At 36.9% G+C, this 134,082-nt stretch overlaps 1 protein-coding gene and 1 pseudogene across 4 annotated transcripts; one reads left to right on the forward strand and one right to left on the reverse strand.

The window, feature by feature from the left end:
* The first annotated feature begins 20,517 nt into the window (after positions 1-20,517).
* On the forward strand, positions 20,518-20,727 carry LOC133078744 (U2 spliceosomal RNA; annotated as a pseudogene).
* Positions 20,728-36,617: 15,890 nt separating this feature from the next.
* On the reverse strand, positions 36,618-100,808 carry CYTIP (cytohesin 1 interacting protein). Of its 4 annotated transcripts, XM_061200408.1 has the most exons (10): positions 100,754-100,791; positions 100,072-100,120; positions 99,149-99,251; positions 56,230-56,279; positions 55,963-56,017; positions 50,975-51,077; positions 50,668-50,761; positions 47,827-47,896; positions 39,734-39,800; positions 36,618-37,295 (listed from the first exon to the last, which is right to left on the reverse strand). In XM_061200408.1, the coding sequence occupies exons 3-10, from the start codon at positions 99,149-99,151 to the stop codon at positions 36,835-36,837; spliced, it is 903 nt and encodes a 300-aa protein (XP_061056391.1). In that variant the 5' UTR covers positions 99,152-99,251; positions 100,072-100,120; positions 100,754-100,791; the 3' UTR covers positions 36,618-36,834. The 4 variants fall into 4 exon arrangements, with proteins under 4 accessions (XP_061056391.1, XP_061056382.1, XP_061056399.1 ...); XM_061200399.1 differs by lacking the exon at positions 100,072-100,120 and having other exon boundaries at positions 100,754-100,808; XM_061200416.1 differs by lacking the exons at positions 100,072-100,120; positions 100,754-100,791 and adding an exon at positions 99,742-99,780.
* Between the last annotated feature and the right edge of the window lie 33,274 nt (positions 100,809-134,082).

Consider the following 134,082-nt stretch of genomic DNA (forward strand, 5'->3'; position numbering starts at 1 on the left):
AAATTGTGCCAACATAATTCACACACACACACACACTCACACAGTTATTTATCAAAACCTTGTCTATTTGTGGGAATGAAATTATGGGTCTAACACAGCTTCCTTCTTTAAGATTGAGGAAACAAGTCTGCTTTGAAATGGTAAAGGAAACTGTGAGGCTTGAAAAGGTGGGGATGCTGATTTCCCATCTGTGCCTGAGTAGGAGCCAGATCACCTGCATCCACTACCTGGCAGGTGAAGGGCTGGCAGGTGACATGCACACGTAAATTCTCCAGAGCAGTGCTATCCAGGCTGGGGACTACAGGTTCCCAAAGTAGAGGAAAGGGTGGACTCAGAGTAACTTCAAGAGTTCTGTCAATACACATAATTTCCTTTCATAGAATTTTCTGTGGACTAATATTTTTTTTGGCTCCCTGCATAGGAAGCATGGAGTCTTAACCACTGGACCACCGGGGAAGTCCCTGTGGACTAATTATTATCTGAAAGCACTCAGAAAACAAATGGATTCTAATATTCCCAAATGATTAGGAGTTGTTATTTTAAAGCAAATGTGCTGGCTCAGCCACATCTTTTCTTCCCACTGGCTCCCTTCCCTTCACTACCTTGCCCTTTTCTGGGTCACTGCACATCACAGCTGAAAGAGGCAGCCGGGGCATTCTCTGGGACAGCCCCAGACACCTGGGTGGGGAGACACGGGGGAGGTACTGCTATTTCTGCATGAAGAGAAGATCCAGCAAAACAGAGAAGTTGCAAGTATGGTCCTAATCCCTGTCTCATTTTTGTGTGTTTCTTTAATTCTTTCAATTTTTACCACAGGTAAAATTTTAAAAGACCAAAAAAAAACCCTGAAAAATCTTTGCAGATATCAGCCAAGATCACTTTGAGATTGAGTTCTCAATTAAAATAATTACTTTATTGCAAACAGCTATTCATCTCAGTAGACAAGAGCTGAATGTCTGATTCAGAGGTTAGGTTGAGACAGTCAAAGAAAGTTTGAAAAGCCCTAAACTCAATGTGATTGCACCCTAAGAAGTGGGAAAAGGGATGGAGAGGAGGAATGAGGGCTTATGATGCATGGCTAAGAAGGCCAGGGTCAACATGCTTGGCAAGAAATCTCAGGAAACAGCGTTGAATTGAACTTAATTGAAACTAGCCAACAAAGTGGAATGTCAATGTGATATTTGAATAGAAGACTAAAATAATTCTAGAATAGAAGAATAGAGAAAGAATATAGAGGAGTCTGGTAATTCCATTGAAAAATTAAAGACAAATATAACCATTTTGGTGGACTTAGATGACTAAATATAGTAATATGTCAGGAGAAATCATAAACAGTGAACTAAAAATCTTAACAAAAGAGAACGAAAAAAAGGGAAACATTGGGCTCTTTCTCCAGGTCAAATATATCACTTCCTTTAATATTCATAATAACCTTATAAGACAAATATTATTTCTACTTTATGGATTAGGAGGCCATGATTCTGGAAGATACATAATGTGCTTGAAGTCGTAAAGATACTTTTGTTTCTGCAAGTGTTGGTAGGTATTCTACAAAAAAGAATTTCACAGTAAATAATTTTTGAAAAACAACAGCTAATGCCATTTCTCTCTTCTAGAGATTAGGCTCTGAGAGGTTGTACAGAGATAAATATTTTTAACCTCTCTTTAACCCAGAACTTCTCAAACTTATAACGTGATGGGAAGTGTGTGTGTGTGTACGTTTGTATTCTCTTACTACCTTTGTGAGGGCATGAATGTTCTGCAGGAAGTATTTTGCAAGAGAGCAAAAAGCTATAATAGAGCTAAACCAATAAGACTAAATTTAATAGAGAGCAATTTTAATCTGGCATTGGATATTTTTAAAGTCTGATTGTGCAAGAACAAAATTCAGGCCAAACATGTCATTTAAAATGCCCAGGGCTTCCCTGGTGGTGCAGTGGTTAAGAATCCACCTGCCAATGCAGGGGACACGGGTTCGAGCCCTGGTCCGGGAAGATCTCATATGCCACAGAGCAACTAAGCCCGTGCGCCACAGCTACTGAGCCTGCACTCTAGAGCCCGCGAGCCACAACTACTGAAGCCCACGCGCCTAGAGCCTGTGCTCCGCAACAAGAGAAGCCACTGCAATGAGAAGCCCGCGCACGGTAAGGAAGAGCAGCCTCTGCTCGCGGCAACTAGAGAAAGTCTGCGCGAAGCAACAAAGACCCAATGCAGCCAAAAATAAATTAAATTAAATTAAATAAATAAATAAATAAATAAATAAAATGCCCAGAAGCAGGGCTACCATGAGTCGAAAGATGATGACAAAGCTAAAAGTTAATGAACTCTTAGGCTATGTTAATAGAAGTATATTGCCAATATTAAGGGAGGTTAGCGTGTATGTCTGGCCCTGGATGAAACCTTGAAATAGAATGTTTACAAATTAAAGAAGACATTGACATTAAAGTTGAAAGTTCTGGGAATTATGTCACTTGACATTACCGGTTAATTTGAGAATATTTTAACTGATATAAATATTTGGTTGGAGGCTTGGGGTCGCTAAGGAGAGGTAGTTATCTTGCCATAGTTAACAAATTGTCATAAGGATAATGGTGTAGACTTGGTGTTTTTCTAGAATGCTGAACTAGGACTAACAAATTATAGTTATAAGGGATTAAGTTTAGGTGTAACATAATAAAATGATTCAATAAGGTATCTGAGAAGAAAACAGGCTGATGAAAGATTAGACTTGTTAGATAGTCTCTTAGAAGTTACCAAGGAACAGAAGCATTTTCTGGTTACTTCACATAATAAAGTTTCACTCTGAAAATTCATTAGTGAAAGTGGCAGTGTCAGAAATCTCATAGCTGTGTTTAAAGAAGAAATAGAATATTATGTACTGATGTCCAGAATTCAGACATCTTTAGTTGTCCAAGAACTGTTCTGTTGATCCAACACAGCAACTCCAGTTATTGGCTATGCTTGTGACTGAGCTTCTCCTCTTTGCTGTTCCAACTGCTTTGACCTGTCCCACAAATGACTAACTTCTTTCCATCTCAAGGCTTCTCCTACTCATGACTTTTTTTTTTTTTTAAAGTGGGATGAATATCAGGAGTCCCACTTTTTTTTTTTTTTTTAATTAATTAATTAATTTATGGCTGTGTTGGGTCTTCGTTTCTGTGCGAGGGCTTTCTCCAGTTGCGGCGAGCGGGGGCCACTCTTCATCGTGGTGCGCGGGCCTCTCACCGTCGCGGCCTCTCTCGTTGCAGAGCACAGGCTCCAGACGCGCAGGCTCAGTAGTTGTGGCTCACGGGCCCAGCTGCTCCGCGGCACGCGGGATCCTCCCAGACCAGGGCCCGAACCCGTGTCCCCTGCATTAGCAGGCGGACTCTCAACCACTGCGCCACCAGGGAAGCCCTTCATGACTTTTTATGCTTCAGGGCAGAAGAACCTGCCCCATGGCTTGTACTCACTAGTTTCTTTCTCTGTTGTTTGGCTTCTGACAGCTCTGTTATCTGATGATTTTCTCCATGACTTACTTTAAAACTTCGTAGGAGATCATCTTATGGTATTGGCCTGTCAACATCCAGTTTAGTGCATCACTATTAGATTTCTCTCATGAGGCTGTCTTTCTTACTACTTTCTCCAGCTAGCTGCCTTGGGGAGAGCTATCCAGCATAATCCACTCAGCGGCGACCAGGATGTTGCTGTCACATGATAGCAAACATTTTGCAACCTATATGAAGGAAGTTCTTAAGCGGGGATATGAATGGCAGACACTTTCAATGACCTATCCAATACCGCCATCTCTTAGGAATGTTTCAGAAGGAGCTTTTGCTCTTTATGAAGGTTAAATAAGATCTCCTCCATAGTCTTTTCCAACAATAATATTCTATTACATTAGAGCATAACTATGTACTTATTTTATCATATTGATAAACTAGATTTTAGGTCTTCTGGAAATATTAGACTTACTGGTACCCTATTTACTACAAAGCATTAATTGAACATAATATTACTTCTTCCAACAGAAGCCTCTAATCCAGACCATTAGTTAACAAGTGAGACAAAAGAGAGAAATGAGAATAAGATATAAGTATACAGACACAAGCATATACTTTACATGTTCCATCCTGCCTTTTACTTGCTGAATTTAAGCAAATCTCTTAATCTCTCTGAGACTCTGTTTCCTCATTTGAAACATGCGGAGACTATCACCTGGCTTCCAGGATGTAGGAATCAAATGATATAAATATAATTCTTTATAAATTACACAAATTTCTATAATACCCTTGATCAATAATCCAGAAATGATTAAAATCACAGGATTTTGTTTCCCTCCATATCTCCAGTTATCAAAGTACATTCTTTCAAGTAACTGTAGAGTACCTGTTTGGTGCTCAGAAGAAAATTGGGCATTTGGAATTTCAGGCACCTTTCTAGATGACAAACTCATGGCTAGCCAATTGTTCTGCCTTGATTTTCACCATTCCCTTCTCCATATGTTTCCTATTTGATTGCCCTTAATGATTCTTATGTATACAACCACTAATTATTCTATATTTCTTATTAGTCTTTGCAAATCACATGGAGTTACAGCTTAGACAATAAATCTTAGGGGAAAAACCCAAGAGTCTGGTATGACACATTTCTTGTTCTCTGGAATAAGCAGGGATAATAATTAAGAATCACAAGAAATATCACTAAAAATAGATTTCCTCTGTTTTTTTGTCATACACACATCTAAACTTTTTTTAATGTTTATTTTAATGCGATACATATTTAGTGTCTGAGAATCATTTCACTGAGTAGCCAGGAAGCTGCAGTAAATTCTTAGTTACTAAAATGACAAGTGGATGAATTATTTAAATATCCTTATGTGCATAACTATAGCGTGTTTGAGACCAATATTCCTGTTGTGGCTAACTCATAAAGAACTCATAATCTAAATAGGAGGTATCATGCATCTTTTTTTTTCTCAATGCATGACTCTCTTTAGATAGTCATTCATTCAATATTTATTGAGTATCCCAAGGCTAAGGATACTGCAGTCAACAAGACAGATGAATATACTTCTCTCATAAATTCACAATTCTATTTTAGGAAGGCAGACATTGAACTATGAAATAAATAAATAAATAGATAATTCCACATGGAGATGTGTTATAAAAAAAGAAACTGAGTAACAGATTTAGGAAAAGCTACAGAGACGAGGACAAGGAAGAGCTTATTTCTACTGGATTCTTATGGCAGACTCTGAGAAGAACTGAGTGATGAGAAACCTGTCACTTGAACACTGGGAGGAAGGATGGTTAAAGCAGAGGGAACCACAATGGTAAGCATGACATATTTAGGGAAGGGAGGCCACTGCGGCAGAAGCACAGAAATCAGAATGTGGTTGGAGATGTGGTCAGTGTGATAAATGAGAGCCAGATTCTGCAAGGATGTGGGAACCTTGATGATGAGTTTATATTTAATCTAAGTTCCATGGGAAGGAGCAATTGAAGAGTTTTTAACAATGGACCGATAGGACCTAATTTATATTTTCAAGAGCTTACTCTGGTTATTTGGCAGATAGGAATGGAAGTAGGGAAGTCATTTAGGATTTTGAAACACTCAGTAATACAGACCAAAAAAGTGATGGCTTGGACTACCATTGAAGGTGGGTACAGAGAAGAAATGGTGACTTTGAGAGGTGGTCAGATTCAGGATGTATTTTGGAAGTAAAGCCAATGGGTTTTATGATTGATGTGACATGTGAAATTAAAATGAGGAAATGAGGCAGCAATTTTTGTACTTTATTCCTCAGTCCATTTGTGGAATTTTCCATGTCCTTCCTCTATTATAACACATTATTCTACTTCTGTCTTTATGTTTTACACTAGACTATAAATTTTTCACAATGTTTAATGAAACACCACAACCCTATTACATAATTTCAGTAAAATTTGGTCAGCATAGATATGGACAAAGAAAAGAGAAAACAAAATGAGAGTGAAAAAAAATACGTAAAGACAAAGAGGATGAAAGCAACAGAGGGGAAAAGCCTGAAACATGCCTGGAAAATACAAAGCAAATTTATTTCTAAACATCAGCTCCTGTGTGCTTTTGAACTGAGGAAGTTTTGGACTGAGTGAGTTCAAAAGGTGGCCAAGACTGATAACGTGTCTTTGTTAATAGAAAAATTTAAAACAAGTCTACTTGAGGGAGGCATACTTAGAAGTCCTCTAATGAATTTCTCAGTGGAAAAAAAAAAAAAAATCTGAACCTAACCTTTGGTTTAGTAAGTTAGTTCTCTTAGTGAAAGAGAAGTCTAGTGAAACAAATTTTATGAAATGCTGAAAGAAAAACTCTGCAGAGAATTGGGGCTCCAAACTACTGCATTTCAGGCCTTTCTTCTCTATTTTTTTTTTCCATCCTCTTTGTTGGCTACTCTAGAAACCATGTATCAGGATTCCAGGCAAGGCAAAAGTCTGAATGCTTTGTGACAGGCATTTGAAAAAAATCACATTATGTCTATCAAAACTTTGTATTTGTGGAGGTGAACAGTAAAAACCAAGAGAACAAGTCTGCAATCTATATTTCTATTACAAAGATAATGCCCAGAACCCTTTATACTTAGAGGAAGAATAGCATAGGATCTCAGGCTATGTCCTTGAAGCACAAATATTATTATACAAGGAAAGATCTGCCTTGGACTGCATGGCCCTTAGTATTTTGGTAAACTTAGTTTCATAGCCTTATAAATGATGCAAGGAAATTGCAATAAGAATCTCATGAAAGTAGACTTGGGTTGTAGAAAACATTATAAAGCTTTACTTCTGTAAGTCTCGAGGTAATTGCGAGCATCCAATTTTACCAGCTCATTACATAATGGTCAGCTCCTTTTAGCCATGGATAAAGAGTAGAAGAAATTTAAAGATTCAAAGCTCTAAACTGTTTTAAATCACTTTTATAACAGTTACAGAAGACATTTTGTCAACATGAGTAAATAAAACAAAGCGGTACTTGAGTTAAAATTGGAGTATTTATATAGAACTTTTCATGGTAAAATGGCCAAGGTAAATTGGATAATGGGGCTGGAGGGAGGGACACATTTTTTTTTTTAAATATAAAAGTAGTGATACAAGAGTAGAGAACAAGTTTTCCTTTTTATTGGTAATCAGCAAGTACCAGTGTGCTCCTCTAGAAACAATATTTTCCATCAATGGAAGAAAAATAACTACTATGTATAGATGGTTAAGGTAAACCTGGGAAAAAATGTCAAAAGCAAGATTATGCATTACAGCTTAATTCACGTGTTTAAGCTACTTCATTGGAAAGCCATGTGGTATTGCAAAAAGAGCACAAAGTATCTAGTAAGAAAGACATGTTTGCATTCATGCTCCATCACTCACCAGCCAGGTCATCTCAGGCTAATTACTTTACCTTTCTGAGCCTCAATGTCCTCAACTATAAAATTTAGATTCAAAAATTCATCTCATGGAGTTGCTCAAAGACATAAATGAGAGATTACCTTGGAAATATTTGACCCATGGTATATAATACTTAAAACACCTTCACATCTAATTCACAGTGTTATCACTAGCATAGGTGGCAAAACTATATCAATTAGTATTTAAAGGAAAACTGCATCTATTCAAGAAATAAGAAAATTAAATGAGTTCTACAATTCCATTTTCCCTTAAAATACTGCATCCTCCTCTGTAATTACACTGAGACATTTTATTATTAGCAATGAGTTAAGCATCTCTTTACACAAATACACTTCTTGTTAACTTAGAAGCTCAGGACAAAGGATAATGAGAAACACCTTTTTTACAGGCTTAGGGATAAAGGGAATAAGTGAAAGTAAGAGGCTAACAAGACAGGCAATTTCTTCTCTCTCAAAGGCGTTTTAAGAGAAAGGATCAGCGTATCTGGAGAAGAACACCAAGTGTGGATTTATTTAAGGTGAACTTCGTTGGAACGGAATGGTCTAAGTTATAAGAACTCAAGTAGGATTATCTGTAAGTAAAGAGGAATTCTAGAACCAATGGAAGAATTTCCCAACTTTCACCCTTTTAAAAGAGTTGCGGAGATAAATGCCAAAGTGTGGCAGTTTTTAAACATAATTAACATTTGTCGAATCTTTACTGTGGACCAGGCACTGTACTGAGAGCTTACATTAACAATCTTATTTAATCACCCAACAACTTTATGAGGTATATAATATTTTGATCTCCATTTTAAAGATTAAAAAAATAGGGCAAGATCATACAATTAGTAGACAGAAACACCAGCATCTGATTCCAAAGTCGAAGCTCTCAACCCTTTCACTGTACTCTTTAACAGCACCGGTAGATCTCGTAAGTTTCTGCTCAAACATTTCCACTTACCAATAACAGCCTCCTGGTGTTTAACCATAACTTATGGGATCAAATTCTTCAAAACAAGCAGCCTGATATCGGACACAGTCTGACAATTTGTGGTCATTTTCTTAAGGAGCTTATGAAAATCTCCATATTGGGTTTCTTTTTTTTTCCAAGTAAACTTATTAAAAGAACTATTCCATTTTCTTTTCCTCTTGCAAGTATCACTAGGTATGAATTTCCGAAAACTCTGATTATCAGATTGATTTGCAGGAATTACCTCCTCTTCTGTAACCTCTTGCTCTCAATGAAGATATGAATTATTTATTTTTTATAGCTAGCATTTATTGAGTCTTAGTATGTGCCAGACATGGTCCTAAGTTCTATGCATAACTTATTCTATTTGATCCTCACAAATCTCTATAGGTAGATGCTGCTATTATCTCCATGTCATGTCTGAGGAAACCGAGGCTCAGAAAAGTTGTGTCTTGTCCAACATTACAAAGCTTGCAAAAAGCAGGGACAGGATTTGATTCCAGAGCTATGCAGCTACAAACTCAAACTCTTAGGCATTATAAAACTGGATTAATGTCACTTTTCATTAGCTCTGTGTACCTTGGGCAAGACATAAAACCTTAATGACCCACAATCCCCTCATATGAAAAATGAGAAGAATAATATAACTGGCTCTCAGATTATGATCAGTAAATATGCGATAATGTATGTGTAGAGCTTAAAAAGTGCTATAGCATACATAGTTAACATTAAATAAATACTAACTAAAATTTTAATTCTACCTAAGTGTTTTTGAATAGAAATGATAAACTCTATGCAAATATGCTTGGGTGTATCTCAGGTCCTATGAACACCAAGTTGCAATAATAGCAGGACAGAGAAGCTTCCTGGAAAGACTTCTACCTGATTATGTGTTGTTAAAATGCTACAGTTGGTGATGGTTAATTTTGCTTGGATTTGTCCTTTGGCTCAAACCCCAGTCTCCATGTGAGCTACTGTCCAAGTTCTAAGGAGAGGAGAGGCTATAAGTAAAAGCTCCCACAGTATTTTTGTGACCCAAAATATCTGTAAGACTCTGGTGGATAGAAACAGAAATGCAAGGTGTCACTCTTTATAATCAAAGTAACATGGGGGAAAGAGAGTCTCCTAAAAATGTTTTTCTGGGAAGAAGTTCATAGTGTTTAAACCTTTTTCTTGCATTGCTGTTCGGGTTGGCCTCCTTAGATGATATCTCATATCAAACCACATCAAAGGACCATCCTGCAGGCTTATATTGAAAACAAAGCAGGCCTTGCATTTAGCCCCATTCTTCTAAAATTATTTGGTTTGGAATTTCAGGAAAATATGTCAAATTAAAGGTATATCTATTCTATAGCTTTCCTTGAAATCTACCAAAAGTACCAAAAAAGTTTTAAATGGGGAGGAACATTACATTCATAAGTTCAGAAAAGTGCTACCATACAACCAAACAAACAAGCATAATAAAAAAAAATCTGGGGGAACGATCATGCAAAATCTACTGAGTTCAGTAAAATGTGGTCCAATATGAGGGAGGAAGCTATAAACTTAAGCATCTTAAAGTAAGCCAGAGGATCACTCAAAGACTCTTCTGATGGCATTTTATATAACATAAGGAGGATTAAGGGCACGGCTTCTACAGAAGACTCATGGTAGAGCCCTAAGAATGTCAAAGCCAACATCATGCAAATAGCACAGGAGAAACTACCACCGAGGCTGGGATATTTGACCTCAAACCACCATCTAGAGGTAACCTGAGGAGGAGGAGAATAAAAGGGAAACAAAAACCAGACTTACAATTAAGTATGAATGCAACTGAGCAGAAATAAATCCAGAATGATCACTTTCAAGATCATGGTAAGCCAAGATGCTCTACTGAAACCCAATATGACCTCTGACTAGTTCACCTGCTCACCCTGAAGGGAAACATGCTACAAGGTCAGAAAACTCTGTTGAATTGATGAGGACTTGTGAGGCAACATTCCTGATCTGAAGCTGTCCATGGCTCCAGCTCAGACCAGGGGTGCTGGTCCATACTGCTCTTAATCAAGGTGCAGGTACACATTAACTTCCTCATTCAGGAACAGAAATAATAAAAATAAAGATTCCAACAAGGGAACCTCAACTGAAAGCTACAAAATTTTTAAAAATGAATAAAAGGATAAGAACAAGCAAAAAAAAATCTAATAGTACCCTAAGAAATAGAAGACAATTAAGCACTACAACCCTACACTCTTGAAAGTTAAAAGGATTATGAACTCTGAAAAGGTATTCAATAAAGAGCTATAATGATCAAGAACACACCAAGGAAACAAGTCACCCTGGGTAAGAGTCACTGGAAACAATAGACTGTATCATCAAGGTCTTCAGATATTGGAACTATCAGATACAGAATATAAAATAGCTATGTACTAGGTATTTTTAAAAATAAAAAATTGATTTTTTAAATAAGCAAGGGACAAAAGAGTACTAAGTAATGATGAAAATTTGAAAAAAAACCCAAGTAGAACATTTAGGGAATATAAGCATTGAAACTAAACTTTCAGTGAATGAATTAAATAGGAGATTTGGTACAGATAAAAGAACAATCTGAAGAAATTATCCAGAATTAGTTAAATGTAAAGAAATCAAGAGGGAAACACAGTGAAACTAGGAGAGGCAAAATGCAAAATAGAGGTTAAAACACAGAAGCATAGAATGGAATTATTCAACATACATCTAATTAAATATGCAGAAGGAGAAAAAAATAGAGAGAATGAAGGCAAGCTGATATTCAAGAGATATAGCTGAAAAATTCCCAGAACTGATAAAAATAAGAAGTCCTAGATACGGAAAGCAAAATATATGCCAATCAATATAAACAAAAGAAATCAACACCTATACATATTGCAGTGAAAAAGGTAGATTATTATAGATAAAATGAAGATATAAAAATTATCCACTTAAAAAAAAACCTAGGAAGGACAATAAACTGATAGCAGACTTCTCAAGGGCAAAAAATTAATAAAGTCATAAAATAAAATCTTCAAGGTGTTGAGAGGAATTGCTACATGCCTATAATTATGAATCCATAAAATCTTTGTTTCATAAAATATGAAATAAAGATTTTTTAATGTATTCAAAAAAGAGTATTCACCACTAGATTTTCACTAAAGGATTTTCTAATGGATCAATATTTGGAAGAAAGAAATGATCTCAGGACTATCTGAGAAACAAGAAGGAATAGTAAGAATTAATCACAAAAAGGGTCATAAATATTGTCTTTATAAAATAATAGTTATTATATTTAATTTGTATAGTTAGAATTCAAATACTGGAAAATAATAGCATGCAAGTGAAGAGAAGGATGATCAGAGTTAATGGATAATATTCTTGCTTTCTTCAAAAGAGGAGGTTAACTTTTTATTAACTTCAGGCCTTGCTAGGTTATTAAGTGCACAAGGTACAAGTTCAAGGGTGCCCATTACGAGTATAGAAATAGGAGGTATAATCTCAAACCCAACCCAATAGAGGGAAAAACAAAAACAAAATCCACTCATTTAAAAAAGAGCATTTTAGGAAGCATAGAAAAAGCAAATCAATAGCACAATATAAAATACTAGGACAAAAAATTCAATTTATTAAAATAAATAAAATGAAACTAAATATTCCAACTAAAAAATAGACTTTTTAAGGATAAGCTTTTTAAAATTGAGCTACATTCTGTTCAAAACAGACATTTAAAAAATAAAGATCCAGGCCCTTTGGAACTCAGGGAAGATCTAGGAGGCTGAATGAAGCCTATTTCCTACAAACAAGAAATGAGGGACACAGGAAGGATTTGTACTTGAGAGGGCCCCACAGGGTCCTGCTAGGTTTCATGCCTGCTTGAGCTAATATGACTAAGCAAAAGCAAACGAATACAAAGGTTAAAGTAAAAGTAAAAGAAACTGATCCAGTATGGAGTCAGATTTGTTCTTCCCGATTACACATTGAGTTTCTGTGATGGACCAGGCATTGTAATAGGCACTAGAGAAACAAGGATATTCCCTGTCCTCAAGGATTTTCCCTTCTGGTTTGTGAGGAAATGTATAAAATCCATGAAGCCAGACATTTTTGACTGCTTTTACTACTGAAATCCACAGACCTGGATTAGTTCCTGGTTCATACTGTGTGGCTGACAGGGTCTTGGAGCTCCAGCCGGGTTTCAGGCCTATGCTTCTGAGGTGGGAGAGCCTAGTTCAGGACATTGGTCCACCAGAAACCTCCCGGCTCCATGTAATATCAAACAGTGAAAGCTCTCCCAGAGATCTCCATCTCAACACTAAGACCCAGCTCCATGCAACAACTAGCAGGCTACAGTACTGGACACCATATACCAAACAACTAGCAAGACAGGAAAACAACCCCACCCATTAGCAGAGAGGCTGCCTAAAATCATAATAAGGTCACAGACACCTCAAAACACACCACAGGACACGGTCCTGCCCACCAGAAAGACAAGATCCAGCCTCATCCACCAGTACACAGGCACCAGTCCCCTCCACCAGGAAGCCTACACAACCCACTGAACCAACCTTAGCAACTGGGGGCAAACACCAAAAACAACGGAAACTGCAGCCTGCGAAAAGAGACCCCACACACAGTAAGTTAAGCAAAATGAGAAGACAGAGAAACACACAGCAGATGAAGGAGCAAGGTAAAAACCCACCAGACCAAACAAATGAAGAGGAAATAGGCAGTCTACCTGAAAAAGAATTCAGAGTAATGATAGTAAAGATGATCCAAAATCTTGGAAATACAATGGAGAAAATACAAGAAACGTTTTACAAGGACCTAGAAGAATTAAAGAGCAAACAAACAATGATGAACAACACAAAAAAAGAAATTAAAAATTCTCTAGAAGGAATCAATAGCAGAATAACTGAGGCAGAAGAACGGATAAGTGACCTGGAAGATAAAATACTAGGAATAACTACCACGGAGCAGAATAAAGAAAAAAGAATGAAAACCATTGAGGACAGTCTCAGAGACCTCTGAGATAACATTAAACACACCATCATTCAAACTATAGGGGTCTCAGAAGAAGAAGAGAAAAAGAAAGGGACTAAGAAAATATTTGAGAAGATTACAGTTGAAAACTTCCGTAATATGGGAAAGGAAATAGTCAATCAAGTCCAGGAAGCGCAGAGAGTCCCATACAGGATAAATCCAAGGAGAAATGCGCCAAGACACATATTAATCACACTATCAAAAATTAAATACAAAAAAAAATATTAAAAGCAGCAAGGGAAAAACAACAAATAACATACAAGGGAATCCTCAAAAGGTTAACAGCTGATCTTTCAGCAGAAACTCTGCAAGCCAGAAGGGAGTGGCAGGACATATTTAAAGTGATGAAAGGGAAAATCCTACAACCAAGATTACCCAGCAAAGATCTCATTCAGATTCGAGGGAGAAATTAAAAATTTACAGACAAGCAAAAGCTAAGAGAATTCAGCACCACCAAACCAGCTTTACAACAAATGCTAAAGGAACTTCTCTAGGCAGGAAACACAAGAGAAGGAAAAGACCTACAATAACAAACCCAAAACAATTAAGAAAATGGTAATAGGAATATACATATCGATAACTACCTTAAATGTAAATGGATTAAATGCTCCAACCAAAAGACATAGACTGGCTGAATGGATACAAAAACAAGACCCATATATGCTGTCTACGACAGACCCACTTCAGACCTACGGACACATACAGACTGAAAGTGAGGGGATGGAAAAAGATATTCCATGCAGATGGAAATCAAAAGAAAGCTGGAGTAGCAATTCTCATATCAGACAAAATAGACTTTAAAATAAAGACTATTACAAGAGACAAAGAAGGACACTACATAATGATCAAGGGATCAATCCAAGAAGAAGATATAATAACTATAAATATTTATGCACCCAACATAGGAGCACCACAATACATAAGGCAAATGCTAACAGCCATAAAAGGGGTAACACAATCATAGTAGGGGACTTTAACACCCCATATTCAGCAATGGACAGATCATCCAAAATGAAAATAAATAAGGAAACACAAGCTTTAAATGATACATTAAACAAGATGGACTTAATTAATATTTAAAAGACACTCCATCCAAAAACAACAGAATACACTTTCTTCTCAAGTGCTCAGGGAACATTCTCCAGGATAGATCATATCTTGGGTCACAAATCAAGCCTTGGTAAATTTAAGAAAATTGAAAACATATCAAGTATCTTTTCCAACCACAATGCTATGAGACTAGATATCAATTACAGGAAAACATCTGTAAAAAATACAAACACATGGAGGCTAAACAATACACTATTAAATAAACAAGAGATCACTGAAGAAATCAAAGAGGAAATCAAAAAATACCTAGAAGAAAATGACAATGAAAACACGACAACCCAAAACCTATGGGATGCACCAAAAGCAGTTCTAAAAGGGAAGTTTATAGCAATATAATCCTACCTCAAGAAACAAGAAAATCTCAAATAAACGACCTAACCTTACACCTAAAGCAATTAGAGAAAGAAGAACAAAAGAACCCCAAAGTTAGCAGAAGGAAAGATATCATAAAGATCAGATCAGATAAATGAAAAAGAAATGAAGGAAACAATAGCAAAGATCAATAAAACTAAAAGCTGGTTCTTTGAGAAGATAAATAAAATTGATAAACTATTAGCCAGACTCATCAAGAAAAAAAAGAAGACTCAAATCAATACAATTAGAAATGAAAAAAGAGAAGTAACAACTGACCCTGCAGATATAAAAAGGATCATGAGAGATTACTACCAGCAACTCTATGCCAATAAAATGGACAATCTGGAAGAAATGGACAAATTCTTAGGAAAGCACAACCTTCTGAGGCTGAACCAGGAAGAAATAGAAAATATAAATAGACTAATCACAAGCACTGAAATTGAGACTGTGATTAAAAAACTTCCAACAAACAAAAGCACAGGACCGGATGGGTTCACAGGCAAATTCTATCAAACATTTAGAGAAGAGCTAACACCTAACCCTCTCAAATGCTTCCAAAATGTAGCAGAGGGAGGAACACTCCCAAACTCATTCTAAGAGGCCACCATCACCCTGATGCCAAAACCAGACAAAGATGTCACTAAAAAAGAAAATTGTAGGCCAATATCACTGATGAACATAGATGCAAAAATCCTCAACAAAATAATAGCAAACAGAATCCAGCAGCACATTAAAAGGATCATACACCATGACCAAGTGGGGTTTATCCCAAGAATGCAAAGATTCTTCAATATACGCAAATCAATCAATTGGATAAACCATATTAAAAAATTGAAGGATAAAAACCCTATGATAACCTCAATAGATGCAGAAAAAGATTTTGACAAAATTCAACACCAATTTATGATAAAAACTCTCCAGAAAGCAGGCATAGAGGGAACTTACTTCAACATAATAAAGCCCATATATGACAAACCCACAGGCAACATCGTTCTCAATGGTGAAAAACTGAAACCATTTCCACTAAGATCAGGAACAAAACAAGGTTGCCCACTCTCACCGCTATTATTCAACATAGTTTTGGAAGTCCTAGCCACAGCAATCAGAGAAGAAGAAGAAATAAAAGATATCCAAATTAGAAAAGAAGAAGTAAAGCTGTCACTGTTTGCAGATGACATGATACTATACATAGAGAATCCTAAAGATGCTAACAGAAAACTACTAGAGTTAATCAATGAATGTGGTAAAGTAGCAGGATACAAAATTAATGCACAGAAATCTCTTGCATTCCTATACACTAATGATGAAAAATCTGAAAGAGAAATTAAGGAAACACTCCCATTTACCACTGCAACAAAAAGAATAAAATACCTAGGAATAAACCTACCTAAGGAGACAAAAAACCTGTATGCAGAAAACTATAAGACACTGATGAAAGAAATTAAAGATGATACAAACAGATGGAGACATATACCGTGTTCTTGGATAGGAAGAATCAACATTGTGAAAATGACTATACTACCCAAAGCAATCTACAGATTCAATGCAATCCCTATCAAACTACCACTGGCATTTTTCACAGAACTAGAATAAAAAATTTCACAATTTGTATGGAAACACAAAAGACCCCGAATAGCCAAAGCCATCTTGAGAAGGAAAAACGGAGTTGGAGGAATCAGGCTCCCTGACTTCAGACTCTACTATAAAGCTACAGTAATCAAGACAGTATGGTACTGGCCCAAAAACAGAAATATAGATCAATGGAACAGGATAGAAAGCCCAGAGATAAACCCACGCACATATGGTCACCTTATTTTTGATAAAGGAAGCAAGAATATACAATGGAGAAAAGACAGCCTCTTCGATAAGTGGTGCTGGGAAAACTGGACAGCTACATGTCAAAGAATGAAATTAGAACACTGCCTAACACCATACACAAAAATAAACTCAAAATGGATTAAAGACCTAAATGTAAGGCCAGACACTATAAAACTCTTAGAGGAAAACAGGCAGAACACTCTATGACATAAGTCACAGCAAGATCCTTTTTGACCCACCTCCTAGAGGAATGGAAATAAAAACAAAAAGAAACAAATGGGACCTAATGAAACTTAAAAGCTTTTGCACAGCAAAGGAAACCATAAACAAGATGAAATACAACCCTCAGAATGGGAGAAAATGTTTGCAAATGAAGCAACTTACAAAGGATTAATCTCCAAATTTACAAGCAGCTCATGCAGCTCAATATCAAAAAAACAAACAACCTAATCCAAAAATGGGCAGAAGACCTAAACAGCCATTTCTTCAAAGAAGATATACAGATTGCCAACAAACACATGAAAGGATGCTGAACATCACTTATCATTAGAGAAATGCAAATCAAAACTACAATGAGGTATCACCTCACACCAGTCAGAATGGCCATCATTAAAATATCTACAAACAATAAATGCTGGAGGGAGTGTGGAGCAAAGGGAACCCTGTTGCACTGTTGGTGGGAATGTAAATTGATACAGCCACTATGGAGAACAGTAGGGAGGTTCCTTATAAAGCTAAAAATAGAACTACCATATGACCCAGCAATCCCACTACTGGGCATATACCCTGAGAAAACCATAATTCAAAAATAGTCATGTACCACAGTGTTCACGGCAGCACTATTTACAATAACCAGGACATGGAAGCAACCTAAGTGTCCATTGACAGATGAATGGATAAAGAAGATGTGGCACATATATACAATGGAATATTACTCAGCCATAAAAAGAAACGGAATTGAGTTATTTGTAGTGAGGTGGACGGACCTAGAGTCTGTCATACAGAGAGAAATAAGTCAGAAAGAGAAAAACAAATACAGTATGCTAACACATATATATATGGAATCTAAAAAAAAAAAAAAAAAAAAAATCGTTCTGAAGAACCTAGAGGGTAGGACAGGAATAAAGGCACAGACGTAGAGAATGGACTTGAGGACACAGGGAGGAGGAAGGGTAAGCTGGGATGAAGTGAGAGAGTAGCATGGAGATATATACAGTATAACAGATAGCTAGTGGGAAGCAGCCACATAGCACAGGGAGATCAGCTAGGTGTTCTGTGACCACCTAGAGGGGTGGGATAGGGAGGGTGGGAGGGAGACGCAAGAGGGAGGAGATATGGGGATATATGTGTATGTATAGCTGATTCACTTTGTTATAAAGCAGAAACTAACACACCATTGTAAAGCAATTATACTCCAATAAAGATGTTTAAATAAATAAAGATCCAAAAACATGGAAAAGCGTGGAAAATGATACATCTGACAAATAAGAACAACAATTAAAAATCCTGAAATACATATATTAATATTAGAAATATGGACTTTAATACAAAAGTATTATAGGGACAAAGTCACCTCTACAAAGTGCTGAAAGTAGCCAGTCATCAGAAAGATATAATAATTCTAAACTTTTATACATCTAATAAAATAGCTTCAGAATACATAAAGCAAAATATTATTTAAACATGAGAAACTGACTAATCTAACCCGAAGTGGAAGACTTTCAAACACCTTTCTCATTGTCCATGCACAGAAAGATGAATTATATATAATTCTACAGCCAGAAATTAGAGTACACGTCTGCTGCAATAAACGTGGAGCAAGAAAAACTTGACCATGTAAAAAGCTAAAGAAAATCTCAGCTCATGTTAAACACAATGCATGATGCAAACCATATTATTTGCATTATAATTAATTAAGAAATAAATAACAAAAAGTTAAATAAAGCATCCCATACATTTGGAAATATAAAACACAATTCTATATAGCTCATTTATAAAATAAGTAACAATGCAAACTTAAAATATTTAGTACTAAACAACAATAAAAAAATACATATATCAAATATTTGTCAAAACCTGTGGGATGCATCCAAACTAGTCATCAGAAAGAAATCTATGACCTTCAATTATTACTTTAGAAAATACAAATCCATCATGAGAAATCAGAAATATAACAGTAGGCTAAATTTGAAGAAAGTAGTAGGAAGGAGAAAATTTTAAAAGAGCAAAAGTTAATAAAATCAAAACCAAAAATACAATAAATTCAACAAAGGTGAAAGTTTATTCTCTAAAGACTAATAAAATAGATGAGGCTCTGCCAAGATTGAAGAAGGACAATGAAAAGAGACAAAAAATATTAGGATTTTTAAAAGGTAACATAACCAGAAAGTTAGTGGAGATTAAAAAGAAAATAAAATGAGACTATGAAAAATATTATGCTAAAGGCTCTGAAAAGTTACACAAAATGAACAGAGTTCTAGAAATATATAAACTATTAAAAATGTCTCAAGAAGAAACAGAATTATCCTAAAATTAGTACAGAAAATCAAATCAAAATTTTAAAGTTTTTCTGCAAAGCAAATAGTAGACCTAGGTGATTTTACATTTGAGTTCTACCAAGCCTTCAAGGACCAGACCATGCCAACCTTTCAGAAACTCTCTGGCAGGATAGAAAAAGAGCAGACATTCCTCACTCCAACCCTAAGGCTAGTGTTACCTTGATAGACCAAAAGGCTACAACGAGGAAAATGGTTCAGTTAAGAGTCAGGACCATAACGAGTACTAGAAAGTTTTGGGTAATCTTAAACCTCAAATAGGATAAGGAGGATGGGGTGGGAGTGGAGAGACTGGATATCTGGAACTAACATAGACAAGGAAGAAGAAAATCAGGAAATCATTAGCATAAGCAAGGGACTCATTAAGATAGTTAAAATGCTAATTAGAAGAAAACATTTCAAGGTAACATAATTAAATTTTAAAGGGCTTTAGATATTAAAAACTTGATTGTAAATTTTACAAAAATAAGTGGACTCCAATGAAATTTAAAACATCAAGTTGCTGAGCATTATATATAGTAAAATCAGTTTATATAAGTATATTAAACATTTTTGGTTTTTTAGATATTAAAAAGTACAATTTAATATATAAATTATATATATATTTTTTTAAACCACAATTTAATATATCAATGCCCAGACAAAAGCATATAAGAAATCTCACCAGGGCTTCCCTGGTGGCACAGTGGTTGAGAATCTGCCTGCCAATGCTGGGGACACGGGTTCGAGCCCTGGTCTGGGAAGATCCCACATGCCACGGAGCAACTGGGCCCATGAGCCACAACTACTGAGCCTGCGCGTCTGGAGCCTGTGCTCCGCAACAAGAGAGGCCGCGATAGTGAGAGGCCCGCGCACCGCGATGAAGAGTGGCCCCCACTTGCCACAACTAGAGAAAGCCCTCGCACAGAAACTAAGACCCATCACAGCCATAAATAAATTAAAAAAAAAAAAAAAAGTCATTAAAAAAAAAAAAAAAAGAAAACTCACCAAAGTTTTGACAAAAATACCTCTGGGGAAGTGAAGAGGAGTTAACTGTGAACATTTTTAATTTGATTTAATAACAGCACAAAAATTGTTTTGTCACTGCCAGGCAACTATGCTCATGAACATTCTCATTTTGAGGACTGTCCATAATCCATGCTTGATTCCTGCTAAGCACGTTCCCTGTTCTGGCACCACGCAAGGGGATTCTGCTCTTGTAAACCTGACATTTTCAAATTCTTTTTTGTTTCCAAAATAAACCCAAAGGGCACACATATTTCTGTTGCCTTTCTAAAATGACTGCCATCACTTCTTGGCCTTTAGGCTAAGATCAAGTGTAGTATCTGTTCTTATCAGTTTAAAATGACTGCCAAATTTTTGTCTGTTCCATGCGTAGTGATGCATACACAACATTTTTAAGTTTTTTGTTTTTAAGGCAGAAACATCAATAAATGTCTTCTGGACCATTTTGAATGTGAAATTCTTCCCCTTAAAATAGCAACAATCAAAAACCTCCAATTGCACAAAAGTAAAGCATGTGGATTTACAATCTCGAATTGTAAAATTAGCATAGATACTGCAAACATGATCATGTATTAAAATCCAAAGATTTTGCTAAAAGCAGTGAACGTCAACTCGATATTGGCCTGGCAATATACCACTTCTAAGTTCAACGTATCTTTCTACCCAGAGTTGGTTCATGTGCCAACTCCGATGACAGAAAAAGGGAAGGAACTCATTATTACTGGCCTGCAAATTCTGTGACAGATTTTAAGTCTCTTGAGTATTTAAATACAATCTTTCCGAAGAAAGAAAGAAAAGGAAGGGAGTGAGGGAGGGAGGAAGGAAGGAAGAAGGGAAGGAAGGAAAGAAGGAGGGACGGAAGGAAACAAAACCTGAAAAACAATTCACTGGAGCTGAGTAGCAGCTGGCTTCCTGGCCATAACCTCCTGAGTGCCCACCTTTCCCTGTTGTCCTGACACTGAGGCTGAGTGTCTGTTACAAAATGATTTGTCTTTACCTGACCCACACCACTCATTTATGCATTCTCTCTAATCTCTGTAGTCATAGAGACAGAAAAGTTTGTTCATTCAATACAGTTAAAATACAGGATATGTAGGAGAGACAGGGAAAGATAAGGTCAGAGGGTTAGATTAAGAGCAAGGAATTCTGGTCTGGGAAAATGGCTGAGGTATACAGTAGTGATATTTGAAGTTGTAAGAGAAGATGAGAACCCCAAGGAAAAGAGTATAGAGAGGAGAGAACCTAAGGAATGGCTCCGTTTAAGTGGCTGAAAGAGGAATCAGAAAAGGAATAATCAAGAAGGCAGGAGCAGAGTATTTCATTAAAGGAAAGAGTCTGATCACAGATATCAAATGTTACAAAGAGGTTGAGGAAAATAAAGTTTAATTAAAAAAAAACCATAACACTGTTCTTTAGAAGGCTGTCAATGACACTTTTCCAAGATTAGTTGTTAACAGAAGGAAAAAGATACAGCAACAGATGCAAGAAGAAATCAGTCAAGATGCATATATACAGATGTATACATATGCATGTGTGTGTGTATATATATATATATATACACACATATCACATATATATACACATATATTTAAGGCATATAAAATTACGACAAATTTCTCTAAGCCTAGAAGTGGAGACAGCAAGTTATCTTGAAGTATGATTTTGTCAATAAGGGAAGAATCACTAGAATGGCTCTTTAATTAGCTAGTTGTAACACAAGTAGCAACCTACCCTCCCAGGTGTAAAGATAAAACAGGACCTTTCATCAGCAAACAATGGCTGTCCTTGGTATGCGAAGTTGGACACCATTGGAGGAGAATCAAGAAGCCAGAAAAGAAATACTGGTTCCTCTCTCTAGACTCTAAAATTACCTACTTAAGACCTCTGATAAATGGAGATTGTCTTTATTGAGGTCCACTAACAGGAAAAGTTCACAAAGAGATTTCACCACAAGGGAAGGATCAGTCTCAACTGGTGTGTTTTGCTCAATATCTGAACCTTGCTAGGCATGCAAAGAGGGGTTGCTCCATTTTGAAAATTAGACCACAGCTCCTTCCAATTCAGCCATCCCATTACGAAAGGGGTCTTGAAGACAAAAGATGGAGCACGTGAATGAAAGCTAAAAGAACTGCCATCTTGGGAGCTCACATTCTTTTGGCTGCATTAAATACCAGATGACCTAGACTGGCTTCTTTCCCAGAAATACCAAGATCTTGAAGGCTCAGGAGTAGGAATGGTGTCAGTGCCTTGAACTCTACAGGGCAGGATTTCGGTAACAACATTTTGTGACCGTAGCAGAACAGTAACTGAACCTGGGCCCACTAGTGGCATTTCAAATTCTCCATTTCTCTTTTCAGCAAGTTTGGAAGCACCACCAAGTAAAGACCCTCGATTCTCAGGGAATTTAGGAAAGAAGGCAGAACAGGATCCATGAATGAAAATCTCCTCCTGCGAAGCTGAGCAGATCGTGGACTCATGAAATTAAATATTGAAGAGATGTGATCTTCTTTTTACTTCATGCTGGAAAAGCAGGTCTAACTGGTTAAATTCAGAATAAGGAAAAATAGAAAACATTTATAGGCCTAATGGAAGAAATCCGTGGGTAAGTAAAAAAGATGTGAGGGATGGGAAAAACATGAATTCACTTCAGTCAGTACCTTATCTCTGAAACAGGGGCAAAGGGAAAGGGAGACAGAAGTCAATGGGGGAAGGGAATTAAGGAAACTCCTTTCAGAAGACTTCCAGTGCAGTGGAGTAAGGGTTAGTGTCACTCACTGAAAATGAGGGGTAATAGAGGCTGGAAAGGGTAAAGATTTCACACAGCCCTGATGGGAAATCAAACAGGAAATTCCTAGGAGGTAGCTTTTTTCTAAAGACACTTTTAATATTTTTTAGATTTCTCATAATTTTTTCTTATACTTCTCTCTTTATCATTCAATCTAGCCCTTTAACATGACCAGAGCTGGCAGAGAAATTGTAAGCTTCTTGCGTTTCTCAAAGTGTGGTTCCTTGGCTATCTGTGTGAGAACCTCTTGGGGAGCTCGATTAAAAGGAAGATTCCTGGACCCCACCCAGACCTATTTGACAGACTCTCTGGGATCTGGTGCCTGGGAATCTGCATCCTAACAAGTTTCTCAGGTGATTCTTACACAGCAAGCCAGCACTGGTCTGAAGATGCTGTTTCAGAACCACTAGCTTAGCTCATGTCTAGTCCAGCAACTCCTATGCATAACTGTTTACCCACATCCTGTTTTGAATTAGTGGCTCCGTCTACAGTTTTAAAACTAAATAAAAGTGTCACACACTGTGGTGAGGAAATGACAACAGTGCCTTCAAGTGCAGCTAGCTAGGATCAGACTCATACCCATGATCATCTTCTACGGTTTCGTTATTTTTTTATATTTAAAAATAGTTTAAAAATCCACCTAGTTGTTGATGGTCAAGAATGGTAGAATTACTATATTGAAGCAAGGTTATAATAGTAAACTGCATTGTTTAGTCAATTAGATTTGAAGATATATCGACCTAGTTACTTAATTCTGGGCATTTGAGGACAAGACAATTACAGAATTTCACTCACCAAACAGTGCAAACACTATTCCTCTTCTCATTTCCTCTCTGGTTTAACTGGTTCATTGGTATTTGGAGATTCAGGTAGGAAACGAGTGTGGCGAGAATGGAAGACACTCTCTTCATTGGCCGTTGGGAAGGAAAGTGGATACCATTCCACCTGCTCTGCTCTTCAGTCAGAGCACACACTTTCATCAATAATGAATTTGTGACCTGACCAGAAGGCTCTCAAGTCGTAATCACCAAATTGGCACAGTTGTGAAGAAAAGGAAAGCTTACTTCAAATCCAAGTGATTTGCTTAGATTAAAAACTTTGTAATTTCCTTTGTCATATGTCTGTTTTAATGTTATATAATCAGGTGACGTTCTTTGCACTCCTCCCCCGAAGGGTTTATGAAAAATAATGATCACATTTCTAACTCCAGTCTGAGTTAAGTGGCCCTTGTATAAGTTCTTAAATTACGTTACATATCTTTACCTTAGAATTGATCATGGGGAATTCCCTGGTGGTCCAGTGGTTAGGACTTCGTAGTTCCACTGCAGGGGCCAAGGGTTCGATCCCTGGTTGGGGAACTAAGATTCCGCATGCTGCACGGTGCAGTCAAAAAAAAAAAAAAAATGAATTTATCATGCTATAATATCAATATGTGTCTTCTGACAGAACTCTACCTTTTGAGATAAGGGATTTTTAGTTGTTTTGACTTTCTAAGAGTTCCCATTAATTAGAATTAGCTCAAAAATTATTTGTTGACTTGGATGATTGAAGAAACAAGTAAAGATTGAATATACGTATTCTTTTACATACATATATTCAAATCCTTGTCCCTTTAATAAATATTTTCCTTACTTAGTAACTGCAGAAATATAAGAAAGAAGGAAAAGCATGCGTGCCACCAATGGTAAGTTAAATTCTGCCCCTAGGAAAGGCTAGTAGGAAATCACACAAAAGATATCACAAAGTGGCATTCTGTACATGAGGAATTTAGTAGGTCTCCTCTCTGTTACAGATGTAGAAACTTGATTCTGTCAACATCATTACTGTTCCTTGTGATTTCTCTTTGGTTGCTTTTAAGATTATTTTCATTGGCTTAAGTGTTCCATGGTTCTACTATAATGTGTGAGTGTGGATTTATTTTTATTTGCCCTGATCAAGCCATTCTTGGGTTTTTATCAATTCTGCTAAATTCTTAATCATCAAATCTTCAAATACTACCCCTCTCTCATTTTCTCTATTTCATCTTTCCAGAATATCCATTAGATGTGTATTGGAGCTTTCCATTCTCTTTGCCTTGTCTTTAACCTGTTTTTAATACTTTCAGTCTCTTTATCTCTCTCTCTCTCTCTCTACATTAACATAATTTCCTCCATCTTTCAGTTCATAAATTCACTCTGTACCTATGTGTGATATGCTGTTCCACCCATTGTGAAGATTTAATTTCAGTGACAATGTTTTTAGAATAGAAATGTGTTTGTATTTATTTATATCATCCCAATTAATGTTACTATTTTTATTCCACTATGATTTCTATCCTTTTTATTCTCTTTAATCAACTTCAAAATCTTTATATTTACTAAACTTTATTTTTTAGAATACTTTTATATCTACAGAAAAATTGAGAAGATAGTATATAGAGTTCCCATATACCTTGCACCCAGTTTCCCCTCTTACTGACATCTTACATTAGTATGGTACATTTGTTATAGTTAACAAACCAATATTGATATATTATTACTAACTAAAGTCCATACTTTATTCAGAATTTCTTTTACCTAATGTATTTTTCTGTTCCAGGATGCTATTCAGATACCACATTATGTTTAGTCATCATGTCTACCTAGGCTTCTCTTGGCTACGACAGTTTCTCGGACTTGTTTTGATGACTTTGACAGTTTTGAGAACTACTGGTTGGTATTTTGTAGAATGTCTTTTAACTATGTTTTTTTTTAATGTTTTTCTTGCTATTAGACTCAGGGTATAGGTTCAGTGGAGGAAGAGCACAGAGGTAAATACCATTCTTACTATATCGTATCTTACTACATACTATCAACATGCCCTGTCACTACTGATGTTGATCTTGATCATCTGACTGAAGTAGTGTTTCTCGAGTATATACTGTAGAGTTACTTTTTTTCTCCCCTTTCTACCTTGCACTCCTTGGAAGGAAGTCACCTTTGTTTAAGGAATGGGGACGTCTGCTCCACCTCCTTGAGGGTAGAGTAACTACGTAAATTACCTGGAATCCTTCTGCACAGGAGACTTGTCTCTTCACCCCACTTGTTATTTATTCAGTCATCTATTTATATTAATGTGGATGGACTCATGCAAGGAAATTTTATTTTATATTTTGGGCTATAATCTAATACTCTTTTATTTATTTTGTTGCTCACACTGTTCCATATTTGGCCATTGAAAGCTCATTCAATTGGCTTCTGTGTCCCTTCAATATATCCCCATCATTGTGAGGTTTTTTCCTTTTGTTTTTTAGATACTTTCTTACTTTCTAGCACTATAAAACACTCCAGGCTCTTCTTGTACATTTTCTGTCCCTGTCCTAGAATCAGTCTTTTTTACGAAGAATGCTGGTTTGTTTTATTGGAGAATGGTATTAGAAACCAAGATCTTAGCGCTAGGTGTGCTCACTGCTATCAGGATATTGCTTCTAGGCCCTCTCAGCTGACAGAGCAAGTTAATACATGTGTGTATATTAACCCATGTATATAACATATCTATAAGTATTTCTCTATGTAATCATCTGTATCTATATTAATATTATAGTGACTAAATTCTGATGTCTCCAGCTTTAATCCTTTTCCATATGGATCATTCTAAGCTCTTCCATTGCTTATCTGTAAACTCTCACTGTAACAGTGAAAAACCTGGTTCCCATAATCAGCCATTTAATTATTAATAGTTCAATTCCAATATACATGTATACCAGTATCAGAATATTTAACTGGTACCCCCATGGGAAACAACTGTTTCAATTAGAGTACAAATGTCCATGTATCATTTTTTTTGCCTTTAATTTTACAGACTTAAGTCGTTTCCAAAGTTACTTAGGTCAGCTTCTTTTCCTTCCACTTTCTTAAGTAGGTTGTTGTATACATTATTAATACAGTTAGATTGTCTTGTCACATTCTGCATTCAATTCTGGGATCCCCCAAACTCCTAAATTGGTTTTTATTAATTTGCATACATTGAGTCATTCTTTGTGCTGAACGTTCTATGGATATTGACAAACACATAGTGTCATGTATCCACAATTACTGGTACAATATCATACAGAGTAGTTTGCCACTCTTGTCTTAGTCAGCTTAGGCTGCCATAACAAAATACCACAGACTGGATAGCTTATATGACAAAAATTTGTTTTCTCATTATTCTGGATGCTGGTTCCAGATCCAGTCCAAGATCAAGTTCTGGGAGGGTTCAGTTTTTGGTTAGAGCTGTCTCCCTGGATTGCAGATGGTTTCTTTGTCCTCAGATAGCTTCCCTACCCCCAAGGTTCTGCTGGGCAGTCAGCCTCCAGAACTATGAGAAAATAAATATCTGTTGTTTCAGCCACACAGGCTGTGGTATTTTATTTCAGTAGCCCGCGTAGACTAAGAGAACATTATAAAACTCATGAGTGCCAGCAAGTCCTCGCTGCTCTCAAGAGCAACAGCAGGGTGTCAGCCTGAAAGCCCGAGGGTGGGAGCGCCAGCAGATGCCCCCAGAAGGGGGCCCTGGGCCAAGAGGAGCTCACCTGACGGTGCAGCCCTGAGGTCACATGGCAGCCATTGGCCAGGGCCACTCTGTCCCCTCTCCCTCCCCATCTTACTTGTATTTACCCAGGAAAAAATGTGATAGCACATGGGTAGCCTAGGCAGTGGGTAAATACCTCAGAAGTCCTCTTGCAGCAAGTGTCTGTATATGTTGTGGTCATTTTCTATCTTACATGTTCTCGAATGTTTGTATTTCAATAAACCTCTACCTCTTCACACACACACACACACAAACTCGTGAGTGCTCCATCGATTCAACCTTCTCCACGTACACACCCCCGCCCCCCACACCACCGGCAAACCCCTACGAACCACTGATCTCTTTACTATTGCTATAGTATTGCCTCTTCCAGAATGTCATATAAGTAGAACCATACAGTATGTAGCACTTTCAGACTAGCTTCTTTCACTTATCAACATGCATTTAAGGTTCATCAAGTCTTTTCTTGGCTTAAGAGCTCATTTTTATAATAGTTGAATAACATTCCATTGTTTGTTTATCCATTAACCTATTAAAGGACATTTTAGTTTCTTCCAATTTTTTTGTGATTGAGAATAAAGTTGCTACAAATATTTGTGTGTGGTTTTTTGTGTAAACATAAGTTTTCAAATCAATCGGTTAAATACAGGCATACCTGGGAGATATTGAAGGTTCAGTTCCAGACTACTGCAATAAAGTGAATATCTCAATAAATAGAGTTACATGATTTTTTGGTTTCCCAGTGCATATCAAAGCTATATTTACAGTATACTGTAGTCTATTGTGTGCAATAACATTGTCTAAAAAAAAAACCCACCAATGTACACACCTGAATTTAAAAATACTTTATTGCTAAATAATGCTAACCATCATCTGTGCCTTCAGTGAGTTGTAATGTTTTTGCTGGTGGAGCATCTTGCCTTGATCTTGATGGCTGATGACTGATCAGGGTGGTGATTGCTGAAGGTAGGGGTGGCTGTGGAAATTTTTAAAAATAAGACCAAAAAAAGTTTGCCACATCAATTGACTCTTCCTTTCACGAATGATTTCTCTATAGCATACAATGCTGTTTGATAACATTTTACCCACAGTAGAACTTCTTTTAAAATTGGGGTCAATCTTCTCAAACCCTGTTGCTACTTTAGCAAATAAGTTTATGAAATATTCTAAATCCTTTGTGATCATTTCAACAGTCTTCACAGCATCATGACCAGGAGTAGATTCCATCTCAAGAAACTAATTTCTTTGCTCACCCATAAGAAGCAACTCCTCGTCAATTAAAATTTTATCATGAGACTGCAGCAGTTCAGTCACATCTTCAGGCTCCACTTCTACTTCTGGTATTCTTGCTATTTCCACCACATCTGCAGTTATCTCCTCCACAGAAGTTTTGAGCCCCTCAAAGTCACCCACAGGGGTTGGAATTAACTTCTTCCAAACTCCTGTTAATGCTCATATTTGGCCTCTTCCCATGAATCACAAATGTTCTTAATGGCATCTAGAATGATGGCTCTTTTCCTGAGTTTACTTTGCCCAGGTCCATTAGAGGAATCACTATCTATGGCAGCTACAGCCTTACAAAATGAATTTCTTAAATGATAAGACTTAGAAGTCAAAATTACTCCTTGATCCATGATGTTGTGTTAGCAGGCATGAAAACAGCATGAATCTCATTGTACATCTCCATCAGGGCTCTTAGGTGACGAGGCACATTGTCAATAAGCAGTAATATTTTGAAATGAATCTTTTTTTCTGGGCAGTAGGTCTTAACAGTGAGTTTAAAATATTAAGTAAACCATGTTGTAAACAGATGTGCTGTCATGCAAGCTTTGTTGTTCCATTGATAGAGAACAGGCAGAGTAGTTTAACATAATTCTGAAGGGCTCTAGGATTTTCAGAATGGTGAATGAGCTTTGACTTCAACTTAAAGTCAGTAGCTGCATTAACCCCTAACAAGAGAGTCAGCCTGTCCTTTGAAGATTTGAAGCCAGGCATTGACTCCTCCTCTCTAGCTAAGAAAGTCCTAGATGGCATCTTCTTCCAATAAAAGACTGTTTGTCTACATGGAAAATCTGTTGGTTAGTGTAATCACCTTCATTAATCATCTTAGCTAGATTTTCTGAATAACTTGCTGCAGCTTCTACATCAGCACTTGCTACTTCACCTTGCACTTTGATGTTACAGTGATGGCTTCTTTCCTTAAACCTCATGAACCAACCTCTGTTAGCTTCAAACTTTTCTTCTATAACTTTCTCACCTCAGTCAGCCTCTATAGAATTGAAGAGAGTTAGGGCTTTTCTCTGGATTAGGCTTTGGCTTACGGGAATGCTGTGGCTGTTTGATCTTCTATCCAGACCCCTCAAACTTTCTCCATATCAGCAATATGGCCGTTTCACTTTCTTATCCGTGTGTTCCCTGCAGTAGCACTTTTAATTTCCTTCAAGACTTTTTCGTTTGCATTCACAACTTGGCTACCTATTTGGCACAAGAGACCTAACTTTTGACCTATCTCAACTTTCAGCATGCCCTACTCACTAAGCTTTATCATTTCTAGCTTTTGATTTAAAGTGAAAGATGTGTGACTCTTCTTTTTGCTTGAACACTTAGGCCATTGTAGAGTTATTAACTGGCCTAATTTCAATATTGTTGTGTCTCAGAGACGGGGAGAGATGTGGGAACACTTGGTTGGCGGAGCAGTCAGAACACACATAACATTTATCAATTAAGTTTGCCGTCTTATATGGGCACAGTTTGTGGTGCCTCAAAACAACTACAATAGGAACATCAAAGATCACTGATCACAAATCACCATAACAAATATAATAATAATGAAAAAGTTTGAAATATTGCAAGAATTATCAAAATGTGACACAGAGACCCGAAGTGAGCAAATGCAGTTGGAAAAATGGTGCTGATATTGCTTGCTTAATGTGGGGTTGCCTTCAATTTGTAAAAAAAAAAAAAAAGAAAAAAGATGCTTCAATTTGTAAAAAAAAAAAAAGCACTATCTGTGAAGCATAATAATTTGTAAAAAAAAAAAAAAGAAAAAAGATGCTTCAATTTGTAAAAAAAAAAAAAAAGCACTATCTGTGAAGCATAATAAAATAAAGCACAATTAAACAAGGTATGCCTGCACCTAGAGGTGCAATTGCTAGATCATATGGTAAGACTATGTTTAGCTTTGTAAAAAACTGCCAAACTGTCTTCCAAAGGGCTGTACTAGTTTGCATTCCCATCACCAATGAAGGAGCATTCCTGTTACTCCACATCCTTGCCAGCAATTTGTATTATTAGTTATCTGGATCTTACTCATCCTAATAGCCATGTAGTAGTAGCTTGTTACTACTTGGGATTTAATTTGTAAACCCGAAGTGACAAATGATATTGAACTCTTTTAATGCACTTATTTGCCACCTACATATTATCTTCGGAGATGTGTTCACATCTTTTGAACATGCTTTAATTGGGTTGTTTGTATTCTTATTTTTGAATTTTAAAAGTTCTTTTTAGGGCTTCCCTGGTGGCGCAGTGGTTGTGAATCTGCCTGCTAATGCAGGGGACACGGGTTCGAGCCCTGGTCTGGGAAGATCCCACATGCCGCGGAGCAACTAGGCCCGTGAGCCACAACTACTGAGCTTGCGCGTCTGGAGCCTGTGCTCCGCAACAAGAGAGGCCGCGATAGTGAGAGGCCCGCGCATCGCGATGAAAAGTGGCCCCCGCTCGCCGCAACTAGAGAAAGCCCTCGCGCAGAAACGAAGACCCAACACAGCCAAAAATAAATAAATTAATTAATTAAAAAAAAAAAAAAGTTCTTTTTATATTTTGGATGCAAGTTCTTTTTCAAATATGTGTTTTGCAAATATTTTCTCCCAGTCTATGGTTTTTCTTTTGATTCTCTTAACAGTATCTTTCCCAAAGCAGAAGTTTTTAATTTTAATAAACTTCAATGTATCAACTTTTTCTTTCACAAATCACCCTTTTGGTGTATCTAAAAAATTTATCATGAAACCCAAGGACATCTAGATGTTTTCCTTTGTTATTGTCCAGAACTTTTATACTTTTATGTTCTACATCTAGGTCTATGATTCATTTTGAGTTAATTTCATGAAATGTGTAAAGTCTTGCATATGGATGTCCAATTGTTCAAGAACCATTTTTGAAAATACTGTCCTTTCTCCATTTAACTGCATTTACTTCTTTGTCAAAGATCAGTGACTATATTTGTGCAGGTCTATTTCTGGGCACTCAAATCTGTTTCATTGATCTATATGTCTATTCTTTTGCCAAAACCATGCTGTCTTAATTATTGTAGATTTATAGGAAATCTAGAAATTGGGTATTGTGATTCGTCCAACTTTCTTCTTCTCCTCCTCCTCCTTCTTATACTTCTTCTTCAGCATTACATTGGTTATTCTAAGTCTTTTACTTTTCCATATAAATTTTAGAATTAGTTTCTCAATGATTGCAAAATGTTGACTGGAATTTCAATGAATCTATAATTAAGTTAGGAAGAATTAATATCTTAACACTACTGAGTCTTCCAATCCATGAATACAGAATATCTATTTAGATTTTCTTGGATTTCTTTCATCAGAGTTTTAGAGTTTTCCACATATAAATTCTGTACATATTTTGTCAGGTTTATACCTAAGTGTTCCATTTTTTTTTTTTTTTTGGTACTATTGTAAACGGTATTGATTGTTGAATTTCAAACCCCAGTTGTTCATTTCTGGTATATAGGAAATCAGTTGACTTTTGTAGAGTTAATTGTGTCCTGTGACCTTGCTATACTCACTTATTAGTTCCAGAATGTTTGTTGTTGTTGATTTGAGGGGATTTTCCACATTGACAACCATACCATCTGAAAACAAAGTCAGTTTCATGTCTTCCTTCCTAATTTGTATACTTTTTATTTCCTTTCCTTGTCTTAGTGAACTAAGTAGGACTTTCAGTACAGTGGTAAATAGAAGTGGTGAGAGGACATCCTTAGTTTGTAACTGATCTTAGAGAAAAGACACCCAGTTTCTCACTTTATGATATTAGTTGTAGGTTTTTTGTAGATATTCTTTATCAAGTTGTGAGACTTATCCTTTATTCCTAAGATATACATTTTTTATATTCTTTCAAACTGTTTTATTTTCTCAAGTTCTAGTAATTCTGCTATTTGTGGAATCACCTGACATTTGCTCATGGTTGATCATTTCCTTTTGTGCTTTGTAGTTTTGATTATGAAAGTTTTGTTTTGTTTTTCTGTGGAATTCCTGTCGTCTGCTCACAAAGATGCACCCACATAGAAGTGATAAAGTCCAGCATGTCAATCACTGAATTCACTTAAATACATTCAGATTCCCGGAGCAGAATTTGGAAGCAAGTAACTGGTTCACTCTTTAATATTCTTTTAAAATCTTCTATCATTTCATGCACTTGGGGGACAAAGTTGGGCCATCAATAATAGACCTGGATACAGTTTCCTACTCAGCTTATTGGCTAGTTATACAATCTTGGCCAGTTTCTTTAATTTCAAAGGTCGTTAATCTTAACATTTCTCTCTATAAAAATTAAAAATGGTGACATTCACAATTTCTTTTTCCTCAAAGAAATTTAGAGAAGACTCAATATCTTAAGTTATCAATCTGTGAACTCCTTGAATAGTGTTGTGAATAGATTCTAAGGTAGCCCCTGATCCCCACCTTCTGATGTTCATGCCTTTGTGTAAGCCCTGCTTTGTGAGTGTGGGTGGTTCCTGTGAATTATGTCTAACAAACAATATGCCACAATTGATAGGATGTCACTCCTGTGATTATGTTCTATTATATGGCAAAGGTGCCAAGATGTCAGTCTGGTTACGTTGCATTATTTAGGACTCTGTCTTGCTTGCAGTATCTCTTTCTCTCTGTTGCTGAGTTTTAATAAGCAAGCTGCAATGAAACCTATGGCCACAAGGAATGCTTCTGACAACAACCTGAGGGATTGTGGTAGGAAATCCTTCCCCAATAAAGCCTGCAGATGAGAACTCAGTCCTGGGTGACACCGTGATTGCTGCTTTGTGAGACACTGAGGAGACCCAGGTAAGCTTTGCCCATACTCCTGACCCACACTTTGAGATAATAAACATGTTTTAAGCCTCTATGTTTGCAGTAATTTGTCAAACAACAACAGAAAGCTAATACAAGTGCAAAGCTTCAATTAAGTAGGTAATGCCTCTTAAGAACCGCAAAGAGGTAGGTGTTAAGAGGTCACCCAGATTTTTTTTAATCTTCTTTTAAAACAACCATTTCACTTAAAGTAAGTAAGTAAGTAAAGGGAGAGAGAGAGAGAGCAGAAAGTTCTGACACTGAAGAATAGCATTCTTTATTTCAAAAAGGTGTCAAATTTTTATTTTATTGCCCATAGTTCTGTAAGGAAATGGATATAAAGCACCAATAATTTTGTGATCTGAAGGATAGTATAGTTGTTATGTATTATTTACTGTGCTTAGATTGTATACATCCATAAATATTTATACTTTATGATTAGTCACACACACTGTGTCCAAGTTTGATTTTCAGTTCAAACTGGGATTTTTAATACTGTTTGTATCATGCAACTAAGATATAAAAGAATTGAAAAGTAGAAAGTAATAAATAAAAGTTCATTTCAAAAAATATGGTTCCAACCTGTTTGACATGGTGGTGTTCCTTTTAGTCACATGACAGAGTAATTCCCAATAGGCTTGATTCAAATTTGGCTTATCAATCAATGCCATACTAGAAAAATGCATTTTCATAACAGATTATCAATTAATAAGTTCACCAACATTACATATTTGACAACTTCGGGGTTAAAAAAACTCTTCATTTTTCTTTTCCCAGTAAATTGCAGCAAAGTGAGTCACTGTGGTCATTGTGTACCAGAAAATTAGAGAAATGAAATCTTCTAAAGCCCCATTGAGGTCAGATTCAGTCTTAAAAGCTGTGCTATGAGAAATTTACCCACATTTCCACTAAACAAGAGTTTTCATACAACTTGTGAACACACAAAACATGACATACCGTTACTTCCTGTACTTTGGTTAAAAAGTGCTTAACTTTTTTTCCTGAACATATCTAATTCTTGACTCTAATTCTGCTCATCACAGACTACAGCAAAACATGCTGTGTGCTTCTTCCCTGTACCATTTTGGGTCTGATGTTTACTGTAAGAAAGTATTACACTATATTTAACACTTAAAACCACAGAAAAGCAAATGACATATTGTCTGCTTTTCCAGATGAACTGTGGTAGTTCTTGAAACATTGTTCACATTGTAGAAGACTTTAAAGTCATCTTTCCTCAAATAAATGTGATATTTCTTCCCCCTTGACTTGGCGAAATAGGATTAACAGATAATGCTGCATTCATGTAAGCAGATCTTTAACATGATAATTCTAGCCTATGGTGAGAAATAAGCAGTATCAATCAAATCACAATTGATTTGCAAGCCCTTGTTGAAAATAAATGTATTGCTAACCATGCAGTTATTAATGTGCTTGCATCTGAAAACTTGCTTGTGGAAGCGAGAAGGAAGAGTCACCCTAAATATATGTTTGTTTTCCTATTTACCAAATAGGAATGTTTTTTTCCTATTTACAATATCCTTATTCATGCAATATCTACAATTGTGCATTTTAAATTTTCCTGGGATTGGGGCAGGAGGTAGTCCTGTGGTGATAACTACACAGAACCAGCAAAAGGGTAAGCAATATCTAGAGAGACTAAGCGGGTAGGCTAGAGCTGGGAAGAACTGGCTTCCAATCTCAGCACTGCCACTGACCATGGGAACGTCTCCCAATACCTGCTTCCTTATCTGTATGCCTAACATCTCTCTACAGGGTTATCTCCAGGATCACATGGAAAGCATCTATAACCTATTATGCATTCAGTAAATGATGGACAAGATTGTTATTGTTCCTGTGAAAGCTCTGCTTTTCACATGAATGATTCTCAAGCAGAGCCCACTGGATACTTCTGAATTCAGAGACTTAATAGGAAGCAGATCTCAATTAGAAATCTTTTTCTATTTTATTTTATTATTTATTTCTTACCCTACAAGCTTCCTTACCTTCACTTCTTTCTTTTTCTCTCAAAATGACTCACTCTTTATTCAGTTTATTTAAGTGTTTAAGTGTATCAGTTGCGTTCAAAGTCAACTATCACACACACACACACACACACACACACACACACACAATTTAAAATCAGTAAGGACTATTTATTGCATTGTCCAGATTATCTACCCTAGAATATAGGTAATGAGCAGCTTTATCACCAGAACAGAAAAATCATGGACTTTAATGGGTATTGAATAAAAATATGATTGAAAGGCTAGAAGTAATGTGATACTAACATAACTAATAGACAAAAGAGTGCTGAGGCAATAACTATTTGGAATATATAATATAAAGTGAGGAGTAATGTGGAAAAAAATCTGTAGGAGGAAAATACTTTTCCTGACTAATTTTTCAAATTTTAGACATTTGTTCAAAAAAATCACAAGGCTGTAGGATCTTGAGAGTGCTAGACTTGTCATCAATGTTTAGGCAGAACAAAAGTTGAATTAGGTAAGAATGACATCCTCATCTATTTTGTTTAGGCTACCAATAAAAAAGGACTTATTATAGTCTTCCTTAGCACCCATCTTAGATAACATCTTTCCATAGATCTCATAAAGTTTAAACCCCCATATTAAATCTTATACTTCCTGATTTATTGTCATTGTGGATGTAAAAAAGGGCTGATGATCATCTTTGTTTATAATCTTTCATAGATTTGAACAGAAACATTCAAAATTGCCTATTAATAAGCCTCCCCAAAGGCTACTGAGCTTAAGCAAATATAAAGTTTTGTAACCTACCAATTAACCTACAGAAGGTATTCCAAATAACTATATTCTGTCACTTTCTTATTCACACTTGACTCCAAAAAGTTCTCAACTTTTCACATGAATAATCTAGAAAATAAATTTTACTCTTGCCTTCACAGGCAGCATTAAAATGAGCAGGCACTTGTGTTAATTTGTTATATTTTCTAATTTATTACTTAATTTTCCTACTGCCTGCTTAGAACTTGAGTTGTTCTGGTTAAAAAAATGATTGAAGGAGCAAACATAATGATACAAAAATTTAAATAAAGTTCACTATTGCCATGAAATGGGATGTCAGTTTTGCAATCCATCTTCACTTTCCCACTAAGCTGGGTGGAGCTGGTCTAAATGAATCTGAAGATATTTATGAAATAAGCTAATATGAAAGGGCACTACAACCCATTAAAAGCGACTCTCTTCCTCTTCCACAGCGCGGTGAAGGCCAGGGATGAATTTTAAGAGCTGTTTCCGGACACTTCCCCTTCTGCTTTTCCTGGGCAGGGTCCCAAACATGCTTGAGAAGTTGCCTTCCCACAAGGGAGACATGGACCCACTACTAGCAGAACTAATGCTCTGGTTCCTCCTCGAAGAACACCTCTTCAGAAAATCATCCCCATCCTTGAGGACAAAACACTCATCATCTGTGCTTGTCTGCCGGCTGAAGGCTTCCCTGCTCGAGTCTTCAGACACACATGTCTGGTACCCATCCTCACTGTCTATCGTCATGGAGCTCAGGCAGCTCTTACAGCTGCTCTCACTGGATAATCGACTCCGGTCCAGGAGAGCTGAACCAGGCAGGGGTCCAAACAAAGCTGATTCATCTATGTCCATATTTTCCAAACTTGGGCAGTTAGCTGCATCACCTAGAAAGCAGAAAACAAAGCCTACTGTGAAATGGATCTGAGCATCACTCCCTATGAGTAAATACACCAAATTTCTCTTTGAAGGGCACAAGAAAGAGTAAAGGTAAATAATACTTTTCACTAAACTTTCACTTGCATGAATAAGTAACTGTTCATGAGACCATTCAATAAACCTTATAGTACGATTTTTCAAACTATTTGTTCATGAACTAGTTTCCAGGTAAAAGGGTTCCATGGTGACAAAAATGGTAATGCTAGATTAAATAAATTGAAACAAGATTCTTCATATGAGAACAGTTCAACTCATCTAACAGTATGCCAGTGTGACTTATGAATTTCCAAAAGAATCATTTCTTATATTGAAGTGACCATGCCACCTTTTATTAAAATCATCATAGAAATGGGCTCCAAAGAATATACTTGGGGAAATGCCTCTTATGGATTTTCTCTATTTTAGTTCCTCTGATTTTTAGTTACTATCTTTTTTTAATAATTGTAAAATTATTATAACATCACTTGAAGTGTATGGGAAACACAGTCATAAAACCTGCCCCTGTAGGCTGATTATTAGAGAATTCAAAGATGTTTAAAACAGAAAGGATATCTTCCAGCCTTGATATGCCCAGTTGATTCTTAGAAAATCCTTTAATACTTAAATGCTTTGAAATGGTAGTGTACCCAGAAAACATCCCTGTCCTAAAATAAGTAATAATTCATTTGAAGAAATTGAATGTTATCTGCTTAGCTGAATTTCTTCATCAACCTTTTATAACCTACATCTGGGCTCTCCAAACTCAAATTTTAATCTCACACCAACAGCCTGTTCATATCCCACTTGTTTGTGTACTATTTGAGTTGGTTAGTATGCTGCTAAAAGAAAGGAGATTATTTGTAATACTAGCATGAGAAAAACATCATTAGAAGATGACTTTGCTTCAGGAAAAGTAATAGAACATTACACACTCAGAAATTGTTTTATTTTGTGCTGATAATCTCTACTTCTGCTCTCCTTTGTCCTTGGTTGACACTATAAAAAGAGACTGTTTATTTTTCCATTTGATCTGCAAGGTTGAGTAGGGCCAGCCCTGTGGTGACTAGTTATAATGCTTTCCTTTTTGTTAACAAAACCGATTTTATTTCATCTCCCAACAAGTTGATGAATTTCTTTTGATTGGCGAGCAATTGGCTTGTAGAAACTCATGCCCTGGATATTTATTGTAGGTCTAGAAAAAGTAAGCTAAAGAACTCCTTCAATCTCTCAAAAAATATGTACAACAATGACCTATGTAAAGTCAAACTCCTTGATTCTGAACTAAGGATCGTGTCTATACAAGGCCACTTCCATAAAGCCATAGAACTGCCTACACTTACCAGACCAAACCCCATCTCCACTCCAGGATGCTCCAGAAGTAGAGGCAAAGATATCCCAAACACCCTCAAGTCTACAGAAATCCAGGAAGTGGCCAGAAATGTGTGCCTCTGTCTGGTTAGCAAACTTCAGACCCCCAACAAAGCCTGCTATATGTTTTTAAGAGTATTAATTTAGAAACACAGAAAAGAGAAGTAACTCATACATGTTTCATTTTTTGAAAAAAACAGAACTTCAACACAAGCCTCTAAGCCATAAATTAGTGCCTAATTAAGAATTAAATGTATCCTTCTTCTGTAAACAGATTATCACTTTTAACAAACAGATATTCTAAGGTTATAAATAGAGATGTTAGCTCTGTGTTATCTGAAGAAGATACAACCTATTTCACACCCACACAGTTAGTGGTTTCAGTGAATTATTTGTATCTACAAGTTCATTCCTCAGGTTATACCAGTCACATGGCAAATGCCAAGTCAACAAATTTTAAACTCAACCCTTCTTTTCAGAATGTACACAACAGCAAGAGCCATGCATTTACTGTTATAATGATCCTTCATATTTCTGTTTTGGATTTGAGGGCCATGAAGAAGGATTTCTCTGCATTACTGTAACTTACACAATTTGAGCAAATAATAGGAGCTCCACCCAAGAAGCATGTTACCATTCCCAGCTTCAAGAGTTTCTGAGAACTACCCAGCCCCTGAACCGTAGATATTCTCAGGAATTTAATTCATCTGCTGAAGTAGTAGGAAAATCAGGCAATCATTCATATTACTCTTCTAAAATCCCCAGGTGCTTCTTGAGAGCGAGTGCACACATGCACGTGTGTCCATGTTTTCACGTGCATGTGTTATGTGTATGGAGGAGGGGGTGTGATGATGACTTACCCCTCCTCCAAATACAGTGGTCACTCCAAAAGCCATGCCAAAGAAACACAGACTACTATTCTCAATCCATGCTAGGCAATTTTTTTCTTGTAATGATGATAATCTTAAAACAATTTAGAGGCAGAAATACTGCAAGAATGAAATGTAAGTGTGGTTTCTGAACAGGAAATCACATTTACCATGAAGCAGGCGCTGTTCCTGTAACTGCAGAGATCTGAACTCCACCCATTTTCTCTTCAAGGTTTGCTGAGAAAGAAGAAGAAAAGTGCTAATTATTTGGAAACCCCAGTGAAGATAGCAATTTACTTCCAGGTGTTGAGATTTGTCATTAATTTTTTTTTCATTTCTTTCTATCACTAACAATCCCTCCCATTCATTTGAAAGATTCTTTTTCTGTATAAAAGCAGAATATTGGGAATACTAATTTCTCAAGAAATAATCTAGTATCACCAACAAGTTGAAACAATGATGTCATTTCAATAGAAACAACAGATAATAGAAACAATGATATTTATATATTTTTTATTTAAAAATATTAGAGAAACAGATTGCTTAGGTTTGTGTCCATTTACTAGCTGTTTCGGCAAGGCTTTACACTCTAGGCTTCTTCCATCAGCAATATGAGAACACCAACAGAACCTAAACCTGGGAATTGTCATGAGGATTAAATGCATTAGTAAATGTAAAATGGTTGGAACAGTGGGTACAGCTTAGTAAATGTTCAAAAAATACCATGATCATTTTGAATGGATACAGAAGATGTGGTATACGTATACAACGAAATATTACTCAGCCATAAAAAAAGAATGAAATAATGTCATTTGCGGCAACATGGAGGGACCTAGAGATTATCATACTAAGTGAAGTACGTCAGACAGGAAAGATAAATACCATATGATGTCACTTATATGTGGAATCTGAAAAACGATACAAATAAACTTATTTACAAAACAGAAACAGACTCACAGACATAGAAAACAAATTTATGGTTATCAAAGTGGGAACGGGAGGAGGGATAAATTATGAGTATGGGATTAAGAGATACACACCACTATACATAAAATAGTAAACAACAAGGATTTATTGTACAGCATAGGGAGCTACATTCAGTGTCTTGTAATAACATGTAATGGAAAAAAATCTGAAAAAAAAATATGTATAACTGAATCACTTTGCTGTACACTTGAAACTAACACAATATTGTAAATCAACTATATTTCAATTTTTAAAAAATATACCACCATCATTCTACAAGCCTGGGGCACTAAAATAGTCTTTTCTGCTGGATATCTACTATTTTCTATATCCAAAAGGGGAAGCTGGCCAGTTCTAAAAGGCTTCCTTGGAGGGCTAAACTTAGAACCCTGTAAGCACCCTGACTTCTTAACTGCTTCCTTCTTTGGCCACCCCGCACATGAGAGCAGTGGCCCAGGGAAGGATGAAACGGCTGCTGTAATGGTCATGACTGCACGTGAGGCCTGGCCTAGCCCACAGACTGGAATCAAAAGTCAACCAAGCAGAAGGCATCTGACAAGGCAAAAAGGCTCCTTCTCCCTCCCCCTCTTCGTTCTTTACTCCACCCCTTCCTTTGTCATTTCAGGTCCCCACAGCAAGTCCAGCAGGTAAGCACAGCTCAGATTTGCCTGGGGACACTTATCCTGAAGGACAGCCAGCCTAGTTGGAAACAAGTGGTCCTTTGTACAAATCAATCTGGAAGGGGCAGATGAAGGCTAAAAAGGAAGAGGGGGGGAAAAAAAGCACATTTGGAACGGGAAGACTGAAGGAAAAGGAAATATTACAAGAATGTCATTAAGTGTTTAAGGGGGAAAGTGGCTGGTTCCTCAGTTCAGGGATTGAACAATCACTGGGCAGGATTTTCCAAGCCTTGGTAAGAGTAACATTTAGCAGCAATCATTATGGTTGTCAATATAACATGCAATCAATGAGTCAAAGCCATAAAATACCTGGCTTAGTTAATTTCTTGTTCTTTCTGTACTATAATATAGTCTACCTGGCTATGAGACTGCTGGGCTACCTGAATTACAGCTCTTGTAAACCTGTGGTCATGTGAAGGTCAGAGTTAGGAAACCAGGAAGTACAGAACTAGCAGGGATCTGGCATATATACCAAGCCCTTTTTTCTTTCTTAAAGAGGTTTATCTCTTGCAAGAGAATAGAGTCTAGTTGGGGAGCATAAGGATAGACTGATGCTCAAAACTAATTATAGGGAGAAGAGGAAGTTGTATTTCTGCACTTACTATGCAGAAATACGAAGTTAGAGCTTGCCAAACAGTTTCTGTGAAAGTCAAGGTTTTTAAATGTCAAATCTGTTGATTTGTCCCAGTCATCTAAGTATGTCGTCACTTAAACCAAGAAAATACCAATGCAAAGAGCAGATGTGTCAAAGTGACTAAGAGTTTTTAGTCTATATTGAAGCTTCCTTATTTTCCTCAGAGTTGGCCTATTATTAATATCACAGTAGTGTATTTGGACAAATCTAACCTCTCAATGTTAGAAGAAAATTAAAGTACATGTGAGATTTAACCCTACTGGATCACGTCACCTCGCTGTGCCTAGCTCAGTGCCTGGTACATAGCAGGTGCTCAGTAAATATTGGCTAAATGAATAAATGAAAGGATGGCTTCCTGAAACAACACTCAGCTATCACAGACTGGATATTTTGGTTGAACATATCTCCAACGTTTTCATTCTACATGAGACATATAGCTAAACATTTCCATGGCACTTTACTACTTTTATAGTGCTTTCATGGATAATATGCTGTTTAATTTTTCTAACTGTCCTAAAAAGTTCCAGATTAGAAAATAAAGGTTCAATGTAGCAAAATATTTCCCAAGGGCTACAAACACAGTAAATATCAGAGCTGGATTAAAAAGTAGGTCCCTCAGCCCACTAGATGTGCTGTTTTCTTGTTAAACATTTGAATCATAGGCCATGAGAAAGGGAATCCCTGAAAACACAGCTCAGAAGCCACCATTGTTTCTAAAGAAGAGGTTATGGCCCCACAAAGAGTCTTTGAGGGACACAAGGCACACGTAGGATGCACAAACTAAATGTCATTGTGTAAAGGGGAAGCCAACCTGACTCTGGTGAATAGGTCAGACCCAGACATTTCTGGCTCAAGAGATGAGCTGGAAATCTCATAATTTCAAGATTAGAAAAGGAACAGAAATGAAAGAAAGTGAGCAGAAATGAACCCAAAAGTCTTCTGGACCTGGAGAAAAAGAAAGAGGTCACAAGGAAATTGGACCCTATGGCGATAGTTTAAATGCAATTATGTGAGGCAGAGACAAAGACAAGTTTCCTGCTTGAGAGAAGAACCTTGGCTGAAGCTCCACCATTGTGAAAAGGAGCTGAGCAAAGCTGTTGAGGGCGACTAAAGCTCATGGAGAGCATGTACCCAGAGAGGCAGGAGCACATAAACGTAGCCTCATGACCTGAACTGAGCAGCACACTGGCCCTCCAGGGAAGGCATCCAAGCTGCCAGATGTGGCTTTAGACCGGAAGCCTTGAAGTGCAGAGCAGAGGCCACTGCCCAACTCTCACACTGAGTGGAAGGGAGAGGCCCAGGGAAACGGGCAATCCAGACTCCGGAGCTCCACAGAAGTTTAATGGTAAGAAAGACAACAAAACTGATAATCAGTACATGGACTCTCTACAAACAAAATAAAAATAGAAAAGTGTTCAAAGACTTTAAAATAAGAATATTTACAGTCCTCTGAGAGAGAAATGTGATGTTCCTAAGAACAAGAAATTTGAAACAAAGGAAGAAAAGAACAGATAGACACGAAAAAGAACTATTTGAAAATAAAAAATTAACTTTTAAAACTCAAGAGAAAGAACACATTCTACACAGAACACAGACAACATTACTGAAGATATCACTAAGGAATTCAAAAACAACATAACAGTGAAAAGAATTGAAAAAAAGAATATAGATATAGTAGATGTATACACACATATATGTGTAACTCAATCACTTTGCTGTACACCTGAAATGAACACAATATTGTAAATCGACTATACTTCAATAAAAAATAACATAACAAAAAAAGGTAAAGTGATACAAAATCTGAAGTGGTCAGGAAGCATGGAAAGTAAATCAAAAGACTCTGAAATATGTCTAACAGAAATTTCAGAAGATAATCCAGGGAATGATGAGGAAGGTGTATTCAAAAAGGTCAAGCTGATAATTATCCAAAACTGAAGAAAGTCAGAAGTCTTTAGGCTGGAAGGACACTGCAAGTTCCAAGCAGTATAAATTTAGAAATGAATCCAGACCTAATCACATTGTGGTGAAACTGTAAATCAGGAAAGACAAAAGAACACCTTAAGAGCAACCAGCAAAAGATGAAAAATTGCCCCAAATTGAAATACTGGGTTTTGAAAAGGGCTTAAAAATGGGAACTCCTCTAGAGAGAATTACCAAGGAAAAAAAAAATAGAAAGAAGGCATAAAAAGTAGTACTAATGAAAATGGGGACACAAACACAGCTGTGATAGAAAAGAAAAAGATGAGAACAGAATGTTTATTATCAACTTCATGAAATACATTTGAAAATTTTAAAACTTTATTAACAAAAACATCATTCAATAAAGCTGGCTCAAACAAACAAACAAACAAACAAAAACAGAAAGCCTGAGCAGTCTTATAGCTAATAAAGAAACTGAAACAGAGTTTAGAAGTATTCACATCAAAAAGAAACACAAGCCCAGATGATTCAGATAGTGTTACAAGAATTCTACCAGAGGACAAAAAGGGGAAGAGACTCCTCACCTCACGCTAAGAGTCCAGTAAATTTGATACCAAAACTAAAAAAGATAGTCTGAGAAAAGAAAATTACAGGCCATTCTACCTGTAAGATGAAGTTACCCTCAACAATGCTGAAGAAAATGTTATCAAATCAAATCTACAAGTATATAAAAAAGATGATAAATTATGACCAGGTTGGATTCATTATAGAAATGCAAGGGTGGTTTTACATTAGAAAATCTTTAAATGTTATTCACCAAACTGACAGATTTTTAAAAATAAATAAATGAGAAGACCACCTCAACACTTACAGAAAAAAAGTATTTGATACAATTTAATACGCAAGCACTGTAAAAACTACCAGAAAACTTGGTGTAGAAGGGAGCCTCCTTAACCTGAAAAGTATAACCCTAGAGACAGGAAAGAATCAAAAGAATTTCCTTTAAGGTCAAAAGCAAAGCAAGGATGCCTACTATTTTAGTTTCTATCCATCATTGTATTATAGGCCTTAACCAGTGTAGCAAAATAAGAAAAAGAGCTAAATATCATTCTCAACAGATAGTTATTATCTTCATGAGAAACTCAAAATAATCTGTAATTTATTAGAAATTATATAGTTTAGCAGGGTGTTTGAATATAACAGCACAGAAAAATTGATTTCACACATCTACACATTAATCTCAATCAAAATATTATTTTTAATAAAGAAACTATAATAAAAACAAAAATCATTTTACAAAGGAATAAATCTAATAAAAGCTGCATAGGATCTATCTGCATAAAATTATAGGAATTTATGGAAAGACAAAGAAAATAATTAAAAATTATTTACTGAGATAGTCTGTCAGTAAGAAAACTCAATACCATATGAATGTCAAGTCTCCTCAAATTGATCTATCTATATAAAACCGTATTATCTATCAGAACTCCAACATACATTCATAGAACTTAACAATCTGATTCTAAAATGTATACAGACAATCAAAGGGCCAAGAATAACCTGGAAAGCTTGCCCAATCAGACATCAATATTTATTAAGGTACAATAGCTGAGTTTGATATAAACAAATTGATCAATGGATCAGAATTGGAAGCCTGTAAGATCCATTCGTATCTGGAACTAGCTTAAAAATAGAGGTTTTACTGCAGGTCCGTTGGGGAAAAAGGACTGTATAAGATAAATGGTACTGGGAGAACTGAGTACTCAAATAGAAAAAAATAAAACAAAATTGGAATCCTATCTCATACTACATACAAAAATTAATTCTGAATGAATTAAAGACTTGGATATTAAAAAGCTTTAAAACTTTTAGAAGAAAATATAGAAAATGCAGAGTACCTTACAAAGGATAAACAATTAGGAGCTCCCTCATAAACAAAATATCAAAGGAACAATACGTTCAAAGTGCTAAGGAGACAAAACACCAACTTAGAATAATTCAATTAACTATAAAACTCTCTATAGTAGCAGTGAAAGAGATATTTTTCAATAAAGACCCACCTACCCTCACTAAAAGGAGTATAATACTACAGCAAGAAGGAAAGTAAACCCGGAGGTAAAGAACAGAATACAAGAAACAAGGGCAAGGCCAAGAGTTCACTGGTTGGTATACTTGTTTACCAGCTGTTAAGGAAAAAAAGCCTGTCTTTTTCATTTTAAAAATGGATAGAATTTTCTAAAGTAAGCAATAATATGGAAGATGGAGCCTTAAATGGGCATTTAAACATGTTAAGGTCCTCATGACGTTCTGGGAGAGGATGGAGATGTTGAAAATTTTCTAGGTTAGAAAAAATAATAAAGTAGGTATATTAAAAGTTCAAGAGAAAATGTTCAAAGAACAGAAAATGCTTAGAAGCATGCAAATATGTGTTGTGCAAGAGAGTTCTTTATTCCATGAAACATAAACCTATTTTTCACTTATGTTTTAAATAACATCACTAGTTTATATTCTACATTTCTTTCCTCTTTTTTTTTACAAAAGCCTGAAAAAGCCAGTTTTACTTTTTTGAAAATGATGTTCACTAAGACTCTCTCTCTTTTGCAGAAACAAATTAACTTTTGACAATTTAAAAAACCTAAATATAATATGAAGAACTATTTACTCTTTACAAAAATTTAATGATAAAATGTTAGAGGCACCCCTTTTAACATGAAGAATAAGACTCACTATTTACAACATCCTGAGGGTCCTAGCCAATATTGTAAGAGAAGAAAAAATAAACTAGTTGAATAATTGGGAGTAAAGGGGCAAAACTTTCATTATTTGCAGATGATATTATGTTTATATAAAAAAATCCAAGGGAATCTACAAACATATTACTAGAATAAAGGGAGTTCAGCAAGACTCCCGGATTTAAAACTTTAAAACTTTACACAAAAATCAATAGCAATAAGCAGTTGAAAATGTAAAAGACCACATTTATTATAGCAAAAAAATTAGAAGGTATATAGGAATAAATATAATCAAAGATATATAAAAATGTATGAAGAAATTACAAAATGTTTTTGAAGTACATAAAAGACCTGAATGGAAAGAGAGAGATCCTGTGTTTGAAGTAAGGAAAGCGAAAACCATAAAAATGTCGATTGATATCATTTATTCTATAAATACAATTCAATTACTATCACAGTCTAAAGAGGATTTTTTTCCAATGAATTTTATAAATTGATTCAGAAGATCACAGGGGTAAGCAAAATGACAAGAATATAAAACCAATGTTGACAAAGAAGAAAACAGGTCTTGTTGATGAATTAAATGTGGTGGAAGGGAGGAATAAAAGATAAAGTAGGAATATACTAACTCTACCCTCTTGAGCTCAATAACTGAGCGCATCCTGAGATGCACATGAGCGAGGGCCTAGACTTCATGGTCTGCCAGAACCTCACCAGTCTAGGAAACTGAGATTTTTAAGACCCTCAAACAGTCTAGAGAATTTTCACTGAACATCCTGCATTGTACACTATCTCCTGTAAACTTTAATTTCCTCTTCAAAGTTGACAGTGTATTTGCCAGTGACAGTAGATTCAAGGACAGCCACAGGAGTAGAGGGAGGTGATTTTTGTAGTAAGAACGAGGCAAATCGAAAGGACGCAGAGGAGGACAACAGAAAAACAAAAATCCCAGGCCCTCCTGCACACATATATAGCACTTGGAAAAATGACAAAAAGACAGCTCCTACTTCTTTGTTTTTTTCCAAACAAAATGTAAATTGAAAGAGATCACAGGTGCATTAATGAAAAGTTCTTCAGGTGATGTGCCTTCCTGTTGCCTTTCTGAGCCTCATAGACATGCAGAAGGAGGAAGGAAGAAAGTGATTTGCCCTGGTTTGTGGAATTTAATATTCCTGCAAAGGTAATTGTATGGCTCTTGATAATTCAGCAGTTTAGTCTCATCACGACATTTCATCTTCAAGGGCTATCTCAATTCTTCAAATAGATCTTTATTCTACCACTCACATTCAAGGATGAAAAATGTGTCTCACTGTATTAAATTAAATTACCTTTAAAACTTGCAGCTTTGCCTCAAGCTCTGTTCTTTTGAGAATCATTGTTCCATTAAGAGTCTCTATCCTGTTTTAAGAAAAAAAGGAGGGGGAGGGGAATAGCATGAGTGATTCTTTCAAACAAGTACCATCCTTATGGAGTACTACACTTTGAGCACAGACTATCCTTAAAAAGCAACGTAAATGTTACCATTCTCATGGCACTTCAAGTATCTGGATGTAAGCCAAACCTTCTGACAACATTCAAAGAAAGAATATGGAAAATAAATACTCTCTTTGAGAGGGTGACTGAAAGAAAAGACTCTGGTTTATTTGTAAACTGTAGCTCATTTTATAGAAGCCCCTATATGGCAATGACGGTTGTTCTCTGCTAGAACCTATTCTTGTGTGGTCTGGGTGAATCACCTCCTTCATTTGGTGAATATTTATTGGGCATCTACTATGTGCCAGACTCTAGACATTGTGCTAAAAGTGAGGGATACAGCAATGAAAACAGGCACTAGGGACTTTCAAACAATGGAATCAAGAAGCTATTTGTTGAAACAAGGGAAAATCCTTTCTTCCCTAAGATTCTAGGAAATTTTACCTCTGTAAATTGCCTTAATTTTGGAACTAGAACAAATAGAACCAGAACTACTATGAGATAATAACATTCATATGACTCTCTCATCTCAAAACCTTTCAAGTGTACAAACTTTAATCTTAGAATTATCCATCTAATGGCGTTCTTTCTCCCTATACCAAATGCCCTTCTAAAAATAAAAAGACTTGCTCTATCCTGAGTGATTTGATTTGTTTTGTGGGCTCAAGTTAGATGCCATCAATCTGCATAAGATAAATATGATATGTGAGTTATACAACTAAGCATTTTAAAAATATTGGTTCAAATTCATTCTGATAAATAAGCTGTAACTCTATAAAGATGCAAGAAAATTTTCAAGGCATGGTAAAATAATAGTATTAAATGCAGAGACCAGTTTCCCTCTATTTCCAACAGCATTATACCCAAGATAATGGGATGATAACAAGAGAACACGTTGTCTGCTTTCTCATTAGCGGGTCTTGACTCTGGGTGATAGTGACAATCCCTATGAATCTATCTGGCACTTTAATGTTGACCTGACCTGCCCAAGCAATAGATGACTGTGGGCAGAACTGCAGCCATAGATTGGCCGCTCTCTTTAGTATTTGTACAAACGGACTCTCATTTTCCTTATCTCTGGATTTCCGATTGTCCCCACCCAATACTCTTTAATTACCCACCTGAGGTCTGCCCACTTTACCCATCTGGAATATAGGTTTCTGTTTCTAATCACCAGCATGTTCTCCTGGGCTCTGTATGATTCCTACCTTATAGACTCAAGTTTCTCTGGAGCTCAAGTGGCCCCATCCTTTACCCTGAACTCATAGGATCCATAGAGTTGGACTCAGTCCTCTACCACCACCAGTCATCTTTCAAAACTACTCTCACACAAACCCCAAAAAAACATCCTTTGAAGTTTTAGACTAGAATCACTAAAGAGTGTCCAGCAGATTTTTTATTGGCAGCTTACGAGGAGCAGCTGTGGTGTAGCTGGAGAATAGAGCCTGGCATCCAGAGCAGATGGTCAAACCCCAGCCCTGACACTTACTAGATGGTTGGTCTTAACTAAACCTCATTTCAGCCTGAGTCACTTCATTTATAAATAGGAATATAACTAACTTCTGTGAAGAATAAATGAGATGATCAGAATAAATTCTAAAACTATTAAGCCTGGCTGGCGAGGCCCATACTCTGCTCCCTGGAGAACTCTCTGTCTTCATTTCTTACTATACTCTTCCTAATTCACCAACCACCAATTACACTGGTTTCCTCTCTATCCCTTGAATATGCCAAGCCCACTTTGAAAACTCAGAGACTTCTCCCTTTACCTGAAATGTTCTCACCAGGAGTTCATCTAACCATCCCTTCTCTTCATTTCGCTCTCAGCTCAAAGCTCAGCTTCTCAGAAAGGACCACTTTAAACACTTAAGCTAAAATAGCAGCCCTCTCACTCAGTGTTCTATCCCATTTCTTGTTTTACTTTCTTTATAGCACTTATCAATAATTGAAATATCAAAATTACTTATTTTGGCAGGCTCTTCTTACCTATCTCCTTCCACAATAAAGCCATAGAAGAGTCTTTGTCTCTCCTGAGCCTATCACAGAGCTGGAAACATAGTATTTGCTCAATAAATATCGTTTTAGTGAATGGGTGAATTCCATCTTTTAACTAATTACTAAGGTCTTATTAGGTACTAAGGGTGGAAATGTCAGTTGAATCTCTAACTGGGGAAACAAATATCCCACTAGTAGTTGGGAATAGTAGCAGATGTGAGTGTGTTTGTTGCAGGGCAGGAGGGCCAGGCAGACTGTTCTTTCAAACAGAACACTAGGAGAGAAAAACAATTGTCTGGTGGCAGAAGAGGAAAAAACTCAGCCCTTCTGACCTTTCATTTGTTCTAACCACAGGATTATATCAGCCATGGAAATTGGACCCATTCCTCTCTGTCCAAAGAGAATGTGTGCCAGTTTAATTGAATTTGAATTAAAAATAAAACTTTAAAAATGCTATCCCGCCCACTCAGATGTTTGGGCTATTGATGTCCTCTGACTTCAGATGTTGACAACATGTTCAAGTTTGTGGAAACCTTGAGAAACAAAAGGAACTGATAAAAACGTCTGTACCCAATCCCCAAGCTATGGTGCACTGCCTCCCTTCTTGTGATCCTGAACAAAAAGCCTATTCATTCACTCAACAGGCATTATGAGAGACCGTAACATTTTTGAAGCCCCACGGGAAGCAGCCCGATAGTTACGTTAGCAGGTTTCCTGATGATCTGATCAGGTCAACCACTTGTTTGTGGGTGAAACCTTCTGTGCTCACACCATTGATATTTGCAAGGACATCACCTGGGAGATGCCAAGAAAAATGAGTGTTAAAACGGTTGGTTAAATAATCTTTCCTGACCCGCGAATGAAACAAAACAAGCAAGACCCAAACCTTGGCAACATAAAGGAGTTAAGGAAATTCAAAGCAACAATCACGTCCTGACCTTCACTATCAAAAAAGTTATTTTTCTTGCTATTTAAATAATTCCTACCATGAGCATAGTTCTAACTTACCAGCTTGCAGGCCAGCGCAGTGTGCTGGGCTATCCTCCTGGATTTTGCAGATCAGGGTGCACATCTCTGAGGAGCAGGTGTTCTGGTTTTGGAGCCTGTAAGTCTGTAAAATTAAAGGGATACATAATTACTATTACCAAATATAAAATGGATTACCATTACCAAAAAACTCAAAATCTGTTTGTTACAAAAATATTAAGTGGTATCAGTTACCTTAAGCAGCATAATAGATAAGTGCAAAGAACAATTTGGGAGGCTTTTCTGAATATAAACTAAATCTAAGTACCAATCTTACACTTCTCCCACACGAGCTGTAGCTGACTCCATTCATAAAAAATACATCTGGCTTAAGAAAGAAAGTAGGATAAGACTGGCTTAAGACTTTAACACTTTCAAGCCTAAGAGACCACCTGATGCTATCGTTATTGCATATTTAACAAGAAAAATTTGGTTTCTCTTTTCCCAATGGGCTGAAACAATAATGGCCAAGAGCAGAGAGAAAAATCTCTATGTGGTTCTCCCGAGCTAAAGTACTTACTACAGGAGCGTATGAAACAGTACACATCCCGCAAGGGAGATATGCCAACAATAATTATTTTAAATCAGAGTTCTGCAAATAATGACAATCTGCCCTGCATTCATTCAAAAGCACTATGATTGACTCAATTACCTTCATTCCTGAGCGCTCGGTGGTACATCCGCCCTGAATACTCATTCATTAGCCACTCGACTAAATTAGAAAAAGTTATGCTTTGCCTCTGGCCTCAATTTGGCAAAAGCAGCTTGGTTTTGTTTTTGTTTTCGATTTGTACCAAGAACACAGCACAAGTGTTTGGTGAATAGAGTGGCCCAAGGACCTATATTTTTCTTTCTCACGTATTTAAGTTATGAGGTCTCGTTGCATTTAGAATCAAAATCAGCATTCTGAGTTGAGTAAGTCTTCTAAACATCTGTTTCCTAAAATTAAACCACATTCCAGCACTGCTTCCCTGTGGAAAAATGAATGTCCGATGTTCATTCCTTTTGATTTTACAGACCTACAGGCTCCAGAACCAGCAGAACCAGAAGTCAGTCAAACTTCTAGAAACTTGACTTTGTTAACCTAAGAGATTTCTATGTACTCTGCAAGGCATTTAGAATCCCCGTATCTTAAAGATAGAGGGGACTTTTAGAGATCGTGTAATCTACTTTCCATCTATGCCAGAGATCCCTTTAACAGCTTTTCTGCCAGGGAGTCTTCTTGCCACAGCCTGGGCCCTTCCAGAGATGGAAGGGCGGTCTGGTTCATGCAGGACATGAACCAAAGCTATAACAGACCCTCCTTTGGGAAACCACTGTTGTAATGATTCTCATTAGCAGTGAGAATCTACCCTCCATGTCCAGGGAGCAAGGTGGGTACAGTGAAGGGGAAACATGTTAATTGATGTAGCTTGCACCTGTGTATATGTTTGCAACAGGTGTAAAATTTGTGGCTTAGAGAAGGAAAGGCAGAGGTCCCCAAGTTTTGGAAAGAAATTATTAGTTGGATATTTCTCTCTTTTATCCAGTCTTCTAGCTCAATCATTTCCTAGAGACACAAAAGTACATTGCCTTTCTCATGCGTGATAGCCTTCATTCTAACACTTGTCGTTTGCTGCTTTCCTACTGGAACCAGGCACATTACTAAGTACTTTATGTGTTAGTTCATTTGAAGCGCCTAAGAACCCACTAAGGTAGCACTGAAAGAACATGAACTCCGGTGTACATGAATCTAAGGTCTGTGTTCCTGCCAAATTACTACATTACTCTCTGTAGCAGCAAAAAACTAGCACCCATGGAAACCAGAGGAGGTGGACTTGTTCTCTCCCAGCATGCCCTGCACCTGGTAGACCAGGGCCCAAATACATGTTAATGATGGGGGCACAATAAGGGTACATGAGGTTCTATCTGGTCTTCAAAATGTTCCCAGAGCATGTCCCCTATTTGATGACTACTACAAATCTTATGACTACTAGAGAATAGGTTATGGCATAGAGCTGGTAATGGAAAGCATACCCATAAGGGAATTTGCAGAGGAGTGGATCGTTGCATCACTAAGATAACACAGATATGCTGCAGTCCAGAGGTGAAGCCATTAGCTCACGTGAATCCACAAAGTTTCAAGGCACTATAGCCTGCTGTCTACTAATGATAGTTTTGATTCTTGCTTCATGTAGAGTAAGTGTTTATGGTATAAGGGAGAAACATGGGGGAAGCAGTGACATGTCTACAGAAAAATGAGAAGAGATCCTCACTGGTTACATTAAGTAAGAGTAAGTGAGTAGACTTTGCTCCTGTTTTCAGTAGCAATCACTGCACATCCTTGGGGATAATCTCATTTGAAAAGAAGTGGCCACAAAAAGCATAGTGTCTCTACAACAGAATAGGGAGTGTTCCATGTGAATGAGGAACAAGAGAGAGTACTATGCTTCTAAAACCTGATGGAAGAATTAGAGATTTCACCAAATTCAAAAGTAGAAGAGTTCAGAAAGGAGAAGGTCTCTTCTTTTCTCCTAGAGGCTTCTCCCTATTCATTGCAGCTAGAGTTCCATTTTGTTTCTTTATTCATAAAACACATCTTACATAGCAGCTTCCTGTTCCTAATCTTAAAACACACTGACTTTACAACTGTGGGGCTGATATTTAGTCACCAAAGTTTTCTGAAGGCAGCACCAAAGTTAAGATATAAAAACTGATGTTCAGTATAAGGATATGGTTATGCAAAATGCCTCTAAAAGAAATGCAAAAGTGTAATGGAAAAAGAACACAGTAATATTTAAACTACTTCTCTTGCACTTAATTAGACTAGACTTCATTTGTCCTAACTCACCACCTTAGCAAATATGGCCATGAAAAGCAGACAGCAAATAAGAAATGAAATTCTTAGGCTATTAAATAGAAATCCATAAAGAAGTTAAAATTTTCCTAGAGCATGAGACAATACGCACATAGAGCCAAATGTTCTTAAGTGTTTCAAATAATAGTTAAAAAATGTTGCCATAGCCAACGCAATCTTGAGAAAGAAAAATGGAGCTGGAGGAATCAGGCTCCCTGACTTCAGACTATACTACAAAGCTACTGTAATCAAGACAATGTGGTACTGGCACAAAAATAGAAATATAGATCAATGGAACAGGATAGAAAGCCCAGAACAGGATAAACCCACACACATATGGTCACCTTATCTTTGGTAAAGGAGGCAAGAATATACAATGGAGAAAAGACAGCCCCTTCAATAAGTGGTGCTAGGAAAACTGGACAGCTACATGTCAAAGAATGAAATTAGAACACTTCTTAACACCATATGCAAAAATAAACTCAAAATGGATTAAAGACCTAAATGTAAGGCCAGACACTATAAAACTCTTAGAGGAAAACATAGGCAGAACACTCCATGACATAAATCACAGCAAGATCCTTTTTGACCCACCTCCTAGAGAAATGGAAATAAAAACAAAACTAAACAAATGGGACCTAATGAAACTTAGCTTTTGCACAGCAAAGGAAACCATAAACAAGACGAAAAGACAACCCTCAGAATGGGAGAAAATATTTGCAAATGAAGCAACTGACAAAGGATTAATCTCCAAAATATACAAGCAGCTCATGCAGCTCAATATCAAAAAACCAAACAACCCAATCCAAAAATGGGCAGAAGCCCTAAATAGACATCTCTCCAAAGAAGATATACAGATTGCCAACAAACACATGAAAGGATGCTCAACATCACTAATCATTAGAGAAATGCAAATCAAAACTACAATGAGGTACCACCTCACACTGGTCAGAATGGCCATCGTCAAAAAATCTACAAACAATAAATGCTGGAGAGGGTGTGGAGAAAAGGGAACCCTCTTGCACTGTTGGTGGGAATGTAAATTGATACAGCCACTATGGAGAACAGTATGGAGCTTCCTTAGAAAACTAAAAATAGAACTACCATATGACCCAGCAATCCCACTACTGGGCATATACCCTGAGAAAACCATAATTCCAGAAGAGTCATGTACCACAATGTTCATTGTGGCACTATTTACAATAGCCGGGACATGGAAGCAACCTAAGTGTCCATCGACAGATGAATGGATAAAGAAGATGTGGCACATATACACAATGGAATATTACTCAGCCATAAAAAGAAACGAAACTGAGTTATTTGTAGTGAGGTGGATGGACCTAGAGTCTGTCCTACAGAGTGAAGTAAGTCAGAAAGAGAAAAACAAACACCGTATGCTAACACATATATATGGAATCTAAAAAAAATGGTTCGGATGAAACTAGGGGCAGGACAGGAATAAAGACGCAGACGTAGAGAATGGACTTGAGGACATGGGGAGGGGGAAGGGTGACGAAGTGAGAGAGTGGCATGGACATATATACACTACCAAATGTAAAATAGATAGCTAGTGGGAAGCTGCCGCATAGCACAGGGAGATCAGCTTGGTGCTTTGTGACCACCTAGAGGGGTGGGATAAGGAGGGTGGGATAGGGAGGGTGGGAGGGAGACGCAAGAGGGAGGGGATATGGGGACATATGTATACATATAGCTGATTCACTTTGTTATACAGCAGAAACTAACACACCATTGTAAAGCAATTATACTCCAATAAAGATGTTAAAAAAACACATCACTAATGCAAATATATATAAAGCACATTATAAAGAGTATATCACTCTCTTATTTATGAGCTGGCTGATATCAAGAATGTCTGATCAGTCTCAAACCTACCAGAAGACTAAAGCAACTACAAACAAGAAGCAGACTATGTCTCAGGGTGGGTTTTTTATCTGCTTGAATGTTTTCTTTCCTTGATGGTACCCAACACACTGAAAAACTACCAAAAACATTGAAAGCAAGTCACAGCCTCCATCATTCTCTAAGCCCAACTTTATTCTTTCTCTGCAAATATCATGACATAACCAGTGCCACTTTCTTCATTAAAAGTCTGGAAAATCTGAAAACTGCCCACCTGAAGTTCAAACCCAAATTTTCCATTATCTTGTTTTTCCACAGTAACAAGTTTTCTGTAAAACAAACAAACAAAAAAATTTGTCATGAAGATCAAAATATAACATTTGGCACATACCTATCATTAAAAATAACTGTCAATAAAAAATAGCTGATATTTATGTAAACTGTAGTATATATGACTCTGTGTGTGTGTGATATCAACAGCCTGGAAAGCTGTGTTCCTAAATATCTTGCTGAGAAACCAAAAATAAATTAATTTCTTTACCTTTGAGACCAGGAAAAGTCACCTAAAGAACTTGATCTCGTCAGAGCAAGCTGAAAAACACAAGCACACAGTTATTGAAAGGTCCTTAAGACACATCTGCAAAATGTTCTATATCACAAAGGACTTTGTTCTTTATCACCTTCTTTGGCCCAGCTCCTGGGAAATTTGTTACGGAAAGGCCGTAATTTCCATTCTCTAGCGATAGCAAAAGAGAGCTGGGAGAGGGACCGTTCAGGCAGTCCACTTGAAAGATTAAATGAGGCTTCCATAATAATACCCCATGGCAAAAGAGTTAATGTAATGTGGCAAAGCTCCAAAGCTTCCAAAAAGAACTTCATATCTAATCTGTATTTAAAATAGCCTCTGAAAGGTTAACCACAGCAATTTATAATCACACTGAAATCCAAAGAAAAATAACACCCATGGAATGGCATATAAAACCCAAATAGTTGATAGTTTTGGGAGATGCTGATGAAATGACTGTGTTTATTGTAATAGTTCAATATGTTACTGTTTTTAGCAGGATAAAATCATCTCTAAAGAACTCACTAATACCCAGAATTACACAATTCTGTGAATTCCAGAATTCACAATTCGGGTGAAATCAGAGACTCAAAACCTCAATTCTTTCTATGATTTATTTTTGCAATAGTTTTAAAAGAGTACAGTGAGATTTCCAGCCAAGAAAGGAAAGGAACCTCAGAATGGTGTAAATGGTATAAATAACATCACCTTTACTCCTCTGCATGTTTTGGGAAAAGATCATATAAACATAAGCTTCCAGGATACAGTCTACTATTATAAACAAAGTAAAAGTTAACAAAAAGTGGCATCTTGTTTTTAAGGTAATTATAGTGAGTTTTTGTGTTTTTTGTTTTATTTATTTGCTTAGGAATTAACAAATGTTAATTAGCTCTTTCTCAAGTGTTGGTCCAGGGCTCTAAAACATAAGCTCATGCTACTAGTTAACCCATGGTGTTTATTTAACTGGCAACCTATTATGCTTCTCATATGTCAATGACTACAGGAAATATCAGGAGATCAATGCAGGAGTCCAAACAAATAAAAGTAAAATAGAGGATGAAAGCCAGGAGAAAAACAGGTAGAAGAAATTAATGCACAAATTAAATCTTCATTAAGGCATTTGTTAGTGGAGAAGCTTACATCACTGTAAGGAATTTGAATTACCAAGTACAAAATGCCAGCATTCTCACAAATTTTCTGCAATGGCTCAGTGTTCAGAATTTGGCCACTGGTCAGTAATGTTAACGTAATGAAGACCTGATCTCTTCCTAACAATTTGATGTAAATTAATTATATTTTCCTCTCTTGTCAGTTTTGGACTTCAAATCATTTATATCATCTTGAAGACTGCAATAGGAAGGCTCCGAACCAAAAAAAAAAAAAAAACTTCTCTATATTTGCTAAAAAGTATCTATTTTCAATTTATAAGGACAAACTGTGGAAGACCTACAACAGTTTGTATGGTTTGTTTCAGCCTGATTTTGTCCTGATAAGTACCATTAACAAGGGTGGGGACCATTCAGCTATGCAGTAGGCTGCCTTCTTTTGGAAGAGAGCAGTAAATTTGATATGCCCAAGCATTCTCAACCTCTCTGTTATACTGTACTCACATTTCCTTAATCTACTTTCATTATTTCCATTTGCTTGGCTTTGATCCTTATTTCAGATTGTAAAGCACTTAGGTAGGTCATACCTAATCATGTTATCTGTAAATCATAACTAGGGTTTATATTTAAAATTATTACTCTTGCTGTCAATATTCATCAGATAATGCACATATTCATTCATGTGGAGGCATAGATGTGTATTTATGTGAAGGGCAGATTGGATTAAATACCTCACTTCTGTTCAGAATTCCCCGTATCCTTTGGGCCTCTTGGGGAATGTATTTGTTTTACTTTCTACCCCAGCGCCCATCACAGGGCCTGGAGTCGAGTGGAACCGTAAAAACAGCTAAACAGACAAACAGAAGTAAACTACTAGACTACAATACGAGCAAGTAAGAGGTGGTAGGAGATCTAAAGTAAAAGAGTCTTCAACTCTGTCCTTCATTAAATTAAATATCCATAGGAAAAGCTCAAGGGTAGACATTTAAAAATATGAAGTAAAATTTAAAATGAAAGAAAACAAACAATGATAAAAACCAAACACCTGAATCGCAAAACAGCAAGAACCATAGAAAAAGGACTAATAGAACACAAAGTAAGTCAGTAATGCCTTAATACACAACTGCTAAATGAATGAATGGTGGCAAAAATTAATGAATCCTTACAATTTTGAGCCTTCCTTCACCAATTTTAAATACCCTTTTGCTAAGCAAATAATCATAGCATTGCTGGGAACTTCCAGATTTCATCTCTTCCACCGTTAACCTGCCTTCTAAATCAAAAATTATTCTAGATAGATTCAAATATAAAATTGTTTAAGTCCACATGACAAATCCCAGACTTCTATAGAGAAGGAAATTTCCCCACCTCTCTCGGTCTAACCTTTCTATCTAGCTAATCGACTAGATTAATATGGAAATATCTGCCTAGCACAAGGTGAGATGCAGAGCAGATACTCAATTCTTGTGGACTGACTGATCCGGGTCATCAGTGACACAAAGGAAAAACTCAGACTAAATCAAATTATGAATTAGTTTCCACTCTGGATCAGCAATGAGCCTGTCATAGGCACCTAACGTTTAAATAAAAAACAATTTAAATAAATTAAGCACCATCAAATTCTCTGACACGTTCCACATCTTGACACAATGCTTACTTGGTTTTGATCTGGGCTGTCAGACTCAGGCGATGTGGAAAGGAATGTTCTCAGGGTTCAACCAACTATCTGCCTAAGTGACAAGAAGTACGTCTGAGGTCTTACCAAAGGTCTTACACTTTAGAAAAAGTTTTCCCTGCAGCCCTTTCCCTGGAGTGAGCAGCCCTCTTCTAGAATCTGACCAGTGGAGTCTCTGCTCCCTTGACTGCCCTCCCAGCCTGAGCTTTTTCTTAGGGCTGTGGGGATGACACCAAAACTCATGAATGAGGAACTGGTGTGCAATGAACAGCATACGCTGGCAACAGCTGTCTTTTATTACACATTATCTAATATGAGAAATCTAGGTTTAGCAGTTTTTGGCAGGGCTGCAAACTACACATTCAATTACATCTGCTGAGTAGACAAAGCTCCTTAACCCCTTGCTAGCCTCTAAAATAAAGATGCCTGGGGTAGGGCTGAGGATCCGTCTCTTTTGTTTTTAGTCAGATGACTTAAAAGATTAGACATCAATGTTAAAAATGTAATTTTTGCTGCTATGCAATGATTCACAATGTCCCTCTTTAGTGGGAAACCAAGACCAAAGACTTCAGCTGTCAGTTTGCAAAAACTAGGAATAATCTGCCGCATAGCCAGACAGACAGCCCTGAAGAGGAGCTTGTAGTTCCATACTGTAGCCACTTCTGCTGCTAAGTAACAGCCTGTTACTTCCTGCCCCCACTGTGTACTCATTTCCTGAAACTGTTGCGGGTCGGGGAGGGGAGGATACCTATTCACAGATGAGGTATTTTTGTCTTTGTTGTTTGTTTCAAAAGTCCCAAAATTATGTGCTCTGCTCCCTTTCCAGTCCCCTGCCTCATTCTCCCCAATTCTTCCATGAACACAGCTTTTTTTTTTTTTCCTTTTTAAGTCAGGAGCCTTAGGATAGCAGGGCTCCACAGAAATATTCTAAGATTAGCAAAATAATAGAGCTGAACTCAAGTTTTTAACTTTAAGTGCCCTTAAGGAACCCAAATAGAATGTTGCGGCTTCTCGGGAAAGTCTCATTGTGGGCCCATGAACCTCTTTTTCAAGAAAATATTTTTGGATATTGTCTCTAAGCATACCACAGTATGGATTAGAGAATACTTTTCCACTTCTTTTGTAGTGAAATTAACAGTTTTCTACTAAAAGTATTCATTAAATGATCAAAATATCTTGCCGTCAGGAACACTTGGGAGTTTTGGTAACGGATGGGTGTGTAGCCAGAAATAATGTAAAAGCTCCTGAAGGGCAGAACCCATCCCAGAAATACATGCATTACCGGGTTTAGCACAATATTCTGTACCTGAACTTATAAGTGAAAGAAGTTGTCTATTTAGTAATAATTCGATAACCAAAAGAAAACCAGGCAAAGAGAGTCTGTCTATGGTCCCACTAATGCACATTCAGGCTTCTCCTCTGTTTGTCAGGTTTTCACTATAGCATTCAGTGAAAACTACTTTCCAACGACAACCTACTACCCTTGGGAGAGTGGGTGTAAGGTCCAATGGCTACTCCTTTAGCATTGCCACATTCATCAAGATGACATTACTTCGTCCTGTCTCCTTCCTACAGCGTTTTCCACTGTAGAGATTTTTTTTTCTAAAACCATGTTCAGAAGTAGGAGCCATACTGAGAGTGTGTCACCTCCTAAAAATAAAGGTATTGAGATCATATAAACACACAGAAATCTGTTTTTAAATAATGTTGAGTATAAACACCCTGGCTAACCAGATAGGGCTTTGCAGAAAGCAAAGCCAATGATAACAAGAAGTATGAATTGTTGACGTCAGCCCTGAAAGGGTTGAAAATAACAGTGGGCAGAGAAACACCGGCTTGTGGGATTGCCTCACAGGGATCTTGTTGCCTGCAGTTCAGTCAGTGCCAAATAGGTGATTATTCTCTAAAAAACCAGTTAAGGGAAATGAACATCCATTCGGAAAATTCTGAACTGTTGGGATAAACTTGCATCAAGCCTCGCTGATGATAATTGTACAGAATCAGAAGTATCGTATACAAGATGTTTTGTTTTGTCTTTTTTTTTTCTTAAGTAAAACTCACAACAGTAAGAAAAAGCTGTTTGAATAGGAAAAGTCTTACCATGGGAAAGAATATGAGAAAAGGGAAAAGAGAAGAACTAAAAAAGATGAGAACATATGAATAAAATAACTGGTGTGGAAATGTGTGTGTACGTGTAGATATTATACAGATTATACACAAACACACACACACACACACTCATGTACATCTCATATGCCTACATCCCTCTCATTATCTTCTGCCAATAGCCTTCTACTGATTCCTCTTTTTAGTTCATGCTACCTTCACTCAGACTTAAAACCAGATGTGTCTCCTCCTTCTTCACTGCCTTCACAGCCAAGCCTTTGAGTCTCTTCTCCATTCCTTTGAATCTTCTTTCTCCAACTACAAAAGTTGCTCCCTCACTGCCAGTCTCTACCCACTTACCGACAAGCACGTTTCCCGACTAAGGTTCCTAAAACCTTCTACTCAATCATGCTCAGTTGTTTCCCTGTGCTGGTCGAATTACTACTTCCTCAGGGGAAGTGTCCAAGTGTTGTGTAAAGCAGCCCAGCTCTGAGGTCTCCCCTCCCCTCCCACACAGACTCTCATCAGGTCCACCTAACACAATAATGTGTTGTTACTTAAACTGCCCTAAGAGCCCCAAGATCTGTGCTGTGGCATTTTAATTATTCCTTTGCTCTAGAATACCCTTCAGTATCTGGAATATCTATCCTTCAAGGTTGTATTCAAAGACATGTACTTGGATTAGAGCAGGTATGTTATTTTACGTTGTATAATGCCTATTGGTTCTGCCTACTCAATTGTAAACCCTATAAGGCCAGGAAAAAGTGTCCTTCCCATCTTTGTACACCCTACACTGCTGTACATATGAAAAGTGAATAGAGATTTTGGTACTTCCCACAGTTGCTTTAGTTTCAGACAGTAAATTGATAGGAATATTCATTATTATGTTAAACAGTGTCATAAAGGCACTTTTGGATTGAAAAGGATCAATCATCCAAACCATGACAAATTATTCCCTTATCCTTATTGTGAAAAATACCAAGGAATCAGCTATGTACATCACTGAAAAAAGATCACAACTCTCCCACTATGCTGTAAATCTCTAATCCTGAAATTAGAAGGCTTAAGAGGAACATATGATGTGCATACAAGATTTAAGGGCAAAAATTCATGCTTTAAAGCAATTCTTAATATTTTCTGTATTCAGATATGTACGTGGGGCATTATAGCAAGTTATTTAACCAAAATCTGAAGAGATTTGGTTTAAATTTTTTTTACTAGCTGGAAATTGAAAAATGAAAAAAAAACTCACAATAAATCCAGTTGTACATGGATTTTTTCCAAATGAGTTTTCCTCTCTAGGGAAATACTTTTCAATAAAAATTAAAATAATAGCATATTTATTGAGCACATACTACATGTCAGTCACTCTGTTAAGCCCTGTACATTTCCTCACTTAAGCCGCAGAAGAGCTCCACTGGATGGTTCTATTATTATCTTCATTTTAGAAGAAACAAAACTGAATCTTAGAGAAGAAAGTGACTCTACTCAAGATTCCACAGCTAGTAAGTGGTGGCTCTTGCACTCATTTATCCCGTTAAGAGTCTTAATTCCCAATAGTGTGAGGTATGTGCCAGTGCCCCAGAACTGAAGATAATTTAGTCAATAAAATTTGCCCTAAAAAAAGTATTCTCATTGGATTATGAACTGAAATGACTATCAAGGACTGGGAGAGAGGCTGGGAGGGAAGGAATCAATGGGAGACATTGGAAAAAGGAAAAAGGAACAATAACTCTCAAACTGGTTGTGTCTACATACACCTTCTTCAGGTTGATGTGCTCAATGATTTTTATTTTACCTGAACACCTCTTCCAGTGAGAAAAACAATCTTCTTTTAACTTTTGCCTTAAAAATGTTGTCTTATAGTCTTAAATCTTAAATTAAGATTTAAGGATTAGTGCAGGAGCTCTCTGGGCTCCTCACCTCCTTCCTCACCCATAGTCTGAGCCACTAATTCCAAAGCAGCTAAAATAACATTTTTAATATGCAGTCAGACAAACATATCACTCTGCTCTCAGGAGAACATGAACACTCTAAAAGGTACAAAATAGCAATCATACCTGCTTTCTTCCCCGAGGCAAAGTAGCCACAGTATCTGCCAGCATTTGAAGCCTTCTATTATCATCCATGGGAAAGCTGCCTGTGAGTGTGGGGTAAGAGCTATACGCTGGACCAGCGCAGTACTCCACGAAATTGCCATTGCTGCTCTGTTGCATGAGCCTTTGTAAAGACATTGTGAATAAAGATTACTCCAGCTAGCACATGGTTGAGTGGCCTTGCAGGCTGGGGGAAGCTAAAAGTATAACCCTCTGACAAGTAATCAAAAGTAGCAAAGCAGAAAGAGCCCATGTGACTTCTGTGGTTTGAGGTACTTGCTACACAAACCCTATCTTGCAGTTCACTCCCATTTCTCAGTGCTCTTTTCTTTAAGCCCCTGAGAAAACCTAAAGCTAGTTTATACCATTAAAATAAGTCGACTTGTTTTTTTTTCTCCTTCAAACAGCCAGAACTCTTATGCTTTCATGTTCTATGGCAAGTTGTGTTCAAAACACCATCTGCCTTCTTTTTTCAAAGGAAAAAGAAAAACTTCCCCAAATTCTGTCATTTGTTTGCCATCCACTAGCCTACTTAATATGGTCAGTACAATGTAAAAGTCAGGACGTGCGGACATTGAGTTCTTGTGAATTTAAGCAAGACTTACAGGATCCAGTCATAAGGTCCTCTCACGAAGTCCTTGGAATGTACTTTCCCCAAAGTACATCTTAGCTCATTAATGGTCATCAAAAAGACATTATATCTGCCATGTGGTCTGTGACCATTCAGCATTCTTCTGGTTGCCCTTCCACTACTTTGTCCTCACTAAAATTATCCATCACCTTTACAAAGAACAATGGGAGGGGAAGACCAGCCCATTTAGAGCACAAAGTTGGCCATATCTTAGACAGGACTTTGTCACAGCATCAGCAAGTGGTCCCAGGGGAGGAATGAGGAGGGCATGAAAGTAATAGGCAGACCAAGGTGGCACAAGAATGTTGCCAGTTGGTCCCTGCCTATGCATATGGGCCAAGGGTACCATCATGAATTACTCAAGATCACAGATGCTTTTATGGGCTGGGGGGTGGGGGGATTGGGGACATGCAGTTTTAAGAGACTTGATTTTAGAGAAGGAGCAGTGTATATAAGTAGAAGGAAGATTCAAAACAAAAATCAAAATGAGAAGTTTTGCATAGTATAAAAATTCAATTGTCATTTTCAAAATCATTTGGAAAGTCAATAATAGAATTTTAGAGACAGAAAGTCTTTGAACTAAAATGGAAGTCAATGTGAATTCAGCTCAAGCAGAACCTGCCAAATGTAAATTGTAAAATCTTCTGAGTTAACAGTGCTTCAAGAGATGGAGCCACCTCAGAAATTTTTAAAACCCTATCACAGCATGACTCATTACCATTGGAATTGGATAATGACATGAACAAAATGATGTCTCCAAAGACATAAAAAGATCTAAATCAGGGATTACAAACACATATGCCGTCTGGGTTCAGGTAGGTAAAATAATATAACATATATGTGTAAAACAAAAGGGAGTGCTAGAGACTTTGGCAACTAAAAATATGGTCAGTTATAAAGACATTTATGTAATGTGTGTGTGTGTGTGTGTGTGTGTGTGTGAGAGAGAGAGAGAGAGAGAGACAGAGAGACAGAGAGAGAGAGATTGATTTTAAAAACATCTCCAGGCTGCTATAAGGTACGTGACTTAAATCAACACTGTTACTTGAGGACAGCAGTCTACCTGTCCTCTGGGAATTTTATAAAACTGGGGAAATATTTTAATATTTCAAAATACCAAATGGAAATTACATATTTGCCTAATATAAGGCCACTAGGCCAACCAACAACCAAGTTTTACAGATGGATGCTAAAATTGTATCAATTTAGTTGTGTGATACTAATCTTAAGCTAATATAAATTATAGAAATCTATTATTAAATTAAGAAATTGGAAAATAAATTTTTTTTTTACTTAATTTATGAAATGTGTTTAACAAGTAGAATATTTCAAATCATGAGATCCATGGCTGTAAAATTGCGGTCAAAGGCACGTTTGATATTCAGCCAGTACATACTGGTATGGTCACACTTGTTAATTACATATTTATGACTTGGTCTATTTTGATTGGTCAGTTCCCTGTTCTGATTGTCAGGACCTGTGTCATACTAGTTATTAAATATTTTTAATAATATCCCTGATCAAAAGTATCCTTTGTGACAAAATGTGGGGAAAAACTAATCTTTCCATACAAATGTGACTTCAACCCTCAAACCTTGATTTACAAAGGTGTTCTACTATTTACAACTTCTCTTTTCTATAGAATTTACCTTAAGACAAATATAATAGCCTGAAGCTGTCTTCCCCTTCATCATCCCCTTTATTTTATAATAAAATGAAGCCAGATCAAGCTATCTACCTACTCAAATGATTTCAGGAGCCTGAAGCTGTCTTCCCCTTCATCATCGCCTTTATTTTATAATAAAATGAAACCAGATCAAGCTACCTACCTGCTCAAAAGATTTCAGGAGTCCCTCATTGTCCATAAAATAAAATTAAAAGTAAAATTAAATTAAAGAATTTCAAGTTCTTACCTAACTTCATCTCTGAAATGTCATATCCCTTTTTTTAGAGACATCAATGGTTTAATGGATGGGGGATCTTACACGTCTGAAGCAAGGTCCTGGAGCAATACCCCACTGTGTGCTGCAGACGGAGGGCAGGATGTGGTATCTGCCTTCGCTCTCATATCACTTTTTTCAGATCATTCTTTTAAGACTTAATATTTTATTGTTAGATTATAGTTAATTGTACACAAGTTTGTTTCTACACTGTCTAATTTCCTCTAATTACCTTGAGCACAAGGCCCATCTCTTATCTTTAAATTTACACTCATGTCCTATATCTATAGGTGTTCAGTAAATGTTTGTTAAGAAAAAGAAAAGGGTAGAGCAGTAGATATTTAACAAAATGAATTCAACAATATTGTTCTAAAACATCAAAGAAGAAAAACTGAACTGGCAGAAAATTTTTGTGCTATGAACCCATATTCCAAAGTGCTATAGTCTTCTATAAGAGTGATCTGAAAGATGTGGACAGAATCTTTTACAGTAGTCAAAGTAGTCAAAAAATCATGAGATCAGATACAGGTTATTTTATCAGTGCTATACCAAAATTTCAAGATAAATATAAATTTTATATTAATTGTCCCAGAGCATAAAACAAGATGCATTCTCTAAAGCTAATTAATCTGATCCTAAACTATATATAGAGGGAAAAAAGGAAGGAAGGAAGGAGTGAAGGAAGGAAGGAAGGAAAGAAAGGAGGGAAGAAATTAAGCTAATTAAGCTAATCTCACTTATTAATTCTGATACAATTAAAATATCAAATTGAGTCCAATAGTGTATTAAAAATAATACCTCTCAACGAAGTAGGATGTACCCCAGGAATACAAGGATACTTCAACTTTAGGATATAAAATACTAACAGAAGTCACTAAATCTCTGGATGAAAGAAGAAATTCAATGCAATAGACACCGACACTAGCGTGATTCATCTTTGCTTTGAAAAATCCTAAATAAACGAGGAATAGAAGGAAAACTTTCTTAACATAATGAAAGGTATCTACCAGAAACACCCATAAAATATCATCTTCAATGTTGAAATGTGTTTCCATTACAGTGAGAAGGAAAGCAGAGATGACAATAGCCCTCACCACTGATCACTGTTGTTCATATCACAGATAGGAGGTATAGAATTTGTAAAGAAAGAGAGAAAACTATAAGGTTTGTTGGTGATATGGTTGCATAACTAGAATATCCAAGACAATCCACTGAAGAACAGACTTAATAAGATAGTTTTCCTAGATGTAAGATTCAAAGGGTAACATATAAAAAGAAATAAATTTCTCATACAGCAGCAGTGGATGATATGAACTGGTAATATCGGAGGAAAGAAACACTATCAAAATAGCCAAAAATTCATAAAACAGGAATGAACTTAGCAAGCATTTTTAAGATTTTATGAAGAACATTATAAAGTCCAGAGTAAGGGAAAAAATACCATGTTCCCATATGAGAAGAGTCCTTCTTGTAAAGATGTCTATTGTCCCCAAACTTTCTAAAATATTCAATGTACTGAATTCAAAATCCACACAGGTTTTGTTTGTTTGCTTGCTTGTTTATAAAACTTGACATACATTCTTACACTCATCTGAAAGAGAAAGTGCACAAGACGAGCTAAGAAAAATTTGAAAATAATAATGGTAGGGGATAGAGGTAAGGATGAGCATTGAGAAAATTACCCTACTTGGGTATCAGAAAATATTACAAGAGTTAGGACTGTACGGTCAAATAGAATAGGTCAATGAAAAGAATACTGACAAATCAAATATTGTCAATGAATAGAGAATCCCAAAACATATCCATGCATATTCAGAAATTTACTATATCATTAACTTATTTTAGTTCATTAGGAAAAGAATAACCCCTTCAATAAATGGGTTGGTACCCGTGTGGAAACAATTAAGTTATTGTCTTTTATTACATTATAATAATAAATTCCAGATGGCTTAAGGAGTTAAGTATAAAAATAATTTTAAGTATTCAAAATAATAGCAAAAATATAGAGTATTTTAGTAAGATTAGATTGGGAATGGTTTTCCTAACAATACAGAAAAGTCCAGAGAGCATTAGTAACATAAATATTAAAAACTTCCATTCAAAAAAAAAAAAAAAACTTCCGTTCAATGGAAGCTATAATATACATAGGTTAAAGCTAAATGACAACAAGAAATTATTTGTGATACATAATTGATTAAAGGCCATAATACATAAGGAATACTTTATTCTTTGAAGAAAAGTATTTTTAGATGATTAAAGGCTCTGAACAGATAATTTACAGAGAAAGCTCAAATCATCAATATACTTATTACAGGATGTTCAAACTTACTAGTAATCAGGAAAGTAAAACTTGAAACAATAGTTTGATTGGCAACTAACTGTTGCCCACCAAAAAATGAACAAAAAATAAAAATTGGTGATATCCAGTACTGGTGAAGTTACAAGTAAATGGGCTTTTAGCACTTTGTAGGAATATAAATCAATAAAACTTTATTAGTGGGGTAATTTGACAGTATTGAAATTCAAAAATGCATTCCAGGAATTCTACTTTTAAGAATTTATCTGACAGAAGTACTCTTACATGTGCAGAAAACAAGTATGTTTCTTGTGACATTGTTTGAAATTGTGAAAAATTGAAGTTTTAAATGTATATCAGTTGAGAAGTAGCTACATAACTTATGATAATTTAATTCAATGGAATGCTCGGCACCCACTGGAAAGTATAAAATAAACAATTACGCGCATGAAGATTTTTAAGACAAAGTAGGGGAAAAGATAGAACAATGTGCACGATATGCTCCCATTTATTCTTTTTTCTTAAAGAAAGAGAATGTATCTATATGTACAGTGACACATACAGACATAAAAAAGACTACATAATATGGATGGTTCCCCACATAAGATGGTCTGACTTAGGATTTTTCAAATTTACCTTGGTGTGAAAGTGGCATTCAGTAGAAACCATACTTTGAATTATGAATTTTGATCTTTTTTCAGGCTAGCAACATGGGGGATGATACTCATGATGCTGGGCAGGGCAGCGAGCCACCGCTCCCAGTCAACCACCTGATCACGAGGATAAACAAACGATACACTTTACAACCATTCTGTTTTTCAGTACAGTATTCAATAAATTACATGAGATATTCAGCACTTTATTATAAAATAGACTTTGTGTTAAATGATTTTGTCCAACTATAGGCTAATGTAACTGTTCTGAGCACATTTAAGGTAGGCTGGGCTCAGCTATGATGTCCGGTAGGCTAGATGTATCAAATGCATTTTCAACTTACAATATTTTCAGTCTATCTGGACCTAACCCCATTGTAAGTCGAGGAACATCTGTATATACTAATCTGTTAACAGTGGTTACCTCTGGAGAACGAGTTGAGGGAGAAAGTGGGAAGGGTTGTGAAGGAAGACTTTCAAATTTTGTTCTATTATATGTATGGTTTGAACCTTTTTTAATAAGTATGCATTCTTATATTAGTTGATCAACTTTTAAAATATTAATAACTCACAGAGAATTTTTAAAAGCCAATCACATTTTGCTGATAATACCTTATGATTTTCTAGGTCTTCATACCATTTATGCTTACTGATAAGAATTATTGGTCTATCTACTGAATGTTTGCCATTTGTTTATAGGCTAAAATTTTATTTTGCTTAATGGGATTTTTTAGGTAATTCTTTCATATTTCTTTATCATTTTCTTCCAACCAAGCAAAATTCCTCCTCAAAAAGGACTGCTGAAGTCTCCACGAAATAGTACAGTAAAGGAGGGTAATGCAATCACGCCGCTAATTCTTATGGAAGCAAAGGGCATTGGTTTGTCCTATTGAAATCCACGGTTCTCAAATGGCAGTTATCAACTGCCTAAGAGTTCTCATTAGTCATTATTACCTCCACCCTTTCCCACTGCATACACACAGTTCCATTTCAAAATCTAAATCTTTTATCAAAATTCAGGGTAAACAGGTGACAGTGTTCCTTCCTCTTCCTTTAACTAACACCCTGCGTCATACTCAGGGTTCAGCTTTTACATAACTTGCTCAATGGGAGTGGGCAGAGCCACGCCACAGAACTGAGAAGGGCTTTAGTGTTTAGAAAGTAGCTTCTTAGAAAGCAAGAAACCTGTTTGGGACTGGAATTTTGTGTAATACCTAGAACAACAAAATACTTACTTGAGATGTACGTAAATTCCCCCTGGCCTTTGAATAAAATCCAAACTTTTTAGCCTGTCATTTAAGGTCATGTATGTTCTTGTAGATCCTATGGCGTCATATCAGACCACATCCTGGTCACACTGGCCTTCCTTCTAACCCTCCAACAGAAGCAGTTTCTCCTCAGGGCTTTTGTACTCTTTCATCACTCTTCCTTCTGCACGAATCACTGCTCTCCCCACCAGTCTTCATTTGTCTTGTTTTCTCTCTCTCTTTCTCAGCCTCTCTCTTCAAATCTCAGCTCAAATGCTATCTACTAGAGAGGCCCCAAATATTCCTAACTGAATGGATAAAGGTGTTAAACAGGCTGCATCCAAATGGGGCTGCTCCAAAGAGAGCTTTCACCTTGGAGTTCTCTAAGTAGACACCCCTCCAATCTGCTCACCCCCCAGAGCTGCCTGGATTGGCCCTGCCACCTGTTGGAGACTTGCCTTTGACAATAGCAAGAGAATCAGCAGAGAAGGGCCAGCAGGAAGCAGCTTAATGGAATGCTCCTCACCTTCCCCATTTTTGTTTTCAGAGTCTAGAAAGGTGGCAGGGGCGGGTAGTGGGAAATGTGTGTGCACCAGAAGGAAGTACAGAAGAGCAATAAGGTAACTTCTTAGAACATCAGAATCCCCTACTTTCTTTCTATCCCTGTCTAATTACAATTTCAGAAAACGATATGCAATCTCAATTTCTTTGATATTCAAATGTAACACAGGGAAGAAGAGTATAGTAGTCATTTCTATGTATAACGTAACACAGAGACTAACAGTGGGCATCAGTAAATATTTCTTAACTTTACTGAGTTAAAATAATAAAGCCAAACAAATATAGCACAAGGTAGTAAGTACAGGAGATAAACCACTAACAATACCTCTTTCTTTGGTAATCACAGTGTTTGTTAGAATAGAATCAACTATATATAGAACTGAAACTATATATATATTCTGGAAGTCATCAGAAGATACCAGCTGAACTTACAGAATGTTAGACTGGAGGGAACCTCAGAGCCATCTCATCGAACTCCCTTAATTCTCAGATTAAAAAAATAACGCCTAGAAAATGTAAGTCTTGCCAAAGAGACACAGTAATTTAATGGCAGAACTATGGCTGGACTACTTGGTCTCCTTCAACTCAATTCTACAAATATTTATTGAGAATATAGTCATAGTAACAGCTAGGCAATGTGCTAAAGAGTTTAATCCCATAAAACAATGAGAATAGTATTATATTTCTCATTCTTTTCCAGATGAGGGTCCTGAGGCTAAACCACCTGCCTAACATTACACAGCTGATACCTAGGAGAGCTGGGATTAGAATCCACCTCATCCACTTCCAACGACAAGGTTAACCACTATGCAAAACTGCCTTCCCCAGAGTGTGCTAACACTGTACGGATGAGCCAGGTACGACCCCTGCCCTCATGGAGATCAGAATCTGGTAGGAAAGATAGAGAAAAAAATGTCTCAGTGTGATAGCAATTAAAACAGTGATTCTGACAACCACTCTGAATTTACCAAAGAACAAAACAGTACTCCCTCTACTATAGTTCAACTCATACCCCTAAGAATTTTACAATCTAGATAAAATGTTATTATCTGTATAGAATTAACCATAATAAAAGGAAAAGTGCCAATTATTGCTTACTATCTTATAGGTTAAATTGTATCTCCCCAAATGATATGTTGAAGTCCTAACCCTTGGTATCTGTGAGTGTCACTCATTTTAGAAATAGGGTCTCTGCAGATGTCATCAGGTTAAGATGGGGTCTTAGGGTGGCCCTAATCTGGTATGACTGGTGTCCTTATAAGGAGAGAAAAATGCCATGTTAAAAACAGACACACAGGAAGAACACAACGTGATGTCAGAGGCAGAGTTTGGATTGTAGGCTTTACAGTTGTAAACTAAGGGACACCAATTATCAACGGCCACCACCAGAAACCGGCAAGAGGCAAGGAAGTATTCTACCCAGAGTCTTAGATGGAACATGGCCCTATGACAGCTTGATTTCAGACTTCTAGCCTCTGCGACTGTGAGGGAAAAAATTCTGTTGTTTTAAGGCACTAAATTTGTGATAATTTGTCACGGTAACTAGGAAATTCATACTCTAGGAAACATATACACTCTCTATTCTTCCTTACATTTAGATATATTATGACAATATTAAAAGTGCAATGTGCTGTCAATCTCAAGAACAGATAGGTGATTGTTCAGCACCTCATTGGCCAGGATATTAACTCAAAACACAGTGGAAGGTCTTTGAAATAACCAGTATTGAAATTTAATATACAAATATATGACAAAGAATTGTGCTGAATTCAGAAATAGTGACACCTTCTCTTCAGCCAAGCACTGTGGACATTCTATTTCACTAATAAGCTGCAGACTGGGGGGTCAGAAAGGTTGTGAAATGAATGATTTAACCTAAGATAGTTGGACAGCTGGCCTAGTTCCCAAGAGAGAAGTCTGGGAAATTTTCCATGAAATCCTGACACTGTTTCAAGAGGCAGCAGCTAGGACACCTCCCTCCTCATCAGTGGAAAAGTACAGAAGTTACTGTCTCCTGACCAAGCACCTGACTATGTGGTCCTGCCTGTGTCAGCCAGAAACTGGTCCATTTTTCTTGTTGGGCAAGGATACTATCTTCTACTTAATAAGGAGTACTTATTTCCAGTGTTGAGTAAACCCATCAATTACAGTATGTAGACCCATTTACACCTCTGAATGTAAAGAGGGGATTGTTGATGTAAAACCAGTAAAAGGAAAAGAGGTCTGAGGAAAAGGCAGTAGCAATGATCTAAGCTCCAGAAGATCTTGCTTCCTTCTCTAGCTCCGCCATCTATCAGCCCTGGGGCTTGCTTAGGCAAAGTTAGTACCAATGTGGGGTACGTTTCCCCATATACCCAATGCAGGGAGAAATGCCACATCAATCTGAGGATCAAAATAAATGACATAGGGAATGAAAAAGATCTTTGAGAATGTAAAGTCCTATAACAATTTAAGGGTTTTAAATGTTCCCTGGAGGCTGCTAGAATTTGACACACAACCTACCCTCCTCTGGTACCGTATTTCTAAAGACCATTACACACATTGATTCTATTACACACACTGATTCTATTACACACATCAAAAGGGGGGTGGCAGAGTGTTCCAAATCCAGAGAATGCCATAACATTAGCTACAGAGTAAACTTCAGACTCCATCACATAGTTTGCAGCACCTTCCCTAACCCGTGTCCAGCATTCTTTCACAGCTGTATATTCCTGTGTGTGCCCTTACAAGCACACTGCTTATGAAAGGAATAAGGCCAACTGGTTCAGCTTGAGCTCTTAGACCCCTGGGTAAGTTAATTAACTGACCTGGTCTCACTGTCCTCAGCTATGAAATGGGATCAATCATTCTACATATCACCAGATAAAGTGTAACAGGACCTAGCACATAGTAACTGCTCAATAAATGTTTCCTGTAATCATTGTTATTATTATTATTCACACTTTTCCTTGCAACTACCCTGGACTGCTGTGCTCCCTGAATATGCATGGTTCTTTCCAACTTAACCTTTGTTCATAACACATGGTTCACCTGGATTCACTTACTTCACCTCTATCTGTAGAAATCCTACCCATTCTCCTAGGCCACGTTTAAATGCTACATCCTTCATGAAGCCTTGCCTGATATCCCCAAGCAGATATGAGCATCACCTCCCCAGAGAATCCAAAGTACATCTAAAGGACCTCTCTTATGATAAATCACACTTTGCCCTGTGAAAATTATGTGCACCTGCCTTTCTTCTGTAATAACTTGTAAGGCCCCAGTCCTACCCCAAGACAGAGTTTCTGTCTCATTCCTCTTTGTATCCCTCCTGCCCTTAGAAGAGTGACTTTCTCATAAGAGCTGCTTGGTACGCATTTGATGAATACATCCATAATCTCCCCAAAGCTCTGGCAGATGATTTATTCTCCTAGTGATTCTTTTCTTTGGGCAATGTAGGTATTTGATGAATGATATTTACTGTGTGCTTAATACTTAATGTAAATTATATTTAGTGGGTAGTTTGGCTTAATTATAATGAGAATGAAATAATTTGGCAGTTTGAAAGGAAAATCCAATACAGTAATAATATATATTTTAAACTTTATTTCTATTATGATAAGTTGCCATCAATTGCAGTATTCACCATTGATTTACTAACTACCTTTCAAGGAAAACTTTCACATTAAATGTCCCCATAGATGGTAAGAAGCATCTTAATTTCAGAAATGTAAAGGGTAAAGTAGAGGTGCAACAACATGAAGAAGTGCAGTCAGGGCTCTTTTTTCCGAATACATATTCCCCTCCGTACCCCAAGATGTACACACATTAAACTAGACTCACCCAGTCAGTCCTGTAGAGCAGAACACAGCCTAGCATCTCATTTATCTCAGACTTTTCTTTTTCTATTGATTGGACCTCACGTTTTGTCACTTCTGCCTCTAGAATGTCTAACATCTGTCTCCTCCTTTCCATGACCACCTGCTGCTTCCAAGAGGAGGCCCTGGGTTCAATCCTCAACACATACAATAGCAGGCAATGGGTCTCCCAATATAGAGTCTCCCAAACCTAACTATTACTATCTAATCATGTCCTACCCCATGCCTACTGAATTAAGTTTAGACTTCTTAGCCTTGTATTAAAAGTTACCCACAGTCTAATTCTTACCTAATGTTCCAGTCTTAAATTTTAATCTAAATAAATTGACTTAGAAGTGCCAAGATATAATAGCCTTCCTCCTGAGAACATACCTAGCATTGTCATACCTCTGCATCTTTTTTTAAACTATTCTCTCTTCCTAAAACTCCCTTCTATTCATTGAAATCCCCTCTGCTATTAAGAGCTGAGTTCAAATTCCACCTCCCCTGTGAAGTATTCCCTTTTGACAGCAGCCAAAATATCTCATTACCACTACTGAACTCCCATAAAATTTAGTATCTGCCCCATTCACATAACCCTTGGTACATCACCATATAACCCAGTTATTTATTTGCATGGCCATTCTCCTATTAGGACAGGAACCCCAATTTATATCTATTTGTGACCCTCATAGACTTGAACATCTTGGTTTAGTAAAAATTGGATTAACATATGTCAAATAAGTAAGATTTTTGGAACAGGTAATTTCGTTGATTAGATGTCACATGGCGGTTTCTGAGATGACATGGAGGGAGTCAGACCGAATAAAAATCACTGAAATTAAGAATTTTATTTCAAGCTATTTCGCATGCTCACTCGGTGGGACACTCAGAAGCGTGGTAGAGGAACACACCAGACATGTTTAGAATGCACTAAAAGGTGAAATAGCCACTGTCCCGACCAATTTGTGTTTTTTAGACCAAGTAGAACAAGTGCAAAGTGGAAATTATAAAACATTAGTTTCAGAGTCAGAGACGGGGGAAACCAGGGTGTAAGTAATCTACAAAATACCTGTATTTTGCATTAGCGGTGTCAGGAAAAATGTATCATCACCATTTTACAGGAAAGAGAGAAGCAAGGAAAAATAATGCCATTTTGCAGGAAGAGAAAAGGAAGCACTTTATGTCTTTCTTGCTAGTGGTATGACTTCAGCAGATAAGCTCTGTAACACAGAGAATTTCAGCACCACCCTTCTCCATAAGACTGGAGAGGAATAAAAATGAAGTCTGTGTAAGAGATGCATCTGAAGAGAGACAGTAATTACTGGCCAGGACTGTTTAAAATTCTCAGTAGGACCTCAAAGAAACACAGTGAACATGGCTGAGCAACGGAAGGAAAGCATAGCAACTGCTTGGAGGGAGGAACAAAGAGAGGAAAATATAACCCTGGCTTCCAGCTACAAACTAAAAAACTGAATGAAGGAAAAGCCAGATTGTATCGATCTGTCACTCCTATCCATGATGTGATATTCAACTCCACCATACGTGTATAAGATGTACTTCCCCTCCCTGGTAAGAAGATTGTTAACATTTCCTAGTCTTTCTCATGCTGCTGCATTTTGTCTCCCTAAATAATACCTATCATAAGGGCCAAGTGTGTTTGTGTCACATATTTTGTCTTACACACCTGGCAAAAATTCTGTACATATTACATACCGATACAGAACCAAATAGGGAATGTTTCCTTCCCTCTTGACTCCAGAAAACAGATCCAAGATTTCACTCCCAGAACCAAGGGTTGTAAGGTGTTTTTTTGCCAGGCTACTGACTCCCATCTTTCCCTGGCTTTGAGAGTCAATTTACTAACTAGCTTTTAAAGTAGATTTTTCAAAATAGATGTTTTTGAAATATTCTTTCTAAAATGCAGGGATAGGGACTTCCTTCGTGGTGCAGTGGTTAGGAATCCGCCTGCCAATGCAGGGGACACAGGTTCGAGCCCTGGTCCAGGAAGATCCCACATGCCACGGAGCAACTAAGCCCGTGTGCCACAACTACTGAGCCTGCGCTCTAGAGCTCGCAAGCCACAACTACTGAGCCCACGTGCCACAACTACTGAAGCCCACGCGCCTAGAGCCCGTGCTCTGCAACAAGAGAAGCCACGACAATGAGAAGCCCAAGCACCGCAACGAAGAGTAGCCCCCGCTCGCCGCAACTAGAGGAAGCCCGCGAGCAGCAATGAAGACCCCATGCAGCCAAAAATAAAAATAAAATAAATAAATAATTTTTTTAAAATTAAAAAGAATTAGCCAGGAACCTTTAAAAAGATAAAATAAAATGCAGGGATAACATGAGCAATGGTGTTCACTACGATTAACTGATTCGTTTTCCAATTACTGCTAACCGATGACTTTATTTTTCAAGGGTAGAAATTCCCTTAAATAGTAAAGAGTTCACAAGTGCATAGCAATATTGATTTGTCACTCTCCACTGGACCCGTTGCTTGCTGTTTGCTATCCTTTGCTTAATGGTTTGGCTTTTGAAACATGGCTCACTCTTTCAAGCAACTGGAACAAAAACCCCCTAAATTAGTGAACTCTCCAGGAAAAAGAGTATACTTATCCGCAATGCTGGGTAGGGGGGTTGGGTAGGGACACATTAGGAAGTAAAACAGTCTTTGTCATTTTCAAGTGAACTGCCTTGCCCTAGTGTGACTTCCCCTTTCCTCCACTTTTGGAATGTGATTTCCCTAGAGGCAGGAATCATGTCATGGAAACTTTAGACTGCATGGGACTTTGAAGATTGTCTAGTCCTTGCTCAACAAACCCTGAACCCCTCTTTGTCATTCTCCAAGGAAGAAGTAGTTAGTTATTTACTCGATTCCATGGGCTTGTGAAGGTTTTAGGTGTGGAGAGGAATGCAGTTCTGCTATTTTGCTTTTAAGTACTGAAAGTCTGTTAGTTTTATTTAATTTTGTGATTGCCTTTCTTTTTATTTCCTTTTTTAGCCCCACCTTTTTTTTTTTTTTTTTTTTTTTTTTTTTTTGCCGAAACTCTAACACAGTTTGCAAAGACACACACAAAACTGGCATGCAAACCAGGTTTGAAAAAAAGTAGGGCAGGCTGGGAGGAAACAAGTAGACTCCCCAGAAGAAATTGTACTTGGCATTAATTTTTCTATTTACATTCTTTTTTTACAGCTGGTATTTGAACTGCTAAGAATAAGCAAGACACAATGGGCTTTACAAAGGGAAGGAAAGAAGATAAACATTGAACCCAAATGCCAACATCATAGATTAAATAAAATTTCCCCCAATTCTATGAATGTTTCATCCCTAGCTTTAAAATGCAGTATTTTTTTTCTTACCAAGGTTAACACCATACACTCTGTACATTTCTTCTTGTTCCACATTTCTGGTAGATGAGAAGCCATTATAAAGTTTGAGCTGGAGAGACCTTAAAAATTAACCAATGCCCTCATTGACTAATATGGACAATTCGATACAAAGAGGTAAACTGACTTGGGTCATTGGGAGCAGCTGTAGAACAAGGCAAAGGTCTCCTACCTCACAGAGCAATGCTCTTCCTGCCAAACCACACTACCTTTTACTGGAAGATCATCATTAGAACCCACTTTGCCATTTTCTCACCTTTCTTCATAAATCCAAATTTTCAATCATTTTTATGGTCTTTCAACTAATCTGTAAAATTTCAACATGGCACAAGTAATTTTTCAATAAAATACAAAATAATCAGTTCATTTTGTTGTAATGGTATCAAAAGTTCCAGCTCTCTAAACTTACTATCTTTCTATTCCTCCTAGTAAAAATAATTCTTTGCTGCTATTTTCTGACTTCAGACCAAATTCTCATACATATTTCTGTTTTTGCTCTTTTCCTACTCTTTTTCATGTGCTACAGATCAGATTGCTAAGATTTCTGAAGCCTGACACAAGAATCGTTTAGTACTCAATCCTGCTGCCTACTGCCTGTCATCCATCCATCAATTCAAAAATGAATATGTAGGAATGTATTTCACAGTCTTGGCAGGACAAATTTTTTAAAGACTCTTACTGATTTACAACATTATACTAAATTGCTAGAAATATACTCTGACAAAAAATAACTCTCAATACTAAAACATAATTATAGGAAAGCAAAAAAAAAAAAAAAAAAAACCTGGAAAAAAGTCCAAGATAAAACAACTCTAAATGAAACTGCTTTTCTTTTTACTTATTCTTCTAAATTAAATAAATCTAAGACTTTTTTTTTGTCGTTGATTATTTAAGGTAGAAAGGAAAGGAGATAGAATACAAATTCAATCATGGTAACTGGAATTTCATTAGAAAATAAAATTAATATGTTAAAGCAAAAAAATCCATTGTACTAAAATATGCACCCTGAATTAGCATGACCTTTTTTCATGGGAAGGAAAAATATCATGGATATAAGGAATCTCACTCTCTAATAAATATTCTATCCACTGACCCCTTTCTGTCTCAGGTGGAAAGCTAAGGAGATGCAAGGTTAATTTAATATACACATAATAAAGTTTTTAAAATACATGTGGACATTGTCACAGACTTTTTGTTCAATATCAGTCTACGTAAGAATAAGAATTTGGGGTAGTCATTGCGAAAACATCCTAAGTGTGCTGCCTAGAAAAAGTATGACTTTTTTCCTCTGGAAGAATAAAATGGGAAGAAAGAAGAAGAAAGGAAAGCATAGGGGAAGGAGGAGAGAAAAAAAGGAGAAGAAGAAAGAAAATCAACAGGGGGAAGAGAAGGTTGAAGACTCTCCCTGAGTTATGGTGAAGACTTTCTCAGCAGGACAAAGATGATCCTATTTGACTCCCAAACTCTTTTTTAACTTCAAAATTCATGTCTTTTTGTCCAACTGTCCCTTCACATCACCTTTCTATCCACAATGAAGTTCACCTACAATCTCAAAATCAACAAGTATGATTGGAGTATGAAACATCCTTGGCATAATCCCGTTACTCTGCTTCATTTATAGACAAAGAAACTTAGGTAGAAACAGGGTATTCAGTTTGCCCAAGAACACATAGAAACTTATTCTAAATAAGTTAGAAGAAATAAATTAATTCCAAAACAGAATTACTCTGGGCAGGAGGTGGTGGGATGGTCCTTTAGATCAGTTTACCAAAAAATTTATAACTGAATATTTAGAAAAGATATATTGTCTGTCCTCAAGTGTTCAATCCCATGTATATGAAGACACTAAGTTGAAGGACTCAGAATGACCTTTTATTAAAAGTTGTCACAGGATTATATCTTCCTGGTCCTTGAGGTTCTTAACCAGAAGAGTTGGAGCTGAACTAGTCGGTGAAAAAGCAAACTTCCTTCACTGAGTTTATTTCATGTAGAAGAAACTTCAATATGGAAAATAACTTTAGAATAAAGAAAACCCCAATTTTAGTCTTTCATAGGTTGTGGATATCTGGGAGGTGATTCAGAAAAGAAATCAGGAAGAAGCTAAGACCCTAATGACAGGGTTTGGATAAAGCATCATAGATAAATGACTTGATATCAGTCTTTTGATTATCTAAAAGAGGACATGACTGACATCCTCAGATATCCCAATAAGAACAACCTGGTCATTACTCTTCAGATGATTACTTGAGGTGGTACTTTCCAGAAAAGAAGACCATTTGACATTAGCATGTATTGTCAAGGGAATTTGTGAAGTGTCTTTTTCCTAAGTTCTACAAAGTTAGGCAAGACATCTGGGGAAGAGGGTTGGATGAAACCCAGTGACTACATATAAGAACTGAGCATGTGGGACTCCCCTCGTGGTCCAGTGGTTAGGATTTGGTGCTTTCACTGCCGTGGCCCAGGTTCAGTCCCTGGTCGGGAAATTAAGATTCTGCATGCTGTGTGGCACGGCCAAAAAAAAAAAGAACTGAGCATGTAAGAAGTGAGTATCATCAAGCACCCATCTAACCCTAAGAAATCAAGCAAATGACAAAGAATGTGGAAAAAAGAAAATATATCCTATTCTCTAAAAACAAAAACAAAACACCATAAAACAACAACAAAAAAACAAACAAAATCAGGAGGTAAAAAGGAAATTGCCTTAGTCTGTCTCCTAGCATTTGCAGAAGAGAACAGGCTGTTTGCATCTACAAGGACTGAAAGATACTATCAAAATTTATCAGTTTATGGGGTCACATTTCCTGCCAGACTAACCTAATTGTCTTTAACTCACTTTTAATCTGAGTGGGTGTGGTGAGAACTGCTGATGTTGCTTAACAGCACTTGGTGTTGGTGTTAAATATAGAAAATTCACAAAAAGATTCTTATCTACAGAAGAATGGAAAACATTGTTACACATGATGAAAGAGTTGGAGAGAAAGGAAGTTGGGAAACGTCCCCCATCCTGCCACACATTTCGTCTATGAACAATGCTCTGACTGGCCTCAAAGGAAGCTCTGTGCCCAAAAGAAATAGTTGAATATGTAGTGGGGACTGCAAATCAGATCCATTATGAAAAACATTACCAAAATATATATGTATGTATTACCTGAAGGTATGGTGGAAAAATGACACACTTCAAAACTGAAAACAGGATAACTAAATATTGTTGAGGTGCAAAGAGAATCAATTCTGAACATTATAACATTTAATATAACAGAAAAAAGATTTGAAACAAAAAATCACAAGAAAGAGCTTTTCTTTAAAAATAGCAGTTTTAAGACTTTAACATGCAATTTTCTGTGACCCTAATTCTCATACTAGCCTACACATCAGTTGGCTCTTGTTAGTATAGTTGAAGATGGAAAGACACGTTGGAGGTTCTCTCTTCTCATAAACCTACCACATGACAGAGCTCACCTCTAAAAACAGATGAAGAAAACAAAGGCATAAGGCATATATAGCAAAGTATTTAAAGACTTCCCATGTCAGCATATTGGGTAAACAACCATTGGCATTACTTATAATTGGAGTTACTGTCTATGAGAGTTGTTAGAGTTGATAAGCTTTAACACATAAGAATAACCACTGTGCGTCCAATTTTTGAGGGAACAACCCTATTGTCCTTGGGCAAGTATATCTCTTTGATATCCTTTAATAAATCACATTTAAAATTTTTGGTTTAGAAAATATAATCATGGTAATTAGACACCAAAACCAATCATACAATTTCTTTACATACCCCTTGCTTTACACTCTTTACATACAGAAAAACTGGAGTTAATGGTCTGAATTAGATGTAACTTTTACCCAGAGAGAATCTGTGAAAATTCGATTCAAAACAAATTTTAGCAAAGGTCTACTACCTACCTGGCTCTAAGCTAAGGGAAAGCGATGCTGAAGTTATTAAAACCTCATCTCAGCCCTGCATGAGCCTACAGTCTGGTAAGAAATCAACATGCCCACTTCCATAGCTTACAAGACAGAAAATGATACAAAGCACTTCAAGAAGACAGAAGAGAAAGAGTAATTTCTTCTTGAGGTGGCGTAGGAGTTGCCATTGAAGGACAAAGAGAAATTTAAAGAACCAGTATAATTCCAATAGTTAGATGTGGTGGCCAGGAAAGAATCAACATTTCCCATGTGAATGAGCTTATGAAGGAGAGCCATTAAGAGAAAACACAGAGAGAGAACTGATCAGAGATTGGTAATGAGACTGGTGTTTCAGGACTGTGGGATGCTTAGTAAGGGATAACTACCATGCACTTTATTAGGGCTGGATGGGTAAGGCCCCTTGTCTATTATACCAAATAATTTGAACTTGATTCAACAATCAAAGGGGAAGAAATAGAGTTACAGATGTAGAAAACAAACTGATGGTTACCAGGGGATAAGGGGCGGGGGGAGGGATAAATTGGGAAATTGGGATTGACATATACACACTACTATATATAAAATAGATAACTAATAAGGACCTACTGTAGAGCACAGGGAACTCTACTCAATACTCTGTAATGGCCTATATGGGAAAATAAGCTAAAAAAGAGTAGATATATGTATATGTATGACTGATTCGCTTTGCTGTACACCTGAAACTAACACAACATTATAAATCAACTATACTCAAATAAAAATTAAAACAAAAAATTAAAGGGGAATCACTTTTTTTTTTTGGCCTCTCCATATGGCTTGTGGGACCTTAGTTCTCCAACCAGGGACTGAACCCTGGGCCACAGCAATGAAAGTGCCGAGTCCTAACCACTGGACCACCAGGGAACGCTGAAGGGAATCACTCATTTTTTGAGGAGAGGCGTAAGTTAACTAAATAGGAATTTTAGGAAAATTGACTTGGCATTGGATTATAAGAGAATTGAAGGGAGAAAGCTAAAGACCAGTTCAGTTAATGCCATAATCTTAGAAACAGGCAATAAAGGCTTGAAGTAGATCAGTGCCGGTGGGGGGAAACAGGAAAGAGTAGAAGCCAGAAGCACTGGAGAGGAATAAGCAATAGGACTTTGTGCCTCCTGGATGTGAGGCGCCATAGAGGGAGATGATGACTGAACCATCCTGGGGAACAGGAAGGATGATGGGCAGTGATGACAAGGAGCCTAATGATTTTGCTCCATCTTTGGATCCGAATTTCACTGCCACCACTCCAGTCAAGATCCAGCAAACTGTGCTCAACCTCTGAGGTCCAAAAATTAAAATCACACTGGGAAATCTAATTCTCTCTTTAACCCACACTACAGAAGCCATTTTCAATGGCAACTCAACAAGTGTCAAGATTCTGTAGCTTTCCAAAAACAGTAATTCTGAAAGCCACACTAAATGTACACCTTGAAATTGTGTACACCTAGATAATTGTGTACACCTAGATAATTGTGTCTGACCATCCCTTTAGACCAATGTCCAATCAGAGAATCTGACTTGAGTATCAAGAGGCTGTCGTGAAATTCATGTTTCAGTTGCTTTCTCTTCCTATATCAGGCAACCCCCAGTGGTTACCAAGAGGTTATGCTCTACCAAAGAATTTTGTCAATAGGGGAAGAACTTGGTCAGTGATAGGCAGGCAGCTGGAGGTTGGCCTTTAATGACCTATTCAAAAGCAATGGTTTAAAGTAGTTTAAATGTTAAAAATAATAATAAAGCATAAGCCACCACCTGACCTCCCCTCTTAGCACTAAATTATTAAAGGGAGGATGGAGTCAAGCAATACTCAGGATATCCACTTGGGTGGAGATGTCAGTAGGCAACATGACAGAGAGCTTGTACAGGTAGCCAGACGTATTTAGCCAAAGACGTTGACCTTGTCTGTCTGATAGTTTTCCAAATACACTTAATTGTGAGTATAACAAGCTTTTTTTCCATTGTATCTCTGATTCTAAGCCCTTGCATCATCACTGAACCTTAATGACTGCTTGCTCCAACTCTATCGAAGCCAAAATGGGAAGAAGAGCAGAGCCCTTGGAGGTTGCATGCCCTAGTTAAGACTCCTCTGAGGGAAAACCACAAGTATGTGCATTACAGTTGTACGTGTGCATGTAGTGGGGGTCAGAGATTATTCCTAGGGGCCAAGTTGGTCTGAGCTAGGTGTCAGTTCAAATGACACCAAGAGAGAACTAATATGTCAATTTCCAGTGAGCAGGGGAGGTTGAGAGCTGAGTGAGGAAACCAAGTGTGAGAAGATGAAGGGTAGTTCAGAGGAGATGACCGAGAAACAAAGACAAAATAACATGTAACAGGAATGGGTTCTGAAACAAATTCTGTGAACAAGGGCATCCATCCTATCTCCACCTCTCTCTTTTGCACAGCTTACTTTGCTTGGCTTGGTCAAGAAACGTGTTCTTCAAAACCAGACCTCAGCTGGTGTTACAGACTAGTTTCAGTACCAGAAGGCCAACATAGATACTGTCAGTGCTCTGATAGGCACCTATAATATTTATCCCCCCCAAGGCTAAGACTAAATAAGACACAGCCTTCACACTTGGCTCTCATCTTTCCTACCCAGAGTTTCACCTTCATACTAATTTAACCACTGCCAAACATGCAAAACTTTTGAGCAGTGCAGGTGAGCTTCACTAGAAAGGGGCAGGGCTTTACGCGCTGACCGTGGTTCCTAGAGGATGCACAGTTTCGGTGCACCTGCTCACATGAAACTGAGCCTAGCATTGGCCCCTCTTTCCCCTTCACAATCAAAATGGCACTTCTCAGAAACCTCCTGGACAAAGAAGACAGCTCAAAGGCGTCTACTAGTTACCCCAAGGGAATCATTTCATAAGCACCTTTTCTAGTAACCCCTAGCAATTGTCCCTTGTGAGATCTTATACCCTTTTGAGATAATGGACAGCATATTCACGAGCATGAGCCACCACCTCCCCTCCCTTGTTAGCCCAGAGCAGTGCAAAGAGCTGCCTCCTCCCAATCTGGATTCAACAATTCTATCTCCTAGACATTAATTGAGCACCTACTGTATACAAATATAGGAAATAAACGTCTGGACAATAGAGCGATGGATCTAAAATAAAAAGATACTTGTAACAAGTTGTATCTTCCAAAGATGGCCTCATCCATATAGCTTATCCCACACAATCTACTTACAATGTGATTTTTGAGAGGCAGGGTATACATTCTTTCCCCTTGAATCTGGGTAAGCCCATGGCTACTGCAACAATGACGTTATGTGGCATCCAAGGGTAAGTTATAAAAGAAAACACAGCTTCTGCATAGTTCTCTTGGGATGCTTGGAACGCAACCACGACACTCGAGGAAGCCAAGCAGCTACATGGAAAAACCATGTGTAGGTGTCCCAGCCGCCACCGCATCTGAGGTCTCACTGACAGCCAGCATCAAACACCACACATGTGAACAATTGAGACTTCAGGTAATTCTAGCCCCCAGCCTCTGAGCCACCCCAGCTGATGCTGAGTGCAGCAAAGGTGAGATTTTCCCAGTGAGCCCTGCCCAAATGGCAGATTTGTGAGCAAAATAAATGTTGTCTTTAGTTTAAACCACTAAATCTTGGGATTATTTGTTACTTAACAATAGATAACCAGGACAGCACACATAGCATGACCTCAGAGAGCTTACAGTCAATTCAGGGAAATAAATATGTTCACAAATAACTAAAATATATCAAGGTATGACACAAGTACCTTAAGAGATCCAAAAACTAAAATGAATATGTATGCATATGTGTGTATATCTTGATTTATGCACAGACAATTTTGAAATACATAAAAAATTAATAATAGTTACCTCTATGGAGTAGTCCTTAGGTGTAAGGGATGGAAGTCTTTTTTTTGTTTCCCTATCTCTTTGTTTTAGTCCTTACCTTATACATGCACTTACTTTTGTAGCTTCAAAAACAGTTTAATTTGTAAAATAAAGATGAAATAAAGAGGAAAAGAGCTAAACAAGTGCTGCTGGTACCCCATGAGGACTGTACTAGGGACCCCATGAGGACAGGAGGCAACGAAGCTGCTGGGAATCACTGCATTTTCTCTCTGTGTCCCAGTTTTCACATCTATTTAAAAACAGTACCAACCTCATATGGTTTTTGTGAAAATTAAAGTGCTGTAGAAGTACCTGACACAGTAGCAAGCACTCAATAAATATTAATAAAAATAAGATATCCTGAGTGGCTGAGCACTGGCACGGCATGTGGACACAGGGTCACAAGTGGCAGAATCAGACAGTGGCTTTAGGAAGAAAGACATTCTCTCTCCTCCTTAGATTAAAGGATAAAAAGGAACCAGCATTCTTCGGTGCCATTACATGAGAGAATATAAGATGACTTTGATAACAATGTTAGAACTTCTGCAAATGCCACACTGACTTACATTTTCCAACATGTTAAAAGACCACTAAATTAAAACTTTCCATCCCACTTCCCCATTCTTCTTCCCCTTCATGGTTTTCATTGGGTGTGACAAGCTGTCTGTATATTACAGATGACTGCCTTCCATAGGAGGCCAAGGAGACTAGGTGTTTACAATAATTTTGCATCTAACGTTTAGCTTCTCCCTGTATTTTGAGAAACCAGTTATTATCTCAACTATGTCAAAGGAACACCAAGCTTTCCATTTGTTCTCATATATAGTTTTCCCATTCAAATGATCAATACATAGTATGGAGTAGGTCACCCAAAAGATAGAGTGTTGTAAGTCATCTTCTTCCTCCCCAAAGTGTCCCATGTTCTAAAAAGTTTGTGAAAATGTGATCTAGTTCTGAAGGGCTGGAGTTGTCTAAAGGAAATGGAGGAGGTGAAGTTGTCCATGAGATTACATGGTGCGAGAGCATAACCATAGTATTTCATAATCGACAATGAGTTGTCTTACGTTTTGTAGATTTCAGGGTAGTGGCATCACCACTCTGCTTGCTAAGTCACATGAGTAATGAGCAGTTCCTCTCTGACTCAAGGACTTCTGTTGTTTCCTGTTTGGTTGAACTTATCTAAGTATCTTAGAAACAGATAAAATATTATTTCAGCTCCTTAAAGATGGCTGGACTTAATGTTTTTTCTTATGAACTAGGTGTTTTACCTCATTCAAATTTCTGGCATTTCAGAAAAAATTTTTTATCTCCATTTTCCTTTCTTTAAGTTAAAGATGATTCCAGCTTCTCAACTGCAAGAAAATTCCCTATACTCACAATGAATTAACCCTCTCCCCAAAAAAGTAAAACTTTCCAAAGAAAAGAGAAACCATGCTAAATGTCAAGAGCCAAATGGTTGCATTTTACTAAAATTTAGCCATTTAAATCCCTTTTGATATAAACAGGGATGAGATTAAATAAACCACGAGATTGGCTAAATAACAAACAAAATCTGGCTGATTCCATCACTGTGTAGTGCATATGAACAAATGTGTGTATGTGAATTGTAATGAATATGGAGTGTAGACCGGACAAATTGAATACTCAAAACTCTTGCTGATACATTGGGTAGATTTGTATAGGGGCATGAAGCATCCCTAATTAGCTCTATGTGAAATTCTTGAAGGGGGAAAATTTACCTATAAAGATTTTGTGACAACACTTAGCTGGGACTTCTGAAAGCTGGTCCAAGCCAAGAACAAAAAAAAATGTAAACAAGATTTATGTGATACAACTGTCAGCCACAGCCCTTTTCCAGGCAATTTCCCCTTCCATTTCATGTCTCTGTCTATGGCAACATTCTGAAAAAAGAAGTAGAAGTGATTCTCTTTGATATCTTCTAAGTACCCTTTTATCACACGCCTTTAGCACTAGTGGTGCTTCAATAAGAAGGCTACTCAGTGTAAGATGAATAAGGTCTGAGGATCTAATGTATAACATTGAGACTATAGTTGATAACACTGTACTGTACAACTGAAATTTGCAAGAGTGTAGAACTTAAATGTTCTCACAAAAAAAAAAGGTAAACTTGTGGGGTGATGGATATGTTAATTAACTCAATGTGGGGAATCCTTTCATGATGTATACATATAACAAATCATCACATTTTACAATTTCAATATCTTACAGCTTTGTCAATTATACCTCAGTAAAGCTGGAGGAAGAAAAAGAAGTCTATTGAGGTTGACAGTACTTCAAAACAAGAAATAGAGCCCCATTAATCCATGGCCTATAGCTAAATACACCTTCTATTCTTAGCTTCCCAGGCCATACCTCTTCCTCCATCACTGAAAGTGCCTCTTCAGTGACCTGGTTAGAACCAATCTGACACTTGCTCTAACTTCATCCCCTTGAAATAAGGAATCTGTATAAGCTTTTTTATCTATCCACATAGCACAGAGAGTAAAAATTTAAATTTGTTTTTGTGTTCTTTCTTATTTTATGTATTCTTACAATAAGTAAAGAATTATTTTCATAAAAATGTGTTTTTTTATTAATAAAACTTTTATAGCAGCGCCAAAGCATCAGTATATTTGCAGGGTTACATAGGAACTGCTGATGTAAATGGTGTTGATCTGATAATCAAAGCACCTGTCTCCCTGTCCCCAACCAGGGTGGTTTCAACTACAATACTTCAGATCATTTTTTCTGGCCAAGAATTAACAACTCTAAGCCCATGACAACCAACACTCAGTAAACAGTACAAACGAAAACAAAAAATAAAACAAAACAAAACAGAAAATTAATGCCTAATGACACCTCTGCCCCAGGATGGAGTATTCAGGCCTCCCCACTGATTGCTGACTCTGGAGTCTGACATTGTTTCTCCACCAATGGGGCCCACTTGGCCTCAAGAAGACCCTTTGCTTGCCTTGTGTTATGCACTGCATGTTTGTGTCCCCTCCAAATTCATATATTGAAACCCTAATACCCAATGTGATGTTATTTGAAGATGAGGTAATTAGGCAATGGTAGGTGCTCTCTCTATATTTGCTAAAAGAATGATTGAATGCTAGAGGTAGAAGCAATGGTGGAAGGGTTTACATCAGAGGTTAATAGCAACAAGAATTCCAAGAGGGAACAGAGGGACTTATGTGATATGGAGTAAAACCGCAGGCTAATACAGCTCCACACTTCTAAAGAGACTTAGTGACTCTAGAGGCATCTGAGACTACCTATAGACATTCCAACTTTAGATTAGCATTTTAAAATTGTTTGTGACTTTTATATTTACAAAGCAGCAGCCAAAATCATAGCTGAACTACCAGTAGGTGTGTACCCACTGAAAGATGAACTGGCTCAAGTGATGAGATATTCCTGTAAATAGGCACAACACCACTTGCGTTTAAAAATGTGGCAGTTGGGGTACAGTATTTGGTGGCAGGCAAAACTGCCTTCAGAGAGAAAGAGGAGATAGGAGATGAAACAAAGTGAGGGTGGAGGAGTATGAATTCACAGGCATCATCTCCTTGGCTCAGCAGAGCAAAGCAGCAAAACATTACATATGCTCTGATGATTAATGCCCTGGGACTCGGTGACATCACTCTTTGGAGATCCAACAACCAGAATGTCACATCCTGGGTTGATGGAGAACCCCGTGGAATCTTACTGAGTCTGAGGGGAAAGAAAATTCTCCTCTCTACATAATATAGTTCAGCTATGACTCAATGGAAAACACAACTCTAAATACACTTTGCTTCTAGTCAAGTTCTTTAGACATAAATAATTATGTTCATGTTTTAACCAAAGAAACATTGATACCTCTTAAAAAGGAATTAAAAAGAAAAACACATTCTTTTCTATCATGCCTACCTAAATGGTCACTCACTGTTGGAATATGGGGTTAGGTGGTGGTGGGCAGGCTAGTTAGTGCAAGAGAGGACAGGATGAGATCCCAGAGTAATCTGAGGAGACAGAAGCTGAACTTATAAACTTGAGTGTGTGGATCAGGGATCCAATATGCTGAGAGCAAACACATAAGAGCCTGACTCTGGAAGGGTTTGATTAGAACCAAGGGGTCCAGTTGAGAACTGAAAATTCAGGGAAGTAAATTCTCTTGGCCATGGTGCAGAGCCTACAGCCAAGAGATAAACACATCCAACTTCAGGGGAGAAAAGCATTTAAGAAAATACTTAGACCTTCAAACGCCTCCAAGACAGAGGAGGCCAATTGATGTGAGTGTAGGAAAAGTTGGAAACTTCTGTATTTTTAGACTATAGAGAAATAAAAGCAACAGTCAATAGACAAATTACATCTACGTTTGCTGCTGCTTCCTGAACCCCTCAAAATTTATAATATAGCATGAATTGGAAAGCATGTTCCTGGACTTAAACAGAATATAGAGAAAATGCTAGAGACTGAATTCCAAGACTCATTTCTTTGAAAACATCTTAACCAGACATTTTAGAGGTAAATTTGAAAATCTAGATGACATCTGTAAAATAATGAGTTTGGGTAGAAAACTAGTTTGTTTTAAGAAAACACTTTCATCAACATATCCCACGGGATGGATTGGCTTCCCAATGGTTGAGCGAGAAGCAGAGGTCTGTCCTTGTGGTTGTTCTACGGACTCCGGTGCTCTGAAGGAGCTGGCCAAAAGCATTAATTGTTCTAACATATTTATTTGCTCTATGCTCCATTCCAGCTCTGCCAGGATATCAGATTTGAGATAATATCCATGTGCCTTTCACCATTTTCAATGATCTGCCCCTTTTTCCTTTGTCTCTGTATTGCACCCTGTATTTCTTTTTTCTTACTTAAAATAATTTTCCTCATTATTATGTCTGTTTGTTTTAGGCAGTTTGTAAAATATAAAAATCCTTTCCGGGGCTTCCCTCGTGGCTCAGTGGTTGAGAATCCGCCTGCCAATGCAGGGGACACGGGTTCAAGCCCTGGTCCGGGAAGATCCCACATGCTGCAGAGCAACTAAGCCCTTGTGCCACAACTACTAAGCCTGTGCTCTAGAGCTCACGAGCCACAACTACTGAAGCCCGTGCACCTAGAGCCTGTGCTCTGCAACAAGAGAAGCCATCGCAATGAGAAGCCTGCGCACTGCAACAAAGAGTAGCCCCCGCTCGCCGCAACTAGAGAAGGCCCGCGCGCAGCAACGAAGACCCAACACAGACAAAAATAAAAATAAAATAAATTAAAAAAAAAAAATCCTTTCTGTCACCAATTATCATCATGGACATTTATCATGACCTTTCTAGTCCTTTTTTTATTGTTATTCATTTTAACTAGATGAGGCAATTATGCATAAATAATTATATATCCTCTTTTATTACACAAAGCATTATCTAATAACTGTTTTCTTTTCTCACTAAGAACTATTCACAACATGATTTTAATTGTGGTGTGATGGTCCATCCTATAGCTCTACCATAGTTTCCACTTATTACCAACAAATTCAATTTTATTAAACATCGTTTCTAATATTGCACTATTAGAAATTAATGATGTTATAAAAATGTGAACATAAATCTTTGTCCACATAACCATTTTCTTAGGACAAATCCTTATATGAAAAAATATTGGTTTGAAAAATATGGCTGTCTTTAAGGCTCTCGACGGATGTTGCTAAATTATTGTCAGAAAGCTTCAACATGAAATCGTCCATCCATCCTGTAGAACTCCTGACAACTTTGATTATTATCAGTTAAAAATCTTTGCTAAAATGTGCTCTGTGAAAACTGTTACCTAATTTTTGTTTTAATTTGAATTTCTGAAAAATTTGCCTTTCTTATATTACAAAAGAAGGTATTTTTCATATTTTGTTAACAATTTCTGTTTCCTCTTGTGATTTTCTTATAGATACGTATGAAAAACCACAATTTCTTTAATGTGCTAGTTGTTGTTTATCTTTTCATTTGGTTTAAAACATACAGAAACTTTTTAATTTTATCCATCAATCTTTTCCTCTGTGATTTCCTTAATTGCTTTTAAGTTTAGAAAATCCTTTTCCATCTAAAGATCAGATAAATATTAAAGTAGATTTCTTCCAAGTTATTTTGGTTTAGCTATTTAGACTTAACTTTTTAATCTATTTAGAATAAAATGGGTAATTATTTTTAGGGGGATTCGCTAAACTGAATTTATTTAATCTAAATAATGTTTCCCCAAAATAGCATTTTAAATTACCCATCCCATGTCTCACTGATATATGGTGCTTCATTTATCCTATTAAGCTTTTCATTATTCTATCTTATTTATCTTTATTACATTAATAGCTCTGATCTTTAGCTGGTACTGGTGCTTGTTCTCAGATTTCAACTCTACCCCTTACTAGCTATCTAACAACAGACTAGTTATGGCCTCTCTGTGACTCAGTTTCCTTATCTGTAAAATAGGCATACCAATATTACTTCCATCATGAGACTGTCATGAAGAGTAAATTGATTAATAGAATAAAGAACTTAGAACAGTGCTTGGCATGTAGAAAGTGCCACAGAAGTATTGGCTATTACTGTTGTCATTGTTCTATGTTAGCAGTGCAAGTCCTTCTTGTAACCCTCATCTTTCAAAATTGTCATACCTCCTTTATCTGTTTTTCTTTTAGATAACCTTTATTTTCAAATGAAAATAGATTAATTTTTTCTGATAATAAAAAATGCATGTCTATTATAAGAACATTTTTCAGAAAATGCATAAATATAATTTTAAATCACCTATCATACCACCATCAAGAAATACATGTTCTTAACACCTAGCTAGAAGATTTCCAAATATTAACTCTTTATTAGTTGGGCACGACCTCTTATTTTGATAGAAGGTAGTCTGAGAGACTGAGGCACAGAATGGGTGTCTATAGCTAAATGTGAAAAAGTAACATAATAGGCAAATGTGAAGTTTGCCCAAGGGGCTACATTTCTCAGAGCTGCTATACCATGTCAAATTTGCCAGCTTCAATTTTGTCTTTCTCTGCTTCTTTTAACCTGGTTCAAAGACCAACTAAAATTGTGAACACAGAAATGAATGTTCTAGGAAAACAGAATCCCAAATTTGGGGGACTGCCGGTTTTTTTAGGTAATAATGAGTCACCGTAGAGTTACATCATTCAGAACAGTAAGTGTGGTGCAGTTTTCTGTGGCCTTGAAAGTAGCTGCGCTATCAAAGAGAAGGCTTCCAGGAAGAAGGGTCTCTACTCACCCACCTGTGCTGCTGCCTAGTCATTTCAGGATCAGTATCGATGACCATAAAATACAGAGGAGGCAGAAGAGTGAATGCATCTATCATTTGCTAGACATTCACTGTCCAAGGGAAGGAGTCATAAAACAAAGCATCCCTCAGTCCCACACAAAAGTGGAAAATCTGTTATCCATTTAGAAAGCAGACTTCTCTACTTTGGCTACCTATGACTGTTTATAATAATATTTCAATATAAATTAATGTTTAAGTAGACTATCTTTTACAGTAGTGTTAGGTTCACAGCAAAATGGAACAGAAAGTGCAGAGAGTTCTCATGTACCCCTTGTCCTCATACACACACAGCCTCCCCCCCATCAACATTCCACACCAGCGTATTTGTTACCACTGATGAACCTACACTAACACCTCATTATCACCCAAAGTCCAGAGTTCACATTAGGGTTCACTTTGGGTGTTGTACATTCTATGGGTTTTGGTAAGTATACAATGACATGTACTCACCATTGTAATATCACACAGACAAATTTCACTGCTCTAAAATCCTTTGTTCTCCACTGGTTCATCTCTGTCCCCCCAGTCCTTGGCAACCACTGATCTTTTTAATGTCTCCATAGTTTTGCCTTTTCCAGGATATCATATAGTTGAAATTTGGAATTATACATTTTGTAGCCTTTTCAGATTGCTTTCTTTCACTTAGTAATATATAGTTAAGATTCTTCCGTGTCTTTTCATAGCTTGAGAGCTAGCTCATTTTTTTAGTACTGAATAATATTCCATTGTCTGGACATACCACAGTTTATCTATTTACCTACTGAAGGACATCTTGGTTGCTTTCAAGTTTTGGTGATTATGAATAAAGCTGCTTAAACATTCATGTGTAGGTTATAATGTGGATACAATTTTTCAACTCATTTGGGTAAATACCAAGGAGTGCAATTGGATCCTATGGTAAGAGTATATTCAGTTTTGTAAGAAACTGTCAAACTGTCTTCCAGAGTGACTGTATCATTTTGTATTCCCATTAGCAATGAATAAGAGTTCCTATGGCTCCACATCCTGGCCAGCATTTAGTGTTGTCAGTGTTTTGTATTTTCACCATTCAAATAGGTGTGTATCTCACTGTTGTTTCAATTTGCAATTCCCTAATGAGATGATGTTGGGCATCTTTACAAATGTTTATTTGCCATCTGTATACCTTCTTTGATGAGGTGTCTGTTTCGGATCTTTTGCACATTTACTAATCAGATTGTTCATTTTCTTATCGTTGAGTTTTAAGTGTTCTTTGTATATTTTGGATAACAGTCTTTTACCAGATATGTCTTTTATAAGTATTTTCTCCCAGTCTGTGTCTTGCCTCTTCATTCTCTTGATAATGTCTTTCACAGATAAGAAGTCTTATATTTTATATCAATTAATTTTTGCCCCCTAGAGTGCACAAATGTAACAGGCTATTGAGGGCAAGTTTTCCTCTTACCCTAGATATGGCCTGTAAGGCCCCAATATTGGGATAAAGAAGTTGGATAACTAATGACTGGAGCCACTATCTCCTTCAAGTTCAGACTCCTCAGGCAAGTTCAGACTCATCAGTAAACTCTTTACTCAACGTAAACAAAATAATATAATATTGCCGTTAAGAACAGAAACGCTCCACTAAAGTGATCATAAGTGAAGTGAAGGAGTAGGACACTAACACACTTTGCATTGTATTTCTTTTTTTTAATTTCAAACACATATATAATTTTTCCAAGTCTCCAAATATTTTTTTGTTAGTTTCTGCTTTATAACAAAGTGAATCAGCTATACATACACATAAATCTCCATATCTCCTCCCTCTTGCGTCTCCCTCCCACCCTCCCTATCCCACCCCTCTAGGTGGACACAAAGCACCGAGCTGATCTCCCTGTGCTATGTGGCTGCTGCCCACTAGCTATCTATATTATATTTGGTAGTATATATAAGTCCATGCCACCCTCTCACTTTGTCCCAGCTTAACCTTCCCCCCTCCCCGTGTCCTCAAGTCCATTCTCTATGTCTGTGTCTTTCTGAATAAAAATTAGGAGACTCTGAATCAAGGAGAAACTATACAGGATTATTATGAATGCACTCAGTACAGCAGATTTATGGTATATTAAAGGAGTAGAAACATGGGTTTTGGAATCAGAAAGACCTAGATTCAAATCCTGACTCTGCTATTTGCTGTCTCTGTGACCTGTCAGAATTCTCATGGAAGATGGCCACAATAACGCCAACTTAACAAGGTTAGTATAAGGATGAAAGATGAAATGTGATGAGCATAATAACTGTCAGATGATAGGTGTTCAAAACCTAGTGGCTTCTGTTATTTTTTTCTTCACTATTTATCATTACTCTCTATTATCATAGTTATTTATCCAGAGAACTAACAGCATTGGTAAAAACATATTTAAGTTGAAATTTGGATTTATGGGGGAAAAAACACTAAAAAATTCATAGTTCAGGGTAAACAAAATTCCTCAAAATAGCTAGCATTTGGTGATAACTTAGGTACCCTAGTTAGGGACTACTTTCCAGGTGTGAAAAATGCAAAATAAAATGTTTAAAGTGTTGGGATTTGACCCACCATCTATGCCTTATCACAGTGTATCAGGCCTAGAAGGGCATTTAGAGAGGAAAGTAAGGCCCAAAGAGCTAAATGATTTGCCTGCAGACAGTCTGATCCTACCTCACCCCCATCGGTCCATATCCCTCATCTATTAACTTGTTGGCTGGTTCAGCCGTAGCACACATTCAAGTGCTGATAAATTTCATCTTTGTCTTTTAAGAAAGGCACCTAACTAAGGTATCAGCCCCATTTCCTCTACTCTTCATGCGTCATCTTGGGAGAGTACCTGGCAGCAGCCACATGCAAGCAAGCCAGCCGGTTCAGTACCACCTGACATCCCACTGAATTACCAGAAAAGGATTTCATTTAATGACAGTCTATTTGATTTGCGGTCCCTGTTTCCTTCCTCCCTTTGACCATTTTTCTCTTCATTCATTAATCCTTCTATGTAGGGTGGGGGGCAGAGATGAACAAATCACTGAATTTGACGCATTTCACTCTGTTCCCTTTTAGACGTTCTTATAATGGTTTTCCCGAGGACAATCAATTAAACTATTGACTTAAATACTTTTTGGGGATCAACTATAATTCCAATTAACTGTGCCATCTGGGTTGTTCATTACCATTCTTGGGAAACATTTGTAATGGTGAGAAAGTTTGTCTCCCAAGCTCATGTTTATTCATCTTCCGGCCTAGGATCTATCTTTAGAACTAGCCTCCTGGTTGGTCCTGCCTTGCTCTGTCTGCTGCACACCATTTTCCTGGCCTCAGAGGACTTACTGACATTTCCTTCTCTCCCCACCACAAGAAGTAACGTTTAGTAATTGCTTTGTTATGTGCCAGTCACTCTGCTAAGTGCTTTTTTTGCATTATTTCTTTAAATCCATGAGGTAGACAATAGGGTTCTCCTCTTTCTAAAAGGAGGAACCTGAATTTCAGAGAAGGAAAACACTTTGCGCAAAGCCACAGGGGATTCAAACCCTGTCTGCGTGGCACAGGCATTGATGACCTCTTCATCCAAGTTGCTCAGTCCCTCTCAGAGCCGGGCGGCTGGTGGGTTCTGAACCAACAGTCCTGTGATGAGATCAACAAGCTAGAGAAACCTGACACTTTTTTCTCAAAAGTGACGTCCTCCAACACCTACATCTTTTACAAAGTAAAGATTCCCAGGGATATCCGTCCCACCCCAACTGATGACTTCCTGAATCCAAATCACTAGAAGTGACAACCCGGAACTAGTCCTTGAACACTTTTCATTCTTAAAAGTTTGAGATCCACTGCCCTGTGTCTTTCTTCTTTGACACCAAAAGTGTCCTTTAACAAAAACATAGGCAGAACACTCTATGACATAAATCACAGCAAGATCCTTTTTGACCCAGCTCCTAGAGAAATGGAAATAAAACCAAAAATAAACAAATGGGACCTAATGAAACTTAAAAGCTTTTGCACAGCAAAGGAAACTATAAACAAGACCAAAAGACAACCCTCAGAATGGGAGAAAATATTTGCAAATGAAGCAACTGACAAAGGATTAATCTCCAAAATTTACAAGCAGCTCATGCAGCTCAATAACAAAAAAACAAACAACCCAGTCCAAAAATGGGCAGAAGACCTAAATAGACATTTCTCCAAAGAAGATATACAGATTGCCAACAAACACATGAAAGAATGCTCAACATCATTAATCATTAGAGAAAAGCAAATCAAAACTACAATGAGGTATCATCTCACACCGGTCAGAATGGCCATCATCAAAAAATCTAGAAACAATAAATGCTGGAGAGGGTGTGGAGAAAAGGGAACACTCTTGCACTGTTCATGGGAATGTAAATTGATACAGCCACTATGGAGAAGAGTATGGAGGTTCCTTAAAAAACTAAAAATAGAACTACCATATGACCCAGCAATCCCACTACTGGGCATATACCCTGAGAAAACCATAAATCAAAAAGAGTCATGTACCAAAATGTTCATTGCAGCTCTATTTACAATAGCCAGGACATGGAAGCGACCTAAGTGTCCATCATCAGATGAATGGATAAAGAAGATGTGGCACATATATACAATGGAATATTACTCAGCCATAAAAAGAAATGAAATTGAGTTATTTGTAGTGAGGTGGATGGAGTTAGAGTCTGTCATACAGAGTGAAGTAAGCCAGAAAGAGAAAAACAAATACAGTATGCTAACATATATATGGAATCTAAGAAAGAAAAAAAAAAAAAGGTCATGAAGAACCTAGTGGCAAGACGGGAATAAAGACACAGACCTACTAGAGAATGGACTTGAGGATATGGGGAGGGAGAAGGGTAAGCTGTGACAAAGTGAGAGAGTGGCATGGACATATATACACTACCAAACGTAAAATAGATAGCTAGTGGGAAGCAACCGCATAGCACAGGGAGATCAGCTCTGTGCTTTGTGACCACCTAGAAGGGTGGGATAGGGAGGGTGGGAGGGAGGGAGATGCAAGAGGGAAGAGATATGGGAACATATGTATATGTATAGCTGATTCACTTTGTTATAAAGCAGAAACTAACAAACCATTGTAAAGCAATTATACTCCAATAAAGATGTTAAAAAAAAAAAAAGATCCATATATATGCTGTCTACAAGAGACCCACTTCAGACCTAGGGACACATACAGACTGAAAGTGAGGGGATGGAAAAGATATTCCATAAAAAACAAAACAAAACAAAACAAAAAAACCACAAAGCTTTCTTGGAGACAATGTCCTGACCCCTGGTGGTCTAACCCAGAAGCGTGACTACCCTGAAGGGGCTTTGAGGGAATACTCTGTGATCTCCTGCTCACAGCTCGCCTTTTGGCTACAACTTATTTGATTAAGTTCCAGCTGCCTCTGCCTGAGCTCTGATTACCTTATTCAGGCCTGTCTCACAGAAAGCACATAAAAGCAACTAGTTTGTGGACGTTTTTTTGTAGCAGCTACAAAAATAAATACCTTTTGTGATCAATATATGTTTTTTAATTGTCATTCTTTGCTGATTGTACAGAGCTAAGAAGAGAGTCCCTGTCCTCAGAAAGGCTAGCGTGGATATAGATAAGAAAATAAGCAAGTCTTCTCTCCCTGTCTCTTACACACACACACACACACACACACACACACACACACACACACACACGGTAAATTTCCATTAGCTGCCTTACCCTGTCTTCATCATTAGAATATTGTGTTTGAGCTCTAGCACTCAGCCAATTTAAACTTGGCTTCTTACCAATTCCCTCTTTTCTTTTCTCTTAATAAGAACCTTCAACTTTCTAAATCAGCCTCTTCTATTTTTCCCTTCTTGCAGTAACGTCACACTCCTCTTTTTATTGGACCTTTCTAACTACTACCAAAAGTTGTCTGGATATTACAAATTCAACCTTTGCCTTGATAGAAGACATCCCTGTCATCAAATCTGCTGACCATATGCTATCAGAAAAAGTAGCAGAGACATAGTAACGAGAATATCAACAAAAAAGAGAGACCTAGTAAAAATAAGAAGTCCAAAATATTTAGGAAATAAACCAGAAAGAGCCAACCAGCTTACTCATTAAACACTTGAATAAGGAATTCCCAAAAATAATTCCGTCAATATTTTATTTATCTTATTATAAAACACTTCATTAAAACTCATTTGCTTCCTCCCCTCCCCCATATCAAAGACAAGAACATAATGAGAATCAACCGCATATTTCAAAGTCAAACTTACCATAGAAGTTTAGTTGGCAAATCTCAGTCAGAGATCCCTCCTGGTCTCCACACCAGAGCATATGAGGTGTCCTCTAGTCTGCTGTAGATGAATTTACAGCCCCCTGCGATGCAACAAGACACTGACATTCTGAAAAGGAAATTCGATTTCACCCTAACTCATGCTAACCTCCTCATCTTTCCTGAAGGGGGTTCCCATCTATTTATTCCAGGACATGGACAAACTGTTTAGTATCAAATACCTTACAAAGACAGAAACAACAAAAATTCAGTAATGCCTATGTGATCCTTGAGCCCTGTACAAATGGAAAATCAGGGTTCTTCATTCTATAATGAATTAAGTGGAGAAAGAAACCATTTCTTATCTGGAGTCACTCCCATCTAAACGTTTCACATGTGGCTTTTATGGGGATGCTAAGCTTTCAGAGTTTCAAATGCTACTTACTGTAAGCTAACTACAAATTTTATTCCCCTTGCTTTTGTTTTCAGATTAATAATGATTGCAATTTAATTGGAAGGAACTTCCATAATTTATTCTGAACAAAATTTGAGACTTTTGGTTGACTTCATGCTGTTCAACTAAACCAGGCTTACCTGAGTTTTCCCTTTAAAGCAAAGCAGGCATCATTTACACGGTCTATCTTTTCAATAGAAAACCATGTTAGCTTTTATCCACATAACATTCATTTCCAGTCCCTAGAAACAATTTCTAGAGAGAGCAAATTTGCACGCATACAGCAACTAACATATAAATATGCATCATGGAAAATTTTCCACACACACAGAAAACATCATGATTTGGTTTGGAAAACAAGTCATTTTAAAGTTGTGGAAAATAGGATCTGTTCCTGCCTTTAAGGCAAGATCTGCCCCTGATAGTCATTCTAGTTATCCTGCACCTGTAACCGGCTTTCCCTGAATTACCTTGAGATATGCACTGTGTGTGATCAGTTGAAAGTTCATATATTGTAACCTGAAAAAGAAAAAAAAAACTCTTCTTCTAGAATTTGTTCATAAAGGACAACCATTCTTAATAGAAAACAGCTTTTGTTTCCCAAATCACATTTGAACTGTTTAATTACTGAGTTTCTAAAAATCAAGGCAATTTTTATAGCAATAAACACATTGGAAAACATTGCAGCCTATGATTATCTATTGTGAGATAGAATCTCTGTTTTTCATCATCAAATATTTTAAAAAATTATAGGGAAAGTAATCATAACAGTTGAAATTTTTACCCATGTAAAAGAAACACATCTTGTCTTATTGAGTCCCTTCTAAAAACAACTCTAGTATTTTCTGCCAGTTACTAGTCAAGGTTCTGTATTGTGTGTCTAAAATCATATACACTTTAGAAACCAGCTGCTTTGGCATATGCTCCCAGTTGCCTCTCTGACACCTTCTATCTCCCCTTCAGGATCTAGTTTGATGTATCCTCACAGATCAACCTGCCTGTCCCAATAGCTTCTTCCATGGCTGACCAAGAATCTGCATCCCTCTATGCATCAATTGCTCTAAGTGTTATTAAAATCAACCCAAATTCCCTATTTCCAGAGTCTCTTGCAAGGTCTTAAAGAAATCTTTCTGGCATTTGCTCTGTCCCTACCTGTCCTGCAGGGCTGGAGGTACAGCTGGGAGAAGGCAGTGAGAGCGGTGTGGCTGCCTTCTGGGAGATCCTGGTGCAGCACAGAGCTGGGGGAGGGCACAGCGTGGGCAGCTGGAGGAAGAGGAGGAGGAATAATTTGGGTGCCACTGCAAACATGAAATGGTGCCAAAAAAAACACCATTCTTTTTCCCAAGAAGTTCAAAGTGCTTTGCAAACATTAACTCATAAGACCAAGTAGTCATGGAGCAATTACTACTTTATTATGCCCTTAAGGTAACCACTGCAAGCAAGGTCTTGAGGAAAGGGAGTCTATTCATTGTTTCATTAGACCACAGATATTTAATGAGTACCTACTATGTGCAGGGCACTGGCGGTAGAGAAACAAGCAAGGCAGCCAAGATCTGTGCTCCTCCAGGCTCTTATGCTAGTCTATGGCCTCTTGTTTGCACAATCAGGGCACTAAGAACCTGGCTACACTTTTCTTATCACACTTATTTACACTTTATTTTTGCCCAAATTGTTTAATGGAATGTGCTCCATCCTTCAGAATGCCTATAATGTGCTAGGTGCTGAGCAAACACACAAAAGAAAAATTTCTTAACTTACATGTAAATCTCATTATGATGATAGGGATTGGGGAATATCAGTTCAAAGTGCTTTCTTTTAAGATGCCATAAACAAAGCTTTACCGTGAGCAACGTGTCTCTTGCAAGTTTGTGGAATTACTATAGGCAGACAAGAAAGGTTAATTTCAGTAATATCATTCCAAGCAGCTTATATAAATAATTTGACTTTTAAAAATGATTAATCAGATGAGCAAGCATATTTGGTGAAGTGGAGAGCCTTTTATCCATGGGACTTTTTCTGATCTCTTTTTTATTTTATGTGACAAAACGGCAGGTCAGACATAGAAAGTGACTTATGACATCTGTAAATACTTCTCCTTAGGCAATGGACTCTAGATATTTTAAGGTATATGGTTATCTAAGACTAACTGGACCAAAGAGCCTGCTTTTTAAAAATGTGTGACTTTCTGGTGATTCAAAAGGTGATTCAAAAGATGCAAGATAAGGATTCTAGTCTGTTCTGAGACTCACTCACTAACCCAACTTAGAGGCTGTTGCAGTCCTCATGCAGCAACTTACACATATTTTGAAAGGCAGAGGGAATTATAACACTACTTAAAACCCAACTTCCCTCCCTCATAAACACTTCCCTGACTAAACAGAATATCACAGAGGTATAATATTAATTCGTCACTCAAGTGTATTAGTTTACACACATACCCAGTGGAATTCAAACTCTATATCTTATTAGTTTAATAGCCTCTGCATTGGGCCCCAAAGTACCAGTCCAACCTCAGCCTCATCTCCGCATTATTTGCACAGATTTTCATAATTTTCACTATATCTTACCTGGAACCCTCTCTATTGAAGGCTGCTCTTCACCCACTCTAACACATGCATATATTCACTCTGCCCACCTGGAAAATTGTTCAATTTTAAGATCCAATGATATCTTCTAGTTATTTCTTCCCCATTTTCCACACCACTAGCTTATCACGTATTTATTTATATAAGTATGTAACTAAAGCCTGCATATCTCATGGATATCTCATATGTAGAGATATTTCTTCATATGTTCAGCAACTAGTACTAAATCGTTGTTGAAGTAGAATTTCCTACAAGACATCAATATAGCACTTACTGAGGCTGGCAAGGTGATCAATTAAATTTGGGTTTACTCTTCAAGTGAAAGCACGAATGGGATGTTTAAAAACCCTTTATTATGCAGAGCTGCTAATAAAGAGAATAACATCAATTAAATAAAAAATCTATTTTTTTTTATTAAAAAGCTACTACAGTAATATCAACACCATTGTCATTCAGCTTTTTACCCTTTAAATGAGCCAGGACCATACTCTACTCCAATTATAATAATAACACTGAAGAGAAAACGACATACTTATGGAATTGCTACAGGGGACGAGAAATAGCTAACCATTGACAGCAGTGACAATACTAGCTGAAGCTACTTATTTCTGGTTTCAAATCAAACAGAAGAATGGAAGAGAAGGATAGGGAAGGGCCCAAGAAAAAAGAGGAAAGGAGAAAAGGGAGGGATTATATTTCTGTAAAAGATTATTCTTCAAATTCATTTTTGCCATTTTTCTCTTTATGAAAGTGAGAAAAACAGATGTTCTTATAGGTTGTACAGAACATAGTGATAGGCAGTTGAAGATAAATACTACTTAGTAAAAAATTCTGTCTCTAGAGCTTTTCATAAAAATTATTTGCAGGGCATCCTGCTTTCTTTTCATTCTCTGGATTTGAAATATCGATGATCTGTTTTCTAGTTTTACCCAAATACATTTCAGGAAGTCAATAATTGAACAATGTTGGTTTGTACGTTTGTGTGAACTCTTGTGTGTTCTGTTTTACGTAAACTTAGTTGATAAAGCAATGGCAGGGTTTGAGAGGATTGACTCTAATTTTGAAATAAGTTCTACTGTGGGTAAAATGTTATTAAACAGCGTTGCAGGCTACAGAGAAATCATTCGTGGAAAGAAGAATCAACCGAGGAAGCAAACTTCATTGTTGTCCTATTTTAAGAAATTGCCACAGTCACCACAACCTTCAGCCACCACCCCCTGCTCAGTCAGCAGCCATCAACATCAAGGCAAGACCCTCCACCAGCAAAAAGATTATGACTCGCTGAAGGCTCAGACAATGGTTAGCATTTTTTAGCAATAAAGTAGTTTATAATTTAGGTATGTACTTTTTTTTGGACATAATGCTATTGCATAGTTGATAGACTACAGTATAAACATAACTTTTATATGCACTGGGAAACCAAAAAGTCTGTGTGATTCAACTTATTGTGATATTTGCTTTATTGCCGTGGTCTGGAACCAAACCTGCAATATCACTGAGGTGTGCCTCTACTTTTTGTGTGTGTGTGTGTATTCTTGTGTGAACCTGTGCATAGCATGTATATTTAAGACCTCATACTTTCAGTGGGCACAGTGAAGTGCTTTCTCATTCCTTGTTAGCTCATCTGATCCTCACAGCAACGTTTTAAGGTGGATATGTACCTTACAGATGAAGAAACTGAGTCTCAGTAGATCTAGTAACTTGCAGAATTAATATATAAATCCGGGCAGTCTGACGGTTCTCCCAAAGTTCTTCCTGTCATATACCATGTGAATACTTTAAACATTATTAGAGATGCAGCTTTGACTCTTTACATTTCTTTAAAAATGCCAACATTGCACCCCTGTTTACTGAGCAAGATGTATACATATGATACACAAAGATTTATTTTTTTTCCTGGATACCTGGAAGTCTTCTAAGAAAGCCACATGTCATCCAGGGGATGCACTCCTTGATTAATTAGACCTCATCAACATGCAAGCAAATATTTATTTTCAGATAAAACCCCAAACTTTCAACCTTCATTAATTCTTTAGCAGGCAATGCAAATTCATTTTTCCTGCCAAATCCAGCAGAGGGCAGGATGCTCCCACCAACAGCCAGCTAGCTGGTGCCAACAGCCAAACCAGAGCAACTGCTTGGTAGAGAGTGTTCTACCTTTAAAGCAATCATCATTTTCTCACCTGGATCTGATAAAGGGTGTAGGCTTGAGCTGCGAATAGTGGCTGTGGGATGTGGCCTCAGAAATGTCAGGAAAAGTTTTGCTTTGGAGGCTGCCCATGTTTTGTTTGGGACTTGAAATTAAGATACCTGGAAACCAGCCAATTCCAATTATCTTCCTGAAATATCTTTCTGAAGAGGCTACACTAGGGAATTAATTTAAAATGTGGCATGATAATTTCTGTTTCTGGTTTTGGGCTGTCTGAGGTCACAGCTGGGCTATTACACTCACATGTCCTGTCTCAGGTCGCCCACCTCAGCCCACCCTGCACCTACCATCTCTCTCTGTCTTTCAAAACTTCTCATGACTTCCCACTGTTTGCCCTCCTCTGCCTGTCATTACTGCACAGTCCCCACTGATAGGGGCTAATGACCCCCTGCTTGCTAATTCAAATCCTCTCTCTCTCTCCCCAGGCCCAACTCAGGGGCCACCTCCTCTAAAAGTTTCTGGAGATCCCAGCCCCAATGATCATCATCAAGAAATCTTCACCAAATGAAATACTAGGTGAAGGTTTTATACCAGGTCTTGGATCTAAAAATGTATTGCCCGTTCCTCCTACCCCAGGCAGTAGCATGGTCAATGCAAAGTGGAAGGGAGCAAGGATAAAAACCACAGCTCACAGGAGGGATAAACCAGGGCTTCAGAAGGTGGTAGAAAAATTCTAACAATCTGCTAGAGTTTTCAAACTATGGACTGGAAGTTTGTCGTTGGTACCTCAAAGGTTTCCAGAGTTGGGTGGTGGCTGGGGAAGGGATGCTGTTTGGGCAGGCTTTCCATCACTCTCCCACACACTCGTCTCTCCACATGTCCCCCAGTGGAGCAATTCCATCTTTCCTCGTATTATTTATGTACACCTCTGGACACTACATACAGATTTCCTTTAAAGAAAAGGGGCCTTTGAAAATAAGCAAATAAACAATCCCTTCATCAATAATCACAACAACAGCAAAACAAATTTTAAAAAGTTTGAAAAATCATTGCTTAAAAATCCAAAGACCTTTCTTTACTCTTGAAGTAACCAAACCTGGAGAGGGAGAAAGACGGAGGTGGGTTTCTGGCTGGAGGGTGAGAGAAGTAAGACCTGAATCCTTATATTTAGTCTCTAAAGCCCAAGATGGGGACTTCCCTGGCTGTCCAGTGGTTAAAACTCCGCGTTTCCAGTACAGGGGGTGTATGTTCGATCCCTGGTCAGGGAACTAAGATCCCACATTTTAAATAAATAAATAAATTATGAAGCCCAAGATGCTCTCCACTAAAAGATGGGGCTTGCATTGAGCCTGAAGGAAGAGGAAGCATTAAATAAAGGAATGAAGCCCTCAGCCACCAGTGGATAGAGCATTCCAACCAGTGCAGCTATTCGGAGCAAAGTGAAAGACAAAATGTGTTTGCATGGGCTTGACCAGCAAAAGAAGATTAAGGTTATATTTTTCAGCACATTTATTGAACACTGACTATGTGTAAGGCAATGTGTGGGACAGAGCGGTGAATGAGATAGATGTGGCACCTCTCTGTGTGCATGGAGCTTACATTCTAATAGGGGAGACAGACAGGATTGTAACTTGATAAATGCTGCACTGGAGAAGTACAGGGTGCTACAAGAGCATTCTTAAACTCTATGACCAGCACCACTTCCTGGATTATTCATTTGACCCCATCTCTTTAATTATGCAAGAAATCACCTATCTTCTAATAGCATAAAATCCTACCTGGCTCTCCAGAGAGCTTCCCCACCCCCAAGACAGGCTCTAATCCACGATCCCACCCAGTCTCTTCCAATCTGGGACTGTTCCTCAGCCTTTTATTTTCTTTGTCTTTCATGACCTTGACACTTTTGAAGAATACTGGTCAGTACAGAACAGTTCATAAAATGTTCTTCAATTTGGGTTTGTCTGATGTTTCCTCATAATTACATGAAAGTTATGTGTTTTTGGAAGAACGCCAAGAAATGATGTTGTGCACTTGTCAGTACCTTCTATCAGGAAATCCATGATGTCAACGTATCACATTATTGGTGATGTTAACTTTGGTCACTTACATTGGTGTCTGCCAAATTTCTCCATTGTAGCGATACTACTTTATCTTTGTAATTAGTATCTTGTAGAGAGATATTCTGAGATTATGCAAATATCTTGTTTCTAATTATGTTTCTGCCTACTGATTTTAGCATCCATTGAGTCTTCCCTATGACAACTATTACTGGGCATTTGCAAAATGGTGATTTTATATTTCCACCATTCCTTCTACATTTACTGATTGGGATTTTACTGCAATGAAGAGCAGTCTTTTCTGCTGTATTTATTTATGTAGTCAATCATCTGTATTAATCAGTACAGACGCACAGATATTTATTTTATTCAGTGTGTTATAGTCCAATATTATCATTATTTATTTTGTTACCCAAATTATCCCAGCTTTGGCAACTGAGCTACTTCAGGTTGGTGTCCAAGCTTTTCAATATGCTCCCATGATTTATTGAACACTTACTTTCTGGTACCACAAGATGATCAAGGATTACCTTATGCTTTCTGCACCCAGCCCTGGATTCAGTCATTTTATTGAAAAATGGCACTTAAAAACCAAGTTCTGGGTACTAGGTATACTCATTACTGCTGGGGTGTCATTGCTTCTAGGTTTTCTAAGTGAACAGAGCAAGGAAATATATACATGTATACACATACAATTACATGTACATCTGTATCTATTTTTATATCTCCCTTTTTCTCTCTCTCTCTCTCCTCCATATATATTATATATACATAATTATTATAGAAAATTATTATAAATAAATATATCTATATTACATAATATATTATGTATATATATATAACTAGTAGTGAAACTGATACCTACAATGCTAATACCTGAGGTTCACTCTAGTCTTCTCCCTTTCCTCAGTTGTAACCCCTTTCTCTGACAGTGATAATTCGGCTCTCATTCTACAAAATTTATTTACTTATTTACTCACTTTCAGAATACACATCATTTCAGAATTACTAATATATATACCTCTGTGAAAAACAAATTTACTAAAAAGAGTACAATATTTGTGTGTAGCATTTTTGACTTTGGCCTTGTAGAATATATTCAAAATACTGTTTTTCAATATTACTTAGGTTTGTTATTTTCTTTTTTATCCCATTTGTTATGGTTGTGGTATTCATTTCTAGTACATTTACTAGTAATCATTTGTATTCTGTTTGGATTCCCACACATCCTGGTTAATATTAATTATCTGTTTGTTAATATGTGAACCACTAGTTGGTTCTCAAAGTCAGAACTGTACAAGAAGGTGTGTTTACAGAAGTGTCCCCTCTCATCCCTTCTACTCATTCCCTCTCCTGCATTCTTCCTGCTCCATTCCCAGTCACCTCTGTAGGTAACCAATCACATTAAAGTTTTTAATTTATCCTTGCCATATTCCTTTTTGCACAAACGAGCAGATATAGGTATAATTTCTTCTGTCTCCTTCATTTTTACTTGAAGGGTATCATACTATAGATATATTTTGGCACTTTGCTTTTTTTCATATGAAAGCATATCCTGGATATCACTACATGTTGGTTCGAAGTGGTATTCCTCATTCTTTTTTTATAGCTGCATAATGCTCTCTATTGTGAGGATGTATCATAGTACATTTAGATGGTTTCCCATATTTTGCCTTTACACACAATGCTCAAATGAATAATACTGTGTATTGTATTGCTAGAGATAGGTCTCCAAAATAAATTCCTAGAAACAGAACTGAGTCAAAAAGTAAAAGCATATGTACCTTTGTTAAAGATTGCTAAATTTTCCTGGGGAGTTTTAATACCTGTTAATGTCCAAGCCCTACCCCCAGAGGTTCTTGTATAATTGAAGAGTGCAGCCAAGCAACAGTATCATTTTTTTAATACTTTCTACCACTTTATCAAGGCATCATTTACACTATAAATCCACATACTCTAAGTGCACAATTAAATAATTTTTAAAGTAAACTTATAGATTTGTTCAAACATCACCACTGTTGGTATCTTTTCAAAGCTTCCTAATGATTCTAATGACAATCAAGAATTGAAGACCACTCAACTGGCCCACTACTGTTGGTGCTTTTTGCTACCACAGAGTGTCGCTATTAAAGGCCCATCTGTTACTTGGAGGCACCAGGCTTTTCCTACACTGCAGTGCCCCTGCTGGTTTAGATCCAATGGAACCCGTTTCACATTGAACAAACTGCAGCTCAAAATCCGTTTTCATTCTTCAAAGTGGAATCAAAATCCCTAAACTACAAAGGCTGCATTTGAGGGAGCTTCCAGCAAAAGTTACACACTTGCCCAAACCAGTTCTCCACTAGACTCGTATGCCGAAACCATGTCATTAAACCAGACTTCATTTGTGACTCCTTTAAGGATATTCTCTTTTTCATATCAATCGGTTCCTTCTATCTCGGCAACTAGCTGAGTACAACCCTAACAAAGGAGAAGCCAACATAAATTTTAAATGTCTCCCATATGAGATACTCCTTTGAATGTCTCCCTTAAGAAGCACTCATACTGTTCCTTATATAAAGGGTGTAGCTACAGACTCAGTCTGGGAGATGTTGAAATGGTTTCCTTAGGTAGGTGATATTTGAACAGAGCTTTAACTGAAGACTGCTAATTAACCTGGTGAAACACAGCGAGGTGAAGGAGGACACACCCCAAGCAAAGCAAGATGCATATATATGCAAAGACCCTGCAGGAGGATAGAACAGGAAGGCTAGTGTGACTGGTGCACAGAGAGATGATGGGGGATATGTTGCTAGATAAGACTAGACAAATAGACCTGAAGCCAGATCATCTGGGCTCATTAGAAGCCTGAAAGAATTTGCTCCTAATCTTAAAAGCAGTGGAGTCCCACTGAAAAAAATATAAGTGCTGGATTAGAGGAAGATAGGGGGGAATTGCATGACATGACAATATTTACTAAGAAAAGTTCACTGATTGCAGCAAAGAAAACAGACTGGCAAAAGTAGCTAGTGGAAACCCATTTAGAAAACTAATGCTTTGAAACAGGGAGAAATGATTTTTTTAAAAACCCAGTGGGTGACTGGAGTGGTGCTAATATTGAGAAAAGCAATAGACTGACAGGATTTAATGACTGGTTGACTCTGGGGGCTGAGAGAAAAGCACTGAGGATGACTCAAGCTAACAGACTATACCACCCACTTCTCCTCCTTACTGCAATCATCTATGGCCCTCTTCATCATTCTTTTTAAACTTTTAGCTCCTAGTTCTCTGTCGTTCTCTCCATCCTGTGATAATTCTTGATTATTTCAGTATATATGCAGAAAATCCTTCCATTTTCCTGGTTGCTTAGTTCCTTGATTTCCTCTTCTTCAATCATTTTGTGTTCTGTTACCTTAGCCACAGATTCCCATAGACATATACCTGACCTTTCACTACTTTAACTGAAATCCCTCCATAGTCTCATTAGCAAAAACTCCTCCTAGTACTACAACTCCAATAATTTTTTTACCCTACGTGGTCCCGTATTCCATTGATTCTACCATGGTTGCACTGTCCCTCATCCCATCATATGCTCACTTTTATTACTAAAAAGATTAAATTCCAGAATCAATTATTGCAATTACTCTCTTTCATATACTCTCAACTTACTCAGATCTCTCTCAATCTGTAGAATCTCTTGGCCAAGCCACCATCATGATAATTAAATGATGCCCTTTGAAGTTGTGTAAAAATAAGGCATATGCCAGGTATCTTCTGTTTTTCCCTTAAGATCTAATCTCTTTCCTTCTCCTCCCCCCTCGATCCCCTGGGAAGCTGACCTGTAAGTACTATTATCTACAGTGTTCTCATGCCCTCTGCTTTCAAATGTACAACAAATGGAAAGTCCTAGCAGGAAATAGAAGGGATAGAGGATAATAGAGTTCTGATTATTTATTTCACTGGTTCCATCCCTGCAATTCACCAAAGTTTGTCCATGTCCCTAACTGAAGTCAGTTCACCGGCCTGTTGTAGGGAATTCACTCTTCTTCTGAATTTTGGAACTCTCTGCTTTCACCCAGGCCTTCCATCTAGAGATGTTAGTAGCTCCACTGCTAGTAGACCTGTGTTCCAGCATATCCCTGTAGTTCGACTGCACCCCACTCACAACTTTTGTTTTACATTTATCATTCAAATATAAGTGATACAGTGAAATGTACATGAGCCAATCAACTTTGACAAACGTATACACCTAAAAATCCCACATTCGAATTAAAACATAGAATATTTCCATCACATCAGAACGTTTTCTCATGACCCTTTCCAATCAGTACACTCTCTGCCACAGCAAGCACTGTTCTGATTTCTGTCACCATATATTTTGAACTTCTGTAAATTAAACTATATAGTTTTTATTCTTGCTTTTTGCTCTCAACATCACATCTATGAGATTCATCACATAGTTTTATCTGTAGTATGTCTCCTTTTACTGTGAATGTTATTCCATTGTATAAATATACTATTAATGATCTCTTCTTCTAGTCATAGACATTTAAGTGGTTTCTAGTTATTGGTTTTTATACATAAAGATATTATGAGTATTCCTCTACAATATTTTTTGGGGCATATGTTTTCATTTTTCTTAGATAATTAAAGAGGAGTGGAAGTGATGAGTCATAAGGAAAACCTATGTTTACCTTTATAAGAAATTGCCAAACAGTTTTTCAAAGTGATTGAATAATTTTATAACCATAAGTGATGCATGATGGCTCCAGTTGCCCCATGTTTTCACAACATTTGGGGTTTTCTATTGTCTTTATGGTGTTAGGCATTTTACTCAGTGTGTGGTAGTATCTCATTGTGGTTTTAACTTGCATTTCTAATACTGAGCACCTGCTCATATGCTTTTTGACCACTTGTCAGTCTTCTTTTGGGAGGTGTCCCAGTCTTTGTCCCAGTGGGGAAGGGAGCATTTATCTTTTTATAATTGAATTATAAGAGTTCTTTTTATATTCTCAATGTAAGGCTTTTTCATATACATATATTTTGAAAATATGTTCTTTCATTTGTGCCTTGCTTAATCCACATTTTCTGTAGATCAGATAATAATATTGTATCAATGTTAATTTCCTATTTTGATCATTATACTACTGTGGTTATCTAAGAGAATGTCCTTGTGTTTAGGAGATACATACTGAAGCAGGTAGAGGTAAAGAAGCATCATGTCTGCTATATATATATATATGGATGAAAGAGAGAGAAAATGTTATAGCAAATATAGTAAAATGTTAACACGGAGAATCTGAGTGAAGGGTAATAAGGAAGTGTTTATACTAGCAACTTTTCTGAAAGTCTGAAATTATTTCAACATAAAATTTAAGAAAGAATTTATGATATGAAAGAAATCATAGGAAGAAAGTCTTTTAGTAAGAAGGAAGGTGTTATGGACTGAATTTTTTTTGGCCATGCCACATGACTTGCAAGGTCTTAGTTCCCTGACCGAGAATCAAACCTAGGGCCATGACAGTGAAAGCACTGAGTCCTAACCACTGGACCACCAGGGAATTCCTGGACTGAATCCTTTTATGTTCCCAAAATTCATATGTTGAAGCCCTAACACCCAATGTGATGGTCTTAGGAGGTGGGGCCTTTGGGAAGGTTTAGATAAGGTCATGAGAGTAGAGCTCCAATGATGGGATCAGCACCATTATAAGAAGAGGAGGGGAAACCAGAGCTCCCTTCTCTGCCATGTGAGGATACAGCAAGAAGGCAGCCATCTACAAACCAGGAAGAGTGATCTCGCCAGACACTGAATCTGCCAGCACCTTGATATTAGACTCCCCAGCGTCCAGAACTGTGAAAAATACATATTTGTTTTTTAAGAAGCTACTCACTCTATGGTATTTTGTTATAGGAGTCTAAACTAAGACAGAAAGATTCATCAGACATGTACTGGTGGGAAGTCAAGTCAGATAAGGACTGAAGTACATTGAAAAGGTATGTAGAAGCTAAATTGTAGAAGTTTTCAATGCCACCCTAAAGATAATTGATTATATTCCTGAGGGATACATAAACAATTATTGAACATTGGGACAATATGTGTGATGCACTATTTTAGGAAGATTAATCTGGCAAAGGCATTCTTGGGGAGACAAGAGACTAGTTGGAGGCAACAATTAATAAATAATTGCAACAACCCAGCAAATGAAGATTTGGACTTGGGTGGTAATGAGAATGAAAAAGAAGGAACAGATATGAAAAGCATTATGATGCAGTAGCTCTGGATGGGCCTTAGAAATCTATAATTTTCAAAACTCCTCAGGAAAGTCTGATACACAGCCAGCCTTTGAGACTAGAAGAGGTACCAGCACCATATAGTGGCATTAATGGAGCAAGAGCCCTGGGCAGAGGAATCCATGATCAAAGGGAACAAGATTGATGCTAAAGAAAGTGGAAGGTTACCATAATAAAATTGTGGGTTTAATTATTATAAGACAGAGCACTTGAACAAAATGAAACCTCAAAGTAATAAATCCAAAGGGAATGTAATGAAGTGGACAACTTTACATTGACTAGAAATGAAGCTAGAGATTTGGATGGCGGCTGTTCAATACTGTTTAGGACAAATTTTTTTATATCTTTATTAAATTATAATGAATTATAAGTTTTATTTTATGTATATTGGGGAGAGTATGAATTGATAAAAATATGTATGATACAATACAAGCTCTATCTACTCTTATTCTCTTTCTTCATCTCCCTCATTGGTCTGAACTGTAAAAACCTCTCTTGCATATTTCCTAAAGAATGAACCAAATGCCTGTTCCAAAGACCTTCTAGTTATACACTTTGTTCTCTGTAATGTCTACCTCATGAGCCTCTACAGCATCGCATAGAGTAGTGCTTTGTTCTCAGTGTCAAACAAAATAGTGAAGTCACCTTTCCAGAGTCATAGGAACAACATAATATCCCTTTCTCCTGCCCCCCCATAGGATTCAAATAATCACTAATAATGAACATATTTTTAAGAAAATAAGGTTTGGCTAATCCAGATAGTAAATACACAAGCAAGCAACAGAATACAATGAGAGCTACATCAAGTACTTCAAGGCGGTCAATAAATGGTAGCCTCCTCCCCCAACCAACTCCATCCACTATGTGAGGAGAGTGAAAGGTAGTAAAGAAATTGTAACTTTAAAATAAAGTTCATTTGTGTTCTTACTGCCAACCTCAATTCTCTCCTCAGGCAACAAATTTATTTCTATTGGGCCCTGTTGGCAACACATTCATTTCTATTGGGCCCTATTGGGATATAGAGTGTTTTACAAAAGGAGTGCAGAGAGGTCACAAAGTAACTTTCAGGAACATTTTTGCTTATTGTGGGAGGAAAGAGAGAGTAGGCCAAGAACTCTGGGAACAAAAATTGTCTCTCCCACTAATTCTACCAAGTAGAGACTCACAGTAGTTAATGAGCTGTTCTTTTAAAGTGTAAAGGTCTTACAGGGTTAAGCCTCACTTGCACCTGAATGTCATTAAATAAATAATCTATTTTAGCTAAAATTCAAGGCAGAAAAGTTTGTGGTAGGGGAAGGAGATATGAAGAAACTTTCTGAGGATTAGGGGAAGTGGCAGATTTCTGATAGCTAGAGCCCCAGAGGGCAGTGAGTATCTGAAACTAGGGAAAGAGATGGCAGTGTTTCCAAAGAGAAAGGGACAATGGCCAGGTTCAGTGTTGACATTTTGATCAAAGGTCAAAGAGCAGTGGATGTATGACACTCATATTCCCCCAGGACTTTCAGATGACTACAGTAAGATAGTCAGACTAATAATAATAGTTTCTCTTATTTTCATACAAAAAATTATAATTCTTAAAACAATTTTACAAGACAGACATTATATCATCGTTTCCTGATTGAGGAAACTTGCACACAGGGAAGTTATATAGCATGTTTGCGGTCACACAAAAACTCATAAATGTAAGAACAGAATTTGACTATAAATTTTTTGACAGCAAAATGTATCTTGTCTTCAAGGAAGGCCTCTACATTTAGCAGGCTACAAATCTCATCTTCCTTCTGCTGGGCTCAATCTTCTCAGTCTAGAGCTCAATCTAGTTCAACTCAATGTCTTTCTGGTCAACCTATGCCCTTTTACAGAAGGGTTTCAAAGAGTGGAAGGAACTCAAACTGTGGATTTAGGCACCCTGAGATCCACAACTCAGCTCTTCCACTTATGTGCTATGTGGCTGTCAGCGTATTTCCTTGTCTGTAAAAATTGATGATCATACCTAGTTTACAGTATTCTTGATGGTTATTTGAGTTATCTATTGCTGCATAACAAACCACCTCACAATTTAGTGGCTTAAAAATGATATTTATTCTGTTAATAATTCTGTGATATGATCAGAGTCTGGTAGGGATAGCTCATCTCTGCTCTACTTAGTATCAGCTGGGGCAGCTTGAAGGCTAGGGCTAGAATCATGAAAAGGCTTAGTTACTCACAAGTCTGGCAATTGATTCTGGCTGTGGTCAGACCCCTTAGCTGGTGCAGTCAGTCAGAACATCTACATCTCCCAGTAGCTTGGGCTTCCTCACAACGTGGGGTTCCAAAGATAAGCATTCCAAGAGAAAGAGCTGTTAGGTGGAAGCTCTATTTCTTTTTGTGCTCTAGCCTCAGAAGCCACACAGCATCACTTTTTATAGCAATCTATTCTTTGAGGTAGCCACTAAGGTCTGCCAGGTTTTAGGGAATGGGATATATAGTCCATTAATGGGGGAGTGGCAATGTTCTGGAAGATCACTTGGGGCCAAAAGTAGAGTAGAGGCTGCTCTTGAAAACTAAAATATGCCATGATTAACTTTCAGGCCATACCAATTCACATCTCTTCCACAAGCAAAAGACACTTACTTTCTTCCCCAAGACCTCTCTCCCAAGCTCATCAAGCTTAGACTTGAGGTTTAGGATCTTGTCATCTAAATTTGATCAAGTTTTTTGGGTGTGGTTCCTTGGGTTAAGCACCTTGAGTGCCATTCCTCTTGATCTGCAGATCTGTGAACTAAAGACATGATTCATCAACTCCACATACACCTGAGATACAATGATGTGTTAGACAGAGGAAAACCATTAAATGTACTCATAGTCAAAAAAGGTAAAATAGATGAAACACAGCAGTCACTGGTTCATAACAATTCTGAAATACAGCCAGGTACATGTTACCAGTTCCCTGATTAGTGCTCAGTCTTACTACCAGGAATTCTCCATGACTCTTTGCTCTGCTTTTTGGGCTCTTTCCAAACACTGACTCATCTTTCTATTCCCTAAAATATAGGTTACCTTTGCAGTTGAGTGGTTTTTTAATCTGCTTCCTGTCCATAGATTTTGAGGGGTCCAAATATATCTTTTCATGTTGTACTATCTCTATCATTTTCAGTACAAGGAGATAAAATTCCTTTAAACACTTTGTGGGTTTCTTATGAATCAATTTATAATCCACCCCATTAGAGAATAGAAATATGTCCAAATCTCACTGGGATAAGCCTTTTTCTGACTTGAGCTCTCTTTAAGGCCACCTCCTTTAAGATTCTTAAAAAGCTTATTGCTTGTATAGAATGAATCTGTGAGGCACCTACTAAGATCCCTAGAGGGCCTTTTGTCTGTTTGAAATGGTCTGTAAGGCACTATCTAAAACCTTTATGAGGCTTTAACAAAAGGTTTTATATTTAGACCACATTTTCCTGACAGCACCCTGGATTTGATCTCTGCTCAGAAGCCACATCTTAATTTTAGCATCATTTGCCATCTGGAGAGGCTGGGAATGAGAAACAGTTTTCTTTTCCAACCCAGCAAGTCCTAGAGACTTTATATATAACAGTTCTTTCTTTAGCTCATCTTTCTTCCTTGCATTTTACTACAGGCAGCTAGAAGCAGACAAGAGGCAAAGTACATTCAACCCTCTTTCAGCAATTCTTCTTAGCTCGAAAATAGGTATATTTCTTATTTTCCACCTTACTGCAGGAGACATTGTTGCTAAACTTTCTTTCACTACATAACAAGAGTATCTTTTCCTCCAGCTTCCAGCATTTTCCTCTTCCTTTAAGTCTTCACTGAAAGCCATTTTAAGATCCATGAGGCTTCCTCTACTCATTTCCTTGACCCCTTTAAGATTGCACTTACATTGTCTTAAAGATGCTTCTCATTTCTGCCTGAGTCCTAGTCCTAAAGCTATTTCCACATATATTTGCTTTAGTTTTGGCTGTATGTTACTTCCTGAAACCCAAATGTGTTCCAACTGTTTACTCCTGCCTGTAAAACCACCCTAAAGCTCAATGACCTAAAAGAATGACATTTATTTTGCTCAGGAATCTGCAATTAGAGAAAAACTCTGTGGGGATTGCTCATCTCTGCTCAACTCAGCCTTAGCAGGGGCAGCTTAAAGGCTGATGACTGAATTCACATTTTATCTCTGCTCCATGATGTTTGGGACGTCAGCGGGTAGACTAAAATCTTGCAAATGATTTGTAGGCTGGGGCCTGGAATCACCTGAAGGCTTGTTAACTCACATGCCTGCTGGTTGATATTGACTGTTGGCTTAAATCTTTACTGGGGCTGTTAGCCAGAACACCTACATGTAATCTTTCCATGTGTCCTGAGCTTCATTACAACAAGGTGGTTGGATTGCAAGAGTGAACGTTTTTAGAGAAATAGTGAGCCAATAAGAAGATATATTACCTTGTATGACACGGATGGATGTCATGGATGTCACTTCTGCTGCATTCTTTTCATTGAGACAGTCACACAGGCCCCATAAGTTCAAGTGGAAGAGAAATAGCTTCCGTAGAAGGGACAGTAGCAATGTTCTGGAAGGGTACGTGAGACCAAAAAAATATTATTGCCATTTTCGGAAAATACAGTCTGCCTCAAAGGAGATAAATGAAATAATTTACATTAAAAAAGTAAATGGGGCTTCCCTGGCGGCGCAGTGGTTGAGAATCTGCCTACCAATGCAGGGGACACGGGTTCGAGCCCTGGTCTGGGAAGATCCCACATGCCGCAGAGCAGCTAGGTCCGTGAGCCACAATTGCTGAGCCTGCGCGTCTGGAGCCTGCGCTCCGCAACAAGAGAGGCCGCGATAGTGAGAGGCCCGCGCACCGCGATGAAGAGTGGCCCCCACTTGCCGCAACTAGAGAAAGCCCTCGCACAGAAACAAAGACCCAACACAGCCATAAATAAATAAATAAAATTAAAAAAAAAAAAGTAAATGTTCAACACATATCAGTTCTCTGTCTCAAGCAAAACATACGTTTCTCTTCTGCCTTCATCCAGAATACTGCCTTAACATGGGATATATTCATGGTCTTTAAAGACACCTTGGATTGAATGCACAATCTTGTGAGTGTTTGTGTGTGTAAAAATTTTTATATGGGGAGAACACATCACATTCTTAAAATATCATTGACCAGAAACAAATACAATTAAGAACTATTGCTATGATCTGTATTATAGAGTACAATATTTTAAAATTGCGTTTTTGGAAAAGGGACCTATTTCCTGTAATGCTGAAGTCAGTTTTACAGGTGTTTCATTCAGAGAAATTAACAGAAGGAAAAAGGAGCATTGGTACAAAAAAGTTAAATTTCCTATCATTTTTTTAATCTAAATGATATGTATTATATAGTCTTAAGCAAACACATATTGTCTCTTTATGTGTTAAATAAGCTCTCTCAACTGAAACCGGAATCAATTTGCAGTAATTCAGCATTATTATTTCTTTAGAGTGGGCATCAAAGAACGTACATTATGATAGTACTGAAAGTCACTGGGGACTGTGTCAACCTGCCCCTAGAGTTGTTTGTTCTCAAATTTCGATAACAAGCTCTGGTTTCATGAATCTAGCCTCAAAAGACATTAAGTTAGATTCACATGGGTCATGATTCGAAGGTGACCAAGCCATGTGAAGGAGGAAGTAATGAAGCAAAATTCTTTTCCCCTTCTAAACCAGTCCTCACCACTATAATTCCTATTATCTACTGCTTCTTGAGTAACTAGAGTGGGAAATGGAAAAATACACATAATCAGAAAGGAAAAGAAGAAAAAGTGGTAGTAAGAAAGAGGAATATAAGTGTTATATTAGGAAGGATGTCAGGCACTTGCCACTCCAACCCCCAATTCCAGAGAAGAAAAACTTGTAACTGTCAGAAATAAGATGGAAGTGTCAAAAGTATATATAATTACCTACATTCATTTAGAATAATAATCAATGGTTTTGTTCTAGCATTCTGTAAAAACTGCAAATTTCATGGTGATCTAAAACTAAAGATCCAAGTAACATAAGCATGCTAGAAAATATTATTTTCAAGCTATTTCTACAATGAAATTAACATTGCAGAGACAATTTTGGAAATGCTTGCCTGCTTACAAGTAGTCTGTACCTCAAAGTTATTATTCGCCACCTCCCACCATCTGTCTATACTAACTCCTCAATATGAACAAATGATTGTGAAGCCCTTGTGATCTTTCTCTCTCTCTCATTCCCTGTTCCTGCCCCCTTTAGTATAAACACGGCTTAATGACTTGTACCTGTCCAAAATTTTATTGTAGTTACTCTACTTGATTCAGTTTCAAAAGACCTAGTCCACAGAATAGACAAGCTTATTGATAAGTAATTCGAAAAACACATTTAATACATCAAAAACTTAAAAAATAAAAGTAGATACTTCTGCTTCCATCCATGACAGACTATCTGGTGCTATAATTGCCTCCCTGCCATAAAGAGTTAAAAATCTGAAATGAATGAAATATATGCACAATATATATGTGAAATAGATATGTAAATATACTTGTGTAATATACAGTTGACCCTTGAACAACACTGGTTTGAACTGTGTGGCTTCATTAGATGAGGATTTTTTTCACTAGTAAATATTACAGGACTACACCATCTGTGGTTGGTGGAATCCCTGAATGCCAAACAGCAGACAGGGAGGAACCGCATATATGAAGGACTGATTATAAGTTATATGCGGATTTTCAACTGCATGAAAAGTTGGCACCCCTAACCCCAACATTGATTGCTCAAGGGTCAACTATACATGGAGTATTATATATTTTATATTATATATAATATATTTACATATATATATATATATTTCAGACATCCAACAATAGGAAGCACAGGATTATAATTGCTAAAATGAGGGAAACACATGAAACAGGCAGCCCCACCATTGCCCAGGATCTTTTCCTAGAGGCACTTCCTGGAGGATTGTGAGGAGAGAGGAGGAACCAAGCTCATTAAATTGAGGAGATGGAGTTTGGAGTTTGAGAAGGCTAAGATAACTCATATTTGCAGAACAGGAGGGAGCTTCACAGAGAAATAGCTTCAAATGTCTGCAAAGAGGTACCCTTGAGTCTTTTGCCAAATATAGTACAGTGCATGCTTAGGTGAATCTTAATGAGAAAAGGCAAAGAACAATTATCGAGAAGTTGCAAACTGAACAATTCCCAGAGCTCACACCGGACTGGGAAATGTTTGAGTACTGACCAGGCAGTGTATAGAGAGCTTACTGAAAGCTGGGGCATTCAGTTGAAACCCCAGGAGGGTCACACCTTTGTAATAGTGTTAAACTAGCCCTAGAGTTAGGCTACTTTAACAAAAGTAGCTAGATTAACAAAACAATCTTGAAAACAAGATTTAAAAGGATGAAACTATTCTCCAAGCCCCTTAAATGCCTTCTAAATCAAACTTCAACTCTCCTAAAAAGATGACAATAAAATCCAGACACTCATTAAATGTAGCCTTTACAATATTCAGCTTCTAATAAAAAATTACTAGACATGCAAAGAGGAAGAAAAATATAATCTATAAACAAGAGAAAAAGCAGTTAAAAGAAATAGACCCAAAGGAAGACAAAGATTTTAAAACAGCTACTATAAATATGCTCAAGGACACATAAAAGTACACATGAAAATAATGAGAAAAGAAAAGGTGTATAAAAGATCCAAACAATACTTCTAGAGCTGAAAAAAGCATAATATCAGAAATGAAAATTTCACTAGAAAGGTATATAAGCAGATTGGAAAATGCAAAAGAAAAAGACAATAAACTTTAAGTCATAAGCAATAGAAATGAATCAAACTGAAGCACAGACAAGAAGCAGCAGAAAAAAGATGATTAGAACCTCAGCTACCAATGGAACGATATCAGGTTGTCTAATATAAACATACTTGAAGCCTCCTATTTGAAGAAAAAAGCAAAAAAAGATGATAATACAGAGGAAGACAAGAATTACCACTGACCTTTTTATCAGAAATAATGCAAACTAGAAGATAACACAACAACATCTTTAAAGTGCTGACAAACAAAACAAAGCAATTTAGATTTCTATGTCCAGTGAAAATATTCTTCAAAAATGAAAGGTATTTTCAGATTAACAAAAGCTGAGAGAATTTGGTGCTATATAAGTAATGTTAAAGGAAAATCTTCTGACTGAAGAAAATAACCTCAGATTAAAACTCAAATCTACACAAAGAAATCAAGAGCATCAGATATAGTAAATATGATGAAAAAATAGTGCTCATTTAAGGATTTTTAATTTATTTAAAACATAACCGACCATTTAAAGTGAAAATTAAGTCAATATATTGTGAAATTATAACATATATAGAAGTAAATTGTACAACAATAAAAACACAAAGGAGGAAGAAAATGGAAATATATTTTGTAAAATTCTTACATTATATGTAAACTGATATGACAGTATTTGAAGGTAGATTAGGATAAATTAATTAAATTTGCATATTGTAAAACCTACAGTGATCCCTTAAAAAAAAAGAGATGTCGCTAAGTTATAGAGGAAATAAATTAGAACAGTAAAAGTAGTGAGCTAGTTCAAAATAAAATAAGAAGGAAAAAAGTAAAATAAAAGAACAGATGAGAAAACTACCAAAAAATAGCAAGGTAATAAATTAAAATTAAATATATTGATCATTATATTAAATATAAATGGTCTACACACTCCAATTTTGTAAAGTCAGAGGTTATCAGACTGGCTAAAAATGTAAGACCCAACTATATGCTGTGTACAAGAAATCCATTTTAAATACAATCTACAAGAAAGCTGCATTGGCTATATTAATATCATACAAAGCATATTTCAGAATAAGAATATTATGAGATTTCAAAAGAGATATCTCATAATAATAAAGGGATCCATTAACAAGAAGACATAAAATCTAAATGTGAATGCACCTAAAACCAGCTTCAAAATACATAAACAAAAACTGAGTGAAAGCAGAAACCGACAAATCCACAATTATATTTGGAGTTTTCAACATCTTTCTTTCAGTAACTGATAGAAAATAGAAATCAGATAGTTTAAAAAGACTTGAAAACTCTATCAAGTAATATGTCTTTATTTACTATTATAGAACACTATACACAAAACTACAGAATTCATATTGTTTTCAAGTGCACACAGAGTACTCACCAAGATAAACCATATTCCAGACCATAAAACAATACATTGAATAATAAGTTAAAAAGGATAGAAATCATTTGGAGTACGGACAACTCAGGACAAAACTATCAGTAAACTAGATTTGGGCTCAGAAGACTGATTCCAGTAGCAAGGACAACATGTCATCTGCAAAGGGGGAATACTGCCAACTTCTGGAAAGATGTTCTTTTTTCCAAGGATCTGTTGGTCAAAGTATATAGAACTTGCTTATTCCTATTTGATAAGTAGAAAGAAGGAGAATGAGATTTTGCCCTCTACTTTTTATGATTTAGAGCCATCATACTTATGTTTTAGAACTATTGCTAATGTTATCTGAAAAGGAGGAAACATAGAGTAGAAATGAGCTAAAACAGTAGCGCCATAAAGATGGAGAGGAGGAATAGTCATACTAAGGAACTAGAAACAATAGGACTTGGTTACTGGGTGGAACAAGAGAATCATAGGCAAGAGCACAGGTTTGTCATGAAGAAAATGAGTTCATTTTGACAAAATACTTGTATCTAGTCTATATAAAGAACTTTCACAACTCAACAATAAGAAAACAAACAACCGATTTTAAAATGGGCAAAATATTTTAACATACCTCCCAATATATGAGTCAATACTCACAGGAAATGAAGCTAAATATCATTAGCCATCACAAAATTGCAATTTAAAATAACAAGGAGGGCTTCCCTGGTGGTGCAGTGGTTAAGAATCCGCCTGCCAATGCAGGGGTTACGGGTTCAAGCCCTGGCCGGGGAAGATCCCACATGCCACAGAACAACTAAGCCCGTGTGCCACAACTACTGAAGCCCGTGCGCCTAGAGCCCATGCTCTGCAACAAGAGAAGCCACTGCAACGAGAAGCCCGCGCACCGCAACGAAGAGTAGCCCCCGCTCACCGCAACTAGAGAAAGCCCGTGCCCAGCAACGAAGACCCAATGCAGCCAAAAATAAATAAATAAAATAATTAAATTTTAAAAAATAACAAGGAGATACTACTGCATTGTCACTAGAAAGGCTAAAATGAAAAAGTTGGGAGCAACTATTACCTCATACATTGACAGTGAGAGTATAAAACGGTACAAATACTTTGGACAATGGTTTTCACTTATCATTTGATCCAGAAATTACACTCCTAGGTATTTACCCAAGAGAAACGAAAATACATATCCACAATAAAACTTTTGCATGAATGTTCATAGCAGACTTATTCATAATAGCTCCAAACTGGAAAACCCAAATGCCCAAAGGTAACTGGATAAACAAATTGTGATATGTTAATACAACAGAATTGTACCCAGCAATACAAAAGAACAAGCTGCAGATACATCTAACGACATGAACGATTCTCAAATACATTATGCTAAGCAAACGAAGTCAGATACAAAAAGGACATTTTGACATTTGAGTCAAGTAATTGTAGCACATCAGAGTGGATACATCAGGAAGCAACTAAAAATTAGGACTGGATGTTAGAAGAGAAGTCTGGAACAAATGTGTAGGTTTGTTAAAGAAAAAGAGCAGATGAGATCACCAAAAGGGAATTTTTAGGCTGAAAAGAGCCAAAGCCAGAATCCTGGGTAAATATTAGCATTTTAGGGATACACAGAGAAAAGAAACTTTGTGGAGAACACTGAAAAAGAGAAAAAGAGGTAGTAGGAGGAGAACCAGAAGAAAATGATATTTCAGAAAATAAGGAAAAATAATTCTGGGAGACGACATTCTGTGTCAAAGATCCTAGAAGGACTAAGAAAGAAAAGGGTAAAGTGTTTTCTGCACTAGGCTATATACGGTCATTCCTGAGCATAGAGAAGGATATTTTAGAGGAGCAATGAGAAAAAAGGTCTATTACAGTGGACTGAGGAATGGATGAGAGCGGAGATGGGAGAGAATATATCCTACAGAAGTTTGTTTCAGAAAGGAAAGAAGAAATAAAGAAATAGCTACGTCTATGTATTTCTATGAATTTCTGTGAATGTAATCTTCCTACCTGATTATAAATTTGGGCTATTTAATAAGTACTCTTCAGCAAATGGATTCTCAGTAAGAGGTTCATGCATTTCTGATAAAGGAAAAGCTGACTCAGAGAAAAGCACATTTTATAAACTAGTTCACATATTATATAAAAGCAAAGATCCAGATTGCGGTATAGAATTGAAAGTCTTGTTTTTGCTCTGTGCAGAAAACTAGGCTGTATTTCCTCGTTTCTGGTTCACTTGTATCTCATGCGATTGTGTCACCTTGTGTTTCTCCATTTGAAAATAAAAGGCAAACTCAGCAGTTCCTTTTTTCCTAAACTGCTTCAGTAACCAGCAGTTGCCACATTAAAAGCTTTAGCTGGAAGATTGTAAAAATAGTCTAATGCTTCCTAGCAGGTAACTACTTTTGAACAAATTCTCCCTTCAGGGATGTAGTGAGGTCAAATCAAATGGCCTAGGAAGGACAGGCTATGAGAGAGAAGAGAGAGCTGGTTGAGATTCAAATGGCAAAAGTGCATTGTGTTTGGAATGTTTTGTGTAAATGTTAAACAGCGCCCACATTTAACCACCTGCTTCTTGTTTAGAAGAGTTCAAATGAACAATTTCAAGCACAATTGAGTAACACTCAAAAGAAAATCAAGTGTAATTTCCTAAGTTGCTGAAGCAAGTGTTCTTCTATGAAATCACCATTAGTATTTCTAAACCGAATTTGATTATATTTGAAATTTACTGCACACAGTTCAGTGGCACCTGGAAATTTCTTCATGCATAGATAAAATTACAAGAAAGACTTTTTAAGATGATTGTTTCTGTGTGTGTGTGTGTGTGTGTGTGTGTGTGTATGTGTGTGTGTGTGTGTGTGTGTGTGTGTTTTAAAATACCCTGGGTCATATTTGTGATAAAACTAAATTACTAAAGATGAAATCTTTAATTATCTTTAATAATTTTTCATTTAATTTTTCTCTTCCTTGTGAGTAAAATTTGCTTTTCTTTTAAGACACAGTAAAAAGTAGGAAAAAAGTACCATATAGAGACACCTACATGACACCAACCGTACAGCTTATCTTGAAATTCTTCACCTGTCTGCTCTCTCTAAATATTGACCAATTAGGGAAGAAAGGTAATGGTAGGATTTTCAGGTTACTTTGATAAATCTCCTAAGAAGATAACTCTTTTACTGCCTTTATTAAATACCAACGTCACATTATCTTTGCTGCTTTAAACCCTTCAGTCTCCCTCAAAGGCAGAATCAAGTTTAAATGTTGACCCTCATCAGACCCTCCGTTCTAGTTCCGTGTTTACTCACTGCCATGAGCATTCCTGACTTTCAGATATTTTTTCCTACCAAGGACTTCTCTGTTTATTCCACTTATACAGATCTTTCCCATCTTACAGTATCAACTCAGTAATTTTCTTGACTCTTCCAGCTTAACTCATACTTCATTTCTTTGTCTTTGTTATCATTTGATATCTGTACCCACACTCAGCCTTAATAATTTTCTTCCTTATGACATCTCTGTATTACTAGCTTCTAAGGCTAGATAGCAATTCGTGTGCATGCTTTGTCTTCCTTAATAGATTATCTTCTTAAGTGCAGGAGCTTACTGGTTTCTTAGCACCACCTACAATGACTCTTATCATACTATGCAGCAGCAATATTTGATAAAGATTTGTTGACTAATATATGAGAGGAAAATAATTTTAACTTATTTTAATTATAGAAGCGATTTTAATTACAACATTGTTAGATATAGCATTAAAAAAACTATAGAAAAATGTTTCTTATTAAATAATTTTAAAGAAACTATTCAAATTGAAGTTTTCATAACCCTCCTTAACTGAACATACATTTATTTCCTCTAAAAGTCATAAAAGTCATAAATCTCTTCTAGAACATCCCATAAAACAGCCTGGATTTAGTAATTCCCTGATCTCCAGGAATCCATCCTAAGGGAAGGAAGGTAACTCTTCAATTGTTAAGTTCACTTATTAGGTAAATCATTTCATCAGTGTGAATGTTCAACTTTTGCACACATTAGTGCTAAAAAATCAAATGCTAAAAAGTTATTACAAAATTAGAGCTGAGGATAAAATACTAACACTAGTGCTGCTGAAACTAAACCACTTGTTTTATTTATTGCATAGGTTTCACAATCTAGGTTGACGTAAAATAAATATATTTTGCCTTTCTCCTCAACTCCAAGAAGAAGCTAATGATGAAGCCAGATGAGAACCTGATTTAATGATTGTTGAGCAAGAATATTTGGCTTGTAAATCTGGCTAGTACACACTTAATGCAAGATAATGAGGACACATCAACAAATCTGCCCCCCAAATGGAAAAAAAATGAAGAAGCAAAAGAACTTCAGAACCCACACCAAAAATAAAACCAATGCGGGGTTCTGCTTCTCTTATGCTAAGTCCTAGAAAAATCTTTGTAGGGTTGGAAATATAAACCAAACAACCTAATTTTCTCATAATGTCAGTCTGGAACAGCCACTATGAATTTGGCTAAACTATTCTTGGTTGGGTTTTATTACAGACATTTCTGGGGGGAGGGGGGGAGTTAATGCATTCCATACAGTATTACTCACTGTGCAAAACAATATATTAGTCTTAATGTTTTAAAACTACATCTTCAAACTTAACTGAAATTACCCCTAATTCTAGTGCTCAAGGATTTAGTCACCATGATTCTATATACTACAAGACACATGATATAATATAATGCCAGCTAATGCAGAATGCCATAAAGAAAAATAAAACAGACCGAGTGGATGGAATGACAAAGGGTGCTGCTCTAGAAAGGGTGGCAAGAAAGGTCTGTTTGGTGTGATGGTTTTCGAACAGAAACTTAAGCCATACAAAAGTCTAGAGAAGGAACAGGCAGAGGAAATAGAGCAAATCCCTTGGACAGGTATGTGTAGGGCAAGTTCAAGGAACAGCAAGAAGCAGGCGTCTCCAGAACAGCTGGGGCTGGAGATAATGGGATACCGGAAATAAGGGCAGAGAGGTTGTCGGGGTCCATATCCCCAAGGTGCTTGTAGACCTCGTGAGTGTTAGGCTTTTATTTTAAGTGTGAAGGAAGCTATTTTAGGCTTGAAAGCAGGCCAACCCAGCTCAAATATTTTTCCCGTTACTCTACAGGAAAAAGAAAACAAAGGCTATTGTCCTAAGTCTCATGTAGAGAAATAGCTGTTGAAGAAGCAAGTGTCTCTTCCGGGAAGGAAGGAAGGAAAATTCCAGTCCCCATGGAGCCAGCATTTAAATTTCCAAAACCCCCTCCATATACTGCATGCAAATATAAATATGATTTTAAAATAATAGAACATAATTGTATAGAAACTGGAATATGACACTTTTTCTTTTTATTTAAAATAGAGCTCTATATGCTTCACAGAAACAAGTTCAAGGAGTGCTTAATTTATTATCTTTGCCACTTTACAAAACAATACATTTTTGGAAAATGCATACATAAAAATATAACATTTAGGCAGATACCTATTTACATCTGGAGGCAACTGAAAGTTATGCAATAATATTTTTAAAAGCTTTAAAATAAATACTTTTATGACTTGCTTTTGGTAAAGTTAAACATTTGGTATGAAGGCTATCACTGAGTTCATACTAAATTCTAAAATACTGTTATTTTTAAACAAAATAAGTATACATATATTACTATAAAATGCATATTTCCACAGGCTAGAAATTAATGAAACCTCTGAATATCATTCATTTCTCTTTGGAATTTGGAATTCTCTTCAGCATCAATGATTAAATTGCAACTACTAAAATTTCCATCTACATATTTTATACAATTTATTGCCTATTTCTCATTTTAAAACCTGATTTATTTCTTCATATTTCTTATATACATTCATTTGTGCCTGTCTGTTGAAAGGTAATATCTTTTTACATTCTTAAGAATTTCAGCTAGCTTACAATGTCTTTACAACAGTGATTCTTTTCACAGTAGTTCAAGAGTTCAAGGCATGTTTTGCAATGTCAAAATGCAATGGTTTTGACATTTGTAATATGTTCTTAGGTATAAGAAAAGTCACACTACCAAAAGAAAAGTATAATTAGTATTAGTACTTTGAAAGTCAATCCAAAATTACTTTTTTTGAGATCTGAATCTGATTTTCTGTTTTTAGGATATTTTAAAATCTGAAACACAGATTAAGTTTGAATAATTTTCTCCAGTCTAGGATCAGAAGAGTACAAAAGCTTAACACTAGTCATTGTGGAAATGAACTAGAATTTAGTATTTTGGCTAAAATAACCTTACTTTATATAAAGAGAAAAAAGAGCTGGATTTTTAAAAATATTTAACTACTTGTATTTAGTCTACTGGAGGAAATGGAGATACTGGTAAATATCACTCTAATCCTGCATCAGTTAGACAGAATTTAGGCATGTAAGTGCCTTTTTAAAGGCAAAGTCAGCGGATAGGTTTGGGCGTGGAATTAAAAACTCAATGGAGATATAAAAATTAGGGTCCATGTGTCTTGCTATCTATTGTCTGGGTTGAAAAATTAAATCAACAAGATAAACATGCAATCTCTTTTGCTCTCTTGGGAATGTAGGATGAAAATCTAAAGTATTTTTTTTCCAAGTTCTCAATTTGCAGATATCAGGAACCATTTTGAAGTTTTAGTTCTCATTTTCTGAAGATGTGTAATCAGGCCCGTTTCTAAAGCTATATAAGCTAATACGGTGCTTTTCTGCAAACTATAAAAATATTTCTGCAATTGCAGGTTGGAGTTCAGCCCCTACCTACCCCTCAGCTGAGAGGATTCGAGCAAAGCACACGCCCAGCTGGATCTGGTGACACTCAGCGTAAGGTTAATTTCCCTAATGCAGTCGGATTCTTAGTGGCTATGCTAGTATTCAGGTTCATGTAGCCCAGAGTAAAAATCTAGCAGTTAAAACTGTTAGTTATGGAGAGAAAAACTTCTTGTAGGATAACACTGACCAATGATAAAAAAAATTAGTCATATCTGAAAATATTAAAATCTAGGATTAGATAGAGCTCATATTCTCCCAAATGTTGTATTAATCTACAACTTAATTAAGAAGTATCCTGGAAGTTATATTAATAGAGGGACTTTTTAATTAGGGATTATTACCTAACATCAATATAATATTATATTCCAAACCATATGGCATAATGGCTTAATTTTAAAAGACAGTCAAAGCAAAACAAAGCAATAGTATGAAATATAGCAGAAAGAAATTTAGCAATCACATTATGGGACATATATTTCACATTCTCTGTCCAATCCACGTCTTAGGTGGAATTTATCATTAAGGCAAAAGTAGACATCCCTTGTATGTTAGCTAAAAGCTAGAATATACCTAGACTGCTTAGTCTTTTTAAAATTTAAAAGAAGTCTTCTCTGCCATTAACAAATACACTCTTCATAATGCCAAATGAAAATGTACCAGAGAAGGCATGAGATGAAAGCTCTCATATGTGGATATGGGAAATTAAAATCTTGTTAAGAGGTTCAGTGTGTAGCAATCCGGACAGGAGCTAGAATACTAAAAGAACAGTGATTGGAATTGATGAAATCCAGCAAAGATATTTTTTAATGCACTGAAAGAATGTGAATGCCGAGGATGAACTAATGAGAAACTAAGAAAGAAGTAAGATAATGTGCTACTAAACATGGTCCCACATTCAACTACCAAATCATCTTTCACTCCCACTCCAATGCATATAAAGAAGAGTCCTTATAGAAAGAAGTCATGAAGAATCTCTTATCACTACTTGCACTAAGAAATTCTATATTCTCACAATTTCTAAATTTTATTTAGCACTCCAGTGGTCGCCTACCTAGCTGGACAACTATTTTACAACTCTTCCTTAGCCTATTTTAGTTTTTCTCACTGATCTCACCATGAGTGAGCAGAATATTTTAGCAGAAATAAAAAGAGAAGGGGGATTTGATCATCACCATTAAATGGCATGTTAGTTTACATTCAACGTAGGTGTAGATGGATGCTAATTATTTTTTAATTAGTAAATGTTGGATGTGGCAGGGCAGTGTGGTAGGTGTCACCACTGGCTTCTCACATTAGTTCTGCTAATAACTAGCGGTCATTCAATCTCTGATCTTCAGTTTCTTCATCTAACAAAATATGGGAATTGAATTATAAAATCCCTTACATCCTTTACAATTCCCAAATACTGGGTTTGGTTTTTGTCTGTGACACCTCTAAAATAATTTAGACCACGAAGGGATTCTCCCTTTATTAGAAGGCTAAATAGTAAAATGATTAAGTTAAATAGTAGCTAGTTTTTGGTTTTTTTTTTTAGTTAGAGACTAAAGATAATTTTGGGAGACAGTGAGGGAATATTTTAAAAGGAGGTGAGAAAAATAATGAAGCATAAAAGAAAAGCTAGAGGGAGAAAAGAAAGCCAAATATCTGAAAATTTGTATTAAAACACTTTGAAAAATTGTCTATACTATAGAAATTCTATTTAATATTAACATTTTAATGAAATTTTTGTAATCCAACTGACATTTTTTCTGTTTAGAAGAAGCCCTCGGGAGCAAGGGAATTACTGTCTTCACTAAATAATGCATCAAGTCCATGTAAGTATTAGCTTGTGGAGGGAGCTAATGCAAAACATTATCAAACATAGAAGAATATGTTTCACAAAAGAAAAAATATTTAGACTCTCTTCAAAAACCACAATGACACCAGTTTAAGATACTAATTCTTAAACATTTCCAAATAACTTAAAATGTTGTACTTGTAAATTTATTTAAAGGAACAATTATTGAAGACATCAACTGCCATCACCTTCACTCATTTGCTGTTTTTACTTTCTTAATTTCCTGGTGGGAAATAAAATGTCCATACTTTAAATAAATTTTTGTAAATGAATTACATTTCTGTATTTATTTTAAATAATTAATCAGAAACTATTCCCTGCTAAGTAATTTTAAGTTGAACTTGTTATAATGGCAAACGTGAGCTCCCTGCCTTCAGATGATTTGCTAAGTAGTTTCCCTGGTACTTTTGCATAAATTCTAAGATAGCCCTGAGTTTTCTCTGCCCCAATAAGTCACATGGTGGCAAAATTCCAGCATAGTAGAAGTAGTTTTCTTTCGTTTCATTTAATAATTCTACTAAGGTAGAAATATTACAAATAATAAATTTTTATGGAACGTCTAACCTAGTGAATCTATTGTAGATTTTCATTTTAAAATAAAAGCTGTTTTTGAAGTCTTCAGACACTGCAATCAGGTTACTATTTTCATATAATCATGGAAATTTAAAATGCAAAGTTAATTGAAAGTATAAAGATGAGAAGCAAGTGCTATACCTAAAATAGTGCACGACACAGTCATATTTCACTTAACTTTCAAGTCAGAACATAAATTAAGAATTCTAGATGTGACATGCCAAATATTTTAGACAGAAGAAAGCACACAACAGAATCTGTACCAATTACACACTTAAATGCTTAGCTTATAAGGCAACAAGTTCATGCTGAAATATTGACAACAAATGATGTTTCCCTTAGTTTAAGGAAGTGATGCTGCATATAAATCCCATCACCACTTTATACAGTACTGAAATTTCATAAATAGCATTTTCCCAAGCTTCACGTTATACCCAAAGCCAAAATATTAGAAAGGAGCAAAGAACACTGACACTTTGAGCCTAAGAAGAATATTTTTTGCTTGTAACACAATTCAAAAGAAATAAATATTACACAATGACTCCATTAAAAAGAAATAATATAAAGTTTAACAGCACAGGTTATATACAGTAAATTTGCCTAATGCTCTAAACTGTATCATAGTTCTGTAAATGAGCATTTTCTATTTATAATCATTCTGAAAGTTAAGGAAAAATTAGAACTTGTAACTTTTTCTTATAATTTATGTTAACCTACCCTCTTTCTTTAAAAATGCATTTGGAAATCGAAATATAAGACTATTCATTTAGGAGTTATAGTTAACAAACACAAAAACAAGAAAAATATCTCAAAATGTACAGATTTCTCTAGAGTGAAAGTTGACTCAGTAAAAATATGGAATTATATTTGGACACCTTCAAATAGATTATAAAACATAATGTCAAGGAAAATGGAGATTATAAAACACCCTCTCTCAAAAATTAAATAAGTATATTCACCCATCATATGTGAATAAAAGAGGAAATATTACTCTTGTTTTTATGAAACTATAGTACAATCATAGTAAATAAATAATTTCATTCTCACATATGCAGAAACAATCTATGAGAAACCAAGGTAACAAGCACAAGCAAGATTACTCCTTCACAGAAGCTCTTTTTAGAATTCCTTCCCATATGCACTTTAAAAAATTGATTACATAATTTAGATTGTCTCCAATAACCAATAAAGATACTTTCTAAATGTGTTGGAAATTGAGAGCAATTTTTGAAACCCACGGTCATATAGAATTCAAGACATCCTCACTTGTATTATACCTATTTGTCAAGTTACTTCCCCTACACACCCACATCCCTGTTCCCATTCCCAAATTAGACTTTAAAATCCCTGAGGGCAGAACCTATCCACCTTTTAATTTCCCTGTTGAACCCAAAATTGTGGCAAGGAAGATATGCAGTGCCCCACATTTTTTAATGAATGGATAATTGCATGAATGAGAATGAAGGTATATGCAAACCACAGCTGTCAGATTTTTGCCTTTGATATCTCATCCTAGTCAAATGAAGATGGGTTTAGTAACAGATTTCCATAGTGGAATGAAGTGTAATCACTAGATTGTGCTCTATGTGATAATACACAGGTATATCCTTTAGAACACTGTTACCCAAGTCATGCTTTGTAGAAACTAAAATGTGGGCTAGTAAAAGGTTTCCCCTGTTTTTTATAAAAGAGTTCCATTGGTCAAATAATTTGGAAAATCCAGTTTAAAGAAATTCAAGTAACATTTTTTTACTGCTAGACTCCTCAAAGCACATAATATGCTAATATGCGGTATCACTTTCTAAGAATCTATCAAAGAACACTTTTGGTCTTTGATCATCTCAGAAGAGCATTCTAAGGAACAGAGTTTAGGAAACAATGTTTTAGAACAATAAACGATACCATGTTAAATCTTCCTTCACCAAAGCAGAATTATAGATTTGAAGGAAATATTTAATGTTCCATGTATTATTCAGAATGCATCACTTTTGTCTCCACAGGAAATAGAAGAGAAGCAAAATTATCATGAGCCTTCTGTACCCATTGCTCATTTTGAAAGGGTAAGGGAATATCTCTTTACTGATAACCCTTGGTTGGGTTTGGTTATTATATTTCATTTAAGAGATTTCTTAATTTTTCCTCAAAATATCCCCTAGTAGCCTCTTCCTTTTCTGTTCTTCTCTTTCTAAATGTATATGTACAAAAGTAGTAGGGACCTCTGCAATACATCTTAAAGACATCTCTGACAATTTATGACCTTATGACTGACTAATGTCTGGAAGTATTCAGAGAACATTAAAACTCATCTAACAAATAGGGTGACTATGGAATTTCTATGAGGAAAATGTCAGTGGATATTGTCCTGAGAGTTCATACCGATCCATTATGATTCTGCGAAATAACTTAGTCTTCCGTTTGACTAAACCACAAATTCCATCATGAAAGATGTTGTTTCTCCATAGGGAGAAAAAATACTATAGGAATTAAAGGGAAAGTAGGAAGCTAGCTAACTACCATGTGGATTATCGTAAGATTTGGACCTAGTGCCAGCTCTATCACTAGCTATGTGACTTTGGGACATCTGTCAGTGTCTCAAGGTGTCAGGTGTCTCATTTGAAAATAAGAGAAAGTAACAACCTTAGTGACTTTCCAACTGTTTGCCTCAGGGGCTGCTGTGGTGGTGGATTATGAAGAGGAGAAGAACAGGGAAGGAGAAAGCAAGGAAGTGATCTGATCTCCCTTCCATCTTCCACCTGAACAACACTACTTTTACATGTTTTGTATCCTAAAGTTCAGAGCAATATTTAATTTTTAAAAGATCCTGTTTAGAGAGAAAACCACAGATTCTATGATCTAAAGTTTTGTTTAGATATAACATCCTTCAGTCCACATTTTTAATAAACGTGTTTTCATCTCAGAAAAAACAATGGGCTTTTATATTTTCTTTTCTATTCATTCATGTGCTCCTGATTCAAGTAAAATAAAACCTTAATAACTTTCATTATTTCATATAGCTTATTTTACACTTTTGTAATATG

Source organism: Eubalaena glacialis, chromosome 1, assembly GCF_028564815.1.
Source record: "Eubalaena glacialis isolate mEubGla1 chromosome 1, mEubGla1.1.hap2.+ XY, whole genome shotgun sequence".
Lineage (NCBI taxonomy): Eukaryota > Metazoa > Chordata > Mammalia > Artiodactyla > Balaenidae > Eubalaena > Eubalaena glacialis.

Bases quoted from the DNA above. Each gene is read 5' to 3' on its own strand.
- CYTIP (XM_061200427.1), bottom strand. From the start codon at position 63,374: ATGTCTTTACAAAGGCTCATGCAACAGAGCAGCAATGGCAATTTCGTG. The intron at 56,018-56,229 runs GTAAAGAAATTA...TTTGTTTTACAG, and splicing joins GACTTTTCCTGGTCTCAAAG to AAAACTTGTTACTGTGGAAA. The intron at 47,897-50,667 runs GTAACTATCGGG...TTCTTAAAACAG, and splicing joins TCATCAGGAAACCTGCTAAC to GATAGAGACTCTTAATGGAA.